The sequence below is a fragment of the Sinohyriopsis cumingii genome, unplaced genomic scaffold (assembly GCF_028554795.1).
Source record: "Sinohyriopsis cumingii isolate HCF-2022 unplaced genomic scaffold, ASM2855479v2 utg000348l, whole genome shotgun sequence".
In the NCBI taxonomy this organism is placed as follows: Eukaryota; Metazoa; Mollusca; class Bivalvia; order Unionida; family Unionidae; genus Sinohyriopsis; species Sinohyriopsis cumingii.
Window position 1 is genome coordinate 647,580 of NW_028315888.1, and position 144,179 is coordinate 791,758.

Consider the following 144,179-nt stretch of genomic DNA (forward strand, 5'->3'; position numbering starts at 1 on the left):
GTAAAATACAAACATAAAAAAGTCAAAATAATTGAAGAGTATGAGAAGGCAATATGTTGTTTATTTTGATGCAAAAAGAAACAAAAATTTGTTTAAATCATTCATTAAAAAAAATGAGAGTTAACTTGTTCTGCAGTGAATAAAATGTACTTTATCTTTAAAGTAATACTTGTGACAGCCTAAAAATGTAACAAATCTGTTATGTATACTAGTAAATACAAATTATGAAAAAGAGATATGCATGAATGAATTCTTCCAAATGATCTAAATATTTCAAATGCTACAAATTAGATACTACGAAGCTGAAAGACATGAATCTCAGAATGGTGCAAAGAGAAGAATACAGAGGTTGATCTTAAGTCAGCTGAGCCTGCACATTCGGCCCAAATGCTGGCCATGTTTTATGCCGAAGCAGCCCCCAATGTCACCGCAACAAGAAAGAGAATGCTCCTTGAAGCCCAAGCTGATGAATACCATAAAAACACTTAAAGCATGTCCTGGCTGCTATTAATTGCTACATTCAGGTTGAATGTGATCGTCCAATCAATATTGTTACAGACCCTGAGTGTAGAAAAGCAAATGACATGTTAAATGAAAAATTATAATTGAACACAAAGAATGGCTTATCAAGATCAACTCAACACAAACCAATTATTCCTTCATCAGACATGTATGCAATCAATCAGTACATGATGCAAAATAATCCCATCACAATCAGATACAGGATTCAGTTATACCTCTCCATCCACTGTTACACGTTGATTAGAATTCCATAGCCAATTAACACCTACTAGTCTTGAAATCAGGTTTGATGAAACGGGCTGAATATATCGTTCTGACCCTTCAAACTATGCAAACAAATAATCAGGAAGACTTAAATGCTAAGGAGGAAATTTCTGACAAGAGAATGTATGCACCTGGTGGTCACAACTGCCCAGTCAGGTCAGTAAAATACTACCTTACACGCATTAATCCAAAGCTGAATCACTGTCTTGTCACATTGATAAAAATGCTTTTGAAAATCCCCAACTGTCAAATATGGTACACCACAAGATGTGTTGGACAGAGACAATTTAGCAGTTTTATGCCTGACATATGCAAAAATGCCCATATATCTGCAAGATATACTGCTCACTCTCTTTATGCCACAACTTTGAATGCAATGACAGATGCCGACCTTCGTGCTAGGCACATTGTGTCTTTGTCTGACCACTCCAATGAACTATCATTGAAACAATATACAAGGCCCAGCACTCTACATAAACAACAAATGAGAAACATTCTTTCCAATGTATGTTCAAATGTAGCATTGTCTGCTCAATACTCTTCAGCAATGCTATCTCATGCAACTGTAAATGTTCAAATGACCCCAACAAACTCAAGCGATACTACTCAAGAAAATGTTAAAATGACCACTACAAACCCAAGCAGTACACATCAAGTAAATGTTAGTACTGGATCTGCTCAAAATCCATTACAAGCACTGCCACATAATACAATGAAGTCTATGACAGGTTTCATTACACAATTCACCTGTCATTTCAATAATAACTGCACCTTCCAGATTAGTTCCAAGTAAAAAGAGTAAGTGCAAACAAGTTAAGGAAATACATGATTTTCAAGTTGAGTGCCCCATCTACGATCAAGCAGGACAATTTATACCACGATAAACTCAGGATAAACTTTAAACTATATATATATATATATATATATATATATATATATATATATATATATATATATATATATATATATATATATATAAAACGGAACCAGATGATTATTGACGAAGGTAGTGGTCTCGGTGTAGCAACAATCACTCCTCAGTTGATGCATCCTTAAGATGACAAGTTAGTGATTTTCTCTTTGTCAACTCATCATTTTCCCATCTTTTGCAGCCCAGAAACCATATGATACTTGACACGTGTGCACAACACCCTACAACCCGAGCACCAACCTTGCAAGTACAGTACCATCCTTTGATGGAATCTGTGTAATCGTTAGGCTTGTATTGGATCCACAGTGAATGTGTTTTCTTTCTGGAGTGGCGAGACTGGATTTTTGCAATTAACAGGCCTAGAAAATCCATGCATACCTTAACATCATAAAGCCCCTCATATGTGAGTTGTTCATTTGTATAGCTTGGAGCCTGTTTGACTTGATAAATGCCTATAGTGACGTAACGCAGGTAATCAACTGAGAGCATGGGGAAATCAGTCAGTTTATCAGTTGATGCATCCATCTTAAAGTAGATTTTGCGCTTATTCAGCAAGTTGTTCTCTTGAACCAGGATTTGAACACTATTCGGTTCCTTTGCTTTTTCAACCATCCTTTTTGCGGTCTCAGCAGCTGATGGATCCATGTTGGCCAGGGGTGGTCGAAATTTATTCATTAATGCACAGACACTTCTAAGGAAGTCACCTATATGAGGAACAAGTGTATTTGGCACTACTTTATCAAAAACTTCCACCGTTTTACTCGTGCATTAACGCTCTCTACTACCCATCGTAATTTTGTGACCAGTCTTGACGTGTTGGCATCTTCTGTTGAATGCTGCTTCTGTCCTTTATGTAGAAAAACTGGCATTTCAACTTTAAATCCATGTTCCTGTAGGAAATCGACAGAGTCGCGGAACCCCTGTCTACAACAAAAACATCACCCTCCTCTAACCAGTATGTAATATCTTCAGCATTTGTTCTTACAATGTGTTTAGTTATGCTTGCATCATTGTTATAATGGTCAGCTAAATATGGGCCTAGAACAGATAAAATATAACCATCAGTTCCCACAACCATCATTGGCTTAACTAATGGTTGATTTTTATGTAAACTATATGAACATCGTTGGAAGTTATAGTCAGAGCTCTTTTGTATATATATATATATATATATATATATATATATATATATATATATATATATATATATATATATATATATATATATATATATATATATATATATATATGTGTGTGTGTATGTGTGTGTGTGTGTGTGTGTGTGTGTGTGTGTACCATCAAGGACAAGGACTGATATATTGTAAAGCTTCATTACTAAAGTATGAGTTTTCCAAATGAAATTTGCAACATCTACTATATGAATTTATAAATATACTACACTCTACAAAAGACAGGGTAATGGCACAGATTGGGACATTAACAAGATGATTTCGATGCCCATGTGGTTTTTTACATACAACACAACGTCTGTGTGATCTTGGTGTTGATGGAATTTGAAGTTGAATTGTTTGTGGGCTTTTTAAGGCAGCACTTGAAGTAGTTGGTAGCTGAAAATCTGGATCATGTTGTGGACTGGGTGAACGTGTCACTGAGAGATTTCTGTAATATTTACTACGGCAACTAGAGCAAACATCATCTTGTGTTACAGACCTTTGCAATAATTCCTCTGTATGCTTTTCTAGAATGCCTGTAAGTACTTTTGTTCTAGCTGATGGTTTTACCCTTTTGTAGCACCAAGAACATTGATATGCTTTAGGCATTTCAGATTTTTGTAGAAATTAATTTATTTTAGACCATTTAATAAACTGTCACATATGACATAAAGTCTTATATAATTCATTTATGGTTACTTTTCATTTTTTTGCAACTATTCACTTAGGCAATCATATATATTATATATTGGTACTCAAGCCTGCAACTTCCACCCACACATTTCTTGTAGTGATGTAGCCTGAAACAGATTGTATGTAGAGTATATAAAAATCAACAACTCAGCTTATTATGTATTAATTTTCATAATTCATGTTTTTGTATAATAGTTTTATTGTGTAATCATTTATGACATATAACAGAGGCCAGCATTTTGTATTTCTAAATCACTTTGGTCAGAATATATTTTATGCGATATGTTTTATGGTTAGTAAGTACCCCTCATTGTTTATTTCCCGAACAAAAAAGGCATGTGGGCTACATTTTGTTATTATTTTACTACTGCTGTTATTATTTATTATTACTAGTAGTAGTATTAGTGATATTACTTTTATTCAAGCAAGTTTTACTTTGACTAATAGATTTTCACCTGTAAATTTTATGGCATTATAGTTTTTTTGTTTTATTATACCTGATTAGTAAGTTTAGAAGCTTTTGAGGTGCTCTTTTAATGAAATAAAGACATTATGTTATTACAATAAATATGCAGTAATTAGATACATAGATTGAACTATTAGGTTTTTGGCGTAGAAGTATTGCAAATATTATTTTCAGTTACAAAATCATAATTACTTGGCTTCCATCGGGACTGTGGACATTGTTAAAATTTTAGCAATTGTTAATTGTTTTAGCAATTGTTAAAAACATCATTAGTGTAGTAATCTTTTTAAATTTTTTATGCTATTCTTTAAAGGATTATTCTTGTTATGTACGAGTGTATCGGAAAATGGGATAAAAATTCAGTATGAAAAAATTGAATATAAATATACTTGTATGAAAGGTATACTATCTAAATATGGAAGAATAATCGCTTCACAACATGGGTTTCACTACCATTATTTTCTGATGCAGACATGATTTGCCACCCTTTTAGATGAAAAACATATTGATAAAAATGTTACCTTGCTTGAAATAAAATTGAAATTGATTTTGTGCATTATTTTATATTTTGTTGGTTTTGCGGCGTTGTTACTAATTTTATTTCAAAATAAATTCACAGCTGTTGATATTAATTCTTAAAAAGGAGGAAGGAAAAAAAAATTAAAAAAAATAAATGATTGTGGGGGATTCGAACTTGGTGTGATAGCTTTCGAAATAAATGCTCAACCGCTAGAGCAAATTGAACGTTTGAAGTGTTCGATGTATATTATGCACATAACACTTTTTCCATGCTGCTTTATATGACTGCAGACTAGTAGTTGTTTGCACATTTGATATTAGAATTTTAAAGAATTATTATTGTTACTATATGAATAAAGACACAGTTAACAAAATTTAATGAAACAGTACGCAGGTTGTAAACGTTATTTCCATCAGAAAATTGACAGATTGATTTAGATGACATTTACGGAACTGCGCTGTAATAGTGAATTAAAGATAGCAAACGGTATCGTGATGGAACTGAAGAAAAACCATGTTATTAATGTATAAAATAAATAATATAAGTGTACTTACCATATTATTTAAAGCATCCTTTTGCCAAACATTGGCAACGTAAAAATACAATTTCGTTTAATGTTTAATCCACGTAGTCTTTGTTTATATATAGTTCCAAATGCCCCTTCAACGCCTCTTCGAAAAATCCTGTTCCCAATGCAATTTAGATATAATGAAAATAGAGAGAAAGAATGGAAACATTATTTTAAAAATATCTGAATTGTTATTATTCCCGGAATTTTTCTAATATAATAATGGAGGAAATAATATAGCGCACTCTAGAAATGCGGGTCTAATTGCTTATGCGTGGCGATACTTCGGCAGGTACGGTGCAATAGGGAAAACAACGACAATGATATATAGACAGCAAAATTCAAGAATTTTTTTAATTTTTAGTGATTAGCGCAAACGTGAACACATGAGTTAATATGAGAACCTAAAACATTTTTAAAAATGAATAAATCAATGTAAATACCTTGTCTGATCAAGCCTGCACTTATATCTTATTTTTAGTTTCAAGTTGCTCAAAGATAACATTTTCTCTTAAATTTCCCATACCAGACCATGTTAAAAGGTCGTGTTTTGGTATGAAAAAAGAAATTTATGTGCATATTTAATGCAGAATAGGGTGATTTATACATCGAATAATACAACACGGCACAGAGTTGTGATATTTACAAGAATTTGTTTCCCCATAAAAACGGGGGCACAAAATGGCCCTTATTCCATATAGTCCTTTGGACTCTCTTGAATCGTCATATTCATAATTTAAACTAAACTGCACTGATCTTGCTTCTCTGGCACATTTATTTGATAACAGCCCGAATCTATACATTTCCAACGAAGGCTGGTATTTTATAACATTTAATGCACATAATTGGGATGCTTTTGCCCACATTGGTTGTTGCGCTTAGTATAAGAGTATGGAAATGTTGTAAAGTGTGCAATCTGACTAAAATCAGGTCTCCACCCTCTACTTGAAGATCAAACAGCGACCACTTAAGGGTCATGTTCAGTTGACCTTTTAATTAGCATAAGTAAATGCAGCTTTCAACAATCTGGACAGGAATCAAATCGTTCAGCGCCTATTGATGCTCTTCATCCATTCTGCTCAGCCTCCCAATCGCGAAGATGAAAGACTTCTTCTGCTGTCTGATAAATTTAACGATTATGGTAATAACATAGGTCACCAGAACATTGCCACTAAGCGGTCGCAGTCAGATCTTCAAGTATGATAATGAATATCTAATTTAAATCAGATTGTAAAGCGAATAAAGCTCTCACAAAAGAGGAAAAAGAGGATGTAGCTCCATTCAGACATTATTTTATTTGACCATATAACCATTAATTATCTGTATTGATAGACACGTGTGTTTGTATTTATTTTTGACATCTTTCATACGTTATATGTTTCGTCGTTTGTATTTGAAAATGTAAAATGGTAAAACGTACACTCGGTCTGGGTTGTTATTAAAATTAAACATATATATTTATAATTAGTAAGTTTTGCTTGCGTATTTCTTGCAGAAATAAACACATTATAGTTTTAAATCAACCTGAAAAATAAAAATAAAACGTTTTTTTTAGATGGAAGTGTGATTATTACATATTTTGTTATTAGAAGTTTTAATATTTTTAGAATAATTAAAAAACAATACAGTGCATGCTTACCGATAATTATTTGTTACTGGAATACTTCATCTTCCCTTCTCTAGGAAGCGTAGTACTAAAAATTCAAAGAAAAAAACGTGAAGAATAAGCACTAAATAGTTTATATTAAATACATTAATTATGTTAAAACCTATTTTGTTTAATGTTCTTTTTCGAACTAATTGATTCTGATAAAATATTAAGACAACGAGACTGTGATATTCTTGGTAGATTTTCAAGCAAAACTGTATACTTTATTATAGCAAAATTTGCCTGTGTTAAGAATTGATACTTTTCGTTGGTACAAATATCCTCATTAATTCAATAAAGGAACATTACTGTGTGGGGAAAACAAATCTCTAAACCACAAAGGCATCCTCATAAATTAGATCAGATAAACAAATATTCATGTTGTTATGACACACTTCAAAGTTCCTCAAAATTGTGTTAGCATCATTTGGGAATACTCTCAGCTACCTGTACTCCTAGCTATTACTCCATTAATAAAATATTCAAGATTTACGTGTAACTTCGGCAGAGATACAGCGACCTATTTACAGGTCACAACAAAATACGGGAAAGAGTAGTAGTGCTTTAGTTTGGATCTAATATAGTGTTTTATGCCTAAGAAATACATTTAGGTTATTTTGTTGTAATGCCGTCGGAGTAATGGGTCCTGCATAAGCACTCACCACATAATAATTAAACTGTATAAAATGGCCCCTGGTGATCACTTTTGACAAACTGATATAACTTTAGAACAAGAACATTTGATAGGTCAATTAAATACTGATCTCGAAATTAATCCTTTCGGAATTTTTTTTTGTTTAAGAGACAAAAGTTGATTTATTTTATCGTCCGTTGCCAAACGGAAATATCTCACAATTTTGAATATCAAAAATGTATGACACTTTATTTTTCTATGACTATTCATTTTTTGTTAAGGCAACAACAAAACAAGAACAGTTGATCAAAACATACAGTCATAATATACACAAATCTATCTTCATCTTGATCTGTTAATTGTATATAATGTTCTAAATGTCTTGTTATAAAAATATCTAATAATTTCTACAAAATGCGACTTTTAACATGTAAAGCATTGTGTCAACATGAAAGACCATATAATGTATGGTTAGGTGTAGGCAGGACAGGCCTATGGCCCAGAATGTTGATTTTAACTGCAATTTTGGTTTATTCATTTTACCTCAAGATAATTTGTTTCAACTATGACAGTAGATTTTTCACAAATCAAATTAGAGCAGGACGCAAGAACATTTTAAACTATTTGGGGGATTACATTTCTTTTTAATCCGAGCCCCCAGCCCGATTTCTTGGTAAATGGCCACGCCTATTCGCTTATGTATACAAAATTTTGGATGCCACATACAATCACTTATATCATTTTTCATCTCGGTGTATTGATGTTGGATTTCATGTAACGACGACAATGTTAAAACAATAATCCTGTTTTAAATTTCACTAATACGGATGTTCCAATAAAGAGTTTCATGATTGTGTGATATGCTATATCCAGAGCACTAGTACATTCCAATCAATGCAAGTCTGTTGTGTTGCATGATTCTATGATATACAATATCCTGAGCACTAATACATTCCAATCAATGCAAAATCTGTGGTGCTGCATGATTCTATGATATGCTATATCCTGAGCACTAGTACATTCCAATCAATGCAAGTCTGTGGTGTTGCATTTTTACATCTTAATAGCAATGTATTGCCGTTGTGGAATTGGCACAACGAAAATAACGGCAGAAATATATTTTGATATTATGTATATTTTTGATAACTCCTCGATCTGACCGCCATATAAATTTGCTTTTTTATACCTCAGCGCCGAATACAAATAAAAATATGATTGCCGTAGCTAAGCAGCCGTCCGCATTTGTGAATTTTAGTCTACACGTTTGTTTGTCAGCTGTATAAAGCAATAGTCTACAAGCCATATTCAGCTTTAACCTGTGCCGTGATACATCGTCATGTGTCTTCCTAGCATGAATATTGTTATATTATAAAGAAAGTAGTATAAAAAGTGGTGTATCCGCTATAAAATTTTAGGCTCATGATAGCATCACTAGTTTCATCTGGTAACACACACCGAAAATTGCCGTCAAATAATGGTGCTGGATATCATGGTCTATGTTGTATGTGGATTGGATGACGTCAAAGAAAACAACTATAGTTCTTATTAATCACGCCACATTGTCACTAAATTTCTCAAACTTTCATATCAAATTGAAATTTCTAATTATCTTATGTGGATAGCTTTTAAATAAGTTGGAGGTACTCCTGAAGAGAATTATCTGAATGGATGATAAATAATTAGTTTGTTTAAAATACGATCGTTAAAGAATCAAAAGAGTTTTAATGCTTGAACATTACGTTGCGGGAAAAATGCCTCGAAGTTATAAAAATAAAAAACAAAGATCTTCGGAAATCACAAATGGGGGAAGAAAATATGACGAAACCAAATTCACTGTGGATTTGTTTTGTATGCAGATACATATCAACATGTAGATTAACCAATATCATCACCCATGCTCTACAAAGATGAACACTGGAATTTACAAATACAGCTAGATGCTTACTGGCATATGTTTAGGTGAGAAAACAAGGTATACAATTCACAAAGAATACGTCATATATCGTGTGTCTCACATAAATTTCAGACCAGAATTGAGAATCTGTTAAACGTGTAAGAAATGACACAATGAATGTATGAAAATGAAAGAACTGGATTGAAAAGCACAGAAATCGAGTTAAACTCTAAAACTTGTCGCATTAGATGGAGACAACATCTAGGCAGCAGTAATTCCAAACAGGGAAATGTATAGACTCGTATTCACATAACTGCACGTTAATGAAACAATGCAAATGAGTTAGTCTACAATTAAATCTTTCTTGAAATGGATATCTTTAATTCTGGTCAATAATAACAACATTTGTTTAATATTAAACTTCAGGGTCTTTTGTTCAAAGAGTGATGATCTCAATTCATAAAACTTAATTGGTTTAGATAAATCAATAAAAAAGTAATAAAGTACACGATACATACAAGTTACAAAACACATGTATGATACACAGTATATACAAGTTACATGATGTATTCTTGACAACGAATTTTTTCTCGAATACTGGAAAATGGAGGGCATTCAGTACAACGTGAATGTTGGAAAGACGACAGTTAAGTTCTCCATGCCACTGTACCGATGATCACACGATTACATAGGTACATGACTAGTATACTTCCACTGGGTAAAATAAGTCTACCATTTCTGCTGTTTTACATCTGATAACAATTGAATCATTTCAAAAGTAATACATAATCTATGCGTATGACTTTCGTGTAAACATTATTTCCTTAAGTTAAGTAGCGGAAGATTGCACAAATCATACAATGTTTCAAATTAATTCTGCCATATTTTTTCACATAAAGCTAAGCAAAATACAAGTTAGCCTTTTAAATATGAAGCAAACAATTATGTAAATTTAAGTGTGTATTTGTTTGCATATGAATTTCTAATGAAACACAAACAAGTCTTGAATGAAAAAAATAAATTCAAGTCAACTCCAAAATGAAGCAAACGTTTGGAATTTAAAAAGCATAGAATACCTGGTTATGCTAAAATTAAAGGGAAAGGCGGAAGTTATTTTTGTTCACGGAACACAGATGTCCAACAACAGTGACTAAAATCTAAAAGGACTTAAATGTGAAAGTTAACGTTTTACACCTATGTCCAAATTTCATTTGTACTGGATATTTAACAAACTGTAAGAGCTGACAATACTAATTGTTCTGACTTGGATAAACTCAATTCAAACATGTAAACCCACATGTCTATTAATAATTCATTCACTCTGATAACTTATTTCGACACCCTATTTCAAAGCATCGCAAATATGCTCTTATATGTCTATTCCAAATCTAAACTGCACACAACTAAATCTGCTTTGGCCAGTGTACTTGCATATAAGAGTCGATTGAATTTGTAAGGAGTAATCAGTAGAACAAACTGTTCTGAAAGCGCGTTTTGCGACAGCTAATCAGGGTCTATATTGTTTGCAGTTGGACTCTACTCAAGCGTGCGTAAATATAATATTTATTCATAATTATCATGGTCACCCAATAATGATAACTGATGTTTAATGTGCGCCCATCCCAACCTCTTATCTCGTCAAATACATTTTAACAATTTATTTTAATCTGGGCCAGAGGAAAAAAGAAATTTCGTTGCTCATACACCAAATCCTTATCAACCACGTTCATTTTCTCTGAAAACCAAGTGACATTTAGACGAGGCAATGCATGTTGAATTCTGGAAAGTCCTCTTTAGTTCGGATATTTCCCCAATGTTGGCACAGAGGACTAAAATGAAACGTTATTATACATTTACCTCAACCATATATCAAGTGTTCTTAGAACAGCTGGGAAGGAAAAACAACGATGTACTGAAGTTTTTCAATACATTTCTATAAAAGCGCGACAGAAAAATACAATGAATACTTTATTGCACAAAACGCAAAACACGCATACAGCCTTTCTGATATCCGTAAAATATTTCAAGGAAATTAGGAGAAGTGAGTGACAAATTTAAATCTCTAACTTTCCATTTTTTCAACGTATTGTTTCATGAAACTTCTGAAAAACTGGTGTAGGAGGAAACAAAGTAAAACTCCGTTGCATACCTACACCAAACAGGTAGGTAACCTGCACAGTTCAAATAAAATCACCGAATCGTGAGGTAGAATAAACGATGATACATTAAAGTTTTTGTTCAAGATATGCTACAAGCAGAGTTGACATATCAAACATGCCACATTTGGCACTAACACAGCGAAAATTATTCAAATGACACAAACACGTGGAATGTGTTACAAATTTGCTTTAACACTTGCAATACCCTACACTCTGCATTGACATGCGCAATATGCTACACATTACATTCACATATACAATATGACATACGTTGCAAAATGAAACAACTGTACAAAATTCAGCAAATTTTCATGCATTATTAATCAAACCTTAAAATAATAGCTAACATTAGCTCAGAATTTATATTTTAGATTTCCAAGCGTTATAAATTACGGTTAAATCATGGGTCTGTGTAAGCATCTATGTAAAGTACACGTGTGTGTGTATGTGTATGTGCATATGTGTGCTTATGTGTGTGCTGTCCCACCCATGTACCACCCATGTACACACATCATACCAAATTTGGTTAGGTATTGATCTGCTGTCTCATAATGCACAGCCACATGAAGGTTAACACAATGTTAATCATAATGAACAACATACACACTGATCTGCATACATGCATACATACATACATACATACATACATACATACCATGCATACCATACCATACATACCAACATACATACATACCAACATATATACATACCATATAAAAATACCATACATAACATACATACCATTCATACCATGCATACCATAAATGCATACCATGCCATACAAACCATATATATATATATATATATCATGCATACCATACCATACATACCATACATACCAACATTCATACATACCAATATATATACATACCATACATAAATACCATACATAACATACATACCATTGATACCGACCATACATACATACATGCCATACATACATATCATACATACTAGCATTCATGCATACCTACATACATACATACCCATACATACATACCATACATACCATCATACCATGCATACCATGCATACATACCATACATACATACCATAAATACCAACATGCCATGCATACTATGGATACGTACCATACATACATACTTATATACATACCATACATACATACCATACATACCATACATACCATGCATACCATACCATACCATGCATACCATACATACATACCATACATACATACCATACATACATACATACATACCATACATACATACCATACGTACCATACGTACCATATATACATAATATACATAGCACACATACCATACATACCAAGCATACCATACCATAAATACCATATATACATACCATACATACCAACATACATACATACGGTACATATATACCATACATACCACACATACATACCATGTATATCATACATACAATACCATACATACAATACCATACATACACACATACATACATACATACATACATACATACATACATACCATACCATGCCATACCATACATACATACCATGCCATACTATACATACATACCAACATACCATAATACTATACTTACAATACCATACATACATACCATACATACCATACATGCCATACATCCATACCATATATACCTACCATGAATACATACCATATCATACATACATACCAACATACCATACATACCATGCACCGCTCCGGTGGCCTAGTGGTTAGAGTGTCCGCCTCAGATGCGGGAGGTCGTGGGTTCAATCCCCGGCCGAGTCATACCAGAGACTTAAAAAATGGTACTAACAGCTGCCTCGCTTGGCGTTCAGCATTAAGAGGTTAGTGTTAGGACTGGTAGGCCTGGTGTCAGTATAATGTGACTGGGTGGGACATCATGCTACATGTCTGCGGCATGATGCCCCAGTGCTAGAAATCACTATAAATCACTACAAACTGCCACATTGCAGACATCGTAGCGATATGACTGAAAAATTGTTAAAGCTACGTTAAAAATAAAAATCGCATCACATCACATCACATACCATGCATACTATACTTACAATGCCATACATACATACCATACATATCATACATGCCATACATACATACCATACATAAATACCATACATATCATGCATAACATACATACCATGCATACCATACATGCCATACATATCATACATAGCATACATACATACCATACATATCATGCATACCATACATACCATGCATACCATACATGCCATTCATACATACCATACATATCATGCATACCATACATACCATGCATACTATACATGCAATGCATACATACCACAGATACCTACCATACATACATACCATACATTCACATATGTTTTTTAATACAAATAATACTATCATAAAGGTTGGGGACTTTTTTTATTCGTAATGTATGGAGATTCGAACACAGGTTCGCGGGTAAACGTCACCCATCGCCTTGCCTGCAAACACGAGGCCATATTCCCTCACGACTAATTTCACATGACCTAAATGATGTCACTCAAGCGGTGTTATATGCATTCGTGTGTAGGAACAAAGTCCAACAAAGAACGGTACAAAAGATATAACGGGAAAGGATTATACTAAATTACGAGTTTTTTTCACAGACGCCACGATTATGCGCGCAAATACCCATTCTTCAATGCACGCGCATCTTGAGCCATGTTTTTATTTCTAACAAACCTTTGCAAATTACTGTCATCATGTACATTCAAGATAACAATGTGATATAGTTGTAGATGAAGATATTTATTTCATCGAAATGTTAAATAGATTATACATTAATTTAATTGCCCCTATAGCACGAAAGAGAAGATTAATATCGAAATTCCCTCGCTTATACAATTTGAAAGGCAATCATAAATATTGATATAAAATAAAAACGCAATTAATTTTGACAAAGAGACGCTACTGAGATTTATTAGATATTTTGTATGATGTCCTCAAGAATGTCATATTTAAAGAACATTTCTGGATCATGATATTCTATGACTATAAAGTATTAAGTAACTGAACCAACTTAACAGACTTGTCTTCTCATATTTACACCTAAATTATTCTCTAAACCTTGTATAAGTCAACACGGCACTGAAACATTTATGATGATTACTAAAAACATGTTAATACCATTTTAATATTTCAGTGTGATCCAATCATGTCAACAATCATAACTTCATGCTTACTTTTAAAAAAGTATCTGATATCTCAAAATAGTACATACATTCAGGGTAACGATTTAGTAAATATTTTAGTAATGTCTTGACGAGTATTGATGAAAGGAAATATCTAGATTTAGGACTTAAGTTCATGTCAACAATGACCAAAAAGTTCAAAGTTCAAACACAGAAATCATTATATTTTAAGTAGGTCTTACTATGAAATGAAAGCAACCGCCCTGTCAAACAACATCACTGATTTTCTATCCTCTGTATGCAATTGTATCAAAGGTAACTTACTGACGCAACATCATCAAAAGGTCCTCGATGTCATAAGTACCCAACGACGCTGATATGTCCAAGTATATATCGTATTCACGTATCAACTTTGATATGTCTAAATGACTGAGTTGAGTGTATGTTTCCCACATGTTTACATGCCAATATTAGGATAAACTGTTAAAAAAATTCTAAGATTGTACGGTATTTTTTTATAAATGAGGAATAACATGTTTACTACTCTCATCTCAAAGTTGGGGTGTACACAACTCATATTATGAGACTTCCCAATATTGATGAGTAAACAGACATGCACACTCGAAATATCAACTTACTGTTATTTTAATCTCACTCTCAGTATGGTGTTCTCTCTGAGCCTCGCTCACACTTGACCCACTAGCGCGAACGCACAAGATGGGAAGATAAACTAATTTACATTTTTCTCTCTTTATCTTTGCTTCGATTTCAATATCTTTCTTCACATTCACATGTGCTCGAGCAAGCACGCATTGTAAAATCCAATACAGATTCAGTCAAAAAATATAGTCTACGATCGACAACTCACCATTACTGCATTTCGCGTATGATTATTACATCTGTATTAATAATAATAATAATAATAATAATAATAATAATAATAATAATAATAATAAACGTGTTCTTAAAAAGACATTGTCATGTTGTTACAAACTGGGTATATTTTTCACCCAAGGATAATGAGCTAATTTGTGTGTACATCTCCTACTAATGTATCTGCTGATTTAGACGCATTTTAATTAGTCGCTGATGTTTGGTGGACGAAAAAATTTCCATCAAGAATGATTCTCGCTACTTTCCTTATGGACCACTCTGGTGGCCTAGTGGTTAGAGCCTCAGCCTCGGATGCGGGAGTTCATGGGTTCAATCCCCAGTCGAGTCATACCAAAGACTTACAGAAATGGTACTAACATCTGCCTCGCTTGGCACTCAGCATTAAGAAGTTAGTGTAAGGACTGGTGAGCCTGGTGTCAGGCTAATGTGACTGGGTGGGACATCATGATACATGTCTTCGGAATGATGCCCCGATGCTAGGTATCACTATAAACTGTCACACTGCAGATATAGTAGCGATATGACTGGAAAATTGTTAAAGCTACGTTAAAAATCCAAAACACACACACACACACGCGTTATCTTTAGGTCTTCATTTGCATGAAGCATGTCAGGATTGTGCATAAGTATGTGTAGTGTTAAAAAATATATAATTATTAAAATAAGATTCCTGTATTTGTTATTGTGTATATTTTAAGATACATTTTTGTCTTAAATAAGAAGTGAATATATCTGCAAACATGGAAATTTAGATGGATCACATAGTAATATCTTTTCACATTTAAGTCTAATGAATGACTTCACTGAGCAAATACATAAATATATCCATAATTTCGAAGGCTTGAATGGGCCAACAGTTACCAAAGAAACAAGAGTTGGCGAGACTTATTTTGTAACTCTACTGCTTTGAAAAAATAAAACCGTACCACTCCATTTATACATTATTATTAATACGAACATTACTAATGAAAAGAGGAGATATATTTCACTAGTGTATTATACTGTTTAGCGAACAGATTGGGCAAGATATAAAATAACACACGTTTCTAGATTGAAATGTTGTCCACATTTAGGGTACTTTTCAATGATTAAATTGATTATGAACCTGACAAAGAACATTAACAATGTTTAAGTCAATGTTGACTCTGGTGTAAATCATCCGGAGAACATAAGGACGTTCGGTTCATGAGACAATGGTTCTGTTAATCGGACACCCTCTGTCTGATTGATTAAAGGGGAGGACAGGTTTTGGCGAGGCATAATTCTCATTAAGGAGAGCGGCTGTCTGATCCTGATCCAGTGGTGAACCTCTCATTAACTATTAAATCATACTGATCATGATCACAAGCTACTTAACTTCGAAGTTGGCCCAACTTTAACTCTCTACCTTCAAGATCTAAGGTTATGGTATTTCGCACTATTTTTATGGACGGTTATAGGTCATAACGGTTTTGATAGATAAAATATATTTGAAGATCTACCATATTCCTGCACATATACTCACGTTTAAAACCGATATACATGGAACATATGATGTCGCCGAAAGGTTGCAATGTGAATATTGTTATTGTTGTATTCAGTTTTTAATTTGGTTAGAGCTTTTCTTCAAATTCTTGTTCACTGCAGTAACAAAATGCTTAATAATATTCAATAGCTAAAACATTTATTTGAAATTATAGTGAATGCAGACAAGGACTGTTTGGATTATATTATTTTGATATTTCAAAGGCGTAACACATACCCACATTTTGTGCCATTTGCACATTAGCACGTTAGAAAATACAAACAAATCAAAACATTTAATATTAGAATTTATTTGGAATACCACTTGAATTAAATTGGTACTTGTTTGATATTCTGATTCTAGTGAAGTAACGAATGATTGCTTCTTTAAGAATAGTCCATGGTGATATTTTCATTTTCGTAATTGCAAATGCATTTATTATGTTATCCCTTTCCCTAACAGACATGGACTGTTGACTGAAGGTTGTTGTAGCCTTTTAATTATCATTTACTGTTTAAAAACTTTTTCCATTGTTTCTTGTATCAATTATTTTATGTCAAGCGTGTTAAGAATTTGAGATTTGTTACTATTTATGGGAAAGTTTTCTGATGAAATGAACAGTTTTAGTTCAAGTATAATGCTCCTGTGTGGACTTATTCCTGTTTTTCGAAGACACGGGTTATATTGTGCGATTTCATTGATTTGACTTAAGCTCTGCTTGTGATTCCACACATTCCGTATAAAGGGGTTGTTCTATCGCGTTGCTATGACAAATATATGTTACCCCATTGTAATATATAGCCTTGAAATAATAAAACATTCAGCATCAAGTGCTACAATATATAATATATATGTGGAAGAAGCACAGAGAATAAGGTCAGGTGCCAATGTATTATGAGCAAGATTTGGTCATGTTTATTCATGTTGGTTTGGAAATATTTGAAGATATGCTACTCCCTGTACGTTCTGAGTATTGTGTTTTCTGACCACACATAATATGACTTAGTCACATTATTATAAGGCAGAACGACAATCAAAACTAATAATACAAAACTGAGAATGTTAGATTGTACAAAGTGTCGAAAAGGTGACATGAGGATGCCATAAGAAAGACGATTAGGGCGATAAGCAAACGACACAGACGAATATTCATACATTTAAATCTTTTGTTGTTTTATAACAGGCGATAATGGGAATTCAAATCATTCTAATAGAGTATGGTACACCGACAACTTGTAACTTGATTACGGGTATATTGGCACAAGATTTATATGATGATATGACAAATGATACAGAGATTTCGATTTGGGGTTTGATAGATCAAAGGACTCAAACTATCATCCATTACAGTTGACGATGGACAGTGGAAAAATGTTTAAATTTAAAGATGAATCTGCAGTAGAATTTTCACTGTATTGTTTTAAAAAGCAAATTGGTTTCATGCAAAATTAATGACAATAAAACAATTAAAAAAATAATGGTGATTATGCGTCTGACATTAAACGTGGTTGAATACAAAACATTTTGAAGAAAATATTGTCTAAAATCCAAAAGAGAGGTAGGTTATACGGATAGAAACGTACAACAATTTTTTATGTTGTAAAAACCCCAAACAACTAATGTACGTGTCATGTTTCTTAACTCTAATATGTTTATTTTATGTAACATATGTTTTTTACGTTTAGTATGCGTATCAATAATTTGTTTTGTGAGATTGTTTATCATTATCGTGTCTTATCATCATCAGAGAACAAGAAGCTTCAAGACTAGATCCCAGCTGCATTGTTATCTGGCCAATGACGGACATGCTAATTACAACATTTAAAAAAAAATATATATTAATTTAATTATATAACAATAAGTGGGTATCTTTATGAAAATATTTTATTCACTATCATCATTGTTGTTGCTGTTTTAGTTTTTAACGCCATTTGTCAGCACAAGATAGGCTATACATGGCGGCCAGTATAACTGGTGCAGGAAGAACCCTGGAAACCCCAGGGAAGAGCCACCGACCCACGAGAACCTACTGGCAGGCTTTCCCACGTACCCACGCTAGCGGAGCCTTGGACTCGAACCCACGCAGACGGAGGTGAGATGGCACCACTCGGCCACTCGGGGACCCCTCACTAACATCAGAAGGACTCAGTAATTTATTAACATTTATTAACTCAAATGACCATTTTTATGTTATTTAAATCATCCTTAAGAAAAAGTATCATTCACTTAAATCAGCCCATATTAACACGTGTTTGCTATTTTAGAAAGTAAGTTTATGTTCAATTTCATATTTTCATAAAATTGACCATCCTATCTCAAGCAGTTTCAATTGAGTATATAGTTTGGGTTATTTAATGTCCATAAAAACACTTTATATTCTGTATGTTGTTTCAAAACATTGTCCATTACAATGAGAATTTTATTTATTTCTAACCGGATCATTTCATATGTGAGACTGAGATACACCTTCTATACTTAAATATATTTGACTAGCTACTGTAATGCTTAAGTGGACTATTTTATAAAGGAGCATTTACGATCAGATTCTTTAGCTCCGGTGGCCTAGTGGTTAGATGCGGTACGTCGTGGGTTCGATCCCCGGCAGGAGTCATACTAGAGACTTGCCAAAATGGTAATAACAGCTGCTTCGCTTAGCGCTCAGCAATAAGAGGTTAGTGTTAGGACTGGTCGGCCTGGTGTCAGGATAATGTGACTGGGTGGGACATCATGCTACATGGCTGCGGCATCGTGCCCCAGTGCTGGACATCACTATAAACCGTTCCACTGCAGACATGGTAACGGTATGACTGAAGATTTTTTAAAGCTACGTTTAAAATCCAAATCACACACATATATCTATCTATCTATCTATCTGTCTATCTATCTACCTATCTATCTATCTCTTTCTTTATATATATATATATATATATATATATATATATATATATATATATATATATATATATATATATATAGATATATAGATATATATATATATATATAGTAACAAACTATTTTATCCACTTTATGTACTTTATAATCGTCCATGATATTGAGTCACATATAATATAGTAAGAGTTAGAAAGTAAATAAATGTTCCGATAATTGTATATGGAAACGCTAATTTTAATTTAACTGCCGAAACACATAGTAAACATCTGCATACATATTCTTGAACGTAGCTGTGAGCGAAGCTGTGATACATTGTTGTGGTGCGAATATCGTCAGGCTTTGACAAATCAAATCTTATATTTAGTGCTTTGGGAACTCTCTAAATTGTCTGTAGACTGAACAACGTTTAAATATCTCCATTACTACTTAAGGAGAGTATTTGTCTTCGAAACGTTTGCAAAAATATTACCTTTTAAGTAAATAAATTCTACTCTCTGACACTGGTGTTGAATAAAACTGCAATATTAACACATTCACGTTCTGTATGGAACTAAATAATATTCTATATCATTTGAAAGGCAAAAAAAGTTATTTTAAAATTGAATAACGGAAAACATAATCAAACAGATCTATACCTGACATATATGAAATAAAATCAAGTTGACTACTAACCAGTCTCATGACAAATAAGGTAATGGGTCTGTTTCATGCGTATCTTCTTCATGCGTTCATCGAATTTGAATTTTGTTTTGTTTATTTGGCCGATAAATACATTTTTATCTGATACATTTATCCTGAACAGTGCGGTATTGCCTCGTCAAAATCTTTATCAACTGGATGTACATTATTTTTTAAATATGACCAAGAATGTGTGACTTTTGAAGTCATTGCTGTTGAACGGCTGCTACTACATACCGAAAATACAAAAATAATGTTTTGAATATATAAGCTATTCCTGTGTTTGCCCCGGTCAGAAACACTTGTAAAATACAAGTCGTAATTTTGTCTTCAACCAATATATCAACAACAGAGAAGTAACTGCTTGGGCGGGGTGTTACAACTAATTACACGCTAATTGTATACTTAGGGACCGTCAATATTTGATTTAGGGCTGTATTCGAATGAGAGCGATGTGACGGAACATAACATTTTCAGGGTTAGTGCGAATGTTGGGAAGATTACATAACATTTGTCCTAAAGATGATTTGGTATAACAACCTCGCTCTGATCTTCAAACAAACCACACCACCAACAACAAAATACCCCCCACCTCCAAATAAAACAAAAAAAACCCCAAACATTTGGAGGGGGCACACATCTGCAACGTATGGTCAGGCTGTAATTTTAAAATACACTGAAATGTTTTTCTGAAAGCTAGTGTCTGATGGAATACACAGATGATTCTGTAGTTTCAAGATGTATATAGTTGTTTATGCCCATTTTCGACTTGAGTTCTGAGCTCGGCCATCTTTTATTTTGCCAAAGGACATAATTACTTTTGGGCAGTTATATAAACTTAAAAGCGTTTTAACAGGCTTAGTGTTCGTTCGCGTTGTTTTTGTAAAGGATTAAATCTTATTGGGGAAAAGGTTGGCTAAATGAAGGTAGACGCTAATGTCTGTTTATAAGCTTGGTTCAGCATGACGAGATAGCTATAATGTGTGTGAATAATGTGATTGTTTGTCAGACACGAATTAATCTCTGAAATATATCGACTTTCAGCTGGAATAAATAATAAAATCTCTTAACAGTTTCTTCTCAGCAATAAACTATTTTAACAACAGTGGTATTTGATCTCTTTTAATGCTTTTTTCAGTGCATAGATAAAGTTGGTTATATAGCTGAAACGCCAAACTGTAGATTCAAATTTTTAATTAGTTCGCATTGCGTTACAAACAACTACATTTAAACTGAATCTTCTATCCAGTTTGCATTTATAAAAATAGCCCAGAGGACTGTTTTCACTTTTGTGTCATAATCAAATAGAAAGATGCCAATCACCGAATTGCATAAAATTAACTTATGCATCTTAGGGTGACACATTTCTTTGATCTATTAAAGTGTATAGCGGGGTGAACATCTAGAATAAAAATAGAATAGTGTAACATTGTCAAAGCTTTCAAAGCGGATACATTATTTAGGCTTTACATTCATTGCCTGGATTTATATAGCAATGATTTCAAAAGAGCAGGTCACAACATAATTGCGCTTGACGTGTTTGGAGAGGAATATTTAACATTCACGGAATACTTCAATCTCTTTTCAATATTCATGGTATGTAAGAAACTAAATTCAAGGTGTCAAATATTTTAAAAATTGGTATATTATCTTGCAGTACTTGCCGTCATGTCTTCATAATAATTGGACACAAACAATAGAACAGACGTGAACTCGAGGTACGAATGGGAAAGGGAAATAGGGAAAACTGTTAAATCGTTTCACACTGGAAAATATGGAATGACGGGGTGGGTAATATCATCCATTCACCTGAAACAGTCGTGGATCCGTTGGTTTCTATCTGCCAAAACTGACATCCCTTTACAAGAAAATTTCTATTGATACTTGATTGATCTATAAGTTTTAATATTACTAGGATCACTGAAGGATGTACAAAAAATACACCTTCACGCGTGTCAAACTTTAATATACATCATTGGAATGATAACATTACAGGTACTGATAGTCATCATCATCTTCGTCATTATCCGACAAATATGTGTGCTATATGATAACTCATGATCCCATTAGAGTACAATGACAACGATCCGAATGTGAACGGCAGTCTCAATTCCACATTATTTACACGTATTGTAGTTACGTTCCCGCCATGAATCACACCTATTAACATACATTAGGGTATATACCTGCATTTAGTCTACCATTGGCCAATCATATATAATCCTTTCCAAAACCCGCGCGATTAAATATCTGAACATACAGTGAATCCTTAAAATGTCGTTAAGTTCATATCACTGCTCAAAATCATTGGTCTTTCTACCGCAAATATTTAGGCCTGGCTCGGAACCAAAGATGAAAATAAATTTCAACGGCTATATAACTTTCGAATCGTCAAAATCATCTATACACTCCGTCAGACAGTCTTTTAGAGAGACATTCCGGTGTCGTGCCAATTACAAAACGACCAAACTACACGATGTTGGTATAGGACACCATTCTTGAGAACCAATTATCTTCTTGCAAAGAACTACCCATAAAAACAGTGATAGCAAGTTACTCAATGTGAACTCTAATAGCATTATTATCCCGGAAGCACACGTTTAATAAGATGTTAAATATTCTGTCTTAGAACCGTCACATTGATGGAGTTATTTCGTTTTGAGGTTCAGAACCACACTATGGTTTTGTAACAAGATAACCGGGTGGGATATTTCGGATTAACAACAGAACACGTAATGACGACACATATATATGATTTAATGTGGCGATTTATATGAATAGTGGATTATGAAGATGTGTGCGTATTTATAATCCAAATATTGGATCTATTTAACATAAAAACGCACAGTTTCAAAGATGGAAAAAATATACAAATAAATTTAGTTCAGTAACCCTAAAATACAGGATAAATGATTTCACAAATGATTCCATAATGGAAAGATGAATATAGTTCACTCAAATAGTAAACAATGTAAGTGTTTACACATAGTAAAAAAAATGTTTTCGCTCAGGTAGCGAAATTATGTCACTAAACAAGAACGGATATACAATCTATCCTTCCAGTCCTGAATAATACACTGGGTCTTACTAACCCAAAATTAGCATACAGCTAAAAATACATGTGTGGAGATGCACTCCGTCCCCCGTGCACCATATCCGCTCCACAGCTCCTCCGAATCAATTTCACAACCAATATAGACTCCGGACCCTCGGAATACTATGATCACTTGAAATATTAGACCCTCCGGACACTTGAAATATTAGACCCTCCGGACCCCCTTGTCCTTTGACGGCTCTACAGCTGGGTCACCTTAGTCACTCTTGACATTCCGGACGCTAGACATTAGACGCTCCGGCACCTTAAACGCTCCGGACACACGGACGTTTCTACCCTCTGACAACACCGGACACCCCGGATATTCCTACCATCAAAAACTCAGCTGAAAATATACCCGATACAGTGTACTAAACTTGTTACAGACATAACGTAAGGACGTTATACATGGTAAGTTAAAAAGATTATATTATTATGGCAATTACAAAACAGAGGTTCAATAGTAAACCTAACCCTGCTTGATAAGACAATAGTAAACAATTCTTTTAAAAAATGTAGCTTTACATTACCAATATAAGTCCTGCACTACGTCGCAACAAGAATAAAAAATGCACGCATTATGGTATGTAAAGAAAACTATAACAAACATGCAAAGGCAAATATGGTAATACACTAGTTATCACTTAAAACCCAAAACATTACCTACCCCTACAGCTACAAAGGTCCTTTACATGTAGTAACGTATTTATACCTTTAGAATTTTCGTTATTCTTTATCAAAGGCACCTTGCACGTGTGGCACAGGACGAATCGTACTCACGATTTCGAAATACATAGACCATATTATAATCACCCTCGGGTATCGTTGTACAGAGAAAAAGAAACGAAACCCGAGTACATGTATTTAATTAACAACATTTACACCATTCCGTGACAGGTTTAATGCCATTTTGTCGCATATCATAGGTTAGTGTGGCGGAGGAAGAACCAGGCAAGAACCATATTGCCCCAAGGGAACCCTTGGCAATATTTCTGACATACCTTTTACGAGCCCTGAAGTGAAACCCATACAGACAAAGTGAGATGGCCTTGATCTGTAAACAAAACATGAGTGCCTTAGACTTCTCGGCCACCCATAAGCGATATACTAACCTGATTAATGAAAATACTTGCAAAGGAGGTAAAATAAGATTCACAATAAAATTATATAATACTTACACTGCGACTGAAGTTACTGTGTACCTTCTCCTGCAAGTGTTTCCATTTTCAATCTTAATTCATTTTTATGTTCTTTAGTTTTCTTCGGCACAGTCTATACAGAAACGTACATATATTGCTAATTGCTTTGTACTCTTCTAGAAATTTACATTTTTATACTTTACTATAATAGGATATCGTATTCTCTTTACAATCTTGATCGATCACTTGTACATTATAGGAAAAGCACGGAAAGCCAATAGTAAAAGATAATTCTGAATGAATGTAAACTAATAATATATAAATATTTAGGTTTTATCCAATTTCATAAGCATTAGACAATAAAGGTTCCGGTATACAGGTATAATCAACTGTTTTGTACCAATTTAATCAGAATTAAACACTACCTACATCTTTATTATTTGTTTGTAGAATACCTTATGACGAATAAAGCTAATTTTAAATCGCATTGCAGAATGCATAATCAAATATAAGCATGCATGACATGTATTTGATAATATAAAATTGATTACTCCCTGATCTCACTGACCTTAATTGGTCTGATTCATGCATCTCTTTTTATTCTTCGAGTGTGATGTTTCGATTATTTAGCCGATAAATATATATTTGGCTGATGCAGATGTGTGGAACAGAGCCATATCTTATCCTCAAAAACTTTATCAACTGGATCTGTATTATTGTTAAAATATATCATCATGAAAGCACGATTTATGAAATTTAACTAATGTCAAAAGGCTCCTACTACCGCAAATAGAATAAGAATATTTTGAATATCTATGTTGTATCTGTTTCAGCACAGGTCAGAAACATCTTTAAAATATAAGCCATACATGGGTCTTCCACCAATATATGGATGTCACAGAGGTACTAGATTGGGTGGCGTGGCACAAATAAATGCCATTCATCTTACAGAGTAATTGATCGGCCTGATTCTATATTTATAGACTTTAATTATTCTTGCAGGGGGTATATTCTAGTAACAGGCGAAGATTCGCTTTTAGGGTTAGTGCGGGACCGACTGGAAGTTTACATTAAATTCTGTCCAAATGTAAATTTTTGTGGCAACTGCGCTCTGATTTGCATTGCAAAACACGTATAACTTATGTATTTGTAGCATTTTGTTGCAATTGATTTCGTCCTCTGAATATTACAAAAGGAATTTATTGTTATGATTTGCTTTAAATCACAACTGAAAGTAGTTAGGGTATGTAACGGAATCATTATTGCATTCAGATAAACAATGATCACGGACATATCTACAGTATCTTTAATATATATCTCGGAGTTATCAGGATGAGAGAAGACAAAATACATAAAAGCTTATGATTAAAGGAATGATTGAACATATCATTCAAAAGTGAAAGATGTCTTAGTTGCCGTAGGATTACTGTTAGCGACGATAATCTACTAAATCGTTCCGTCTATACCCAATTTGGTTAAAATTTTCTAGTTTTATTACAACAGATCGAAATCACACCATGACATTCTTGCTATACTCACTCAAAACAAATCAGTTTTCATTGTAAAATGGGCTTGAGTGATACGCTCTAGTTGTCATTGGTAAATTCGTTATTCGAGAGAACTGACCGAATTGTATATCTTCTAGACACCTTCATTCACATCTGGTGTTAGTTATCGCCATCATCATTTAAATTGTAGTTGTTTTTCGCCCATACGGGCATGTTCGTCTTGTTAACGTTCATAAGCGGAATATTGAATTGATCCCGATGGAAGGAAATAGAGCATCATCTCCCTGGCAGTACTGTGCATATAAATCACTATTTAATTGAACCGTTAGGTCTTGGGTCAATATGACTGGCTTCATAGACCCTAGCGACCTGAATGTAAGGCTATACTCGAGTGGGGATAGACCCAGCACACACCCAAGTTAAAGGTAGCAATTCAGTCTGCATTAGCTGCGTTAGGTGTCAAGTAAGCCATATGAGTAGTGAATGGGGACGATTCAGCGTCAATGGGAATTAGCATTACAAACCACCCTGGGACGATATAGCGTCAATGAGAAATTTAACATTACGGAAACCCCTGGGACGATATAGCGTCAAAGGGAATTTAACATGGGAATAAATCGTGGGACTGTTTAGCGTCAAGGGAAACTGAATAGGGTGGGACTGTTTAGCGTCAAGGGAAATTGAACAGGGTGGGACTGTCTAGGGACAATGGGAAATAGAACATGTACACAGACAAGAGACATTTAAAGAAAAATGGAGGCAATGAAAGTCAAGGTCTTTTCGAGATATAGGAGTGGCCCTGAAAAGGGCCTTTGGGTTTATGTTAACATAGCCTACTGTTAACATAGAGGGCATCTTTGAGATGTTCTTCTTTTCCTTAAACTACGTCTGACTTCAGGACCATACACTAACACCCTCTTTAGGCATCCTTGCCTCTCCACGTAAATCCTTCTCATCCACAGGCTTGTTTCTGTCCTATGGACAATAGTCCAGGTGGATCGGACATACATCGGTATGTCAGTCCGGAACATCATCGATGAGATTAAAGTAGGCGATTCCACTGTGGTCCACATGCTGGGGTGCCGAGAACAGGTGAAGGAATGCAGTGAACTGTGTTTATTTATAGGGAGAGGAAGGATTGAAACGGATTGAGTTAATTGACCAATCCAAACACGCGTTACAAAATTCAGTCACCCTTTGTCCAATCTGAAGAAAGCAGTCCGTGACATCACATGTCCTATATAGAGGCACTAGAGTTTGCGACACAGTAAGCATAAACATGGCGCAAACTCAGAAGACCGTGAATTGGGGTGCACCAGTCGTGGAGACTACCCAAGGAAACCCGGACTTACTTCCAGAAGAAGTAAATTGGGATTTTGTGGATTTTCTTTCGCAAGAATTTGTTCCGGAACCTTCGCCACCTTCTCCTTCATTACCGCATGTGGAGAATTTTAAACAAAGACAGAAGAAGAATTGAGAAATGTATACAACAGCAAAAGGAAGTGGAACAAGCTTTTCTCCTACAGCAACAGCAAGAAGAAGAGGTAAGAAAAAAACAACAATAAGAAGCATCAGCAAAGAAACAAGAAGGTGAAAATCAAACGGTCACGATACTGTTAGACATTTTAGCGGAGTTAAGAAGTCTGAAACAAATGTATCAGACTTCTTTATTACGACCGAAGAGAAAAAGACCTTCAAGAGCTAAACAACCCAAACCTGTGACAACACCTACCTTACCACCCTTAATTATTTCTACCAAATCATCATCGACAGTACGCAGTCCACAAGTAGGCCTTGGTCGTGTCAAAGACTTAAGGCAGTTAAAGTTGATTGCTTCCTAAATTTTGTTATTTAAAATCCACCAAGACCCAAAGGCCCTTTTCAGGGCCACCCATGTCTCTCGAAAAGAAATAATGTTTCAATTTGCCAAGATCAATTAAAACTAAAAAGAAAACCTTATTTACCCTCATAGTACGTGTGAATGATTGAGTGCGTGTGAGTGTAGATTCTTATACTAAAAATCAAAACCAAGAGACACACTTACGTTTTATAGACTTTTTATTCTGGTACAAATTTTACAGTCCAAATCACAACACCACCTAATATTTTAAAAAGTTCATAAGCTTCTTCTTCTTTTTCTTTTTTCACTCTCTCTTTTTTTAAATGTCTTCACTTTCACAGCTTTTTCCTCCTCTTCATTCTCACTTTCTTTCCTTCTTTTTTCTCTCCTGTTTCTGTTTCTTCACCTGTCTGCTTTCTTCCTCTTCTTCCTCTCCATCACTCCCCTCTTCTTCTTGCTCCTGTTGTTTCTTAAGGCAATCTGGAGACCAATGTCCTTTTTCTTGACAATGATAACAGGTATCTTGACTTTTGTCTCTTTCAGCCCCTGTTTTGCTTTGTTGACGGTCTGGACACTCTGAAGACCAATGCCCTTTCTTCTGACAGATATAGCAAGTATCTTGACTTTTATCTCGAAGGGAGCGTAAGTAATCCCTCGGCTGGTCTGAAGACAATGTTCGGGTGACCCCTAGCAAAGCTCTGATGAAAAGTTCGATCTGTGTGGTCTCGTCCATCGTTGTGCTCGGTTTGAGAGTGAAACGAATAGTGGAAGGACAAGACACACACCCTTTATATACGCTGCTCTGTCATGGCTGTAAGGTAACACATGGTGTTTAAACTTTAGTCATTTGACTTTTTGCAGTCAAGATGAAACGATCCAATTCACTAGAGAAGAATGAAGAAAGTAAAAGGCAGAAACTTGATCTATCTCTATGTACCAGGGCTGAAGTCTTGGCACAAATTCATGCCAGTGATTTTGAAGAGGACATGAGTGAACCATAATCCAAACCCAGAGAGTTTTCTTCTAATCAGATATCACCACATTTTGTCAACCCTGAAAAGTACTATTCCATTCGAGAGACAGAAAAGCGTTATTCTAGAAAATTTAGAACCACGGCTTACAAATACACGGTGAAGTTTAAAGATTTCAAAGTCCGAAATACCGTTAGAGAAAGCAGAAGGGTTTATCACCGAGATGTGGGATTCCTTGTTCACCACACTCAAGCGATAATTTCAAAACAGAAAAGTGCATGTCAACTCTTGAGATTGTGCCCTACGCGTGAACAAGGCATACATAAGAATAGTGCCAAGTTTCACGTATGTTGAGGAAAGAAAAAATGTCCCATTAGTCACCGCATCGTGGACTTGGAACATCAATGCTACATGCAAAAGTACCAACCCCAACAAGAAAGGCAATTTCATCTTTTTCGATTTCGAATGCATGCAAGAGACTGGCATTCACATTCCTAATTTCTGCGTGGCTCATCGAGTGTGTGAGAAGTGCGTTCAAGAACCCATCTTCAGTCATTGCCCTCACTGCAGCAAGATTCCTGGAGGGCGTGAAAAAATCTTTCGGGGATCTCACACGCTACCCGAATTTGCCCAATGGGTCGTAGACCCCATTGACAAGACATGGAGCCAAGAGGACATCAAACGTTACGGAGATTGTCATCGTCATGCCACGGTGATGGCTCATAATTTCTCGGGATACGATGGACAGTTTCTTCTCAGATACTATACGGAACAAGGCACCGAACGTCCTAAAGTCACTTTGAACGGAGCCAAACTCATTTTCATGCAAGTGGGAAAAGTACAGTTTAAAGATTCGATGAACTATTTAGCCATGCCTTTGAGTCGAATGCCTAAAACGTTTGGAATGACAGAAATGACTAAAGGGTATTTTCCACACTTTTTCAATACCGAAGCCAATCAACATGCCTTTCTACCCCACTTGCCTGAGGTTGACTATTATGACCCCGACAACATGCGTACCGAATGACGAGAAGCTTTCTATGCTTGGTACCAGACCCATGCCTCGGACCCTTTTGACTTTCAGGAAGAAATGTTAAAGTATTGTCGTTCCGACGTGGACATTTTACGAGGTTGCTGTGGAAAATTTCGAGAACTGTTCATGGAACACGGAGGGGTCGATCCTTTGAAAGAAGCTTGCACCATTGCCAAAGCATGTTCCTTAGTGTACAGACAACGATTCATGCCTGAAAACACCGTGGCTGTCATCAGTCCTCATCGACCAACTATGTCAAACGTCAGTACTCGGTCAAAGCCCTACACTGGTTACATTACTTGTGCGACAAAGAAGACAAATGGATTCAGCATGCCCGCAACGGAAGTGGCGAAAAGACCATAGGAACGTATTCGGTCGATGGTTGGGACTTAGAAAACCCCAAGATCGTGTACGAGTTTAACGGTTGCTTATTTCACGGATGTCCCGTCTGTTACCCTAACCGTGGCACTAAAAATCAGTTTTTACATCGAACCATGGAAGACTTGTACCAGGCCACTTGTCAGCGACGCCTAAAGTTAGAACAGCAAGGATACCAAGTGGAGGAAATGTGGGAACACGAGTACGATCACCGTTTGAAAATCGATCCCGAGTTTAAAGGGCTCGTGTAAAGCTACCAGTTCATGGACTCCCTGAATCCGAGGGATAGTTTGTACGGAGGAAGAACCAATGCCACCTGTTTGCTGTATGAAGCCGACGAAGAGAAAGGAGAAGAAATGAAATACTTAGACGTGTGTTCGCTGTATCCCTACGTGTGCAAATATTGTCGCTTTCCTGCAGGGCACCAAAAATTGTTGACAGAACACATCGACCTGACCAACATTCGACAATACGAAGGCTTGATCAAGTGCAAAGTTTTGCCTCCCACCGACTTGTAGCATCCCGTCTTACCTCACCATTGTCAAGGCAAACGGATGTTTCCGTTGTGTCGTACATGTGCCGAAACGTGCAACCAAGACCAACCTTGTCATTACACCCAGGAAGAACGCGCCTTGACGGGAAACTGGGTCAGCGCAGAATTGTTTAAAGCTATGGACATGGGATACCAACTGTTAGAAGTGTACGAAATTTGCCATTTTCCCAAGACACAACAATACCACAAGGGTGATCCCACTCAGAAAGGCATTTTCGCAGACTACATGGATGCCTTATTTCAAACTGAAGCAAGAAGCCAGTGGCTATCCGTCCTGGTGTCACACTCCCGAAGACCAAATTCATTTCAAAGAGAAATACTGGGAACAAGAAGGCATCCCTTTGGACCACGTCGAGAAATTTAAGTCAAGCGATCGTTTGCCAAAGTGATGTTAAATTGCTTGTGGGGTAAAATGGCAAAACGACCGTGTTTACCCAAGACGGAATATTTGACAGAACCTTCACGCTACTTCCAGATGATTCACGACAAAACCAAATTAATCAAACACGTGGACGTCGTTCGTGAGGATTTGATCTTAGTGAATGACGATGAAGATCTGGACTTTGTAGAAGCTGACCCCTTTGGAAATGTCATCATTGCGGCTTACGTGACAGCTCATGCTCGCTTAAAATTGTACGAAGCTTTAGAACTGTTAGGGGAACGTGTCCTGTACTTTGACCCGGACAGTTGCATTTACATCGATCACCAAGTCAACAGCACCCTGGCATCGAAGGAGACCGTTTAGGACCCTCGACAGACGAGCGCCATGACGACAAGATTCTAAGTTTCGCAAGTGGCGGTCCTAACAATTACGGCTACGAATACCGGGACAAACAAGGAGAAGTGAACACGAAGTGTAAAGTGAAATGATTGACTCTGAATTATCGTACAAGTCGAATGGTGAACTTTGGCGTATTGAAAGAAGCCTTGCAGTCTGGAAAAGATGAACTCTTTAAAGTGACCACCTATCAGCCCAGCAAGATTGTACGTTTACCCACTCACCAAATCGTCAGTCGACTCTTGGAAAAAGTCTATCAAATCGTGTACCAGAAGCGAGTGCGACTTCCCAATCATTTTTTCGCTACCGTATGGACACGTCGGTATTGGTCTGTATATAAAAAGGAACCCTAGGCAAGATCGATAGTTCCTTGTGACTACCAAGACCAAGTGAAAAAGATGAATACTTTCAGAGAAATACAAAACAAGTTCAGACAGGCACAATTCAAGTTTGGGGCCTCTGAAGTAGAATGCGATTGTGAGCCTTGCGATGGGAGTGATGCTATACGTTGTGACCTTAGCGATGCCGTAAAGCATCATGGGAACTTTAGTGTCACTATCCCTATCATGGAAAGTGATGCTGTACGTGACAAGCCTGAGGGATGCAAAATCGATGTCCCTGGTCATCGTGGGCACTTTATTGGGTTTCATGGTCAATGTGGATGTCAACCTTCATGTCTACCTCCCGACGGTTGTCATCCAGCCTTGAGCAAACTCCTGTCCATGTCACCCTTCCCTCATCGGAACGAACCTGTTAAAGACGAATATTCGTTCCCTGTGCGTTTGTCTGGATATTGCGACTTTGAAAATCATCTTCAATCGTTCAAAGGAAAATGGCCTAAGTATCTGCGAGGACCAACCCCTGAAGAATTAGCCAGAGCCGGATTTTTCTATTTAGGCGAAGGGGATAAAGTCAAGTGCTTCAGTTGCGGTGTGTCACTTCACAACTGGGAACCACAAGATTCGGCCGAATTGTCATTACTTACCCTTGGTGGGAACGAGACATTGAAGTAACTTACCATGTCGTTGAAGAAGAAGAAGAAACCAGATGGGCTAGGAGTCAAATGTTCGACATCACCGAGACCAGTATTCAAACTTCATTTCAACAATGATATTGAATCATTACCTAAATTACTGCAAGAGAAGATTTACAAGGAAGTTTGGCAGGGGCTTGCCAGAGTGAAATCTCAATGGGTAACTGTATAACTTTTGTGTCGAGAAATTCACAAGATGAAAGTGAAAAAAAGTCAACCATTTTGTTAGATTTCTCTGGGTCAAGTGTGCATTCGTCCTATTATATCGCTTTAGACCGTTTACATAAAAATATTTCCATGGCATTCTTGGACGTTACCCTGAGTGGCAGTGGCCAGAAATTACTCGTTATGTGGATTACTATTGCTGTAGGAGAAGATTGTGAATTGTACGGATTGACCTATTCATGGATACTTTACAAGAGAACATTCGTGCTTTGCCTGTGGAGTTGAGAGAACGCATTTACCGAGAACTGTCAAAGTACAAGTGAAACGTAAAGAACAATTGCATCCGTTACGTCACCAATTTTTAAATCATTGGTACCTTAATGCTCTACAAGGACTGATTCAGTTGAAAGTGTTCCATAGGACAGATATTCATGAACGACCCTATGGTGTAAAAAAGGTTTGGTTTGCTATTGATGATTCTATGTACTACATTGTAAACTTACTGCATCGAATTCCAGAGGAAGAGTTAAAGACTTACCAACATCTTTTACACAATGTCAACTTAGTGATAGAGGAAACTTCTGTACGAATTGTAATGTGTAAATAAGTGACTAAACGATTTAAATTCGACACTGAAGTAAAACCATGTCTGTGCAAACGGTACATTTATTGTGTCAGACAAAAGAGGATTTAGTATGACCTATTCATGGATACTTTGTTAGAGAACATTCGAAACTTGCCTGTGGAATTGAGAGAAGGCATTTACCGAGAACTGGTCAAAACACAAGTGAATGGTAAAGAACAATTGCATCCGTTACGTCACAGGTGCTTGAACCACTGGTACCTGAATGATATAGGAGAACTGATTCGTCAGAAATTGTTTCAGTGGTCAGACTTTGTTCAACACTTTGAGTTAGTGAATGATCGAAATGTTCATCATTTTGGCTACTTCGAGATTCACTTAGAGCAACGCATTGAGGAAGACGAGTTAAAGGATTACAAAGGTCTATTACTTGGAATCTGCTTAGCGGAAGACAAAAGGTTTGAATTTAGATTTGAAATATTTTTATGTAAACGAGGTTTGAATTTTAGGTTACAGTTTGGAGCATTTTAATTTCCAACTGGAGAACGAAGATCTCTGGCTAGAAAGTACGTGTATTGTTTCCGAAACAAAGAGAGTATAAAAATAGGCTGTCATGCCACGACTTTTATCACATGTGATTGAACAGATTCCATGGAAGGAACTCAATGACCATATTCAAACAGTGAATCATTACCATCAATTATTACAAGAACTGTATCCAATCAATTTGGGTCGACAAGTGGTGTGTGTCTTAGTGACTTGTTTTCCGGGAATTCGTTTACCAGCCGATTGCTGGTGGACTCTTTACGAACAGTACTTACAACCCAAATGGCCTGGATACTTCTCGACCTCTACAGGAAAAAAGATTCGTCAACTTTTAGCTACCGAAGACGTGTATGACGATGTGTATGTGTGTAGCTTGAGACTTACACCCCCACTGGACAGATGTACGTGCCTGGAAAAAAGGGGGTTTTGAGGCTTCGACCCAAGAAGGGGCCCAGTATGCTCGAGAGTTGTGATCCTTCCTTTCAACGTCCAACAAAATAAGTCACTTTTCAACCTGTGTTAGTGACAGTAACAGAAGAAGAACTCGTCACTCAGACAGAACTGTCGTGGACATTCCTGAAAGACCCTTTCGGGAGGACACGTGTGTGGCCTTACCCCCTATAGAACTGGTCAGAACATTACCCAAAACATGTTGTACAGAAACTTGTTTCTATTCCACGTTGATCGTTTTCATGTGCCTTTTATTGTTGTACTTACGCCATTGGCTTTTTGTGTATTTTTGTCTTTCGTGTTCATGTTTAAAACATTCAATAAACGTGTCCCGAAAAAGTATATAAACTCTTGTCTTGTCTGTTTTCGTGTCACAAATGACATTCCTATCACTATGCCTACCTCTGCTCCCTCTTCCTCAACTGTCAAAGTCATCGACGAACACTTAGATCGTACCAGTTGGGAGGTATTGTACTTCGCCATCCCTTTAACATGCTCATTGCTTTACCTAGCGGTTCAGGCAAAACAGAATTTGTCAAACGTTTGATCGAACATAAACATCATTTGATCGATCGTACACCTCAACGCATCGTGTGGTGTTACAAAGAGTGGCAATCGGCGTACAGCTTCTTGCGAGAATGTCAAGGCGATTACATCGTGTTTGTGGAAGGTATTCCTAAAGAAGACGACGGACTCGTCTCTGACTCCCGTCAAACCCATTTCGTCATTTTCGACCACATGTTAGGAGAAGAAGAAGAAATTAAACTTTGCTTTCCACGCAAAGGGATCATCGTAATGCCAGTGTCGTTTACATCACTCAAAATTTGTTTCAACAAAGTAAAACCCATCGTACCATCAGTCTCAATGCTCATTACGTAGTCTTGTTTAAAAGTCTTAGCCAAACAGTTAGGAACGCCTTGGCTCACTCAGGCGTACGACGATGCCACTCAAACTCCACACGCTTATTTAATCGTCGATTTGAAACCTACTACCACGATGATTTGTGATTTCGTACAAAATTGTTTCACCAATGGTGCCAAGACGGAGGACTTGTCCTGTACACGTTTCCGTCCTCGACTTAACCCCACACAAAATCTATAAAAACCTTAGACACTTTTCGCCTGTCTCGCACAGCTTGAACATGACGTCCCTTCAGTCGCATCTTCCCGTCAAATTGATTCGTGCCTTATATGGCATCAGTTGAGAAAAACATCCACAAATACGGGCTCGTGTCTTAGAAGCCAGTCTCAAAGAAGTTTTACGATGGTTCACGGTGACAGCACGTCAATTACTACAAGGGATCATTCAGATTCCTCATCAAATCAAATGATTTTTTGATGGACACAAAGTCGCTTTGACCCAACTAGCCGATCTCCGCATCGACACTCAGACCAAAAAACAAATCATTTTGAAACCTGGATGAGGCGGTACTCTAGGAGGTGTCATCATTCGCTCTCTCTTAAGATGAGATCCCAATGCTCCCAAAGTTCTCCCCAAGAAAAAGCCAAACGAAGCTCCAAGAAGACGAAAAAGAGCCACGGTGGCAAGACCAGGTCTCCAAAGGGACCCGTGTCTCCAAGAACTTCTCCAGTGGCGGGACCGTCCTCTTACCGGTCACCAGCACGGAAAAAGAAAAGCACCCAGAAAAAGAAGCAGAGGAAAAGTCCCCAGAAAACGAAAAGCCCACAGAAAACTAGTCGCAAGAGAGGCACTTCGGCCAGGACGCAACCTTGCACTCGCAAACCACGACCTGCAAGGACGGTGACCGCGTCTCCGGTAGCCTCAGGTTCATTCACTTCTCCGTTGATGACACCAAGAACTGAGAAGTACTTGGAGACGTTGATAACACCAAGAACTTCTCCATTGATGACACCAAAAATTTCTCCAGTGGCAGGACCCTGCTCTTTAGCGGCAGTGGCCGCTGCTCACAAAGTACCTTCTCCCAAAATCAAAGTCAAAGAGAGATCTAGCATGTTACAAAGTTTGCTGGATTTGTCCAAGCAAGAACTGGCTCGATTTAGTCCGTTGCGTACCCCTGCACGACGTGTAATGCCTGTCCTCAAGTTAATACGACGTAAGGACAATCAGTGGCGACGCGTTCCAGTATAAAAAGGCCTGCGGCAAAGTAGGGGTATCAGTGAACTTCCAAAAGATGTCACCCCAAGAAGTGCACACCGTCACAATCGTCACAAAATAAAGAGATAAAGACAGACTCTTCATCCGACAAAGCTCTTAGCCAAGCATCGACGTTACCCTAAGAAAAGATACAGTCTTTCAAAGAAAAAGAAGCGTCAACAAAGGAGAGGATTCCATGGCATTTTGGAAAAAACATTGTCACCAATAGTCAAAAAAAAGATAAAAGGACGTGTATTAAGACACCGACGTTAGTGTATGTTTGGTGAATGTCCCGGATCCCACAAGCAAAGATGTCACCTTCCAGAAAACATTCCTCTTCTAAACCCCAAGGAAACAAAAGGAAAGGACTGCCTCCACGTTTAGTCAAACATGGGGATATGTTATCTGTCCTGTCCAAAGCTTCTCCACCCCTACGAAAAAAACTCATTCAAACAGCCTCCAAAGAGGTCATCGTTACCGTGTGTGAATGTTGTTTGAACGTTTTGAAAGGCACGATCCCTTTCGCCAAATGGTTCAAAAGAAAATCCCCATTCGTTAAAAGAAGATGTTGGTCCAACGAGGAGGAATTTTACCCCTCTTGTTAGGCCCATTACTGAAAGGAGTCTTGGGAACCGTGTTCGGAGGACTGGTGGGAGCAAGATAAAAAGGCCCTTTGGGGTCCCAAGATTTCAGAATTGACCCCTGACATCTCATGGAAAGACGAAAACTAGCTTTAGTGCCTTACAAACGATGGATGAAATACTATCGTTGGCAAGAACAACGCACCCCGCATTTACCTCCCAATTCCAGTTTGAGCAAGATGTCCTAGTCTCAACACGAATTGCAGTCCTTGATGGATCGCCAAGATTTGTCCGAAACAGAAAAATCGCAAACGTACGGTCAACTCTTGCAACGACCGCAACTCTTTCACCAAAAAGCTTTAGACGAAACAGGTCTTCCCACTCGGTAATATTTTAAGACCCTGATGAAAAGTCCAGCACCATCATCACTACCACCACCACTACTGTCAGTGACCATGACAGAAAAAGGAGAAAAAGAAGAGAAAGGGTTTCAAACTCCTCCAGAAAAAGTACGCAAGTTAACAACACCACCTACCTCCAGAATTGAATGGATTAAAAAGATGATGACCATCCCTTCTTCATCATAAGAGAAAAAGAAGGTGAAAACAGAAGTGAAACAAGAACCGATATCCCCTGTTCAGACATCCTCCTCTTGACAGCTATCGTTGGTCGCACACGTGAAGCATCACAATCCAAGAAAACACCCCACGAGAAAAAGAGTAGGATCCTCCAAGTGTGGGTGCCTTATTAACAAACAAACAAACAAACAAAAATGGAAAAGGTGTTAGCCAGCATTTACTACGATCCCTCCCATCCTGCAGGTTACGCAGGAGTTCAAAAATTGTATCCTGCTGCCAAAACTCGACTGAAAAGTCTGCGTTTACCTCAAGTGCCACGATGGTTAAAAAAACAAGCTACTTACACTTTACACAAGCCCATTCGACGCAAGTTTGCCAGAAGTCGCACCCGAGTGGAAGGCATCGATCATCAATGGCAAGCCGATTTAGCCGATGTCTCTCATTTGGCCAGCTACAATCATGGCTACAAATATTTGTTTTGTGTCATCGACGTCTTTTCCAAATTTGCCTGGGTCGTGCCATTGACTTCCAAATCGAGCCACGAGTTAGTGCGAGCCCTGCAACGGTGTTGAAACAAAGCGGTCGTCACCCTCTTCGATGACAAACGGACAAAGGCACCGAATTTCTGAACCAAGCTTTCCAAAAAGAATTAAAGAAACGTGACATTCATTTTTTAACACCGAGAATCCTGAAACCAAAGCCAATATCGTGGAACATTTTCAACGCACTTTGAAATAACGCATGTGGAAATATTTTACGCATCGTCACACTCTGAAGTACATCGACATCTTACCGCACCTGGTGCAAGCGTACAACCAATCTTACCATCGAAGCATCGGACGTGCCCCGCAAGAGGTGACTCCCGAGAATGAAGTGCTGGTGTCTGATCCCCTGTTTGGTACGTCCAAAACGAGGGCTGTCCCCAGGAAAAGCGTAGTGTTGGCCGTAGGAGATTGGGTGCGCATTGGCAAAACCAAACACACTTTCGACAAAGGTTACTTCCTAACTGGACGATCGAATTGTTTCGTGTCACTGGACGAGTGCATGGCCGTCATCCTGCCGTCTATTAATTGGAATACGTGAACGGAGATGTGCTCAAAGGAACGTTATATTAGCCCGAGTTACAACGTGTCACCAACAAAGAAGACGACGCGTACGACACCGAAAGCATTCTCGAACGCAGAACCCGTAAAGTGGGCAAACGACGTGTCCAAGAAGTCAAAGTACTTTCGAAAGGATATCCACCCAGTTTCGATCCTTGGATAGAAGCTTCGCAAGTCATCGACTATAAAAAGAAGTGACCATCATGCCCTTTCACACAGACGCAGCTACGGCGACCACTCCTTCACCCAGTTCTTCTCTGCAAGATTAACAGAAACAACCCTTGTCGGTTTGGTGTGGAGAACGTGTGCCTAAAACGCAAATCGTCTTTTTCTGCCAAATCTTTGTGATGTATTGTGTCATCGGTGCAGCCATTGCCAGTCTGAGTTTGCAACAAGGAGACAAACAATTTTGTACCATTGCATTGAGCAGTTGCATCGGTTACCTTCTTCCCAATCCCTCCCTCAAATTCTCCTCGAACGGGAACAACGGGAAGCTTGTGTCCAGTCCTAGTGCCAGTCACCACTCCAACAACAATAACCCCATTTTGGGCGGAGACACACGTCTGACTTCCAGTAACCCCTCGGACTTCCACAGAACTCTGGAATTATGAACAGTAACAACCAATTTTATTTAACCTTACCCAGGGACAGTTCTATGGAGGTGTTTTCCAAAAAAAATTTCTGCTGTTACACGGCCAAATTATCTCAGGCCATCCAATTAGATCACGAAGCTCATTGGCAAGTGGCTTTGGCAGAAATGATTTCCCCAACACAAATCAAAAACATCACTGAAACTCAAAACACTTTTGACGTCGAAATTCTAGACCAAACAGTGCAGCCAGCCATGATTACTACTAATCAACATAAATCATTTCCGAAGGACAGAGTACCCCGCAGCAGCAGTGACACTTCTCCTCCTTTTTACATTTATCACTTTACAATTAACCCAGGCCATTATTTTAGTGGTCAACATCTGGTGGAGGCAATCGCTGACAAATTCCATGCAGCATTTGACAAATTTCTGACCACACTAAAAAAAACGTGTCACCATTGAGTACCATACAGTGTCTTATCGTCTACTAATCAAATTTGAAAGTGAGGTAAAAAGTATACGTATTAAATTTTGTCCTGAATTGTATGAAATTTTGGGTGGAGACCTCAATATGGTCACGGATAAGCAGACCAAAAGGATTCACATCGCAGACATTGACAACAACGGGCATTTTGCGAGGTATTTTCGTTTCCCGGTAGAACTGAACCAAGGACTCAACTTGATCTTTGTGTTATCCGATGTTGGTGCAGTATAACGTGGTGGGACACACTCCATTTTCGAAAACGGTTCTCTAACGACTCGTAAGTCATGTATCCAGTGTACCGAGGCGTTGCTCGACAGCGAGGACACGGTTTAGGAGATATGTTAAAATCAGCCTTTCGTTCGGTGGCTCAGGTGTTAAAGCCGATTTTGACACGCGGATTGCATGCCTTGAAAGATGCCGCACTGACGCACGGCAAAGAATTTCTCCAAAATGTCATCACTGACAAACAAAACCCCAAAGAAGCCTTCCTGAGAGCAGGCAAAAATGTCTTGTTGCAAACGGACAAAGACATTTTGGGCCGACGAGGAACATCTATAAATGCCCTGCACGCTGCCAAGTCAGGCATTCCTGCTTCCCTGACGCCACAACAAGGACAAGGCAGAAAGAGACGACGAAGAAAACACCCTTTTATAAGACTTCACACGTCTAAAGCTAGAATGACAAAGAAAAGAACAACTGTTCGACACTTAGACGTTTTTGATTATTAAATTATTGAGAAACAGCAAATGATGCACCGAGAGTCTTGTACCTGTTCCAAGTCGGAACTGGATCTGTTTACCATGCCACCCACCATGATGACGATGCAAGAATCCCAATGGGTGGAATTTCACCCTGTCTCCTCATTGACAGATTCCGCTCCCATCGAGTTTGAAATCAAAGGACAGCCCGAAGATTACATCGATCTGAATAGCAGTTACTTGTACTTGAAAGTCAAAGTTCTAGGTAAGGAAGGAGATATTATAGTAGACGAGAAAGTAGCTCCCGTCAACAATTTCATGCATTCCTTGTTCAGTTCAGTGGATTTGTACTTGAATAACAAACTAGTCAGTAGCAGCATGGATACTTACCCTTACCGTGCCTACCTGGAAAATTTCTTGACGTACGGAATAGACGCCAAGAACACCCATCTCAATGCCTGCGTGTTATGGGAACCTGATGATGCGGACGAGTTTAACGAAACCTAAAAGGATACAAGCAAAACACCACATAATGCGGGATTTGTAGAACGAAGAGAGAAAATATTAAATGGACAGAGTCTAGAACTGATGGATCGTTTGTATTTGGACATGTCGCTGGAAGAGAAATATTTGCTGAACGGTGTAAATATCCGCTTGAGACTGAATCGTAGCAGTACCGCTTTCCATTTGTTGGCTGATAGTGCTGTCGGCAATCCCAAAAGCAAAATCAAGGAGGCCAAACTCTACGTAAGACGCGTGGAAGTGTTATCTATAGTGGGAAATGACATCAGTAACACTTTGAGCAGAACGACCGCCAAGTATCCAATACGATGCGTGGAAGTGAAAACGTTCACCATTCCCGCTAGCCATCATTCCATGATCGAAGATCATCTGTTTCAAGGACAGTTACCCAAGCGTTTAATCCTTGGTATGGTGGAGAATTCAGCCTTCAACGGAGCCTTCACTGAAAATCCTTTCGCCTTTCAACACTTTAAGGTGAAGAAAATCGAAAGTCAGTCGCGATGGCAAGACCTTGTGTTCCAGACCTTTCGAACCTGACTTTGAGAAGATTTATTACTTGAGATCGTACTTGTCCCTGTACGAAGCCACTGGCCAGTTAGGAACGAACACCAGTCACGGCATTACGTACGAAGATTACGCAGGAGGCTATGCTTTGTGGGCTTTTGATTTCACCCCTGACCAGAGCAGTGACGAGGGACATTTCCACCCTATACAATCCGGCCAGATTCGTGTGGAACTTCAGTTTGCAAAGGAGCTGCTAGAGACAGTAAATGTCATCATCTATGCAGAATTCGATAATACGATAGAAATCAACAGTATGAGAGAAGTCATTCTAGACTATTAGAAGCTATGGAAGACTGTTATCACTCTTTACCTAGTGGAGAAACTTTGGACATGGAATGTGAGGAGATCATGGAAGAAGAATCCCAAGATAACGACGAAGAAGTCATGATGAAGTCCCGATGGCCAGAACAAGAAGCCCATTTAGCATCCTGTTTTGCTACAGTCCTGGCAGAAAAAATGAAGGAATTGATCAAGGAAAATTGCTATGGATGTCACAACGATCATCCAAGTCAAATTCAACACGATAAATGATGTTGAGTCAAGAAGAAAAATTGAACGAGTATCTGGACGAAGCTTGGGGTCTCATCTCGAAAGAAGTCGTGTTGCATCATTGGTATAAAGGCTTGCGTGAACATTCTTGTCCTCCAATAACTCCTCTGGAGATCCGTCGCATTGAAACTCTCGTGAACCAGGGTCCGAAGTCGGAACTAAACGCCTTTTTCTTGTCCGACTTTTTCCAAGAGAAAGTCAGGATCGAATTGATCACTTATCATTACCTGTGAAAAAAAAAACCAACACAAATAAATGGATACCTGGGAACTTATTATCTTTTGAACCACAGTTTGTACACTGCTTCTTGGAATCCTGTCGTCAGTGCTAAAGATGAACTCCTTCATCGCAAACCTCAAGACCATCAAGATTATGTGATCAACACGGACGACAGTCATCTTCCAGGAACTCACTGGGTAGTCGTCTACTTTCCTCAAGAAGGATGTGTGGAATATTTTGATTTGTAAGGATTGCCTCCTTTGGAAGACGATATCATTGACTTTATGAGAAGAATTACTCAGACCACACGATTCAATAATGTGAAATTACAAGGTACAGATTCCTTGGTGTGTGGACAATATTGTGTTTTTTTTCTCAATCATCGCAGTCTTGGATATTCCTTAGAATATTTAGTGACTCATTTTGATCCTTGTTCTTCTTCTAGAAACGATGTGAAAGTAGATCGATGATTATGTGACCATTATACTCATCCTTTGTCCATCAATAGCCTAATGACTTCCAACAGTGGAAATCACAATTTAATTCACAACGTTGTCAGCCCTGTCCAAAGTAATGTGTTAGTTGAGAAAAAATATTTGTTATTTGAAAAACATGTTTGATGTTATATTGAATGGTTATTGTTGATGTTCATAAAATGTGTTACTTGTTAGTGTTAAGTGATTTTGAATAAAAATGTTGTGCTTTGATGAAATAAATGTCTTTGTGGTTTGTTTGGCTATAGGTATCCTGATTCATGCTCTTTGACCTCTCTCTATCTCTCCCATGACACTCATTGAACATTCCGACTCGAAAACCGTGTATGGATGTTTTCCTTGACCTCCGCGCTTTGACTATAAAACCGGGGGTAGTCTCCAGTCTAACCATCCATTGTCGACTCATCCTCCTACGAAGATGTGCTCCAGACTAGCTAAGCTAAACGAAGCCTACGTAAATTTGCATAGGGTCAGACACAGTCTGATACCGAAGCCTGAAGAGATAGAGAACGTGAGAATGTTAAAAGTCACTGAGGACGTGATAGAAGATCATGGAAACCATAGTCACCAACCGACTCAGACACCACCTAGCGAGCAATAATTTAATCACCGATAATGAATGCGGATTTAGAAACAAAAGATCCACCACGGATCAACTAATAAGATTGGAAACCGCCATCAAATTAGCGTTCAACTCCAAACACAAAGCTGATAGGAATTTAATTGCAGTATTTATTGACCTCGAAAAGGCATTCGACCTTGTATGGACCAATGGCTTATTAGCCAAACTCAACCACAGGTGGAATGTTTAAATTCATTGAAAACTTCCTCTCTGACCGTAAAATATCAACCAGAGTCGGCGACACCTACTCTGAACCACACACACTTGAAAACGGTACCAACCCTTTTCAACATCACGATTAATGACTTGGACACCAACTTAACATCAAAACTAATTGAACTCTCACAATTTGCTGATGATAGTGGATTATGGAGAGCAAGGAACCCCTCCAACCACAAAGTAATTAGCGATATTCAAACAAGTTTAAACAAAATAGGGAAATGGGCTGATAAATGGGGTTTCAAATTATCCCATGAAAAAACCATAGCAGTATTATTCACCACCAAAAGTAAATTGCAAAATCAGTTTCCCAAACTCACCATCCAAAATCAAGAAATTAAATTCGTAAGAGTAGCACGATTTTTAGGAATGCATTATGACTCCAAGCTAAACTGGGGACACCACATAAACGAACTAGTCAAAAGGTGCAATAAAGACCTTAAACTCCTCACAACTCTTAAAGGAACCACCTGGGATCCAATCAAGAAATCTTACTAGCATTATATAAATCGTTAATTAGATCTAAACTAGATTACGGATGCCAAATTTACAATTCGGCACCCCAAAATAACCTCAAGAAACTAGATAGCATACAATGAAAGGCCCTAATTATTTGCACTGGAGCTATACCATCCACATCACTAGTGGAGCTTCAAATCTTAACTGGAGAACTGCCGCTCCACCTTAGAAGACAAGAACTCACCCTCAGATATGCAGCCAGGCTAACAACACACCCCGACACACACCCCACCCGGCTAGCTATAAATAAATGCAACATACCTTTTAGAACTAAATTATCACAAAACATACCAGCCGGGAAATTAGTCCATCAATTAGTTAAACAGCTTCCTATAGACAACCTCCAAGCAGAAATTGCAAATCACTATGACAAAGAACCATAGATAAACATCAACCCCTCAGTTAACACCCTCATTACAAAATATGGCAAGAAAAACGAACAGGAACTCGAACTAAACACAATCTGTACAGAAGAAATCAACTTAAAATGTTGCAACTACATTAAGATTTACACTGATGGATCCAAAATAACAGAACCACCCAGAACAGCAGCAGCTTACGTAATCTCCGAACTTAACATTAAAGTAGGACGAAGACTACCTAACCTCTGCTCCATATACACAGCTGAATTCTGGGCCATACTTGAAGCACTCAAATGGATCAAAGAGAACAAAATACCCCAAGCGGTAATAATAAGTGACTCGCTAAGCGTCATAAACTCAATACTTAATAACAACACCAAATCAAGAGAAAACTATCTTGGGCAAACCATTTACTGTTAAAAATACTGAACAATAATAACTTACAAGTAGAATTTATATGGATACCATCCCATATTAACATAAAAGGTAACGATATGGCAAATGCAACAGCTAAACAAAAACTAAACGAAACCACTCACATCAACCTAGATTATAGCATATGCGAACTCAATAGCATATCTAAAACCCTCATTGATAATAAATGGCAGGAATTATGGAACACAAGCACTCAAGGCAGGAAACTAAAAACCATCATTAAAGAAGTCTGTAGAAATAGGAAACCACCAAAAACAAAAGGCAATGAACAAAAATTCATAAATAGAATACTCACGGGCAAAACCAAGCTGGCTAACAGCTTCGGACAGTACATAGGACCACAACACATAACCCTAACTGCTACCATTGCAGGGTCCAAGAAGACATAGAACATATTTTTAACAACTGCCACACACTTGAAAAAGAAAGGTCTAAGTTTAAAGTTAAACAGCATAGTATTGGATCCCCTGCAACATACCCAGACTTCTTGATGAACACAACCCCAATATTAATCTAACATTCGAAAATGTCATAAGTTTTATATACGAATCCAATCTAATAAAAAAAATCTAAGAAAGTAAATCAAAGACCAGTCAAAAATATACAAATCACTGTTTGGGAATTATGACGGCCGGTTCGGTCTCGTGGGTTCACAGACTGACACAGCCGTTCATAGCCCGAATAATAAAACCCAGTTAAGGACGAATAGTACAAAATCACTGTTTGGGAATTATGACGGCCTGCTAGGTCTCGTGGGTTCACAGACTGACACATCCGTTCATAGCCCAAACAATAAAAACCAATTAAGGCCACAAAAATTAAAATAATTAAAATAGGAAAATAGGGATTAATTAAAACAGGACTCCATAATAACATAAGAACAACAATAAAACAAGTTTTCACTCCAAACCAATAAGATAAGGAATCAAAATAAATAAGGAATTCATTAAGAAAAAAAATGTAAAAAATTTATAATTAAAATAAAATATATACAAAAAATCTTTATCTATACTGCCTTCCTGATCTACTCTTAACGGTCTCCTTGTCTCTTAAACAACATCTGGCTGAAATTCTAAATGAAGCTTCCACAGCTATTTCTACTAACATACTCAGCCAAATCCAGGCAATGTTGGCAGACGACCCCGAAGAATTTGAAACTTCCACGCTAGCAGAGGCCCTGGAATTATCATCATCCAGCGGCGATGAAGCTGAGGAACCTGCACCACCTAAACAGAGTGGAAAAAAGGAAGGCTCTGTCTACCGGAATATGGGACTGGGAAATGCAATTGATGATATCAAGAAAGCGGGCCACTTCGTCAATGCAGTCAAATACATTAATTGGCGCTCTATTATGAAGCTTACTCAGAGTTCTCCTTACACCAGCTGACCGAGGCGGCTAAATACATCGCTAAACTTCAGGGTTATGCCTTTCCAGGGGAAACTAACAAAGAAAGCAAACAGCCCAGCTATGCAGGGAAGCAGAAGATAGACGAGGAACGTTTTCCTAAAAACAAAAGCCCTTCTTAGGGCTACTAAAATTGCCTGTAAATATCTAATAGGGATCCATTTTGGCTTGGTATCCCACCTAGATCAACTAATCTTACATTTGAATTGATCTGTCTTGGTACCGCCATTTAATTTCTCACACTTACCCTTTTACTATGCGTTACTCAATTGCTATAAGTCGTTTAGACTTGAACGATTGGTTTTTAATTTCAATAAGCATGTACACTATGTACACTAAATTCAAACTTGTTCGGAAAATTTTATTCAGAATTTATAACTTATGATTTGATTAATTGCAGAGGTGGCTAACACATTATTGGTATATTTTGTCCATTAGTAAAACTGGACATGATTTGGAATAAGTACGGGCTGGCGTTTTGGGGAGTACATGACATCCATGGCTGGCTATCCGAGTACCTTTCTCCTTTACCACGCTCGGACAACGTACACGTGGCAGTTTGTGGAACGATTTCCACCTGCCACAATACCAGGTGTCCTAATGTGACGTCATCGCTGCCGACCAATAGTAGTGGGCGTCACATACTGCTTGGGTTGACACCTGGGGCATTTCAATCCAACTAAGAAGCATGAGTGTGTGGTGTGACTATTCCCACTCATGTTTATTAGCCTTTGAGTCAGGTTGTTAAGGACTAGTTAGTCCTACACCTGAGTGGCTAAATTAAAAAGTACTCTGTGAGTACATAAAAGCCTGGGGGATGAGGCTCTTTTTCCTTCCCCCAGGAGTAATTAAAAATCACGCAGTGCGTGAATAAACAAGTGGTACATGTAAAAAAAAAACGAAAAACACTATAATTCAACTAACTAACTAACAAATTAACAGGGAGAAAGAAGAATGGACAGAGAAATACAGACTTCAGAAACAGCAGAGAGAGCAGCAACAGCAACAGCAGCAGAAGCAGCAGCAGCAACCTGAACCTGACAGAGGCTTTGTCGACTGTCGTATCGATACCAAAGAGTTCTTCTTATCTTTCCGAAGAAGCAGACCTTATCCTGGGAGAAAGCCTATCGTCAGAGGAGGCCGCAATCTTAGAACCTAAAAGATTGCCAAAGCTTCAAGTTAACATAAAAAGCAGCCCTTTTCAGGGCTACACAAACCTCTAGAAAAGAAATAATTATGAATTTGCCAATGTGTAAATGTAGAGTAGTGTAAATATAAACAATCACTCTTTTATGGTGTGATTGTATAATTGTGTGTGTGTGTGTGTGTGTGTGTGTGTGTGTGTGTGTGTGTGTGTGTGTGATTGTAAGCGCTCACGTACGTTTGTGTGGATGGTAGATTATGATAATATTTTTTTGTTGTTTGAAGTGCGGGGATAGTAGATTTGGGTTTGATTTGACTGTTTTATGTATGTGGACAGTATATTATTTCTTTAAGTGATTAATGAAATTTTTTAAATTAGTAATGGGTAGTAAAAAAGTGAGTGTTTCTTTTAGGTCCGCGCGTTTTAGACTATAATGTAGGTAATATACGTTTGGGCTTTTAGGGGATGTTTTCCTTCATGTCCGCGCTTTTCGTATATATTGAAAACCGCTGGGCAGTCTAGCTACCCTTGTTGATTGATGAACACAAGAAAATGAGCAGAAGGCTAGCGAAACTTCTTGAACTTCATGTTCACCTGGAATATGCCAGGCTCATATTGAATGGGCTGGCTGCAGAGGTTATAGTGGAAGAAGGAAGGATGAAAGAGTAGGAGAGAAGAAAAAAAGAAGAGGTGGAAAAGGAGAGAGAAATGGATGTACCACAGCCTCAACAAGGATATTTCAGAATCCCAGAGACAAAAGATTGGGATTCTGAAGCCACTCATCCCGCCTCTGCACTTCCAGATAAAAGAGTGAAAGGAGACTGGAGTAGAAGATGCGTTTGCGGTACCAGGCCGGGGAGGTGCAACCACTAACAGGTGTCTGTGGAGTTGGAAACAAACAGCCCTTTTCAGGGCTACCCTATACTCTAGAAAAGAAATAGTAATCGATTTGCCAATGTGTGTATGTAGAGTAGTGTGAATATGAACACTGACTCTTTTTTCCTAGTGTGAGTGTATGTGTTTGTGTTTGTAAGCGCTCGCGTACGTTTGTGTGGATAGTAGATTATGGATATGGTTTTGCTGCTTGTCGTGTGTGTGTGGATATTATAGTTTGGGTTTGATTTGGCTGATTTGAGTGTGTATGGATAGTAGATTATGGTTATGTTATTTGTCTAGTCATTACTGTGTGAATAGTAGATAATATGAGAAGAGAAATGTAGGGGATGTTTTCCTTCACGTCCGCACTTTTTATATAAGAACCCACAACGTTCGTCGTTCGCATCATTCTACAAAGAATAAAAAAGAAGATGGCTTCGAACCACCTTGACAAAATGAAAAAATTGCTAGACGTTTTGGACAATTTAGGAATAATGGAGCAGATGTTAGTAAGACTGGACGAGGATCGCTATTCTTATGGTCCACATAGAATAAAGATGGAGATCAACAACTTACGAAAACTAAAGAAATCATCTGTTATCTGTTGAAAGAAATAAAGAAGGAGAAGGAGGATGAAGAGGATGAGAGCGTGGAACGAAAAAATTGAAAAAGAAGAAGCAAATGAGAAGAGGAAGAAAGAAGAGGAGGAGAAGCAGAAAGAGGGGAAAAGAAGAAAAATGAGGAAGAAACGAACGAAAAGAAGAGAAAAAGTTTAGGAAAGAAAATAAGACGCTGGTGGAGAAATAGAAGAAATTAGAAGAAGAAGCGGAAACCCAAAGGCCCTTTTCAGGGCCCCTTCATATGCCTCGAAAAGACCTTCACTTTCATGCCTACCCCCTTTTTTAAAAAAGAGACAGCTCCCTTTTTAAATTTCCCATGTGCAATTTCCCATTGTCCCTAGACAGTCCCACCCTGTTCAAGTTCCCTTGACGCTAAACAGTCCCACAATTTATTCCCATGTTAAATTCCCCATGACGCTATATCGTCCCAAGGGTTTCCGTAATGTTAAATATCCCATTGACGCTATATCGTCCCAGGGTGGTTTGTAATGCTAATTCCCATTGACGCTGAATCGTCCCCATTCGCTACTCATATGTGACTCCAGTAGCGATTGGTCGCCACTACGACGTCACATTGGGATATCTAGGTTTTATTCCCATGTGGAGGGTTAGTTAATTGTTCATAAAGAGAGGAAAAGGAGTCTCTATCTTCGTGTATTTAATATGTGCTATGCACGTTTATTAGTTTAACGTCCAGCGTTGACGAGGAAGAAGGTTCGGTCAGAGAGGAGCCTGTTCACTAGGAAGGCACGTTGGTTCATCCAGGGTATACAATGTTTGACCCACTTGCCAAAAGATTAATGAATTGTTGTCTTGACGGATGTTTGGAAATATATTTTGTGCCGCTTGTTTTCTTCAAAGATAGCACTGCACCAGTGACCGCTTAGTGATATTCTGTATGGTTATTTAAACGTTATTTCTTGAGTGTATTTGGGTGGGGCGGTTCCTGGTTTCGTTCACCCTTTTTTGTATGGAACTTTACACTTTCCTAGGCTAATGGTACGCCGCATTGTGCAACTGGGCCTGATGGTACTTGGGGTTCGGACCACCTCATATATTCTTAGGTTTAGGCTCCTGACTAGTTTTGCTAGGTATTTGGTTGTCTCATTGTGCAGGCGGACCTGATGGTCCTTGGGATTTGGAACACCTTATAGGTATTAATTTTGGGGTTATGGTAGGTTTTCTTATCTTGAAAAACTTCGCCGTGTAGTCCAGCGGGTGCTGATGGTCTTGGGCTTTTAAGAACACCTGATATATTTTAGCTTCTTTTGGTCTTATCTAGGTGTTCTAATTGTTTTAGTGCCTTGAGCAGAGGCTGTGCCTTAGTGCAGTTGTGTTTGTTGTACTACAGATAATATGCGGTCACTTTGCGGTAGGAAAAGATGTTAGTGTCCTTAACTTCATGTTGCAGGATTGTGGTGTACTAGGAAATTAATTCCAAAAAATATGTAGATTAATAGTTATTGCAGTTTTTTTTGTTTCTATATGTGTGGGTTTATGGTTGGGCTAAGTGCTTGTTAATTTATCTTTATTTTTGTTTTATTTTCTTAGTTGTCTGGATCAAGCTATTAGTATGTTGTTATTTTATTTTCAGGCTAAATCTATTTGATTAAGACACATATCTTTGCCGAATACTCGGGTCGCTAAGACATGTTAAAGACATCTGATCTTATTTATTCACTAATTTTAAGTTTATTAGCCTGTCTACTAGTTATTATAATTGTTTCTATTTTGTTTTATTTATGTGATGTTATTTTATTTTCAGGCTAAATCTATTTTAATATGATTATTGTTCCTATTTTGTTTTATGTATGTGATGTTATGTTATGTTCAGGCTAAATCTATTTGGATAAGCCATATCGCTAAGACATGTCAAAAACATATGTTCTTATTCGTTCACTAATTTTAAGTTTGTTAGCAGATCTACTTGTTTTGGTAGGTTTGGAAATATTTTGTTTTGATTATCATCCTAGCTTGTGGATTGAATTATTTATGTGATTTTTTCAGGCTAAATCTATCTTGATATCTTTACCGAATACTCGGGTCGCTAAGACATGTCAAAGACGTTTGGTCTTTTTGTTCTTTACATTTAGTTTGTTAGCCTGTCCATTAGTTGTAATTAAATGAATATTATATATTTATTGTTTAGCGGGTCATACACTTTTGTTTACCTGCCCCCCCCCCCCCGTTTCCCAAATGTTGGTGAGGATGTTTAGAGTATTTTGGTAAGTAATGCCCTTATTTAAGTTTTGTTCTTTGAGGAAATCTTTAGGGGTCAACGGGGACTCTATTTTATGAACTTTAGTCCTAAATCTAGTACTTTCGGTTAAATGCTTATCGCAGGTGTTAAAAACATGCTCTAAATTTTTTTGGAATGGACAGTGTGGGCATGTGCCATAGGAGTTTATGTTGATTGTTAAATATTTCCCAAAGCTGTTGGCTAATTCAGTTTTGCCGATTAGTACCCTATTGATAATTTTTTTATCCTGACTTCTAACGAGTTGTGGAGGGTTTTTATGTCTTGCGACCTTATTTAGTACGCGGTATAGCTTTGCTATTATAAGTGCCTAATATAGTGTTAAAAGCGTTTCTTGGTTGCCCCCCCCCCCCTCCCATTTTTCTGCTCACCGACCTGTTTGGTTAAGATTATCTTGTACTTTGCCCAGTGACTGTTTTGCTGTTTGGATTGCTGCTTTGCAAATCCCACTATCGTCAGCAAATTGGGATAGATCTACCTTATGTTTGTTAATTATAGTTTCAAGGTCGTTTACAATGATGTTGAAGAAAGTGGGGCTAAGCACGCTACCTGACGGCATACCGTTTTCTAGGTTATATATATCTGAATATTGATCCCATTCTTTTGTCAGTATCTTCCGATCAGTTGGGAAGTCTGCTGTCCAGTTATGTATGCGGCCAGTTATTTTGGATAGATTAAGTTTCACAATAAGACCTTTTGTCCAGACAAAATCGAATGTTTTTTATAGATTAAGAAATACTGCGATTAAATGTCTATTGCATTTGCTTTATGCATTATATCCTAGCTTGATGCTTGCTTCATGTCTGAACAATTGGTCCAGGGTGGATCTTTTGAAGCGAAATCCGCTTTGTGTTACTGCGATATAGTTATTGCTTTCTAGATGGTATTTTAGTCTGTCATTAATCATTGTTTCCACTATTTTGCATTTGTTATCAGTTAGAGATATGGATCTATATGCACTGATGTCATATGGGGTTTTGCAGTTTTGGGTATTGGAATGACGATAGCGTTTGTTCCAACTTTTGGGTAGTTGGCCCTTCCTCCATCTATTATAAAGTAGATATATTATGATTTCGGTTATATTTTCCGGGATGTGTTAGCATGTTTCATAGCTACGTTAGTCTTCTCCTGGTGAGATTGCCTTTTTCTAAGCAAGAGCAGCAATTTATTCTGCTATTGTGAAGTTCTCATTTAACTTATCCTCTTCGGATCCTAGGTCGGAGAAGAGATTTTGATACTTCTGTTCTACATTTTGGTGGTGCTCTTGGAAGTTTTGAGTATGGTTGGAGTTGCTGCTCATGCTTGATCCCAAGCAGTTTGCCTTTTCTTTGTTTGTTAGATTTTAAGTCAATTTGGGAGTTAGTTGCTTGCTTTTCCCCTTTGTTGTTTTTATCTATTTCCATACCTGTTTTGCGTTTGTTTTGACATTTATGTTAGAGCAGAAGGCTTGCCAGGATTTTTCTATTGCATTTTAGATTATTGTTTTCATTTCCATTTTTCCTTTGTTTGTACATACTAAAGTCATTTGAGTTCCATGTGTTTTTAAATCGATTAAGGGCGCTGCTTTGATCAACTTCCCAATCTATGATTAGAACCAATTTAGGAGTGACTATGGTGAGGTCGGTTGCTGATAGTGCACCTCTGTTGGGTTTAATCTTGTTACAGCCTCATTGTTAAGATAACTAGATCGGATTCACGTATCCATTTTTTAAGTAATTTTCCCCTTAGGATTTGCGTTATTCTTCCTCATATTACGTTATGGGCGTTAAAATCTCCGCATATGATAAGAATTCCTCTTTGTCAGTGGTCATTTTCGTATAGTGATTGATTGCTGTTGGATTATCTCTCCCTTGGGTCATATAGGTTTAGCAGTTTTATAGTATACTGGCCAATGTTAATCGTGATGGTTTGAATTTCTATTTGTTCAGATGCGTTAAGGTTTTGATCTGGGGTAACTTCTTAGGTGTTTAGAAGTGAGTCGGTAATATAAGTTTATATCAGCCCTTTTAATGTACCGTTTGTACTATTTTTAGTATATTCAGTTGATTATCCTTTTTTTTTAAATTTTTCTTTTGGGGGTGTCTTAGAGGACTGAGTTAGTACGGTTTCTTGTAAGCAGATAATGTCAGGTTTAGGTTTGTCGGAGTTTATGTTTTGGATTAGCTCGGGAATATTCTTAATGATCCCGCAGTATTTCCAAAGTCACAGTATCAATCATTGGCATTGAGTGGGATACATATTGATTATTGATATTTACTATTGTTGTGATTTGGGTATGGTTTACTATGATCTCGAGTTTTGATTGGGAAAGAATTTGTTTATTAATATGGTTAGCACTTGATGAGTCCTGTTGATTGGGACATGATCATTCTTTGTAATTTGTTCAATGCTATTAGCAAGTTCACTAATGAACCGGAGGACATCAATTGGAGAGTGCCTGTTTGATTTAGTGGCTTGATTGTTCCTTTCCTCTGGTATGCTAGTGAATATTGGGTAATTGGTTTGTTTTTTATCTGGGTGCCTGGTTATTATTATAATGCCTACTAGAATCTATTGTAGTTGGGGATGGTTTTGGTAGTGCTCCTTTGCTTATGTTAGCTTTCCAAGTGTCTTTATTCTCAATTTGGCTAATGGTGTTTTTGTTTTTTTGGGGGGATTATGCTTTGTTTGATTGATGGTAATGTTTAGTTCTGAATTTGTGTTTTTCTTCAGGGTTGGGGTTTTCGGAATTTGGATGATATGTAGTCTTGCTTCTCTGTATCATGTGTGGCTCAAATCCATATGTTGTACTATAGCAAATTCACAAGAAGTTAGGAGACATTCATATGATATATAGTAGTGAGGTCTTGTACAGTTAGCGCATTTCATATCTTTCATCCTCACCTCCCCCCCCCCAGTTGTAGCATTTTCAATTGTTTTTGCAAGAACTGGCGAAGTGGCCCAACCATTTGCAGTTTCCGCAAAAGCATGGTTAGTTTTTGTAGTTTTCCAGTTTGTATAGCGTCCTGCAGTGACCTAATCTTACCATTATTTTTTTTTTTTTATGTTGTTGGGGTGGGGGGATTGAATTCGATTATAGCAACTGGTGTTAACTGTTTTCGGGATTTTGTGAGTTTGTATACCCTATTTATATTAAACCCGTAATATGCAAGGTCTTCTTCTAGGTGGTGTTTGATTGTTTTATAAGTTGTTGTTCTCATAGCAGCCTAAGGACGTTTTTATATACAGTTGCTGTTCTGTTTTGGAGTGTGTTTTGATTGATCTCAGTACTAGTGTTTGCAGTTAGTGTAGGTTTCCTGCTTCCCATGTTTATTTTAGTGCTGCATGTCTAGCAGCGCTAATTTTTGCGCTTTGTTCAATTGCCATATACTTATTTACTTGTTGGATTGTGCTGCATCTGAGTATCATATAATTTGTGTTGAGTTCGATGATTTAGAACTCCCCTCCTTTTTGAGTTCGCTTGATATGTTATTTTGTATTAAGTTTAGTAATTTTGAGTTTATATGTTGTTAGTTCGTTCGTCATTTACTTTATAGTTCAAAAGTTTAAAACAGTATCTTTTTACTTTAGAGGTTCGTGACAGGGCGTCGTACATATTTCCCAAACTATTGCAAATCTTAAACTAAAGTTCACTCTATTACATTTTGATGATACTATATTTTTTGTCCGTATAATGGTGCATTTTTTGTTTCTGAGTGATCTTTTCTCCACACTTCGTGAACGGAATGTCTGATGTGCACATCAAAATCTCTGATGGTAATTAATAGCACATGCGACAGCAAGATAATCTGCATCACAATCTCTCTCCACCTTATTAATTTATACACAATCGTCTTTGTTTTCCAATGAAATATATTTTTGTAATGTTACGTATCTATCTATATTTCTATCTATCTATCTATCTATCTATCTATCTATCTATTTATTTATCTATCTATCTATCTATCTATCTATCTATCTATCTATCTATCTATCTATCTGTCTGTCTGTCTGTCTGTCTGTCGATCTATCTATCTATCTATTTATCTATCTATCTATCTATCTATCTATCTATCTATCTATCTATCTATCTATCTATCATTCCATCTATCTGTGATTTTCGTTACCTCAAGCTCTTCATAATCTTGCAGGACTTTAAGTCACATATCGTCAGACTACGATGTTAAATTATATTTTTTGATGGTTATAAATGGAAACCTTAATTTCAACTTACAGGCAATACAGAGACAGCAAACACGTACTTACAAATCAGAGGTTTTGAAAACGTGACTGCAATTGTAAGACTTTTTTTTGGCGAACATTTTCATGTTCAGTAATATTAATTTTAATGCCTCTTATGAATGAGTGAGAGCAAAGAGTGAGAGAGATAGAGAGGGAGAGACATATTGAGAGGCTATTTAATCAGTATATTATACTGACTAACCCCTTTGATGTGTTTGCGGAAGACCTTTTGACAAATAAAGCAAATTTGAAATTGCATAGCAAATACATAATCAAACATAACCATATATAACATGTATTTGATAAGATATAATTGATTACTACTCAATCGCATCTATTTTAATTGGTCTGATTCATGCATCTCCATTCATTCATCGAGTATGATGTTTTTTAGGTAGTCGATAAATATATATTTGGTTGATGCAGATGTGTTGAACAGTGCCATATTTTATCTGCGAAATCTTTATCAGCTAGATCTATATTATTGTCCAAATATAAGCAGAATGTGTTATTTATGAAAAATCATTACTGTCAAAAGGCTCCTACTACATACCGCAAATACGACATTAATGTTCGGAATCTCTCTGTTATATTTGTTTCTGTACCGTTCAGAAACACCTATGAAATAAGAGTCCTACATTGGTCTTCCACCAATATATGAACAGCGCAGAGGTAATCAATTGGATGGTGCGGTATACTTAAATGCCATCTATTTTACAGAGTAATTGATCAGCCTGACTCTATATTTTATAATGAATGACTGAAGAGATCATTCAAGAGCGAAATATGTCGTAGCCGCCCTAGCATCACCGTTATAAATGATAATCTTCTAAATCGCTCCGTCCATACCCAATTTGGTTAAATGTTTCTAGTTGTATTACTAGTGATCGAAATTTCACTACGTACACTCTTGATACACTCACTCAAAACTTATCAATTGTTGCTGTAAATTGGCTTGAATGATATAGTCTAGTTATTATTGGTACATTCCTTATCTGAGAGAACTAATCGAATTGAAAATCATCTAGGTATCTTGATTTAGATCTTTCGTTAGTTCGTTAGTCATTTACTGTATAGATCAAAAAGTTTCTAACATCATCTTGTTACTTTAGAGGTTCGTGACCGTGAGTTGTACATATTTCCCAAACTATTAAAAAACGTAAACTAGCGTTGACCCTATTACCGTTCGTGAATCTTTATTTCGTTTCAGGTTACTGTTGTTTTTCTTTCCTTCTGAGTGATCTTTCCTCCACACCTTGTGAAAGGAATGTCTGATGTGCACGTGAAAATCTCCCATGTTAATTAATAGCAGGTGCGACACAAAGAACAGCTGCATCACAATCACACTCCTCTATATTAATTTTACACACATTGTTCTGTCTTTTCCACTGGAATACCATGCCGTAATGTTTCAAATCTATCTATTTATCTATCTATCTATCTATCTCTGTCTATATAAATATCTTTATTTATCTATCTCTCTGCCTATTTCTCTATCATTATATATATCTATCTATTGGACTTTCTTAATCTCTCTCTCTCTCTCTCTCTCTCTCTCTCTCTCTCTATATATATATATATATATATATATATATTAAACGGGTAATGTTGACAAGCTATATATGTTGTGATGGTGTTATAGGTGACACACATAAGAAGAAATAATGTTTTCCCTAACTATCTATTAGTGAGTGTAATAACCCACCAGCTAAACACATATACATTACAGCAATAGGAGACACAATTACATATACTAATATCACTAATATATAGCGTCTATCTTGAAAACATGTTTAGTCCATAGAACGATAACACGCACATAGAATACGGAACAAAATGTAGAGAATTATATATAGAATTCCGAAATTTTATTTCTTTAATAATTATTTCCCCAGAAAACTCCAATGCCCTCAATTCCGAGTACCAAAAAAAAAAAAAAAAAAAAAAAAAAAAAACATGCCATTTTTTACATCTATTTTCTGATGGTTATAAATGGAAACCTTAATTTCAACTTACAGGCAATATAGTGACAGTAAACACCAACATACAAATCAGAGTTTTTGAAAACGTGAGTGCATTTGTAAGACTGTTTTCAGTAATATTAATTTTAATGCCTTTTTATTTGAAAACGATAATATATCAGAAGACTGCACAACGTTGAAAACCATGCTTCTCGTCTTCATGTTTTTGATTATATTTATGTGTGCGCTCTTATGATTGAGTGAGAGCAAAGAGAGGAGAGAGAGAGAGAGAGAGAGAGAGACAGAGAGAGAGACAGAGAGAGAATGTGAGACATATTTAGAGGATAGAGAGGATTGGGTTGTGGACTAATAAACTTATGCATCTTCTATGGCATCGAAGTAATGTGGCTTCTGAAGATGACTGTGCAAGAAAAACATTTACTCTCGTGTGTCGACTGCCCTCAACAACCTTCCTAGAGCAGTAAAATATTGAGACGATAATGTTTTAGAAGACAGTGTCCGTTTATGTTATTTTACACCTCTAAGAATATAGACACACCTTTTTCTAATCTATGTAAATGGCTAATGGATTATGCTAAATGTTGGCTGACCATGCGTTTTGTATACTACCTAACAATGTTATATGTGGGAAGTTGTGGCAACTGTGGAAACATAATATATATATTCCTTAATTTAGAACTGTATTGCATTTATACTTAACAATTGGAGCATTGCTTATGTCAGGAGGATACTGCTGGGATATGTGTGCTATTTGATAACTCATGATCCCATTTAAGTACAATGACAACGATCCGAATGTGAATGGCAGTCTCAATTTCACATTATTTACATTTTTTATAGTCATGTTTCCGCATTGAATCACGCCGATTAACAAACATTAGGGTATATACCTGCATTTAGCCAAGCATTTCTCCAATGAAATTTAATCCTTTCCAAAACCGGCGCGATAGAATGTCTGAACATATAGTGAACCTTTAAAATGTCGTTAAGTTTAAAGCGCTGCTCGAAGTCATTTGTCTTCTGCGGAAAATGTTATGGCCTGGTCAAAACCGGAGTTAAATAAGCTTCAAAGGCTATAGAACTTTCGAGTTCTAGAAAGTTCTAGATACAGGCTTTGAAATAGACTTTCCAATATCTTGCCACTTAAAAACTACCAAATTACACGATGATGGTGTATGACACTAACCTTGATAATCGATTATCACAGAACTGCCCATAAAAAGAGAGATAAAACTTTGCTCAATGTGTTCTCTAATAGCATTATTTTACCGGAAGCTGTCTTTTAGTAGTATCCTGTTATATATTCTGTCTTAGAAGCGAAACATTGATGTGGTTATTTTGTTTTGCGGTTCGGAACCAAGCTATTCTCGCGTCTAATGGGCATGTTGTTGATCCTAGAAAAGCTTATAAATGTAGAGTATATCCATATGTAGACTTTAGGACTGGAAACTATTTTTGAAGCGTGTAAATTAATTTTAATGTCATTTACATGAAAATGTCGTACAATTGATAGGTAGGTTAAACAAAAGGTACGTGAAACCAATACGGACATGGTTTATGATTTATACTTGGAAATCCAAGATTGTTTATGATTTAGCGATCGGCATGAATAGTAACAACCGGGCATAAACCATCGCCTCATAGGATGCCACTTTCAATATTTCTGACGTAAACACTTTTGACGAGCCCTGAAGTGAAACCCACGCAACGTGAGATGGCCTTGATCTGTAAACACGAGTGCCTTACTCTTCTCGGCCACCCATTAGCCGATGTGCGAACCTGACTTAAAATATTTTGAAAGGATGTAAACAACAACAGTGCCTTTATCACTATCTCTCTGATGTATTGCAGGCATATCGCTGCTTCAAAAGAACATCGACAAACGAAAATTACTCTAAATTAATTAAAAGAGCACGCATAGACTTGGGACAATCTTTACTATAGTTTCATCTATAACACGTCACAAGAAATTATAAAGTACTTACACTGCGATTGAAGTTCCTGAATACCTACTCCCACAAGTGTTATCTTTTTCACTGTCGATTCATTGTTATTTGTTTTGATTTCCTATGAAACACTCGTATAACAAATCTCGGTTAAAAAAAAGAAACCTATAGCCATTGCTAACTGCTTTGTACTCTTCTAGAAACGTACATTTTTATACTTTATTAACATACGATATCGTATTCTCTTTACAACCTTGATCGATCGCTTGTACCGAATAATGACATGAGAGGAAGAGAACTAGTGAATATTTCCCTTCATGCAACAAGACATAACTCTGAATGAAAGTAAAATACAGATATAACAATATTTATGTTTTATCCAACTTCCTAAATAGGACACAATTAAAGTTTCAGGTATACAGGTTTAATCACATTGTTTTTAAAAACAATTTAATCAGTATATTCTACTGCCTAACCCATTTGATCTGCTTGCGGAATACCTTGTGACAAATAAAACAAATTTGAAATTGCATAGCAAATATACATAATCAAACATAACCATACATAACATGTATTTGATAAGATATAATTGATTACTACTCAATCGCATCTATTTTAATTGGTCTGATTCATGCACCTCCATTCATTCATCGAGTATGATGTTTTTTATGTAGCCGATAAATATATATTTGGTTGATGCAGATGTGTGGAATAGAGCCATATTTTATCCTCAAAATCTTTATCAGGTGGATCTATATTATTGTCCAAATATCAGCAGAATGTGTTATTTATGAAAAATCTTTACCGTCAAAAGGCTCTTACTAAATACCGCAAATACGATATGAATATTCGGAATCTCTGTTATATTTGTTTCTGCCCCGTTCAGAAACACCTATGAAATAAGAGTCCTACATTGGTCTTCCACCAATATATGAATAGCGCAGAGGTAATCAATTGGATGGTGTGGTATACTTAAATACCATCTATTTTACAGAGTAATTGATCAGCCTGACTCTATATTTACAGACATTCAATCATTGTTGATTGAGGTATATTCGAGTAAGACGTACATGTTCGAAGGATGCATCTTTTGGGTTAGTGGGATAGGGTTGGAAATTTTATAGCAAATTCGGTTTAAATGTAATTAGTTATAACATCTACGCTCTGATTTGCTAAAAATAATATTACTATATCCATTGAATTTTTAACAGGTATAAAACTTTATGATGTTCAGATGGTTATATAAGTGACAATATTGCAAATGAGGGACCGTCCCGTTTGAAATATTTGAAAATCAAACATTAAGGAACGGTATGAAAAGCAAACAATATATACCTATGTCAATCTGTAGGACACTGAGGCAGAAAAGAGCGCAAGAATCAGGCTAGAAATTAGGACAATGTCGCAAAGAGGACCCAATTGTCATATTTACAAACCGCAAACAGAACGATATATATTTTAATCAAAGAACCGGACATCACGACATGGTGGAGGCTGCATTGTGTTAATATATATCTTTAAGTCATCAGAGTGAGAGAAGGTATGAAACATAAAAGCTTATGATACAATGAATGACTGAAGAGATCATTCAAGAGTGAAATATGTCGTAGCTGCCCTAGCATCACCGTTATTAATGATAATCTTCTAAATCGCTCCGTCCATACCCAATTTGGTTAAATGTTTCTAGCTGTATTACTAGTGATCGAAATTTCACTACGTACTCTCTTGATACACTCACTCAAAACATATCAATTGTTGTTGTAAAATTGCATTGAATGATATAGTCTAGTTATTCCCCACTATCGAAGAAATAATAACTAAAATCTAATAAAGCTATTAATGGATGCGTAAACACAAATACTAAATATATTGTTTCAGTCATTACAAACCTATATTCTTTCAGAATTTCTAAGTGTACCTTATTTGCTTCATTTTAACAGCTGGTTGCCAACATCGCCAAAATATTTTACTCGCAATGTTTAATGAAATACGTTACATTTCATGCATTTATTCTTGATCCGCTTACTTTTTAAATATATTATCGATATTATCTTTTCACAGAGTTTGAATAGATCTTTTACAATTACATATTCGTATTGATACATATCATTTCTCATATGCCGGGTTTATAAAAACTATACGTTCGGTTAAACTAAGCTGTTTTGATTTTATTTCTTTTTTCTTTTTTGTTTCCTGTTTTTTATGCTTGTATTATCATTCAGAACTATTATAGTTTTGCAGTTTGGATTACTCGGTAAACATGGAACGATCAGGATATGTTCTTGGTGCAATCAGTTTCTTTCACAAATTTAAAGATTATAAGATCTTTACTAAAGAAAATATAGTTTTCATTATTTTTATTCGATATTAGTGGAAAGTATATTTCAATATGAGACTGCTTTTCATCTTTATTTGTGAATGGCACATTGCAGTCTTACTGTTGCTAAGTTTTTCGTACACAGTTACACAGATTTCGCACTTGATCCAACATTTTCCATACCATCTACCTATATAGCAATTTATGGTTTCGTCCTTTATATGATGTTTCTAAGGTAAGTGAAACGTTCAGGCTGTTTTGTGGTTCCTCTTTGTTTTATTCGGGGTTTTTTCTTTCTGTTTATGTTGCTGTAATTGTTGTCCATGACGTATATGTCACCTGACCGATCCGAGCCTTATTTATAGATTTGTAGTCCTACTTATTAATTGCTTAAATGAAGATTTCAGTAAAGATCAAATGTAGGACTGAACAGATGCTAGTGCTACAGGCTAATGTGCCATTTAATTCATATTAGCAAAATGCATTATCGAGTATTGCTTTAAATCTAAGTAACATATATTAATTACTCCATTGATGCATTTTGCAAAAATGAATTAAATGACACTTTAGCCTGTAAATTTAAATCAAAAAAATATTTCGCCTTCGTTTTTATTATATCTATTCTCATAATAATCCAAGACAAAACTCCTAATTAGGCCACTTGACATGCGATACAAAAACTTAGTTATATATCAAGAATTGCCGCAACTTTAGCCTAATCTAATGTTAAACCAGACTTCACCTGCTAACCATCTGTCCGTAAATGATCACATATTAAGTTTTTTACAAGCTGGACAATTTGTATTACACACTTGTCATGTTTAGGTAGAGAAAACTAAGCGTATTTGAAATTATAAATTTTAATTTGCCTTGGACTGATACTAAGAAAGATTGATTAGGCTTACCTGTGGACTTCATAATACCTGATCATATATACAGACTCAAGGCTTACACTGGTCTTAATACGATCCTAATGGTCGTTTGGCACATACGGACACGGAAAGAATGATCTGAAAGCGACTGATAAGGTATTTTGACAGGCTTAGCACGGCAGACGTATGTCAAAAGCTTAATCAAACAGATACGCACCTAAGAGTGTGCAGCGGTCCAGTCGAATCCTAAAAAATAAGGCGTGACTGACAGCTGGTGGTATGTAGGTGGAGTTTGTTCTTTCGTCACTAGTATACCTATATAAATGTTTCAAACTGCTACTTAAAACCACACGTATTCAGTATCAGGGAGCATCGCCTTGAAGACACTTGTGACAGAAGAACATATTCAATAACAAACAAGTTTATTGTTCTTGAATTAACAATTCTAATTTTGCTAAGTGTCGTGCCAATATGTTGGGAACATCTAAAGTCAGAATATCTATTCGTTTTGTGTTATGCATGTTATTTCTTTCTCCGAATCTACTTGCTGAAAACAATACTCAGGTCCCCAAAAATATTGATATTTCCATCAATTCAAAAGAAGATGGCAAGGACAAGTCTGCGAAAGATGTTTTGCTTGTATAAACGGAGTACGAGACGAAGAGTGCGTTTGAGGGATCTGCTGTGAACATTTCTTGCAGCAAAGATATGGTTGTGGATATTCGTTTAGCAAATTACCATGGATATTGCAATGGATATAATCTTCTAATTCCGTTTTACAACATATGTTATGGTGGTCTGATGAACACATGTGGTGCGAAATGTGAAATGTACGATGTCACTGACAAAGCAATTAATATTTGTACTGAAGCCAACAATTGTTCAATACCTGCTGACACAAGTGTGTTCGGTGATCCTATGGAAACAGCTTGAGGTTACATCAAGGTGTATTGGACGTGCTTAAACGGACCACAAATACTTTACAGCTACATTATCATGCAATTTTATGTTTAATTCCATTCAGTTTTGAAATAACATTTCAACTCTCCCACAAATACTTTGATAATAATTGTGGAGTTTCATCTACTCCAGCTTGTATACTGTATACTGAGTTCTGTTTACATTCAACTAAGGCAAATATATGTATTTAGCTTTAGTTTGTATAAGATATTTACGTGTATCTCATTTTACGCTTGAAAAAAATGAAACATGTTATAGAAATTCCATCTGACTGTATTATTTAGAAATAACGTGTTCAGATATTACCTTAAAGATCAACAAGCGCTTGAAACAAATTAAATTTAGGGTTAGCAAAAATAAGCGTTGTCTAAATTATTTGTCTGTCATTATGAAAGTCGAAAGTACTAAAAGATAAATGTAATTAAGGCATTTGTATATTTGTTTAGTTGATTAATCTTGCTGGTTTAGCAATCTAAATAAAAACTATTGTAGCAGTTTGCAAGAGTACCTCGAGTGTCATTGTCTGTTTTGCTTCTCTCTGTATTTCTCTATACTTACGGCTAATTCTATGGCATGTTATGTGGGTATACGAGGAAGTGAGTTAATTAATTTTAGTACTGTAATATACATGTATAGATATACATAATACACAACACATCACAGACATGCATCGCACTATGTGGATAGAGTCTGCGGACAGAGTCTGCCAGAAGGTCAGCTCACAAATGTTATAGTTCGAAAATACACACATATGAAATAGTTTTCATATTTTCCTTTCCGTTTTCTTTCATGGCATTTTATTGTATAAAATGTGTAACATTGTTTTTTAAAATGTTATCATCCTGCGCCACTTATCCCGAACAATCATCTTTCAAACGGTATGCAATTTCTATACAACCAGGTATAGACTTTTTTCAACTAACACGTGTCATTAAGCAATTTTATTTACATAAAATTCTAAACCACCCCTTCCAATCTTCCAGTTTCATTTTATAATATAAGCCCTGGGTCATTAACTTTCACCCTGTGGCACTGACTTCAAACTGTTTGATGATCATATAGCCACGAATTTTCAAGTTGTAGGAAATATACTAGATCGCAGACCTTTATCCTAAGCCACTGACTTTGAAACTTTTAAGACAAACCAAATAATCTGTGACATTCACATCTTAATAAACATGCTAGGCCAATGATTTTCAATTATTTTATGATACCCGACCCCAGTGACTTTCGAATTGGTTTCATAAATCTTAGAATTCTCCGATCTGCCAGATATCAGTTTATGTATAAATACTTTAACTTTATTAAAACCCCAAACAAAGTCATAGGACACAAAACTAACATTTAACATCCATTTTCGGGGGTAAATTCCAGATTATTATTTAGTCTATTTAAAAGAAGTGATTCGTATAGCCTTCTCCTTTATAAGTATCACAGGCCCATTGCTTATACATGTATAAATTGGTTTTTAATATATATGTCTATGATCTTCAGTCAATTAAAAGCTTTAACTTTTTCCTTGATAGTACATGGGTACGTATCTCATGTATATTAATAATAGTTATTTCATATGAGTTAAGTTATTGTAGTTTGTACTGTCATTCATCGGTACATATTATAGGAATTCACAAACAGACAATAACACCCCTCGTCAGGAACATATTCGTAGTACATGATAAAAATGGTCATTTATCTAATCTATTTAACATCCAGAAAGTGGAGGTAAATCTATCAATTATAATATTAGCAAGAGACTCAAGTGAGACAATCGCTATGATAGCTTGAAAATCAAAAGTTAAATAAGTGAAACCAGATTCCCCAGATTCCACTTAAAATATTTTAAATACATTATTGAGTAACATCTTGTTACACAAACCTAGCTGAAGACAAGCCAGATCAAGAACATTGCACGACAAATAGTAAAGAGTAAATAAAACAAAATATAAGATGATATGCACACGCTAAATAGAGTAACCCATATCAGACCAAATGGCTCTGGAAAAATACTGAAATTCAACAAATTACATCCACCAGGAGCCTTGTGATACAAACACTAATTTCAGAATGAGTCAACATATGCACAAATCACGCATTCCTAATTAGAGTGTAAGAAGCCTGGAAAGTGTTGGAGGGGCGCGTGAAACTAGGAACACAAAAAGTGGCAACTGAAGACAAATTAATATAGTGCAGAAAAATAAATATCTACAAAGAGACTTGGTCCCCTTCCCACGTAATTAGAGAGTGGTTTCTTTCCTAAGGTCTACACAGAGGGAGAATCTTTAGTTTATACGATGGACATTGTATAAAAATGTTTATGAAATATACTCTATCATCATAATTCACAAGATACTATTGGACAACACAGAATGATAATAATGGGGTCGGAAATATGAATATTAACAATTAAATAGAATACCCTAACCCAGAACAATATATAAGGGATCGATATATAACAATCCTTAAACACCAGTTGTCACAGATGTTACTCAATTATGTAGACAAATTAAACTGCACGCTAGGTTAAAACACGATTTGTACAGTACAGTGTTATAAGACAAAATAGCCTGATCGTAAAGGCTGGATGACAAAATAGTCTACTTAAAATCTACAGTTGCTAGTCAAATATATATCATAAGTTACATTACAAGAATCAAATTAGCAAAAGAGTACCAATATAATTCATGTGATATTCCAAATAAAATCCAACTAACGTGCTAATGTGCAAATGGTCCAAAATGTGGGGATGTGTTAAGTCTTTAGATATCTCAACCGACGTGACATATTTAACCGTCCTTAAAATAATGAAAAATACCATAACCTCACACCTTGATGGTAGAGTGTTAAAGTTGGGTCAAAGTTAAAAAGCTCGTGGACATGACCAGCTTGATTTAATTGATAGAGAGAGATTCGCCATTGGATCAACATCGGACAGCCTCTGCCCTTAATGAAAATTAGGCTTCGCAAAAACCTGTCATCTACTAGAATCAATGGGAAAGAGCGTTCCCGATTAACAAAACCATATGTCTAATGAACCGAACGTTGCGATGTTCTTCGGATGATACACACCAAATTCAACATTGACTCATCATTAATGTTCTTTGATGAGTACAAATTACCCTAATGTGAACAACATTTCAGTCTAGGAAAGCGTGTTATTTTATAAGCTGCCCAATCTGTACGCAAAACATTATAATACACACTGCATGAAATTTATCTCCTTTTTCATTAGTGAGGTTTATATTCCTAATAATGTATAAATGAAAGTGGTCTAAGGTTGACATTGGGAGTGGGAAACAAGCGTCCCAATCATCCAAAAATGCCCCATACGTCTTGCGTCTCTGATTACCTGTGTCAGCTAAAATCCAGCTCCAGGCCTTCGCGAGTGGCTTAGATTTGAAGTCCGACAGACCACGTTTTTCCACTATCAGGAGAAGGGGTGCGGGCCACTGGCGCCTTAAAACCAGTTGCTTCGGGTAGATGGGACTCGTAAACCTTGGATAGTAGCTCATCTAGGAGAAGGAAAACTCCGATTCCAAACCTTTGCTGCTTTGTGGCTATACCCACTCATGCGAAAGGCTAAGGGAGTAAACCCCGATAGAAAATCCGGAGACGGAGTCTCTATGGCAGTCTGACATTGACTTTAACGTCATTTCGCCAAGCTGTATCGGCATTGGTTGTTCCCTTGGGCCCACCAGCTGCGTGGAGAGGTGAGATCTGCTGCATGGACAACAGCTGATTCTCCATACCACCTTGCCCAGGCTTCATAGCTCCATTGGAAAGGACATTCCAGCGTCGTCGTACGGCGTCGGCACAACACGAGAAGTAGCAGTTTACCGGTTCTAAGTCAAAGCTCGATTGGCGTAGAGCTTGGCGCCAGGGGTTACTTCAGGCAGTGGGAGAGATCATCAGGTCTCACTGGACAGCTACCGCCCGCCTCAAGCTGGGCAGCCCCAGTCAGTAAGGTGCTGCCCGCCATGGCCTGCCTGCTTCACTGGGTGCTTGGAGCTTAGAGAACCATCTCGACAAGTGGACCACAAAACTCTGCACCAGGAAAGACTAAAAAAAGAAATAAGTAGACTCCAACTCTTCGTTTTGCAACCTGGAACATCCGGACCATGTGTCCTGGATTGACCGCTGACCTACAGCAGATCGACGATGCACGAAAGACTGCCATCATTGACAGAGAACTCTCCGGACTGAACATCGACATTGCCTGCCTCAAGGAGACCCGACTGACTGACAGCAGCACCATGAGGGAAGCCAATTACACGTTCTTTTGTCAGGGGAAGCCCTCGGATGAACCTAGGCAGCATGGTGTAGGCTTTGCCGTAAAGAACACGTTAATCACCTTCATTGAACCTCCGTCATCAGGTGCTGAGAGAAACCGTGCCCTCCGGCTGTCAACATCCTTAGGCCCGGTCAACATCTACAGTGTGTACGCACCAACCATCTGCTCCACCCACGAGGAGAAAGACAAGTTTTACGAGGCTCTGGATCAGGCAATATACAGCATCCCCAAAAATCAAAGCCTTTACTTGCTAGGAGACTTCAATGATAGAGTTGGAGCTGACCATGAGGCCTGGTCCTCCTGTTTCGGCTTCTACGGAAGGGGCAAGATGAACGAGAATGGTCAGCGACTGCTCAAGATGTGCTGCTCCCACAGCCTATGTGTGACCTACACTTGTTTCAAATGCAAGGGGGTCCACCAGGTGTCGTGGAGACACCCACGTTCACGCCACTGGCATCAGTAGACCTCGTCATTACCAGGCGTGCAGAACTGGCCGGTGTCCTCCTCACCCGGAGCTACCACAGTGCTGATTGCGACACGGACCATTCCCTCGTGGCCAGTAAGGTGCGAATGTTACCCAAAAAGCTGCACCACGCAAAGAAGAAGGGTCACCCACGCATCTACACCTGCTGTGCAAGGAACCCAGAGAAAACACAGCAGTTCATCAGCAAAATGAAGGAAGCCCTCAGCAAAATGACACGTGATGACACCATTGACTCCAAGTGGTCCCATATCCGTGACTCCGTGTACAATTTAGCCATCACAACTTACTGGAAAAGGGAGCGAAAGAATGTCGACAGATATGAGGCAAAGTGGGAGGAGATGGAGGCCATGACTGAGGCAAAGAAGAAAGCCCTCCTTGCATACAAGGCTACACATAGCCCCAGAACACTACAAGCCCTCAGGATTACAAGGAACAACGCCCAGAAGACCGACCGCCGCTGTGGAAACACCTACTGGCTAAACCTTAGCAACAGTATACAGACAGCTGACGACACCGGGGATGCATGTGGAATGAACGAGGGTATCAAGAAAGCGACAGGCCCCCGCCAGCTTAAAGACCGCCCCCCTCAAGTCCAAGACGGGCGACGTCATCACAGACCAGGCTAAACAACTGCACCGATGGGTTGACCACTATCTTGAGCTATATGCAACCCAAAACAATGTCACCGGAACTGCCCTGGACGCCATTCCAGACCTGCCTGTCATGGAGGAGCTAGACACACAGCCCACCCTAGAAGAGCTCGGAAAATCCATCGATTGCCTTGCCTGTGGGAAGGCTCCTGGAAGCGACGACATTCCGCCTGAAGTCTCCAAGAGCGGACACCCAACACTGCTCCAGCCCATACACATACTACTCTGCCTTTGTTGGGAACAGGGATACATATCACAGGACAAGCGTGATGGCAACATCGTCACTCTGTACAAGAACAAAGGAGACCGTAGCTACTGCAACAACTACCGGGGCGCCTTCCTCCTCAGTATCGTCGGAAAACTGTCGCCCGTGTTGCCTTGGCGTGCTTGCAGGTCCTAGCCTTCCGCGTCTAACAAGAGTCCCAGTGTAGATTTCGAGCAGGCAGGTCAACCCGTAGACATGATCTTCTCATTACGTCAGCTAAAGGAGAAACGTCACGAGCAGCAGATGCCCCTTTACATTTCATTCATAGACCTGACGAAGGCGTTTGACCTGGTTAGTCAGAGAGGACTCTTCAGACTCCTGCAGAAGATTGCCTGCCCTCCACGTCTGTTCGCTGTCATCATGTTGTTCCACGAGTACATGCACAGCACAGTGTGCTTCAGTGGCGCAACATCTGAAGCATTCCCAGTCAACAGAATAGTCAAACAAGGCTGTGTCCCTGCACCGACACTCTTTGCCATCTTCTTCTTCTCCATGCTTCTCTAGTACGCATTCAAGGACTGCAGCGAGGGAGTGTACATCCATACCAGGGCTGACGGCAAGCTGTTCAACATCGCCCGTCTCCGTGCTAAGACTAAAGTCACAAAGGTACTCATCCGTGAATTGCTCTTCGCCGACGATGCAGCCTTGACATCACACACGGAAGATGGACTTTCAGCAGCTGCTATGCCGCCTCTCCCATGCTTGTAAGGAATTTGGACTGACCGTCAGTTTGAAGAAGACGAACGTCATGGCGCAGGATACAGACTCCCCTCCTTCTGTCACCATTGATGGATACAGCTTGGAAGTTGTCGAGAACTTCACATACCTCGGGTCTAACATCTCCAGCTCACTCTCCATTGATTCTGCGGTGAACGGCAGGATTGCCAAGGCAGCAGAAGTGATGGCCAGACTTAACCAGAGAGTCTGGAACAACCCCGTCCTCACCGAGGAGACCAAACTGCGTGTCTACCAAGCCTGCGTGCTCAGCTGACTTTTCTACAGCAGCAAAACATGGACACCTATGCAATGCACGAGAGGAAACTCAACAGCTTCCACCTGAGATGTCTGCGGTGCATTTTTGCACATCCTGTGGCAGGACAAAGTACCCAACACCGATGTTCTAGAACACGCCAACATAAACATCATGTTCTCCATTCTCAGAGAGAGGCGCCTTCGCTGGCGTGGCCATGTCAAAAGAATGGATTCAGGGCGCATTCCCAAGGACCTGTTATATGGGGAGTTAGCAGAAGGTGCTCGACCAACTGAATGACCATATCTGCGCTACAAAGATGTTTGCAAGAAGGATACGAAGACGGCGAACATCAGTGTCAACGACTGGAAGAGCTGTGCAAATAACCGTTGCAGCTGGTGTCTAGCTGTCAGGCAGGGAGTTCAAAACGCAGAGGAAGAGAGAAAAATAAAACAAGATGAAAAGAGAGCGAGAAAGAAAGATAAACAAAAGCTTACTTTGGAGTTACGCCATCGTCTCCCGTAGATGGACGGATGCCAAGTTGAGGCATAAATTAAACGGTTTTATATTTTCAAAGCAGTAGAGTTACAAATGATTCTAGTCAACAATTGTTTCTTTGGTAACTGTGGGCTCCTTCAAGCCTTAGAAATTATGTATAAATGTATTTATATGCTAAGTGAAGTCATATATTAGACTAAACGGTGAAAATATATTACCATGGTATCAATCTAAGTTCCCATAAGTTCCCATATTTGCAGATATATTCAAGTCCTGTTTGAGACAAAAAATGTATCATAAAATATGCCTATTTTCGTCTGTGCGAATACAATAAAAAATACACGAATCTTATTTTTAATAATTATATATTTCTTTAAAACAGCACATATTTGTATAAAATTCTGACATACCTCATGTAAATAAAGTCCTATAGAGAAAGAATATAGTGAGAATCATTCTTGAACGAAATTTTTTTGTCGTCCACCAAACATCAGCGAATAATTAAAATGAGTCTAATTCAGCGGACACATCAGTTGGAGTTCACATACATACATTTTAAGACTAGGCTGAACGTAAGATCATAAGAAAAGAAATATGACGGAAATCTCTGAGTTCAGGAAATTTGAACCTTGCGATTTTAAAATTCAATCGGTCATGCGTAGACGCATTGCAAAATCGATTTGAACAAATTAAAATGTGCAGAGCATTCAAGATATATAACCTCATGTGAAAGAGTTTATAATCATATAGTTAAAATTCATCACGGTAATTGTTTCAGAGGTTTTGTAATAGCTTAAAGCTGTCAACGATGGCTATTAATAACATGTTAGTTCATTATTCTTGGCTAAAAGTTATACCTAGTTTGTAACAACATGATAATGTCATTTTCGGAACACGTGAATTATTATTATTAATATCTTTATTATTATTATTATTATTATTATTATTATTATTATTATTATTATTACAGATGTAATAATCTTCCGCAAAATGCAGTAATGGTGATCTGTCATTCGTACCCTATATATTTACCTTCAGTCTTTATGGGATTTTACCTGTGCGTGCTTTTTCGCGCACTTGAGAATGTGAACATAGTGAGAGAGAAATAAAGAAACAAATAGAGAGAGAGAGAGAGAGAGAGAGAGAGAGAGAGAGGGGAATGCAAATTAGTTTATCTTCCCATCTTGTGCTTGCGCTCTTGTGGGTGAAGAGTAAGCGAGTCTCAGAGACAACAGATGATATATAAATAACAGTAAGTTGATATTTCGAATGTGCATGTCTGTTAACACATCAATATTTCCAGGTCTCATGATATGACTTGCGTATACACCATTTTTGAGATGAGAGTAGTAAACATGCATTTCCTCGTTAACAAAAAAATCTTCCAATCTTAAAAAAATGCATATTTTCTCCTAATATTGGCATGTAAGCATGTGGGTAACATCTACTCAACTGAACCATTCAGAGAAATCAACGTTTATACGTGAATACGACATATATTTGGACATCTTAGTGTCGGTTGTTACTTATATAATCCAGGACCTTTCGATGATGTTGCGTAAGTAAGCTATATTTGATACCATTGATTACAGAGGATAGAAAGTCAGTGCTGTTCTTTGAAAAGGCATTTGCCTTCAGTTCACGTTAAGACCTACTTAAAAATATAATGATTTCCATGTTTGAACTTTAAACTCTTTGGTCATTGTTCACATGAACGTTATCCTAAATCAAGTCATTTTCTTTCCCTAATACGTTTCCAGAAATTACAATAATATCTATTACATCAGCACCTCGAATGTATGTACCAGACACGTTTTTAAAACGAAGCATGAAATTATAATTTGTGACATCATATGATCAAACTGAAATATTGAAGATGGTATTAAAATGTCTTTAGTAATCATCATAAATGTTTTAGAATCCGTGCTGACTTGTACCAGGGTTAGTGAATAATTTTGGTGTAAATATAAGAAGACAAATCTATCAACTACGGCGTTTAATGTGACAAGCTGTTTTGGATTAAGTTACGTAATATTCTGTCGTCATATATTGATCAGAACAAGGGTTCAGACAATATTCCGCAATATTGCGTGTATTAAAATGTTTTATTTTTCCTTGCCTCATTAAATTTTCATGAAAGTATGCAATTGCTAACTGAAAGCATTCATTTGAAACGGAATCACAACAGTCAGAGATTAATATGCGCTTAGTTTTAATTCAACTTCAATTTACTTTAAAGCATTTCCTTCTTTGGGTCTGTCAGGTATGCAAAACATAACTCTAACTGTTATTATTCCTTATTTCCACTCTAGGACGTTTTATTTAGATGAGTTGTGTCTATTAAAATATAGTTACACGTGCAACCATTTCAAACTATTATATACGCCGTATGCCTTCGCGTGAAACATTTGTTTGGGAAAAAATACGAGAAGGGTGATGCCCCGAGTCACCTGCAATTTGAAAACCTTCATATATACATCCATCTGAAATTTATTATACTGAAAGTAAATAGAGGCGTGTTCATGAGAGACAGAATGATGGGTACCCTGATTTTGGGTTTAGTTTCTTGTCTCTGTTCTATGTATGCCACACCGTATTCCTTCCTAACATGTTGCATATAGATTATCAGTTCTTGTTTAACGAAAGAAAAACAAATATTTAGAGTGTGAAACCTATTAAGAATTATATTTTTACATATTCGCCTCTTGTGTATTTAAGAGCTTTAAATTATTTTTTCAAAACAAATTAAGCTTATAGACAGCAAGAATTAAACACTTAACGCTATGCATAGTACAACACACATAGCTCATGAACACACGCCGAGTCACTTTTTGCAGCTACATGTGTCATTATTTAGAATTGTATCAGTCAGTCGGTTATCTTTCAAGTTAAAAAGCCAATCTTTTTATATAATTTGATATCTCCAAAAGCATTTCAAAATTACACTGTTTTGACGTTCGAGACAAAGTCGTGATCTGTTAAGCACATGTTTCATTTTAATACACTGAAGATGAAACGTCTTTGAATAGTTCTCGATATCATTCAATATTATCCTCCGTCCAGCATTTCCATCAGAAATAAAATATTTGACCGTATTAATTAAAATTGGTATGTTAACTGTCTTTGCTACACAAAAACTATTTCAACATAAAAGTTCTGGTATAATACACATGATATCAAATTTTAGACGTGATGACTGTTATTTACAAATGTTTGTTTGAAATCAGAACGTGCATTACTTTGTTCGTATTTGCGTACATAATTGTGACGTCTGTGAAAACAACCGATAATGTAGTAGTTACGTAGACAATCCTTTCCGTTTATATCTTGTGTGCTGTTCTTTGTTGTCCTTTGTTGCACCCTTACTTTCTTGTCGCAGAAGCCTTATATCAAGCACAGATAAATGCACATGTGTTTCGACCTGTAAATACTTCTAGCATTAGTTACACAAGACAGGTAAATATTATATGTTTAGTAATATGAAAGAATGCATGTAGGAAAAGCACATAGAATACATGAAAAAAATATATTGAACATGTGTAATCGGTCCCGCGCTTGTGTGCAATTATTTTAGCCACCGTTGTGACAATACTTCCTAAAACAAAGTACAGTGTTATATTTGTTTGTTGGTCTACTGTATAACTCATCTTTTTTTCAGAACGGGGAAGTTTTACGTATGATATTTCTGCAGGTGATATTTGTATAGGTGATCTGCTATAAATCATAATAAGAACTGTTTGGATGGAAGTTCAGAAAATAAAACCAGCTGAAAAGAAGTTGCAATTACATGTTATTATAAATGTGCATAACACACACACACACACACACACACACACACACACACACACACACACATATATATATATATATATATATATATATATATATATATATATATATATATATATATATATATATATATATATGTATGTATATATATATGTATATATATATATATATATATATATATATATATATATATATATATATATATATATATATATATATACATATATATATGTATGTATATATGTATGTATAAAGAAAATGTTATGTGTTTAGGCTGTTTCAAAAAGGTAAGAAAAAAGTGAATAAAACAAGTGTATCGAAATTTATCAAATAATATTTTTCTTTGCGAAATCAAGGTCAAAATGAGGAAACGAACTTACGGTTTTCTTATCAAATCCAAAACGAAAACAAGAATTAAAACTAGAAGTCCTAGTAACAAAATGTCCTGATGAAATTAAGTTCGAATTCCGGTAAAAATCCAAAAAGAAAGCCAATGACGTATGGTGTGGTCAGCATCGTTATCAGTTATTTGTTGAATCACAGAAAATAATATTACCATTTTTGAATTCTGTATATATTTTCATATCTGTCCTTGTCCATGAATTAATTTAGAGCCCTGGCATTTCCAGGGAAAACAATCTTGAAATTTAAACAATTTGAAGAAAAGAAAATAATTAGTCCAAAACTGGTCACAACATAAAACAATTTATCTTTTCAAGTGCTAAGGCATGAAAAACAAATTTTCTCAAAACATCAGTAAGAAATCAAGCTACTACGCAAAACAGATGCCCGGATATGGGTCAATCCTCTGGACAAACCAGTGTTTGTGACAATTACTACATAGTATTTGTCACATGTTCCAAGCATGGCCTCAATCCCACTTCTTGAATCTTATTCTGAGAAAGAATAAGAAAAAATAAAGTATATACTGCAAACTATCACTGGTTCTGAATGTAGGGCAGGAACTTGGTTAGCATTAGATATAGAAAACAATGACATCAGATAAGGAGCATTATAATGAAACAACATTTGATCTACTAAACTGTGAGTTAATTGCAGAGTTTGATAGAGACATGGCTGAGACATTTGTAAATGAAAATTTTCATTGTGTTAGGGAAGACAGATTTGTACACGATGAGCCTGATGATATACTGAAATTTATAGAAAGGAAACATAATGCAAACACTTAAAAAAAGACACTTTTTGATGTAAGGCTAGGGACAGAATTTCTGCATTCAAAAAATGAATTCAGAAATTTACACAAGATACGCGCATCTGAACTGGATCAGCACCTGGCTGGTTTTATACTCAGTGTTAGGAGAAAAGATGAATCTGAGTTTGAACCGAACAGCTTAAAAGCATCATCACCTCCATTGATCGCCACATTAAAATCAAGAACTATGCAAGTACAATCATCAGAGGAACATACAAATATTGTATATTAACATGGGAAGCTCTTCGGGCTAAGCAAAGATTTAAAATCTAATGGAAAAGGAAATAAACCCAGTCGGAGTCAACCGATCACAGACGAAGAAATAAATGCCTTGTTTAGTAGAAAACTAATGGGGATGGAAACACCTTAAGCCATTGTTAACACATTGTGGTTTAACAACTCTGTGCAATTTGGTTAGAGGGGTGTGACTGAACATTACAATCTGAAATGGGGTATGTTACACTAAAGAAAGATGCGAATGGTCTCGAGTATGTTGAACTCAATGAAAGGCAGACAAAAACAAATACAATGTCAAGGACATCAGGGATACTAATCCTATGATGTATGAAAACAAAAACAAACGTTGTATAAATTTTTCAATTAAAGGAAACTCGGGCAAGCCTCGTTTTCTTTTAATGAAAAATGTATACATCTCGTGGTATATCATTGATACAGCGTACATACTATATATATATATATATATATATATATATATATATATATATATATATATATATATATATATATATATATATATATATATATGTGTATATATATATATATATATATATATATATATATATATATATATATATATATATATATATATACTGATCGCCATCACTGATAATGTATGTATGCATATATGAATGTATGTATGTATGTATGTATGTATGTATGTATGTATGTATGCATGAATGCATGTATGTATGTATGATTATATATAAAAATGAATATGTTTATGATCATTCTAAAACACTTTGTCATGCATGCCTGTCGAAAGAAATTTCACAAAATGGTTGAAAGGTAAGTGCTTTTATCATAATAATTCTTCAAAACTAATTTGCATTTTCAGCCGTTTGTGAAAATCAGGTAGATATACTAAGAAGTCACAACGATCTTAATCAACGGTGGGGTACTCGAAATACAATCACGATGATGTGGCTCATTTAATTTTAAACTGATCAACCTTTCCCATATTTTCTCTACAGGTTATCCTTGTTTTCCCTAGTATTAAGGGTATATCAATATTCGGGATTTGCCCAGTAATTGTACATACAGGAGAATTATTACTCATATTATATATATTTATCGAATATCATGTTTTTATACCCTTGATATTTTCTACAGGAGACCTGGGATTTGTGCATTGTTTCAACACTGAGGATAACTATTCCTCATTTTGAAATATACTGATGATCTTACTCAAGTGAAATTCATATTTGCAGCAGTAATGTCGAGTTTTAAGGTGGATTTCAAACGGGCTGTTTAATGAAGTATGAAATAGATATGCACGTAACAGAAGAGTATAAATTAACAACATCAACAGTTGTGGTTAGACCTTGTTATAAATGATGCAAGACATCTAGAAGACACACCATAACACGAACAAAAGTACTGTTCACATTGGGCTAAATCAGTCTGGATTGCTAACCTCACTGCCAAAACGATGTAAATTTGGATGTAACATGCTACCTTGAGAAAACCCTACACTTAGATACCTGCCTCACACTCGGTTCATATTACACTTTGTGCAATCCATTATTGAGTGTGATTTTAATGCAAATGTCTAGATATTACCTAATAGGTAGAATCAAAATATCAGGAAACCTTTACTTGCAGAAATGGAGCAGAAACTAAATATATTATTGATAATGTGTCATGCGGCAGACATCACACTATAGTTTATCTTATGTTTTCGATTGGACTCAGCGGATATAAAATAAGATCCAGGTGACGTGCAGGTGTATTAATACGTAAGATGATGCCCTGTGATTTAGTAGACACCGAGATCAACAAATCCTTCTGTCAGCAATATAACATTCTGCAAGAGTTTGAGCTGAGTAGAGCGGAAAGACGGATTTATAGAAAATGACGAAATTCTATTAAACAGTTAATATTTTAGGCTAAAGAAAATAACCACACGTGTCACGGCTCTGTTATCATAAACCAAATAACATAAAGAAGCAAACCTTAGGGATAAAGCTATATTCAAGAATTGAATGTTTCGACTACATTTCAGATCCTCGAATGTGCCTATCACGATGGCATTGTCCAGAATGCCTTTGAATAATTGAAAATAGTCCCAGAATAATATTCTATTCCAATGAGCACTTTACTGTTCCATTTAACAATCCAGGCAAATGTCTCTTCTCTAGCTATCTAAACACAAAATTAACCGCATGTGCAAACTGATTTCAGCATATGGAATATTATTCGAAATAGTAATGAGCCCAGAATAGGAATTAATAAAATTGCTAAGTTGTCTCCTTACATATACCTTCAAGAGCCTATTACTACCGTAAGTGACAGATCTTAATACTTCGTGTTACCTGACCCATCCGATGGGAACTAACTTATATATACTAATAACCCACCTGACCTGAAACAGCCGATGGGAAATAACTCCAAATAGTTAACCTCTCTGAATGAAGTTTCATCTTCTGTTGTGAGAATTTCAATTACTTTACAGAGTTTTATTTCTCTTGTTAAAAGGGAAGCTACCAAGGTCGGCAAACATTTTCCAGTTCTGCCCCTTGCCTATAACATAACACTCGCATAAGAGAGAAATGAGAAGGATATGGACCTATTGCGAATTAATTGTGCGAGCAGTTCAGGGTCAGTGCTGTTCAGTTTAAATTATGAATATGATGCAATATGTAGACTTATAAAGCAGAGTGTATACTACCGTATACATACCTGAACCTTATTTTAACAGTGAGGTACGAGGTACATATGGATAAACAAGGTAGAGTAAATTCAGAAACCCAGATCAAACATGTTGATCACAAGACGCTTATGTCATCACAACTATAAAACTGACAAGGGCTAAAAGTTGTTGTTTGTTGTTGTATGATTTAACGCCATTTTTCAGCACAAGATAGGCTATACATGGCGGCCAGTGTAATTGGTGGAGGAAGAACCCTGGAAAACCACGGGAAGAACCACCGACCCACGAGAAGCTACTGGCAGGCTTTCTCACGTACCCACGTTAGCCGAGCCTGAGACTCGAACCTACGCAGACAGAGGTGAAATGGCAGTGGTCCGTAACGGTGAGCGCATTAGACCACTCGGCCACTCGGGGCCCCAGGGCCCCAGGGCCCCAGGGCTAAAAGTGTTCGATACATTTGTGTATATTATCACCTTACAGGTTTGGTCAAATCGTTCTTGCATGTTCTTGTTGCCTTAAAAAGAGATGAGTGCTGACAGAAAAATGCACCGTCATAAATGTGTGCAAGCAAAAGTAGCTGCTATATCTTTACAATAATGTATAATGAGTTTTGTTTATTAAATAATGAAGAAAAGAGCTATTTTGAAATCAGTAGTGAGTTTTTATTTTTAAGACGTTTTGACCAGAAGAAAGAGCGATTTTTATGGATGGATTAGTGGTGTCAACTTAAAACACGAACGTACGACTCATGTGTCACTGGGTAAACCATTGTATTCCAATTACAAATACGCAAAATAACTTAAATGTATTGCATTGCCGTAACACACCAGGCTAAATCAAGCAAAAAACATTTTCCTCTTCCTTTTATAGTGTTTCTTCAACAAGTAGATAAATTAATCATGTAGAAGTTAAAATATCTAATAAATAATATGGAATAATCCCATTTCCATCTAAACCTAAGTAAATAGTTTATATTTTCATATTCACTGAAAACTGTACTGTGTCGATTTATACAAGAAAGTAGCAAGCAAAGTAAGACATTAGATAGAAAAAGTATATTTTTTGAAATACAAAATTTAAAGTTAACTTGAATAAAGACCTAGACAGATAGTAATTTTTACCTTTCTTAAAACACTAAACATATAACATATGAAACATGTCCAAACACAAACAAATATCCGTCAAGTCTATCAATATATAACTGGAGGGTGTATGGTCAAGAATTATAAAGTCAAAAAGGAGTTATATCATCTTTTGTGTGATGTTAGGTTACTTTGTATAATTTGTACCCTTGTAATAAGGGAAGTGACCAATGTCTACACACATTCACAGTTGCCCCTTTACTGGATCAGCTGGCTCACCGTAAGACCGATATCTATCCATGCCTATTAAAATGTTATGATTCAGCAGATCAGAGTCATTACAGTTCGATTAAAATTGTAAGTGGATGCGTAAGGTAGACTCGTATTTGACAGTGTTCTATACTACGGCAGGCATGGGTAAACTTTGTTATGAGTGAGGCGTGATTTACATTAGTGTAAGTACGGTAGATGAAATTGAATAATCACATGAGCTTTGTTAGCAAAGTAAATTAGAATACATGTCTTAAAAACTAATTAGTTTTTATGTGAGTGTCGATTTATTAAAAATAATTTTTCCTGTACACAATTCCTAAGACGAAAGAAAATAGCATCGTGTTTTGTGCTGTACTCTTTACACTGTGTTGACTGACACATCGATAGTTAACTATATTAATACAGATGTTAATAGTTGCCATGCACGATTTAGTTTGATACTTCTAAGCTTACTTTATTCTAGAAATGATGAACAGTTTACATAATAGGTTTTTTGAAATGTTTAGTATTTATAGTCACATGAACTGCAAATTATGCCACTAAATTGCGATGTCAAAGTGAAATGGAGAAAACGATGAATGCTTCCCATATTAAAAGTATATATGTATTGACGCCACCAGTTACATAGGTTACTATTAATATTGCTATTCTCATAGTGTCATATTCATGATTCCAAGCAAACAAAGGCTTAGTATAATTGCTCGACAGGTAGATAGATTTGTCAGTGAACTGCCCTTCGTGGTTGTAGAAACAGTCCCTAAGTGTTTTCATGCATTACATCGCGCTCGGTGACTGAGCCCTTTCACGTGCTAATGAATGGAATATAAGTTGGATTAGAGCTAGTTTTGAGACATTAAAGTTGTCGTAATCGTCAATTTCTGTTCGACAATTAGCAAGATTATATCTCAATGCATGTGAGGGTTTGTTAACACCATTTTCAAATAGATGTGTAGCAAAACCTGGAACACAAATACTATTAATTTTGGCATCATTGGTCAATAAATCTAACAACACATCGGCAAATTACGAAGCCACATAATCACGTTCAGAAACCATAACTAATATGTAACATTAAACGCAAACTCCAAGGATAATTAATAGCAATACCTTATCATTTTTCCCATATCTCTTTACTCTCTCGTTCTTATTAAGTTTAAAGGAGCCTGCAACGAAATAAGTTTTAAATGAGTTGTCATCAGAACCTGACATAAATATACAAGTTGTATAGTCTAATATTTTCGCTTCAAGATAATCTTCTTCCAGTGATATTCGTTCTGTTACTAAGTGAATAGCAATAGACCCTCGAAGAATGAAGAAATAATATATGAATCTATTAGTAGCAAGTCTTAAATTCCCACTAGGATGAAACTCAGGAGGATTTACATCTGCTAAAATGAATATTTCAGAATGCACTCAATCAATAATCCCTATCAATTTATTTGTCTGTTTAGCCATGACCTTGATATCACTGAATTCTACATCCACATTTTCTTCACCTAGAATCATCGTCATCGATGAGATCTTGCATCGTTGAATTTGGTTTCTATTCGTGATAATTTCTTCAATAAATTCCGCCAATACCCTAGCGTCTCTATTTTCAATATTTAATTGATTTAAATCAGATTCCTTTCATGATAAGGTCTCCGCATATTTTATAGCCAGACTGTAACTTTTATTTTTGAGCTTGTGTCGGAGTGGTGTTTCATAATTTCGACCGATACATCAGAGTCTCCGTTTCCCCCATTTGATTGATTTCGTCCAAGTTCTTTGCACAAGCACTTAGCCTTTACAAAACAACATCATAGACATTCACAGTTGTCCCGCTTGATTTTAAAGAATCGCAATTTCGCACCGGTCAACATCGCCAATAATCCGACTGGTAAAATCAGTCAAACTTGCTCAGATCAACGTCATCTCCTTATCGTGTCATGTATTTTCCATTGACGCTATATCGCCCCATTCACTACTCTGTCCGTCAATATTAATGGGCATTTTATATACTATATTATCTGTAACAACAAGAGGGATTTACGGGGGTATTACCAGTGTTGACCTCTGTTACTCGTCCATGCAGGCACACATCAAGTACTGAAGGTCCAGATATTTCAACGAAAAGTAATAAATCGGGTACACCGCTCCGGTGGCCTAGTGGTTAGAGCTTCCGCCATGGATGCGGGAGGTCATGGGTTCGATCCCCGGTCGAGTCATACCAAAGACTTACAAAAATGGTACAAACAGCTGCTTCGCTGGGCGTTCAGCATTAAGAGATTAGTGTTAGGACTGATCGGCCTGGTGTCAGGATAATGTGACTGGGTGGGACATCATGCTAAATGTCTGCGGCATGATGCCCCAGTGCTAGACACCACTATAAACTGCCACATTGCAGACATCTTAGCTATATGACTGAACAATTGTTAAACCTATGTTAAAAGCCAAATCACATCACATCAGATAAATCGCGTACACATCAGTTTGGAGAATCTGTAGACCCGAGTCAAAATTGTGATCCTGGCAAAAGAAACACGACAGGTTTCTATATGCAAGTGAAACGCGATTGTTGGTAAAACGAGCAAAAGTTCTTCGGTTATACTTGATTACCGTTAATGCCTTAATGTTCCTTCATAAACACATGAACCGAAACAAACGAAAAATGATTCTTACAGGCTTACAGAATGGCCATTTCGACAACACATATTTGCCAGCATTACCTACATGAAGGCAAAATTTGCATAATTATTGTTAGGTTTCGAAAAGTGTTAAGCTCTGAAAACAGCACTGGGACCATCTGTACAAGTATTTCCACTCAATCATAATAACTGGGCTCAGCCTCCACGCTGTTCAAAACAAGTGTTGCAATTGTGATGACATGATTTACACTACTGAACAAGGCCATGACAGTCTTGTTGACAATTCCAACCTTGGAATCATGGGCGTAATTATGATTGCTGGTTTGTGTCAGTCCTCCATCAATTTACAAGAAGACATCACATGAGAAAATATACCGAGAAGTATCATGCACTTATAACGGTAGTCAACCTCTTTCACCAAGACACTCAACCTTTACACACTTTTGGTTTTTTCTCATACCTTATGATAACATTTCCAGTCGTTCTCGCAACCCTAATTCAATTCAAATTGCCACAATCACTCAATCAGTCACTCGTTGTTGAACATTTTCAATGATAATTCTACTGACTGGCTCGAGCATTGCTTCGTTTGATGGAAGTTCAATTGTCTGGATTCAACCTTCGGTTGCTGAGTCACTAATCGTGGTAATCGATATATATCTGACTTTAACAGCTCTGGTGGATTAAGTAGTTAGAGCGTCCACCTTGAATGCAGGAGGTCGCGGTTTCGAACCCCGGCCTAGTCATACCAAAGACTTACATAAAAATAGTACTAGCAGCTTCTTCACTTTGCGCTCAGGATTAAGAGTTTAATGTTAGGACTGGTCGGTCTTGTGACAGAATAATGTGACTGGGTTTGACATGATGCTACATGTCTGCGGCATGATGCCCAAGTGTTATACATCACTATAAAGTACCACGCAGCAGACATCGTTAAAAATTTAAGTCGCGCTTTGCGTTAACCACTCAGAATTCTAGATATTAATACTGACAAACAACAACGTTTATGCTGCTATCGATGAGTTTATTAACAACAAGAGATAAAGTGGAAAAAGAACGATGATATGACGAAACTAAATGAGGATCAACAGGGGAAGTAAATGATGCACGTTAAAGATAATTAAGAATAAAAGAGTGATTAACAGTACAAAAGTTATCAAAAATACTCAAAGGATTTTTATTTTTATTATGGTATCTTTCATATGTTACATGGTGCATGTTTTTAGTTTAAATGAATAATGGTTAAACGGTTGTTATTCAAATTAACCACATATTTCCATTTGATTAATTTAATTAGTATGCTTGCCTATTTCATGTTGATATAAACACATCATCTTCATCATCATCATTAGTCTCATGACCTAGTGTGGTCGTTGAGGCACTGTGCTGCTGAACAGCTGACCAGTTCCCTCCACTTGTCTCGATCATGTGCCAATGCCTGTGTCTCCACAAAACTTTTCCTGGTCCATTCTGTGATGTTGTCAGTCCACTTTTTTCTGTCTACCTCTCCTTCTGCCACCCTGGACGCTGCCCTGTAGGACTGTTGTGGATAGACTGTTGGCTCTAGTGACATGGCCATACCATTTCAGCTTTCTCTTTTTGACGGTGGTTAGGAGGTCCTCATATTGGCCTACTTCGCGCCTGATGGTGTTACGCACTTCTTCATTTGTGATGTGGTCCATGTAGGAGATGCCAAGGATGGTTCTGTAGCATCTCATTTCAAGTGACTGGATTCTTCGTTGTAATTCTGCTGTCAGGGTCCATGCCTCACATGAGTACAAAAAGACTGAGATGACTAGAGCTCGCAATAGTCTGATTTTAGTTTTCAGACAAATATTCTTGTCTCTCCAGATGGGTCATAGCTTTGACATAGCTGCCATTGTTTGTGCTGCTCTTGACAAAATTTCTGCTCTTGATCCCTCTTCAGTGATTATGGAACCATGATATTTGAACTGGCTCACTGTTTCCAATTCATGTCCTCTGACTTTAATCTTGGCTGAGATTTGTTTGCCACTATTTGTCATCAGTTTTGTCTTCTCGGCGAAATATAAACACACAATGGATTTAATTCAACGTGCAAAAATAAAAATAAAGTTTTTTTTGATGGAAATGTGATTAATATATATTTTTTTGTGAATATGTAATATTTTTCAAAAAAAATGAAAGACAATGAAACGCATGCTTACATGTAATTATTTGCTAGTGGCATACATAATCACGCATTTCCTATAAGTATAATACAAAAATCCCAAGTAAAAAGCCACATGAACATTTAACGTTGAAGGTCCGAATGTTTAATACAGTAATTATATAAGTAGCGGGTTCATAGAAAAAAAAAATCTAAGTGATAAAAATGCGTGTTTAATGTTCAATAATTTTTCTTATTCTGGATTCTGATGAAATATAAAAATGAGACTATGATCGTCCTGGTTCCTCTTGAACTAATTTATTTTTTAAACGCTTCTTTATCGCAAGGTTTGTTCGTGTCATCAGTTGATAGATTTCGCATGGAATTAATACCTTCAGTAATTCAATAAGATGATATTACAGCCTGGAGAAAAACTCTGAACAACAAAGGCAAGCGGATCAGTTAGATGTGATCAATTAATGTTCATGTTGTCATGACAAACTTCAAAGTTAATACTCTCGGCAGCCTGTACTCATACCCAATACACCTGAAATAATATTTATATAATTGTAACGTCTGCAGAGCGACAGAGATATATTTAGTCAAAACATAATGCATGAAAGAGAACAACTGCTTTGCTTGCATCTAGTACAGTGTTGTACACCAATGAAATACAATTAAATTATAAGTCAATGAAATATTGATAACGAAAATGATTATTTCGATTTTTATTTAAGAGAAAAATATGTCTATTTTAATACTAGTCGCTAAAAATAGTTGACAATTTTGAGCGCTATAAATGTATGACATTGTATTATTTTTGACATTAGTTTTGCGTTAAGACAACAAGAAAAGAACAGCTTGACCAAAACTTGTACACTGACAATATAAACAGATATATCTTCATCTTGAGCTGTTAATTGTGTATGACGTTCTAAATGTCTTAAAATAAAAAAAATATTTAATATTGTCCTAAGAAATGCGACCTTTAACATGTAAAAAATTGTGCCTAATAGGCCGACAATATAATTTAGGGTTGGATGTGGGCGCTAGGGGCCTATGGCCCAGAATGTTTGTTTAAACTTCTTTTACCTCAACATAATTTGTTTCAATTATGACAGTAGATTTTTCAAAAATCTAATCAGAGCAGGAATATTTTTCAGCTATTTTGGGGATTGAATTTCTTTTTTAAGCTGAGTCCCTCCCGCCGATTTCCCTGTAAATGGTCGGACCCTATTCACTTGTGTATACAAAAATATGAATGCCACATACAAGCAATTATACCATTGCTATCTCGGTGAATCGGTGTTGAATTTCATGTCACAATGACATTGTTGAAAGTTTAATCCTATTTTAATTTAACTGTGATGCAGCGGTTCTAATACAGAGTTGCGTGTTTCTTTAATATGCTGTCTCTTCAGCACTATTACATTTCAATCAATGCAATTTTGTCAGTATTGTTCTCATACATTTGTATTACCGTTCTTCATTTGGCACAACGAAAATATCGTCAAAATTATATTTTGATTTATATATATTTTAGAGAGCCTCTTTATATTGTGCATTTTGATAGGCACATTTCTGACAGCTGTAAAAGCATTAGTCTACAAAAGCAATACTCAGCTGTAACATGTGCCTTGATACATGGTCATGTTTCTTCATAGTATAAACATTGCTATGTTATAAAGAAAATAGTACAAAAAGTGGTGATTCCGCGATACAACTTTATGCTCATGATAACATCACTAGTATCCTCTGGTAACACACACCGAGAATTGCAGTCAAATAATGATGCGGGATATCATGGTCTATGTTGTTTGTGATTCTGATGACTTCAAGAAACTAACATTGTCACAAAATTTCTCAAGCTTTCATCTCAAACTGAAATTTCAAATCATCTTATCTGTATAGTTTTGAAAATAACTGGATCTTCATCTGAGGAAAATTATATGAAACGATGATACAATAATTATTTAGTTTCAAATTTGAACGTGATAAAATGAATTGACCCTTAATGCTTTAAAATTGTATTTAGAAAAATGATTAAAATTTTTTCAAAGATGTACCAAAATAAAAATAAAACAATCTACGGGGCTCACAAGACATGGAATAAACTACCACGAGACCATGGTCAGCCTATTATGATTTGGTACATTGTTCACTGTGGGTTTTTGGTTAGAGAACACTATTTAGACGAACTAAAATCATTATCCATTCACTAAGAAGTTAAACACTGGATTTACAACACAGTCAGATGATAACAGAGTTATGTTTTTAAGGTGAGGTTTCAAGATATATAATTCATAAGAATAAATCATGCACCAAGTAGTGTCACATGTGAGAACAGAACTGAGAATCAATTAAGTTTATAAGCAATATAACAACGGATGTATGAAAATGAGACAACTGGTTTGAAAAACACAAAAATATAGTTAAACTCCACAACTTCTCAAAAATGAAGAAGGAAACACAGGTGATAGAAATAACTACACAGATAAAAAAGGTACAGACTCACATTCGTGTAATTATATGCTAATGAAAACATGCAAATTAGGTAGTCTACGATGACCGTGAAGCAATGATCAATATACTACAAATATATAAACCTACTGTACTTCAAATGGACGTGAAAAAACCTTCCATTTCTTCTTTTTGCAACTGAGAACAATTGGCTCTGTGAGAAGGATATAGATTAAGCTTTTCAAAACGAACACATACTATTTGCCTTATGAGATATTTTAATTTTGGTTTCATATATTTTCATATGAATGTTGCGAAAAAAAAATTCGTAATGCAAAGTAAAAGGAATATTGCATAATGAACTCCGCCATACTATTTATTAACGTCCTAAGTACAGTTTTTATTTTCCTCTCATATAAGGTAAAACTGTAAAATGAACTCTGCTATGATTGATTCTAGGGTGCATACATTTTTTTTTAAATCAAGCAACTTTTTAAAATCAACGCGGTCAATTTTTTATTATAAAGTTTACCGAAATAGTAGTTAACCATTTAAATATCAAGCAAACTATTATGTAAAATCAAGTTTGTATTGCTCCTTTATGAATTTCTAACGAAATAGCAATACATATATTTAATATCAAGAAAAAAACTTTCAAATCAACTCCAAAATGTAGCAAAGGCTAAATGTGATGTCTAAACTTAGAAGGAAAAGCTTTGTGTTCATGGGACAAAGATGCCTAACTACAAATACCAATATATCATCAACGCAAACTTTACTTTCCAACTATTAACACCTATGCATAAACTTATTTTGTACTGACTGCTCAGGTGGTCTAATAGTTAGAGCGTCCGCCTCGAGAGGTCTTGGGTTCGTTCCCCGGCCGAGTCATACCAAAGACAAATAAAACTAGTACTAACAGTTGCCTCGCTTGGCGCTCAGTATTAAGAGGTTAGTGTTAGGACTGGTAGGCCTGGTGTAAGGATCATGTGACTGGGTGGGACATCATGCTATATGTCTACGGCTTGATGCCCCATTGCTAGACATCACTATAAACTGCCACACTGCAGGCATCGTAGCAATATGACTGAAGCTTTTTAAAGCTTTGTTAAAAATTCAAATCACACACACATTCTTTTGTACAAAATATATAAAAACACGAATGTAAATTACTACCTTTTATGATAAGGATAAATTCAGACCTCGGGGACCCGAGTGGCCGAGTGGTCTAAAGCGCTCTCCGTTACAGATTACTGCCATCTCACCTCTGTCTGCGTGGGTCCTAGTCTCCTATTCGGCCAATGTGGGTATGTGATAAAGCTTGCCAGTAGCTTCTCGAGGGTCGGTGGTTCTTTCCGGGGTTTTCCCGGGTTCTTCATCCACCATTAATACTGGCCGCCATGTATAGCCTATCGTGTGCTGAAAAATGGCGTTAAACCCCACAGCAACAAAAAATTCAGACCTGACTTTGCAACTGCATGTTTATTAATAAGGAATAAGAGCTGAAAACGTATATTGAACAGCCATATTTAATGCATCGTAAATATACGCTTATTAGCCGATACCAAGTGCAATCATTGCAGACCTATATCTTTCGCCTCATACTGATCTTGCAGATCAGAGTCGATAGTGCTTGTTAGGAGTAATCAATCTAACAAACTGTTCCGCTAGCGCGTTATACGACATAAAATAAGGATATATGTTGTTTGCAGTTGGATTCGAGTTATACAGCATCTGAGATTTATCATGGACATGATCATGCTCTCTCCCGCCATCTTTCTCTCTCTCTCTCTCATATTAAATTCAATAATGAATTTATAAGGATGTATTCAGTGGGATGGATCCGCTAGCTGCTGCTACCTACTTTCTGCTGACAAAACAATACACCATCTGACATGAGAACGTTTGCAATGTGATTTCCACTAACACAGGCTTCAGCAGCCTTTTCCTGATCCTTGGGTCCGTCTGTGTAAATTCGTGTGAAGTTATTAAGTTCGATGCTTTTGCTCGTCGTGTAGAGTAAAAGTACTTTTCGTTGAGGTTTTTCGGATATGCACGTTATCTGGAATTTGGAAAGATCAATGTTTGTAATGCCAGGCTGGGATATATTCTAATGCCAAATGTGGGTATTACATTTGATTTGCTTTGGTTACATTTGGTTTGTTTTGGTAAAATGTTTTGTATCTGAGTTGTAAAAGCAGGGATCAAAGAATCTGAACTTAATTTTAGGGCACATTGCATGGACATAATTTCTCAGCGATGCATTAGAGGCGTTTCTTTTGCTTCTGCCAAAGGGATTTCACATTCGAATGTCCTCACTGCTCCCAAAGCGAATCTTATTTCTTGGTGGTGAATCGGGTTAAACATCTTTAATTATGACCATAAACAGCACAGTCCAGTTTGGATTGGATAAAATTTATAATGTGAATTAGAAGACAACACCTAAAAGCTTCGTTTGCTAAACTACTGGTATAGATGTTACGTCCAGCGTGGGTTTATGTTCATCGTGGTCTTTTCGTAACTGACATAAAAACATAAATACTGTTTTTGATTTTGAGAACTCGAAACCTTTGGAATTGCCATAGTTTTTAATCTTGTTTATAGTTTGTTGTATATTTCTTTCAGTTGTATGCATCATCTTCGATTGATAGGGTATTATGAGATCATCAACATATAAGGCACAATCCAGGAGCCAAGCACTTAATAATGTTAGTAATTGATAAGTTGAAAAGCTTCACAGAAACAATAATGTCCTGGGACAGATCCATCTTTTATTCATATATATCAGAGGGGATGGAGCCCACATGTACCTTAAATACCCTCTTTGAGAGAAAGTTCGATATCAAAGTGGGTACATGGCCTTTTTGACCAAGACTGTCCAGGTCATTCATTATCCCTTATTTCTAACTTATATCATAGGTCTTTCCTGAATCGAACATATACTAAATTAAGCAAAATCCGTATTTCTAAATTGTTTATGTATCTTAGTATAGAGATTTTCATATTAAAACGCTATACAACCCCTGTCTCATTACCAGCATACCGTAAAAAATGTTTATAAACGGATTTGTTCAGGTAGAGATGTGTCTCAGTTCTCTTCTAAACTTTTGGTGTATTAATTTTGGTCCACACGTAAAGTATTAAGACTACAATAACAAACGAAATATTGAAGGTTCAAGCCAATTGAATATAACACCGCACATGCACTGATTGCTTAGCTGAAACACATTTAACTGGACGTGATTTCAAATCAAAGTTTAATTCGATAATATTCATGATCAACGACTGTTATCATTGAAAGCAGTGTTGTATCGCAATTATTGTTTGGAATATATCGATGATTTTATATCAATTTGGGAACCTACTATAACGATAAATTGTTTACATTTTCAATCTGAATGTTCTCAATGAAAGGTAAGTTGGTCCTATGTAGATATTTAGAGTGTGTCCCCAACTAAACGAATTTGGACGTGTGTTGCTGCAGGATTGGAAAACGGTAGTAATCCGAGAAATAGTCATATGAAGAAAAGAAAGAAGTTCAACAATATACTTCCATTCTATGTTTCAATTAATGTACACGCACTACTCTCATGTAAAAAATGGCCAAAAAATTCATCTATATAGGAAGAATTTCAATTATAGGGGCATTCTGATCTTAACAAAGAAAAGGAGGGGAATGTCTAGCAAATATTTATTTGAAAGGAGTGCGTGGACAATGATTTTCATACAAAAGAGAAGTTAATCTTTGAATCTACTTTCTCCTTCGCTGACTTAAATATTCACTTTTTCTGCGAAGTGGTCCTTTGGGCCATCAAAGAAATAACGAGTTAAAGTTGTTACCATTATCAAAGGAAGATGTTTTCTGGAACATGCATGTCATTGTATTTTATTCGGACAGACACCGAACCGTATGAAGTATGTTAAGCATTTTTTGGAAAATTGCAAATGTTAAGAAAAACACAATGATTTCAAAGTAGAAAAAGCAAGAAACCTGGCTTAACAGACAGCGTTCAGAGCTCCCATTACGTCGCAAAGCTGGTTTCACAAAATAGAGAAAAAATGCAATAGTTTTATATAACCGATAGCATAAAAATATTCCCCAAATTTGTAATAATTGCAAACATTTTTGTACTTTGTTTAATATCCATCTTTTATGCTAAAATTGGCAATAGGTAGATGTTAAACGACACGTGTTAATACTAGCGCAGCTAAGAAAATGCATTACACGGCGCATTATTATGCTATTTTGGGATATGTTTTTTGAATTCCCTGATAGCAAAACTGGGTACAATTGTACACAACATACATTTTAATCCTTAAGTACAAATATGTTCACTCTGACTGACAGAATGAATAAGAAAAGTGATGTGCGTATTTTATGCGTATACTTTTTACTCTGCGCGCGTTTCTTGCTATTGGGCACAGATAGATAATTCAGTTCCCTTAGAAAGTAATGCTAACGTTAGGCTAGTTTGATAAAGCTTTCATACAAAGTTTGGCATAACACGTTTACATCTAAGGAACGATCTATCCAAAGAGAAACTTTGAAAGTGAGTAAATGTATGGTTAGTTTTTGAGAAACATACTAATGAAGATACCAACTACAAAATCTGCCTCTTTGAGATCTTTCAATTTACAGTAAGTAACACCTGTGATGTGATAGCGAAGAAAAAATATGCCCATACACAGGCTTACTTCAAATAAATGTCATTAATTTTGTTTTCCACCACGGATAGGCTGGTCCCTTAGGTCATGTTCAATTATTTATCTGTGGTCCTATACTATAAAATGTCAATTGCTTATTAAAACGGCTGGAGCATCTGAATGAACAGGAAAAAAGCGGTGTATATGGCAAGCTTCCTTAGATTTCAGGAGGAAAAGCGGTAAGGACATATTAATTTGTAAAGGAATGGTTTTAACTCTAAGGGTCTGGTATTGAGTTTGGAAAATGAACATAAGCTTAAATGTTTTGTTGTCAGTTGTATTAGGAAATATAACATCTAATATTACAGGGTGGAGTAGGGTGTTGATTTTGAAACATTGATTACAAGTTCATTATTGGTTCACTGTTGCTATTTATTTAAAGTTTAGTTTTATCTTGTGGAGATTAGTGGTAGGGTGTTGATGGCTCAAAAGATGAAAATAATTTAGTGTTTGGGAGGTTGTATGTTATCTGACCTATATAATGACATTTCAGCAACGGGGAGGGCGAATATCCTCTAAATGGATTTCCCTCCATTTCGCAAAATAAGCTTTCTTCGAAATCACAAAAATGTGTCCGTGAGCAAAATATCGCGATCGCGTCGGTGTCAAGTCGAGAGACAGCAGCCCTGTTGCTGCTCTTAATTGAATCATTTTTATATCAATAATGACAAACGTCGGAAAAGCATACAGCACTAGATTAGCTCGAGAGCGACTAGAGGCAATCAACACATTTCTTCCTGTCCGTGATAGTGTCAAACAAAAACTTTAGGAACGTCAAGAATCTCAGGTTGAATTTAGAGAGGGTACAGAACAATTATTTAAACCAATTGTTGAACCAACCAAAAAGATCGCTTAGACTACACTAGCATCAGAAAAGGTTATCGCGGAACTACCAAAACAATTACCGAAGCTATGGAGTCTGCCAATAAAACACGTGCTGAAATCTGGGATGTTAAAAATTCCACAAATCAGTAAAAAATATAGACGCGAATATGAAGAATTTGTTGAAAAAGTTAATGAAATAAAAACGGGTGCTTCAACGCCAACAAAGCAGCAATTTCGACCACGAGACAACCATCATCTGACCCGGGTTTAACCGGAGGTGGTTTAAGAAGTGGCCTTATTGCCTGTCCTAATAATATTCTCGAGGACGTGTAACGGTTAGAAATTCTGATTGGGGGTAAACGAGCTGGAAATAATTCTCCGGAAATAACCGATGAAGCAGCTGATATTTGTCGACGATTATTTCAAGGCGGTATCATGGACATTAATGTTTATCGGGAATTCATTGATGAAATCGTTGATGACTATCATAGTGACTAGTTGTTATCGCGATTAGATAAATGAATAATAAATAAGATAATCATACATAATGCTCATCGTAGACCTATAGCGGTTAGGGTGATAAATTCGCGATTATCAACCTATAAAGCAACTTACGGAGATGGACTCGGTGATGTTGTTCAGGGTTTATTCAGCAGGATAGCCCCCAAAGCAATACCGATCGCAAAACAATTACACTGGTCAACAGTGAAATCATTACTGACTTGAAAAGGCCCTAATCTGTAGTATTTTGGTGTGCCAAACACGAATATAACCGTGAAAAATTTGTATTGGCTCTCGTTTTGAAGATATTCATATACCTCATTTTCTATGTTTCACTGTGTAAATTTCTCCAGTAGGACTGCAGCAACATCCGGAATAATGATGTAACATTGCATAATACCATCATGCTCACATCATCCACAGTTGATTGCATCATTTTCTGATGCAATGCAATACTAATGCCATGCGGCTGCTGAAGTAAGTTGACGTCAGCAGTGTAATATACATGTGTAGGCCTATTATACTAATGCCAGGCGGCTGCTGAAGCTGACGTAAGCAGTGTACTATATAAAGCCCAATCAGATAGGTTCAGCATTTAAAATATTTTAGACGTTGTGCGAGACAGTTCAAGCTACTGTTACATAAAACTTATTATTTTATCCATTTACGTACAATAAAGAACAGTAATGCCTCGAAAGTGTGTTAATACCGCGGACAATTTTTGCTATATTTGTGGGGAAGTGACATTTGCCAACCAGAAGAAAAGTATCAATTCTCAAGTGAAGAAGGCATATCATCTTTACTTCGGATGCAAGGTTGGTGACCAAGACAAGCCTTGGGCTCCGCATATATGCTGTGCTACATGTACAACACAGCTTTCACAGTGGTTGAATTGCAAAAGGTCATCAATGCCGTTTGCAGTCCCAGTGGTGTGGAGAGAGCCAAGCAACCACCTAAATGACTGTTACTTCTGCTTGGTTCCTCCTCTTTCCGGCGGAATAACGAAGCGAAAGAAGTCGAGAATAGTCTACCCAAACATTCCGTCTGCATTGAGACCAGTTCCACATGGTGAGGGACTTCCTATTCCAGAACCTCCAGCAGAATATTCTCTTGATTCATCTGACGAAGACAAAGGTGAGTCGACCTGTTCTTCTCCTGGTCCATCAGCATGCAGTGATCCAGATTTTCACTGTGGTGCATCATCAACCCCACACAGAATAACACAGGAAGAACTAAATGACCTGATTCGTGATTTGGACTTATCAAAGAACAAGGCAGAATTACTAGGATCAAGACTCCAACAATGGAATCTTCTAGAAGAAGATGTCACAATTACTGCATATCGAAAGCGCCACCAGCAATTGGAGCCTTTCTTCAGAAAGGAAAGTAATCTGATATTCTGTTCCGATATTGAGGGCCTCATGAATGCTTTAAAAATCACTCATGACCCACAAGAATGGAGACTATTTGTGGACTCTTCGAAACTGAGTCTCAAGGCTGTGCTTTTGCACAATGGAAACATTCTTCCATCTATTCCAGTAGCGTATGCTGTCCACATGAAAGAGACATACGATAACTTAAGGCAGCTACTGAATTCCATTGAGTATAACAAGTACAGCTGGCACCTCTGTGGTGATTTGAAGGTAGTTGCCCTTTTAATGGGACTGCAGCAAGGATATACAAAATACATGTGTTTCTTATGCGAGTGGGATAGCCGAGCAAGGGAAATGCACTACATGAGGAAGGAATGGACTCACAGGCAGAATGTAGCCATTGGAGAGAAGAATATCCAACACCCAGCTCTGGTTGAGGCTCAGAAAATCTTGCTACCACCCCTTCACATCAAACTAGGTTTGATGAAGAACTTCGTGAAAGCCATTGACCGAACTTTGCCAGCATTCCGATACCTGCATGAAAAATTCCCTCGACTCAGCGAAGCAAAGATTAAAGAGGGAGTTTTTGTGGGTCCTCAGATTCGAGAGCTTTTCAAAGATGACCGGTTCAACAACTTGCTGGAAGGTGACGCGAAACAAGCATGGAATGCTTTTCGCCTAGTTTCTACAAACTTCCTCGGAAATGTTAGGGCAGAAAACTATAAGGAACTAGTAGAAGACATGTTGATGAAGTATAAGAAACTTGGCTGCAATATGTCTCTAAAGATTCACTTCCTTCATTCCCATTTGGATTTCTTTCCTAGCAACTGTGGTATTGTTAGTGATGAACACGGCGAACGTTTTCATCAAGATATCGCAACAATGGAACAAAGATACCAGGGAAAATGGTCCACTACAATGCTGGCTGACTACTGCTGGACACTCCTCAGAGATGCTCCCGAACAGCTGTACAAGAGACAGGCGAAGAAATCTAAGATGTAGTCAATGACTTGATTTTTTATAGGTAGGCTATTACAGTTGACCTTTTACTATTGGAATGCATTTCGTTATGTAAACATTAATTTCTTGCAGATTACAAAAAAACTAGAGCCAATTTTGCAATTTGACTGTCATATTCGTGTTCAGCACATAAAAATTGACAAGAATTGACTAATTTTATTTCAGTAACATGACTTTTGTAAAAATTTGTTGTCCAGTGTTATCAATGAAAGCTATTGCCCTTGTTCGTGATAAAGCTCCTGGTGCTATTGGTAATGTAAAGCGTTCTTGGCAATCAAGGACAGACTAGCACGATTAATACGCAAACCAAAAGCGATCCAACCAGTGTAATTACCACGCACTGAAGTAATGCCCGCGAATGTCAGTAAAGTAATAAATCAAGCCGCAAATCAAAAACTAGCAGCCTTGATAGGTCAAGGGACTGAACAAATAAATAGAAGTCTGATATCAGGAAGTGGTCTTCGTGTTAGACAATAACAAATTATAATAAAATGTTTAAGCGTATATCTGATCCATTGTTTGACATGAATGCACCAGTACTCAAGGTTGAGTCTGTGCTTGATTATCAATATTATTGTTATGAAGCAGTATCGCCAAATCAACGTGGACGGATTGAATTATGAGTTCAGGATACAAGTAGATATTTTTTGCCCGCTGAAGCATTTTTTGAAGTCACAGGTGAACTTGTAACAAATGTTGCTGCTAATACACCATACGGAGCTAATGCCAGAGTTGGCTTTGTTAATAATGGCATCATGGCGTTATTCAAAAGTGCTATATACATGATAGATGGGAAAGAATTTGAGATAAACCAAGATGATGTTGACGTTGCTACAACGATTATGGGTCTAGCATAATGCTGACCATCCCGATGGGAGACCTGATCCTGTAAGACGACCAAGAAACTTTGCCGACAACAATGACGCTGATGTGTGGCCGGTGGTTTATAGCAATCCAAATTACAACTTAGGATTTAGACCACGTCAATTAATATTAAAAGGTGATCGTAGAAGATTTTCATGTGCAATTCCACTGTCCCACATCTTTGGATTTTGCAAAAATGTCAGAAAGGTCATTTTTGGAGCCAAACATACAATTTTTCTTCATCGAAAAGGTGATGATAATGATGCTATCTGGAGATAAAATGGCACTGCTGATGGTACAGTAATATTATTTAAACTCTCATTGTAGATGCCGGCAATGACTCCATCACTCACCTAAGAACAGCGGCTACTTTCTTTTATGGATCAAGGCTATAAATCAATATTATCGTGGTCAACAACAACTACCGAAGGTAATCAAAATCCTGTCGACGGTTTATTTACTTGGCATATATCATCACAGCAAGGTGTTTCTGCACCAAGACATATCTTTGTTGCATTTCAAGATGCTGCACGATTAAACAATCAAGAAAGACATCCAGTGGTAGTTAACAAACTTGGTGCCTCTGCAGTATCTTTAAGAATAAACCGACATCAAGAACCATCCGAGGATATATTATTGGATTTTAACGAAAATTATGTAGCACGTGCATATCATCGTTTGATGACATTTATGGGACGTAATCAAAATATTGATACTGGTTTGCAAATATCGCAGTTAGATTTTACATCTTTGTATCCGATTTATTACTTTTCGCTTGAACATCTTGATTTAGTTAAGTAATCTGTCGTTGATATACATTTTTGAGCTAGCGTAGCCTCAGGTGGTGTTCGTTACAGAGTAATTGCAGTTATACTCAGCGATAAAGCAATGTTACTTGAAGGTGCTGGTGGGCGAATGAGAGTCATTGATGCCCCAGTGGAAAACATGTAGACAATTAGACCAACCGTGTTATTATAAAACTGTAATATAGTCACGTTAATGTCACTCTGACTCCCGGTCAGGTGAAAAAATTACAATCAAAAATACGCAAGCGCATGCGGGACAAAATAACATTGAAGCGAGATCAAATTGCTAGTGGTGGCCCAAACAAGTTATCGTTGACTAAAACTCAAATAAAACACTTTAATAAAGCTCAGCAAGCAAAAACCGGAGTTCAACTTGATTTCGCTCCAAGTGCCATCAAAGACATGATTAAAACCGTTGATATATTTCCACTTCTCGCAGCAATGCCAGCATTAATTGCTGCTGCTGCACCAGCTGTCGCAAAGGCAGCCGCTTAGGTGCTGCTGGAACTGCTGCTGGAATGGCATTAAAGAAAGCAACTGCAAAGGGAATTTTACACAAGGAAAACTTAAAATAAAGATCATCACGGACACGAAATCCAACAAGTCGCCCAAAGAAGTCAAATATGCCTCAGCCGGGTCGTCTAAGATTACCAGTGGAACAATACGGAGCGGGTCTAAGACTTCCAGGAACTCCGCCCTCATGGTACCCGAAATGTTTTTAACAGACGCAACGCGTCTCACACCGATGTCAAATTTTGATTTACTCGATGCCGCTAAGCAACACAAAATATAAAATTTCAGAGGTATTTTTATGCGAAATTAGTTACCAAGGCAACCGAATATTAAAGAAACAAATTATTAATCTTGATAACAGTGATGGTCCAGGAACTCACTGGGTTGCTTACGCGATCTATCCACGTGGAATTGTTTATTTCGATTCGTATGGGTTAGCACCACTAGATGAATTTTTAAAATATGTATAAAACGCTCCAAGTACTCCAATTTGGTACTCAACGCTACCAACACAAAGATTAACCGATCCACCAATATGTGGCCGTGAAGTAATTAATGTGCTTGACGCGTTATCAAAATCAACCAAACCACTCACAAAGTCGTGCACGAGTATACAAGTAACCGCTTCGTTTTAAACAGATCTTAAATTATAATGGTTGATATTTACGGAAGATTTCTCAGGAAAGTAAAGGGTAAAAAACGCGATGATATTGATTTATCAAAATTTGCGACCGAAGATGAAATATCTGATCTTATGAACTTGTCCGGGGTTGACCGAGATGAGGTTGTTGTTTTCCAAGACCGATGCGGTGAGTTAAAAACGAGCAGCATCAAATGGAAAGATACAGTTCGACAAATTCTCGGGGCGGTCACGGATAACAACTCTGAGTTTACCGACGGTGGTAGAATCAAAGACTCAAGTATATCGGTTGCAACCATCAGAGATGAAATTGCAAGAAGCGTTGCTAATCGTTTGAAAAACACTGGTGATACAATGACAGGTGAACTCAACATGAACGGGAATAAAATAGTGGTTTTAAGAAATCCAACATCCGACGAAGATGCCACGACGAAAAAGTATGTAGATTGCAGCTACAAGACCGTAGATGGTAAATTATCCACGTTGCGGGCCGAGTATGACGTTCACGTAAGGGAGTTTAACAATCTCCGTAAAAACTTTAGGAAGCTTAATAAGTCGCGGATAAATTCTTTGGTGATCCGCTTACCGTTCATATAAAACTCTCTGATATCAAGACGAACATTGACACAACCAAACAAACACTAGAAGATACCGTAAGTGGAATTCCTGAGATCGTTAACAAATTTAGTCTGATTAAAATCCCACCTGTAGTAACTCCCGGACATATTAACAACATCGTGTACACAGTATCATCAGGATTCGCAACATGGTCAAAACAAAATAATACTATCAAACATATCCCAACAGTTACTGGTGTGTATATTCTGTCTGTGTTCAGTGCTGCAAAATGTGAGATATTTACAAAATATCTTAGGAGGCATTCAACCGATAAGTTTTCCGGGCTTGTGACTGTTATCTTAAATAGCAGAACCGAAGAAACGTTTATACTGGAAGCAGCTGATAAGAAATTAACCGCAACATCTTACCTGTGGTGTCTGGAATTTGTAGCTGAAACACCTCAATTGGTTAATGCGTAAAATATTAATGTCAACAACGACATTACATCCACAACATTACAGATACGATCAAGTACGTGAATGGCAAGGAGAGTTAAAAGAATATCATCAATGAGTATACGTTAAAAGTAAAAAAAAAAAAATACCGGCGGCGTGTAATCGTGTTGGATGCTATAGTTTATTCAGTATCTGCGGTAGTTGCTTCCACCGGAGTAGTATTATCAATGCTAACGCCAGTAACTGCAATAGCGGGAACAATATGCGTTTCATCATCGATTGCCATCGGGGGTGTTTTTAATATGATCGAGAAAAAAAAAGTCCACGTGCATGAGCACAAAACTCAACGACGCAGTTATAAAATTAAACACAGCCACGTACGCGTACTCGAAATTATCGTCGTTGATATCATCAAGCCTCAGCGACGATAAAATATCAGATTCCGAATTCGCGATGATGCCAGAGACATACAATGAGGTAATAAGCCAAAATTTGAAGGAAGAAAAAATAAATAATGATAGAACTAACTCCGTCAAGAATCATCCCTGAATCGTTGCAGGTACCGATACCAGCGAAGTCATTTTTACCACGGATAATCAATCACGATATTAACCCGAGTTACAAAGATCATTTACTTGGCATAAAAAGTGTAACGTTAGGTAGTGAATTTAGCTTCTTTGGTAACAATATTACGTTGCATTTTATTTATGAATGTACCCCCACAGCAGTAACTAGTTTTACCCTAGGAGAAATTATTAGATATTTTCAAGAAATCAACCGAGAACATAAAACACAACTAGAAAAATTGCGGCAAAGCTTCCAAGAACATCTTTTTGATATTACAATTTCACGCAGAAAAATCATTAAACAAATTGAAATATTAAATCAACTCATATCCGACATGGAATATATTAACCAGCGAGCAATTCAAGCAATAATTAATACTGAAAAGATAGACCACAGACAACAGTATTTAAACGAGTATTCGATAACAGAAGCTGAACTAAGAAATTTTAAACTTCCCGGGTATAACGCAGTCAAGTTAAGAAAATCAGTCAATGATACCATTAATGAGTTCTTTCCATTTGAAAGAAAAATAAAATAATAACGAGAGAACATCTTCAGCAGATAATAATGGCAGCAACGAGGCTGCTGTCTATCGACTTCACACCGATGAGATCGCGAGTTTTTGCTTACGGACACATTTTGTGTGATTTCGAGGAAAGCTTATTTTGCAAAATGGAGAGAAATCCATTTAGAGCTATTCGCCCTCCCTGCTGCTATTTCTATACGTCTTTCCCAAGCTGGTCCAATGGCAAGACTCGAACCCGTACCCTGCTGGTTGCGAGTCTGACACGCTAACATCTACGTTCCAGCAAAAGTAGAAAGACAGTGCACATTTTGTTAAAAAAGCATATGAAGCCGTCAATAATAAATTTAAACATGGATAGTATGTGATGACACACAGGAAATATACGTTTCCCTCCATTAAAGTAACAGTTACACATTTAAATTTCACGAAAGGACAAAATTGTAATTGCAGAGGTTACAACCTCAAAGCAATAATCCCAAAATCTACTCAAGAAGATATAAATAACAAATGGATGGCAATTGCAATAAATTGAGAAGTTAGATACCATCACCAGGTTTAATATATTTATAAATTAGTATCTTACAAAATTACATTTTATCTTGAGAGAACTCAAGACAGAAAGAATACAAGAAACCACTCTAGACCAAAACATAAACAAACACCAAACTGAAGTTAAAACTGAAAACCATTCAGGTCTTTAATGTGCATTTGAATGAAACAATCCCATTAAAATGAAAATCGCGCTGACCTTTAAGTGCATTCGGACGTGATACAAGACGCTATTTTGTTATTAATTCTGCAGTTAAACCAATGTGTCTGTCAACATTCAAAATATTTTCTCGAATTAAACTTTATTAGATCCGTCAGCAAGTGCTTTCCTTGAAACAAGGAAAATCTGAAATTGCTTATATTTCTAGAATGGGCTTATCTATTTGCTGGGAGTTTCGTTGCGTCGTAGTACATCAAATTTTGGATCTTTTAGTTTCTTGTTTAGGTATATGGTACTAATTTAGTAATAATCAGGTAAACGTAGTTGTTAGAGTAATACATCTCAGAAAATCATGAGAGTATCATTTATATATCATTCAGAGATTTTAATGCCTTCATCAACTGTGATATGAAAATTTTAATAATGTTTTATGTTCGTTACTTGTCCAATTAATTGTATATCGATAGTGAAGCTCCATCTATTGGAATTACATTAATGTTTAAGTCATCGATTCTTATGCAGAAGATATTTATAAAGAAACTTTTCCTGAGAGCATGTGCTGCGGTTGAGAGCTGTCACTCAATTGTCTGAATCTTCTGGATAAGGTTTGCGGTGGACATATTTTACAGTAGAATGATATAATGCAATAATCACAAGTAAAAAATTGCAAAATTAATTTGTTATTACATATTTCATATCACTAGATATAAACGTCTAAGAATGTTAGAGGACATTCAGTGACATTCAATATTTTTAAACATTCAAAGACCTACAAGGACGAATGACATCTAGGTAGGTCAAGTGAATTATGGACATATCAACTGAGTGTGGTGCAGTTTACATCAGGAAGGTAGCCAGTGTGAGGAGTATTTGCCTTATTATTATGACTGGTATATCTTAGAAATTTTGCTTTTATTTATATCAATATTTAGTCACTCCGGTTAAGGTTGATATTTTAAACCCATTATTTATTTTTGCTTTTATATATATATATATATATATATATATATATATATATATATATATATATATATATATATATATATATATATATATATATATATATATATATATATATCGTTGACTTCATAAACATCCGATATCTAGTGCGCTGTTAATCAATGATACATGAGCAACATCTTCAGTATATCTCAAAACATAAGAGAAATCCCAGATACACAGTTTAGATTATGCAGGGCACATAAGCAATACCATTATATATTTCAAATGAGTAATAATTCTTCTGTTTGTAGAAAGACCTGGGATACATCTGGTACTGATCTACACTTATAACATGTATAATATTGAGAAATATAAAAGAAATGGAAAATATTGATCAGCTTCTATTTAAATTAAATGATATATTATACTATTAATTTATTTTATTTGGAGCACACACATTTGGTTCACATTGTTGTAACTTCTGTGTATATCAACCTACTTTTCATAAACAGTTGAACCTGCAAATTAGTTTTGAAGAATGCACCTAACTTTTATCACTTTTTGTGAAATATTGTTTTGAAAAGTATGCAAGGCACGGTAGTTTAAGATGGGCATTTATGTCATTTGTTATATTTATAACATCGAGTTCTTACGCCCGGAAAATATCGATAACACCTCCACCAATTTTTATCATGTGACGGTCTTAATATATATTTTCTTGTGGCTCAGGATTTATAAATATATAATATAATACCATGACATCGCAATGAAGGGACTTATTATGCGACATTTTGTACACATGTGGACTTTTACAGGCATTTTGAACAAGCTTAATGGCAGCTGTACCTACATATTCTGGGATGTAATATATGACAGGTAATTTCTAGAAATAAAATGTACCCGGTTTGTGTACCTAGCGAACGAAGTATTTGTATTTGCAGTCATATGTGCTCGATATATAGCTTGTGATAAGAAGGTTACATTGCAAAAAGAGGCAAAATAAAACAGAACAAAATATACGTCGGAAGAGAACTGTCTTTGCAACTACAAGATTGTTCAGGTAAATTTAGTGAACATCAGATTATTTTGTTAAAAAGAGTCATCTCAAATAGATGTGATACTTGAAGAAAATGTTCGTCATATCAGCATTTAGCTTAGTAGCATGAGTGTCCCCTGTGTCTAAGGGTATGGATGTTTTGGTGTTACTATTTTATGGACATAATTGTGATGTCGTTTGTTTTCATAAGTATATATGTGTATAACCATTAATTTCTATTTATCGATTATTATTACATTACATAAATTTCAACCTATATAATTCAGAAATAGTTTGTATTCTTTTCCTACAATAAGTGCCTTGATACATAACCTCTTTATTAATAGCTAATGACATAACTGGAGATAAGCGAGTGGTTAGTCCACTTGTAACTCACAAGCCTTGTATGGCTCAAAGAGTTTTTTCATAGAAGTAGGAATCCATGCCTTATTTCAGTTTGCGCCGTTACTAGAGCCATGGGGCAAAAGATCTGCTGAGAGAGATGTTGATCAGGCTATTATTCCTCTAGCTGAAACATATATAGGTCATATCGTTTAATAAGGTCACTTTTAATCCTAGTTTGGATCAATCAAGAATATTTGATTTCAGCGATACTCTTTCGGCTACTCATTCTCGTAATTTTAATCCGGTAATAAAATACAATCACTAGTTGTCTCACAGTAACAATATCTTGAGAACTCCAGTTTGTTTTAGAGACTGATCATCGAAACTGATGTTACACAAGTACCAGCATGTTATTTTGTTAACAATATTAACCTTATGAGAAAATAGGGGTACCTGATGTACCAACCGTTGATGAGTGGTTACTCAGCTATCAAATTGTTGTTTTAAGTCCTACCAACAGGACGTTCATAATCTGACCCAGAAAATTCATTTGTCTGGTCATTAAGCAGTCATTAAGACCTATCAAAAGATCGTAAGTCGTTCTTAATGGGATTTGTACCTGCTTGTTCTGGGATGTAATATATGACAGGTAATTTCTAGAAATAAAATGTACCTGGTTTGTGTACCTAGTGAGCGAAGCATGTGTATCTAGAGACACATTTGCAGTCATATGTGCTCGATATATAGCTTGTGATAAGAAGGTTACAGTGCAGAAGGACGCAACATAAAACAGGACAAAATATATATCGGATGAGAACTGTCTTTGCAACTACACGATTGTTCAGGTAAATTTAGTGAACATCAGATTATTTTGTTAAGAACAGTAATCTCAAAGAGATGTAATACTTGCAGAAAATGTTCGTCATATCAGCATTAAGTTTAGTAGCATGAGTGTCCCTTGTGTCTAAGGTTATGGGTGTTTTGGTGTTACTATTTTATGGACATAATTGTGATGTCGTTTGTTTTTTAGAGTATATATGTGTATAACCATCAATTTCTATTAATAGATTATTATTACGTTACCTAAATTTCAACCTACATAAGTCAGAAATAGCCTGCATTATTTTCCTACAATAAGTTCCGTGATATAAAACCTCTTTGCCGATTGAATGTGTTCATTTATTAATAGCTAATGACATAACTGGAGATAAGCGAGTGTTTAGTCCACTTGTAACTCACAAGCCTTGTATGGCTCAGAGAGTTAATTCATAGAAGTAGGAATCACCGCCTTATTTCAGTTTGCGCCGTTACCAGAGCCATGGGGCAAAATATCTGCTGAGAGTGATGTTGATCAGGACATTGTTCCTCTAGATGAAACATATATGGGTCATATCTTTTAATAAGGTCACTTTTAATCCTAGTTTGGATCAGTCAATATTTTTTATCTCAGCGATACTCTTTCGGCTACTCATTCTCTTAATTGTAATTCGGTGATAAAATACAATCACTAGTTGTCTCACAGTAACAATATCATGAGAACTCCGGTTTGTTTTAGAAGCTGATCAGCGAAACTGATGTTACACAATTACCAGCATGTTACTTCGTTAACAATATTAACCTTCTTAGAAAATAGGATTACCTGATGTACCCAAGGTTGATGTATCAACTAGACGTTCATAATCTGGCCCAGAAATTCAGTTGTCTGGTCATTAAGGATTGATTGATTGATTGATTATTTTTAACGGCGCATCAGCACTGTAAGGCTATTTAGAGCCAAACAAAATGTTATGTGTATAATCTTTTAAAAATTATAAAAGTCTCATATTGACCAGCGATATAAAAAAACCAAATAGTTCAAATTAAAACGGTAAGATGATAACGGTGCAAAATAAAGCTTCCTGATCAACGGGGGATTTAAATGTTGTATGTTAATATAAAAATGCACAGGGTGAGAGCATAAAAGTTAGGGCTTAGTGTAAATATTCACTGCTTTCAGGAACTCTATAATACGAGTGATGTTTATAGTATCAAAAAGTTCCTTCATGTCATGCACATTGTAATACTGATTGCGCGTAGGTTGCAGGTCAAAACACTGTTTGACAGTGAATGGTTCATTGCAAGAAACGCACTCTGGTGGGTCGTCACCTTTATGTATGTGGGAGTGGGTGATATAAGTATGACCACTTCGGATTCTTGCAATAACTACCTTCTCCCTACACATGGTTCTGTAGGCAAGAGTCCATTCTCCTAGAGTTGGCTTGATTGCATGAAGTTTGTTATTCAATGCATCATTCCATGATGCCTGCCACTTCTGACATAAGGACCTTCTGACACTCAGTATACGGTATTTTAAAGTCAGATGGTTCTTGAGTAAGGGCCATTTTAGCAGCGCGATCCGCTTTTTCGTTACCTTTAATACCAATATTGCTACGTAACCAACAGTATATTATATCGTGGGAGACACTCATCTCGGTATTTTTGACGAAAATGTTTTTCAATAATGGATTCTCCAGTTTTCTATTGTGTAGTGACTGCAGTACTGATAGTGAATAACAGAAGATGATGCTGTTTAAAATACGTTTGCTTTCTATATGTTGCAGAGCAAGGTCTATTGCTCTGATTTCGGCTGAAAAAATTGATGCTCCAAGCGAACTTGCATTGTGTGATTTCCACAAAGGAAGGCTGCATCAGCATTTTCCTCATCCGTTGAGCCGTCGGTATAAATTCTTGTGTAGTTTTTATATTCGCTGAGGAGTTCTTGATAACATTTGTGGAAGACGGAAGGGTTTGTCTCAGATTCTTTTCCATCGTGTAGCATAAAAAGTACTTTTGGTTGTTTAAGTAGCCAGGGTGGTGTTTCGGAGATGGACATTTTCTGAATTTTAGAAAGATCATTTTTTATACTGTCAAGGCTGATTGATATTCTAATGCCAAAGGAAGGTATGGCGTTTGGTTTATTTTCGTATAAGGTTTTGTATTGGGTTGAAAAACAGCCAAAAAAAGCAGGACTCAGAGGGTTTGATTTTAATTTGAGAGCATACTGTGCGGAAAGCATTTCTATACGATGCGATAATGGTGGTTCGTTCGCTTCAACTAGCAGGCTTTCACACGGGGATGTTTTAAATGCTCCCAGAGCCAGTCCTATTCCCTGATTATGAAATGGATCAAGCATTTTAAGATAAGATTTTCTGGCTGAACCATATACAACGCAACTATAGTCCAGTTTGGAGCGAATAAACGTTCTGTATAAATTCAGGACGACTTTTCTCTCAGCACCCCAGTCAGCGTGCGCTACTACTTTAAATAGGTTAAGTGCTTTTAAGCATTTAGCTTTCAAGTTCTTTAGGTGTTGAATAAAGGTCAGTTTTCTGTCAAAGATTATACCTAAAAATCTGTTTCCTCAACAACTGAAATAGGTGTTCCGTCCAGCGTGAGGTTAGGTTCATCGTGATTTCTTCGTAACTGACAGAAATGCATGCATACCGTTTTTGATTTCGAGAATTTGAAACTGTTTGCATTGGCCCAATTTTGAATCTTGTTTATATTTTGCTGCAGTTGTCTTTGAATTGTATGCATGTCCTTTGATCGATAACATATTAGAAAATTATCAAAGTATAAACAGCAATCCACATCAGGAGCCAAACACTTGGTAATGCTATTAATTTTGATGTTAAAGAGCGTCACAGATAAAATACTGCCCTGGGGCACACCCATCTCTTGGTCGTGCAGATCTGAGAGGGTAGAGCCCACTCGTACTTTGAATTCTCTGTCTTAAAGAAAGTTGGATATGAAAGAGGGCAGACGGCCTTTTAGACCTAGATCGTGCAGGTAATTTAGTATCCCGTACTTGCATGTCGTGTCATCGGCCTTTTTTAAATCAATGAAAACCGCTTCTAAATGTTCTTTCTTAATAAATGCATCGCGAATAAATGTTTCCAGTCTAACCAGACTATAATTGGTGCTACGGCCATATCGAATGCCACTTTGGAAAGGAGATATTAAATTATTAGTTTCCAAGTACCAGCCAAGCCGAGAATTGATCATTCGTTCCATTCTTTCACACACACAACTGGTGAGTGCAATGGGTCAGTAGCTGTTGGGATCTTCGCTATCTTTACCGGGTTTGGAACTGGTATTACAGTTGCTTCTTTCCAGATTTTTGGTACATTACCAGTAATCCATAAATCATTGAACGGTTTCAAAAGAGATGTTAATGATGATTCTGGAAGGTGTTTCAAAAACTGGTAATGTATTTCGTCAGGCCCAGCGGATGTATAATGGGCCTTATCTAAAGCCTCCCTAAGTTCGATAGTGAGAACAGTTGATTACATCTTTCCGAGTTGTTGGATGTGAATTTTCTTTTAGAGTTTTAAGTTTACGAAAGGCTTCTGAATAATTAGATGATGATGAATTTTTTGGAGAAACTGTTAGTAAGAGCATTTGCAATGTCACGTTTTGAACTAAAGTTGTTATTGTTCTGTGGCAGATATCAGAGAATGTTTTGTTTTCTCTTTCCGTTCATATTTCTTTCATGATGCTCTTTTATTTTCTTTTATTGTGCGTGGGGGCTTTGGCCCGGACAATACGATATATATTTAAGTTTTCGGGCGTCGGATGATTATCAATTTTTTTTTAATGCTTCTCGGCGTAGTCTAATGGCTTCCTTACATTCCGTAGTGACCCAAAGTTTTGGGGTTCTTTTACAATTCGACGAGGACTTGGGAATGGATTCTTCTGCAATCTCTAATAAAAAAGATGTAAAATGTTGAATAGGGTCATTAACATTGAAAAATCAATCTGCATTCAGCCTAGTTTCACAGTGTGTTTCAAATTTAGTCCAGTCGGCCTTCTTTATATTCCATTGTGGAATTACGTCATCAATTGTAGAGTTAATATTTTTAAGGAATATTGGAAAGTGATCACTGCTGTGAAGGTCATCAGCGACCTTCCATTCGTAGTCCAAAAGCAGCGAAGGAGAACAAATTGTCAAATCGATGCACGTGTATGTACCCGTTCTTGGGTGTAAATATGTCGGTGTTTTCGTGTTATATAGACACAGATCGTGTCTAGAAATAAAGTCTTCAACTTTGTGATCTCTGTCACTTATATCATTTGATCCCCATAACATGTTATGGGCATTAAAGTCCCCGAGTAAAACAAATGGCGCGGGAAGCTGTTGAACAAGGTTGTCTAATTCGTTTGGTTCTAGGTTAGTGTTTGGTGGTAAGTAAATAGAGCAAAATGTAGTCACTCGATGAAGAGTGACGCTTACAGCAATGGCTTGTAAATTTGTGTTTAAATGGATGACGCTATGAGGGGCTCTGTTGTTCACAATAACAGAAACTCCTCCTGAGGCCCTATCAACATTTGGAGAGCAGGTGTTAAACAGGGAGTAGTTTTTAAATGTGATGTTGTCCTTATCTTTGAAGAATGTTTCTTGAAGGCATAGTACCGCAGGATCATGTTCGTTTAAAAGTAGGAGAATATCATTGTAATTTGCTTTAAGTCCTTGACAATTCCATTGTATGATAGTGTTTTTCATTATAAATTTAAATTAAAGATTGTGGAGCTAGGTTAGATCTTTCGCAGAGGGAATTTGTTTGGTTATTTCTCTGGAGGAAGTACGAGGAGGAATTTTTTGTTTGTAGGTCTGGAGCTCCCTTGGGCGCATGGAGCAGTTTCTTCTGCATCCATGCTCTCAATGTCTCCAAACCCTTTTGATCGAGTCATCAGACCGACCCCTTTTGTTGCTTGTTTCCATGAGATTTATTTTTGGTTTTTTTTGGTGATTTTCGATGGTTGGGTATTGTTGAAAGTAGTTTGTGTAGATGCCGTGTTTTTCTGTGCTTGGTAATAAGGGGTATTAGAGCTTGGTGTTGAATCGGGTAGATCTGTCTGTGTTTGAGCATTCTTCGTTGTTTTACAATTGCTCTTCACTACAGTAGAGAAGGAAAGGCCAGGATGGGCTGTTTTCGCCTGTACAAGTTTACTGGCTTCTGGCTGATGAGAATGGTCTCCGCATCGGCCACATATTTGGCTTTTTGAGCAGCGGTCTTCGTGATGCCCGTATTTTTGACACTTATAGCATAGAAGGGGGTTTGGAATGTATATCTCAACCTTCACTTGCAAGAAGCCAACTTTGACCACTTTGGGTACAGTTGGCCTGTTTAAGGTGAGTACAATGGTGTTGGTGTCCTGCAGATTATTATTACGTTTGATACGTATTCGACGGACTGCAGTGACACTTTCACTTTTCATTCCTTCAATGATATCTGCGTCGGTGACTCAAGCCAAGTCACGACAGCGAATCACGCCTTTGGACGTATTGAGAGTGGTGTGAGTGAATGATGTCACTGGGATATCAAAGAAAGTTTTCATTTTCTTGATATTGTCTGTCTGACCTCGTCGCTCACACTCTACAAGAAGGCAAACCGATTTCATCCTTTTTTACGCTATTTGGTGTACCAATCAACCCGGTTATAGTTTTCTCGATTACAAACGGAGAGAGTGAGGCAAGCGATTATGTGGCATCTTTAGATTGTATGACCATGAAGCGTGGAAATGACTCCACACTACATCAGAGTCAGTTAACGGCTTCGTACGCTTGTTTTGATTTTTTTTGTGGAAATATCCATCTTGGCTTGATTAAAATTCAGCACCCGTGCTCCCCGCCCACCATGGAGCCCAACAAGGGGACACTTTTCAAATGCCAGGGATACACAGATGCCATACTCAGTTTATAAAATTACCTTTGATTGACCCTGAAGTCGCCAGTTTCTAAGGTCGGTAAAATTACCTCCCCCCCCCCCCCCGATTGACCCGTTAAGCCACCGCCTTCTACAAAGTCTTCCAAGACTTGGGAAAGGGAAAGATAAAGGAATAGAATATAGGGGCAACGGTGGTATCAAGAGAGATACATGGAGAAAGATAAAGAAGGTGAGAGAATAAATAAAGACTTCCTAGGGCTAGACATGACCAGCCGATTTGTCGGAACCGGGCCCATCCCGACCACCCGTCTAAGAGAAGTAGAGGCCAATGTAGTGTATTGCATGGAAACCCTCTGCTCAACTACCAGGATCCTTTCCTCCCCCGACACGGGACGCAACCAACGGCAAACAGGTTGCCTCTACTTAGCTGCCTTTTACGACACGTAGCGAGGCAAGTCGGGCCAATTCTACAACCCCGGACCCGCAGGGGGTTGGTCATTAAGGAGTCATTAAGACCAATCAAAAGATCTTAACTCGTTCTTATTTTGCTGGAAATTATAAATTATGTTTCTAAGTATTGTTGAATCCGTTATACTTGCTAATTGGTAGGAAAACAAAATCAGAAGATACTTAATGTTCATCTGCAACCTATTCCTTCATTTGACGAACCATTTTGTGTCGCCCTTTTACCTAAGATCAAGTTAGGTAACCAATACTTATTTACGATTCTTTTGTGTGTCCGTAAGATTTCAATAAGTTATTCCTTGGATAAATGTTTTTTAATACATTGTGATCTTCATAGAAACAGACTAAAATATTGGGACTAAGACGTTCATTTATTCTTGTATCTTGTTTGAGAAATCAGATGAAGATCCTCTTCAGATTAGGTATAATTTTCCGTATAAAGTAAGAAAGAAAAAATGAATTAATCACAGCAATACTCCTGGGTGGAAAAGCATATACTCTTTTGTCATGAAAATATATTATGTGAGTATGCTGACACAGATAGCCACGTAAATTAATCATTTAATTTAGTAGTCCCGGTTCCGCAGACTAAAGATTTAAATGAAGATGTTAAATTCGACTGTAATGACACTGAAGTGACTAATCATTAATATTTGGAAATATTGGACAATCTGGACCAGATATTGTCGCGTTTGCTGCCATAAGAGATGAGCGAATTAAAACAACTATTAAGATAATATGATTACGTGTTTCTAGGAATTCCAGCACAAAAAGTAGAATCTGTTATGACGTAGAATAGTAGAGTCTAATCTAATGAAACAATATCATTACAGATTGAATCCTCTCAAACAGAACGCATTGAAGAAAGACGTTCTGTATTTGCTGGATAATTACTTCATCGAAGCAAGTAAATGTAACTGTAGTTCACCGTGTTTTCTAGTGCCGAAACAAGACCATACTTTCTGTACGTGTAATGATTAAACAAAGGTAAACTGTGTCACCAACACATATGTATTTCAAATACAACGAGTTGATGACTGCATTCACAGAATTGGAAATGCAAAGTATGTCACGACGTTTGAACTCTTCCTGGGATTCCGGCAAATCCCACTTACGGAAGAGCAAATTACATTGCAGCATTCGTGATTCCAGAACTTTACCAATATAAGGTTATGCCGTTAGGAATGAAAGGTTCCAATATCACTTTTTAACGTTTGATGAACATGATATCTCCGGTATACGAAATTTTGACTCGTATGTTGATGGTGCCATAAACCACAATGACATCTGGAAAGATCACTTGGAAACCATCTGGAAGTGTTTTGATTGCTTAGTGAGTTAAATTTTACAATTAAGTAAAGGAAAAGTGACTTTTGCCGCGCTTGTTTTATATTTTTAAGATTTGCTGTGATTTATGGTCAAGATAAACTTTTAGAAGTCTAGGGCGAGGCTGTCTCTAAATTGTCACTACCTATAAAAAAATTTGAGCTTCCTATTTCAATTATTTATACAAAAGTGTGTGTTAATACAGGTTATCGGCCGAAAATGGTGGAGGCAATTAATATCAAAAGGATACTTTGAAAGTTTAACATCGAATGGATGACTACATACTAGAGAGTGGAAATTGCATATCTAGGAGTCTATTTCAGTTGTATGCTTACCTTGTCTCGATACTATAAAACACAGATCAAATGTGAACATCTTCATTTTGATTGGATGCGGTACCTTACCACTGCATTCAATGAAATTCACAGACCCGATCGATCCGCCAAGATGTAGATAGATTAACATATCGGAACCCTGGATAGCGAAGATATTGAGTCGCTTGTATATGTGAATTATTGTGCGGAATCATTTATCCATGATATTACTCATGGTCTTGCAGTACTGTAGCATTCATTTTAAAGCACGGATTTACTGTAAACCATTCGAGGATATTTGATTAATAGCTCCATTTGATTTACCGTTAGTTCATTTAAAGGACTTTTGGTTATAAAGTATAGTGCTTCTTATGTAGTTTTGATACATCAGGACGTTACAGGTGTCATTCGGAATACGTTTTGGACATATTCAAATTAATCAGAACTATACGAATTTATAGAGCTTTAGGAGTTTTAGATTATCAACTATTAAAACCTTAATATACATTATGCTTTCTTGTTATGTAGTTTAACCACTTAGAGATCAGATCTTAACACCTTCTGAAACAATCAGGACATCCCAGTAACATCTTCCAGTTCGACAGTTTTGGACAGTCGTTTGTTACCCTGATCATAGTAGAGATATGACCAGTGAAAAGAGGATCACGGTGATCAAAATCTATTGATTTAACATTCCCAGTAGCATGACTGACCTTATCGAAAGACTGACAAATCTGTGTATCAGCGAAAGGAACGCTATCTTGATCGACATCATTCTCATTAACTCTGTTTGCCTTAGCACTGGTAACTGTACAAGCGAGATATACATCAAAGATTTCAATCTTATCAGGATCAGCTTTCTAATGCTTGTCATTTATAAGTATATTAACCTCACCCTTCTCGCCAACTTGGCTACTGCGTATTAACAAATCAATACATCCGATAGGAAAAAAATGAGTCACATATCCCACATTTTTATGTCCTCAAACTAAATCAGATGCCAGAATTGATACAGTGGAAGTGAACAATAACAGAGCTTTTCTCTTCTCATTGAAAAGGAATAATTTCACTAGAGAAAGACATTTCTAACAAAGGAAAAGTACCGTATAAGAAAACCTCTGCTAAGTTCAAGTGTCCCATAATATTTTAAAAGGTTTAAGTTTCGCAGAATTACCAATAAGTCGTATACAACCTTTCGGAATGAATGGTGCATAACTATCCATATTAATATCAGACTTGGGTTTATTTGACAAAACCAATGTGTTGCTTTTAATATAAAAGCGCGACGTTGACCTGTTTGAAACAAGAGCAGTTGTAATAGGTTTGACAATATTCTATTGCTTATATTTCATCCTCTAGCAATCGGAAATGATATGCCCTTTCATAGGAAGAGATAATGATTTTGTATCTGTCATGTAAGTGGTATGAGTTCTAAAATGTGTGACCAATTAAAATTTGGAAATACTCGTATGAGACTGAGCTGATTTATTCTAGTAAAGTACTGCTGATAGGAAGACCAACAGACAAATGAAACTTTGTGAGTCAAGGAATAAATTTCAGTTGTAAGCATTTGTTTCAAAGGTTTTGACCGTTTTGCTCATCAGTATAGGTCATGACATCATTATGGACGTAAGTATTGGGTTCATCAATTAAAACGAGCTGTCTGAGGTTATCGTAATGTTGTTCAATCTTCCCTGCTGAGCACCAGCTATTAAATAGTTGTCAGTTCAAGATAGGTTTGTCCAGTTTCAATTTTATAATTCACAAACCTTTCTCGATATGCCTCTGGTACCAATTCAAAACCCTTCAACATACAATCCTTAACCACATCATAATCAACATACTCTGTCAATATTTGTATTCGCCACTCCTTTTCTTCTTCCTGCGTTTGCAGTTCCATCATTTCTTTCTGAAACTGCACTTTGTTAATTCCAGTTCCATCTGGGTTTTCGTTAGCCGTAATTCCTTTCATTTCCAAGCAAATACAGAGGATGGTAACTAATCAAAACAAATACACTATCATTCAAACTTTTTCACATCAAATAAAGAAACAAAATAATTTGTTTTATTTGTTGCTATTGAGTAAAAATACTCCCCATATATCAAGCTCAAGCAACTAATCCTTTTACATAGACGAAAACCCATTTTCTGGGGGATTTAAAATAAAGTTCACGACTTTAGATGACGTTTTGAATGCTTATGCGTTTCACTAAAGATTTCTTATTTGTGTGAGATAAAATTCTTTTCCCGAGAAAAAGACATTTCTAGACTATGCAATTTCTATTTTTCAGAGATAATTTTTAAGATTGTTTACAACTTTTAACAAAATTCAGATCCCATACGAACCTCCAACTCCTCTTATTACTCTGTAGTCTTAAACTATACAACAGAAAGTAGAGAACCTACACATTTTGTTAAACGTGAAAACCATTTAATTTCCTTAGAAGCCAAGTGAATATTTAACAGGAACTTAGAGTATAGTGAATTATATATAAAGACACAGAAATTATAAACTTGAAAACGTTTTGGTTAATATTGGTAATGATGGATCTATTGTAACATTAAAACCTCAATAGCATTGTTTGAAAGTTTGCCGTAGGGGATAGTATAAACAGAGACCAATATTGCGTGGTAATATATGGTGAAAATATTTTCTTATTAGTTTGCATATTCGTATCAGTTGATGAGGAAGGTTGGCACCACTTTGATTGATTTCTTTCACATAAGTTGCTTTCTTCATCCTGTATCATTATATATTTATGTCGGCTCTGTTAAATACCCGTGAGCAATGTAGGCAAATGTACCATAATGATGAAGACCACATGATGTTGCAATTTGATAAATGTATAATCTAAAAAAAATCTTTGGAATGTTTCAGATAAGAAATGAAAAGTGTCGCCGAGGTTCAATACTGTGAATTCATATTCTGTTTCCTTGACTTCTTCGGTTTTTACAAAATTGAAATAAGTTTATTTTGTATGTAAAATGAAGATCTATCTGACGCAATAGGAATAATCATAACGTATGCAACCAGGGACATTTGTTTTTGTTTGTAATGACCACAACCCCAACCCCCAAATATAAGGGGGGTAAGATCTAATTCACTGTGTATTGTTTACATCATTTCATTTGTCGAAGTACAGGTCTTCATATTTACAAGTTTTATTGAATTTAAATTAATTCTAGGCAAACATATCTAACCATCTACCATGCCATTCTATGCTAATCTGACTCTGAAGACATTTGTAATTATGATTTTGTTGCGTCATATGTAAATTGAGTTCATTCGCTTTCTCGTGCACAGCTTTGTCATCGATCAGGGCGGATTCGTACGAGGCAGTGCCGGGGGAAGATATGCTAGGAGTTGGGACAAATTAAGCGCAAAGCAACCTGAACGTTTCCTTGAGTAAAGCTTTCTTACAGTTAAATGGTTACAATTACGGACAGGAAAATACTTAAACTTATAGGAGTTTCCATCGGCTTCGCCACCGTTCCAGGACCCCTACTGCAGTTTTCATCTCGCAGACCCCTCGTCTACATGTTTAAGCCAGCATCTCCTCCAATTGATAGTTCTATATCCGCACCTGGCGCTATTGATATTTAGTCACAAAAAATATTCTAGAAGTGTAGATTCGTGCTTTAGAGTCAATGATGATTGAAGTCTACGCATTTAAAGAATATTATGTTTTCTATTCGGTGTACAGAGAAACTCGCAACAATATTCCCGATTCGTGCATATTTATATTGAATTGATACTTGAACACGCAGTGAACCAAGACCATCCTTTGTGTAAAGATAAATATATAAATAACTATGAAATCATCTTATGTACCTGTCATATGCTAGGAAACAATACAGAATTTAAAGTGTCTATTCCTAACTAATTGTCTTAAAATACAAACAAACCCCCAAAGAAAGAGAAAAATACATGTTTAAAGTAAACAAAATAAAATGTCAATTAATGACAAGCTTCATATTGTATCAAGACATAGTTAATTTTTTTAAGTATAATCATTATAGCGCTATCAATCTTCTTACCTCTCTCTCTCTCTTCTAAAACACAGCGGGTGAGAGTTCAATAATCGGATTAATATAACCTAGATTGATTAGTAATGGTGAATATCAAGATATGACAACAATTCCTCCCTACATGTCCGTCTGTGAAATTTTTCGTTCGTTTTGTATATATATATATATATATATATGTTTTGTTTTCTAAATGCATATAATTCTATAGTCAAAGTATATTATCTGAATATGCACTTCTAATAATTCAGCCAAACGGACTAGTAGAAGGGGATATACTGTCGTTGCTACCTCCCCCAATTTACTTCCACCGAGTGAAGTGAAACCTAATGTTTATCACTCGGCAACTTCTGAAATCCTACGCAAATTGTGTTCGCATCCGAGTATGCATTTCAGAAAACGTACGCTCTTTCACTGGACGCAGCCCTCAACCACGATATTTCTAGCGCGCAACAACATAACATTAAGGCCTCACACGAGAACGCAACGCAAATACCGTGACTGAAATCTACCTAAGCAGCAGTAGGGGGTGATCCGACAGAGCGGGTGAGAAAAAGAAAACGGAATGACCAGCGCACGGTAACATAAACTATATGTGATACAACGTGATGTTTTTTTTATGCTATATAAAATAAAAATATTATTTTACCCAAATAATTAGCATCCAATCATAGTTAAGCAGGAGGTGGCCAACCCACCAGGTGGAGACCAGACATGGGTAAAAAAGAAAAAATGATACATGGTAACATAAAATATATGTGACACATCTTGATGTTTTTTATGTGCAAAGGCTCTGTTTCAGTAACCGATCATTGTATATTTTTAATTATTATTATATTGTTATAAGCAGCAAGAAAGCAAAAATAAATTGTAGAGGCCGAGCTTGTCGTCTGTGCCAGTTTATTTCTCAATTCACCCCCAGTTAGGTTTGTTTGCACCAGTTCATATATATTCATGGGGCCCCTTCATGTGGTACACTTCAATGAGGTTTTCCTATCTTTCTAATTTTCCATATGCATTTCTGGCTATATCTTTCAAATATTTCTGGCTGTATCTTTCATGTATTTCTGCCTATGTTTATCCCGGGCTATGTATGGGCTCTTTACCTCTACGGTCTATTTTTACTATAAAGGGGTGGAGGTAAGGTGTTTTTCCTTATGGTCATATGGACATACCATCCGGTGGATTCCTACATACGAAACGAAATAATATAAATTCATACGGTTGTCCATAAAATTCGTTCAAGCTATGGTTCATTGGTCAACAGGATATACACTGATTTCCGATTATTGTTTTCATACCGAGCCCCGGGCGAACCCGAGGTGGTGCAATACGACACCACCACTAGTTTCGACTGTGGTAGGTATGCGCAAATTGTCAGCTATCAGTACGTTTTCCGGTTGACTTTCGAACGCTTCGTCTATGGCCCCCAACTAAATAACTTCAGTTTTAAACCGACCAGTAATATGCCGATTCTGGAGATTGAACCCACGTAGTATAGCAGTAATGGTTTGGTAATAAAACGACGTTATTACTACATATAGCAGTTCGAAAGATATATGTTAAAAAATAATATAATTACCTGCTGCTGGCGATAAATCAAAAACGTTTCAAATAATTTGTAATTTATCCGTTCTGTAGAATATCCAGTAAAAAGAAAATACAATAAATACTGTTATTTACAAAAGAAATAATATCTCTAAATTCGTACTACAGTCCACAGATAGAGTTAGTCAAGCGAAACAGGTCTATCACACTAATCGAGAATGTTTCTAAACGGCTTGTGGGTGGTTTTCACAGAAAATATGTCAGTATAAATAGTATTGCTTACGAAAAATAAATAATATTGTAAATAGTATTATTTACGAAAAATAAATAATATTATAAATAATATTATTTACCAAAAATAAATAATATATCTAAATTTGTACTCGTATTTGTAGTTCACCAGTAAAGTTAGTCAAGCAAAAGAGGTCTGCTGTCACACCATAATTGAGAATGTTGCTAAATATCCAGCGTACAAAAATCGATTTATGGCTGATCAGTAAATCTAAGTGAGTTATAGGGATAGTTATTTATAGCGCAACCACGTGATTTGATATGAAAATCCCAGCGCGTTATTAATAGCATGGTATGTTTAGCGTAGTCACGTGACCGTGGTAGTATCTAAACTCGTGAATCAAATTGAGATCCCGGTAATTTATTGTATTTGGAGAAATTGCATTACGTTACTGGATGTACAGTAAATCCTTTGTATCTTTTAACTTTTGATCTGTAAATACATTGTAGTAGTAATAATAAAAAGAAGTGATTCTTCGCTTACCATGGTATCTCATACGGCTTAATTAGCGTGACAACGACTGGATGCGTTTTAGAAGTATCTTCCAGTCTGTGATTCCAACAAGCAACAGCTGCGACATCGCCAGGATGCTCATGTCAAATCTACAGAGGGCACAGAACAGCTATTTACACGATTTGTCGAACCAACCAAAACAGTTGTTATAGCGACTGAGGCAACACCAAATACTCTTGAGGCATTACCCGCTGATATTGCTGGCCATCTTCAAACCCCACCACAAGTTCAGCCACCACCACGAAATGCTAAAACCAAGATAATAGATAAATTTAATGCTGAAGATCTTTCCACAGTCAGGAAAAGAGACAAAGTACTTAAAATGGCTGCAATTTGATATTTGAGAATGGAAACAGAGCCAGAAAAATGTATGCGTCGATTTGAAAATGTAGGGAAAAAAGACTAAAAACAATGCCCAAGATAGCGATGGAACAGAAAAAGCAGCGTAAAGGGCGCCGGGCGCAGTTCGCTCCTGAATCAGAAGCACAACCATAATCAGAACCAGAGTGCAAGAACGCCTGCCAAATTTAGTACATGTATACCCTGCGCAGATTAGAGTATAGCAGTATAATTAAAACAGCGCATACGCGTCCTTTGTCAGACATTGTGCTAATGAATGATTGAAAACCATATTTTTTGCAGTTTCTTGGTAGTATATGTTATATTGAGGACCTTACTTAACCGGAAATCTCAAATTCGGAGCGATGTAAGAAGCCTATAAGATTTTATATCTTTATGTACTTTAACTCTGACGCCAAACGTTTAAGTCAAGAAGCCACATATAGGCGTTTAGCATCCTGGCGTCGTAAACTGCAGTTGCCCTCAGCGAAGGCAATAGGGTATAATTAGTTGCATTTTATCAAGATTTCGATGCAGTTGCAATGAAATATTTGGGGTTTTAGTTTTCTTCTATGGCGTCAAAAACAGTAAGAAAATTCTTTACAGATTATGGCGGGAAATAGTTTGTATCTACGTCAGATTTTACTTGATATCTTCGATGTAGCAGTTTTCATTCAAAACAAAATTATTTATTGCGGCTATATGAATGGATATAGATGGTTACACCTTACGTGCAGTCACTATTATTACGTTTTTTCCTTGGAAATGTCTTGAATTTTTCGGTATTACACGGCAGAAGCGACATCGTCTTCACTAGACAACCGTATTATGTCAAAAGTCCAAACTATGTTTGGCACTTCGATGAACTAAAAGATTTCGGACTATGTATCAATGGATGTATTCATGCGTTTACGAGAAAGAATATTTGGACACAGTCTCGTGGGATATTATTTGCATGCAGTTAAGCAAAGAAAAACCTGCCTATCCAAGATAAAATGAATCCTAATTACAGAAAATGGACATGTGGTTTCTATGCAAATATTTCTAGCTGGGTAGGATAGTCTCTTCTACGGAACAAGTCAACGCATTCAAAGAGTAAAGTCCAGGTGGAGCACGTTTAGGTGTCAATGTTCTCATTTCATTGTTTTCGAAAGCAAAGGAAGATAATCATGTTAATGGAAGTTTTATGGACACATGCTTGCTACTCGTATTCTTCGTAAAATTTGTTAATGTATTTCAAGAGTGCAAGAACGCACTGACCTGATATACACATGCATGTACCGTGAATATACATACATACATGCATACATGCATACATATAAAATGTTAGACGTATGGGTTGATTGGTGAATGAAATGAGATACACAAACATGCAGAATGTATAATTAGCATCAACATTAGTAATATTAGGATAGCTTTGAATTGGGAATTTGTTGATGTTCTTGACGTGTTTGACTGTTTGCACGACATAACTAGGCGCTGGTTCGGTTCCGATGACGGTGGTAGGTGCAGCATCAATCCCTTTAGTATATATGATTATTTGTGCGAAAGCTTTAAAATCTGCTCGAAGGTCTTTTCGTGCGATTCGTGTCGAATCAAGCATATTCTTAACTGGAACATACTGAAATACACTTGCGCAGTATTCGAAGATGTATCGATTTGCTGAAGATATGCTGGTTATATGTTAAACGAAAGCGAATTGTTGGTGGCGCGAGAAAAATATTCTTAAACGCGTTGCATATCATATCGGAGGCACAACCCAAGCTTGTCAATCATGTTAAACACCTTTAACATATTCGCGTTGTCCGGTATCACTTTAGAAACATGCTTATCACTCTGAGCTACTTAAACCACGTTTACATTTGATGATCGCGATAAAATATCCGTTTCGAACTTGTGTCGATCAAGCATGACCTAGTTGTACACGACAAAATCATTTAATGACGCGTCTTATGCATCGATTCCTGGTGTGTCAGCGATGTCCTTGCTAAGCTATACTGGTTTGCGACTCGCTTGATTTGCCTGCCGACTTACATTATCACTATTTTCGTTTGTTGAACTATCAATGTTGCTTGAATGGCACGCTATATATTGTAACGCGATTGACTGCCTGCATGTGGCGTGACCAGATATAATTTATCTCATGTGATCAAGAGCACAAGATTCAACAACAATTCAGACTTTCCTGATACAGATCGACCAATAGTAATCGCTCGCATGGATTTCTGAAACTGCGCAAGGTGGCAATTTCATTATACGTACTAATATATATATATATATATATATATATATATATATATATATATATATATATATATATATCACGGTTAGGGGACTCCGTCTTCTAATTGACGCGGACGATTGGACGAGTTGCCATCAAAGGAATATGTGAAATCTGCGAAATATTAACATATTCATTTGGGTTTGATAATAATATGCTAGCGAACTCAGTGCGCCGCGAGCTAGCCGGCTACGCCACACTGCCAGTTATAGATATAGAACGTATCGGTTTGTTCGCGTTTGGCTTCATGGTGAAATCCTTGGATCATCGAGGGTAAATTAATACTAAAGTATTCGAGTATCGGAGCTCTCAAATGTGTGTATTGAGGTTTAAAATCATCTCGACACGCAATGATATATTATTATACAAGTGTGTCGCTGATATTTCGCACAGCGGTAAGCAACACAAATGTCCCAATGCTTATGCAGTCTCGTCGGGTCTATAACTAATCTTCGAGCTTCATACAATTCTTTTCGGCTCCATGTTTGTAACTGGTAAATTTACCAACTATCATTCAGGTGATATTTCTTCCGCGAGTTGCGTCACGCGATGGCATAGAAAGACAAAGATGTTTTGCGGCTGAAATGTCATTTTATTGTATGCTTATGTATATTTATAGCAAAGAATGAGCCAAACTTTTACTATAAAGTCCCAGTGGTAAGTATAGGATACAGTCATTTTCAGGTCATTTGTTACCATTTCTCACTTCTTGTTTGTCCTACGTTTCCTGATTGCAACTGAACAAGCCTCTGTTGATACACAAATGGAAACGATTAGCATTTTCTTTAAGTACATATAAGCATCAAGTTCTAACAATATGTGAAATCCCTCTGTAGTTAACTATCAAAATAATGTTGCGTTCCCCTGCCAACTCCGTTTTAGAGCCTCTCACAATCTCCCACATTAGATATAAACGTTCCTTGTTAATCAACTGGTGAATACTTCCTTTATGAATAATTTGACAACTACACATTAGATGTTAAAATCATATATATATGGCCCGATGCCTCCACTCGTCGAAAAACTTGTGTAATAATGACAATGGTGAATATAAGTGATTTGTTACACATTCGTAAAACTGATAATAATCGCACATATCCACTCTTCAATAAAATTATATTGGGGTTATGAATTAATATGAATTTCGCATAAGAAAGGTTGATATGTTAAGTAATTTCGGATTTTTCTTGTCAAATACGTTCAGGCATTTTAACAGTTTATCTGAAAAATAACATGCATATGGTACATATAACATTATCATAGTAATTCAATATTGGTTTATAGAGCTATAACATTATCGGCTTCAGTATCATCACTTACTATTATTAATAAACAGGTTCTTTAATGTCAGCACAATGTCTTCCACAGTATCAGCTATAGTGTAAACCTAATCATTCCACTTTAATTACAACTTTTAGATTGCAACTTATACAGTTAACAAGCCCATACAGAATTCAACTGCCATAATATATTTATAACATTATACATGTGTAACTGACCAATCAGAACCCTCTGTGCATGAATCATAGCTCACCGGTACAATCTACAGGCGTCTGCCTCGTTGATAGTCACTTGCATATATTACAGTTATTGATAGAGCACGGCGTTTCATCTTATGTTTTAACGCAATAACACAACATGGTGTCAGAAGTGTGAAGATAATTGGAATAGCACACGGATCGTAAATGGATATTGTGAAGCAATAACTTGACAATCCACGGAAGATTTTGCACGAATTTAGAACCTTAACAACGTTAAAAATTCTGCATACGATCTTAATGCCTTCGAAATGGATATTTCCGGCGTGCCAACCCCTAGCCTGACTGGGTCAATTCCAACCCCACCACATCATGGGGTAAATTCTAACAACACTGTGATCTAATATTTGACGGATGAGTAGAAGAAGTGATGCGGTCAAAGCCAACTACCTTCTACTTTGGGTAGGCGACAAAGGTAGAGATATTTTCAAGCACATGGACCCTGACGGATGAAGAGAAAAAAGAACCCATCAATATTCGCTATTCTGTTCGGATGCTAACGGTTCCATCAATATGTATACGAGAGAAAGGTACACGTTCAAACTGACTACCTTCCATTTGTCTCTATAATTAAAAAGCCCCTCTATGCAGCCCCACCGCGACTACAACGCACGCTTTAGCAACTGCAGCGTTATGACTTTGAGGTAAAACATTACCAAGGTAAGAACATACACTCGTAAGATTTTATATGATACACACCAAAAATCACATAGTTTGTACACCTATCTTCTCTCATGACCTTGTTAGCACATCATAACTGCCACATCGTGACTTACGAGTGACTCAGTCTGCTACGGAAAAGAATATGCATTGCATGTTTCACACTTAGCAATATAGTATTCTTTTTCGCGATTCATGCGTGACCAATGTATAGTTTATCTGGCTCTTCACAGACAGTCTTGTATTACTATATGACTGACGTGCAGCCTTTCCATTCTCGAACCTTTCAGTGTGGCCGGGATCACTACACGGTCACTTTTAAAAATGAGGCCATTATGTACTGTCAGTTCCTCCCGGAAAGGAAAGAAATACTGTATTTTTTGTGGAAGTACCTTTTTTCTTCCGGCCATCCTCTCTGAATGACTTTTTGCAACTGTCTTAACTGAAAATCCATTTCAGCTTCTCTGAATCTCAGTGATGCGTTCCATAGAAACTCAACCATGCTACTATTTATATTGCTTTCTCTGTGAATGAGCGAGTATCAACCTCAAACACTCCATCTCTATGCCATAATTCCTTGGCGCAGAGCAAATATGCACGACTCAAACTATCAGCCATGTAAATCTTTGTACCTTGCTTCTAGATCACAATGAATTCAAACTTCTGCAGTTTTAACAGCATTCTTTGCAGCTGCTTTGGTGCACTATCCAAAGTTTTCTTCCAGATTATTTCAAGTGGTTTGCGGTCACTATCTGTGACTACTAGTCTCCCGTAGACGTAGTTCTCAAACCTTACAGTCCAAAAACTATTGCCAGTAGCTCTTTCTTGATTTGTGCGCAATTTACATCAGTCACTATGAGTGCATGTTAGCCATAGGCACCTGCGTGCCCCTCTTGCAGCAAACAAGCCCCTAGCCCCGTTTCCGATGTATCACATTGCAGAATAGTGTCCTTCTTATGGTCAAAGTACCTCAGTACTGGTGTTGATGTGAATATCTCTATAATTTCATGACGGCATTTGTCATGAATTTGATCCCAATAAAACTATACGTCTTCTTAAACAAATGTGTCAATAGCTCTGTCATTTCCGATAGCCATGGAGCAAACTTCTGCACATAGTTCACCATACCTATCAGTCGCTGGATTGTCTGCGTATACGTCGGTGTAGGCATTTCTCTGATTGCGTCTACCTTAGCACTGTCAACTTTCAACCCTTTTGCATAGGTCAAATGTACCATGAACGTGACTTCCTTCTGCCTCAATTTCATCGTATCTTTATTCAATGTAAGATTCTTCTTGCGACATCTCTCAAAATGTTCTCGAAACTTTCTGTCGTGATCCTCTGTGGCCTTAGCATCATTTTCACCACTTCCCCATGCTAGAATATCGTCATGAATTGCTTTCTCAACTTGAATCCCTTCCAAAGCTTCAACAATTCTCCTCTGAAATTTGTCTGGCTCTGGAGCTGTTACCAAATGGCATTCTCCTCCATCTGTATCGTCCCCATGGTGTTCCAAATGTTTCGAGTTTGCTAGATTCCTCATCTAACTTAACATGCCAAAATCCATTTTTATGCATCCACAGCAGTAATAATTATCGGCCTGCTCTGGTCTGAGAAAACATAGTCTATTGGTGGAATTGGGTAATGATTTCTCTTCAAGACTTTATTCAAAGTTAGTGGGTCAAGGCACAGCCGTATTTTCTTGTTGTTCTTCATAACCACCAACATGCAAAAGATCCAATCGGTTGGTTCGTTCTCAGGAGTCAAATTTCACCAGTCGATGAATTTCTGCTCTCAACTTTAGCTTAACAGCCAATTGAAATTTCCCCACTGGCAGTTTTACTGGTTTGGATTGGCTTTTTCTGTCAGTTCAAGGTGGAGTTCTCCTTCCAAGAGACCTTCTCAACTGAATATGTCTTCATGTTCCTGTATGAGGTGTTGTACTGACTCTACTGTCATCATATATTATTTATTTACAGTAATAAGACTTATTTACTGCACTACTTGGATCTTGCCTACCCTTGTATAATTACAAACTCGAAGATGTAAATTGTCTTATTCTTTGGATTTGTAATGTGCAATTTTCTTTTACCCAAGGCTCTTGTTTCACATTTGTCACATTTTTCTTTTACAGGTGCTTCAGAGTGCCATCATGACATACTTTCTTGTGATCTGTTTTATAGATTATGTTAATTGTTGAACCACAGTCTAACTTGAAATTTATCTGACTCTCACCTATATTTCTATTCCATTCACTTCTTCGACTGTCAGCACAAATTCATCATTATCACTGTCAAGACTTGAATCATCATCTATAACGTTTACCCCTTCTTTCTGCTTGTATTGCTTTTTGTGTGCCCCTTCTTTCTGCTTGTACTTTACTGCCAAATGGTTCTTTAATCCACACTTTGCACCCAGTTTCCCCAAGGCAGGGCAAACCTCTTTAATTGCTTCGTGCTTTTTTTCTCCTTGCAACTGACTTTGCTTTTTTCTTTTTTTTTTGTTGACTTTTCACTCTTCCTTTGAGCTAATGCCGACATGTCTTCCTGAGTAATACCTTTCATCTGTTCTTGCGTTATTTCGTTTGCTCGACAAATATCTTTGCAAGTTCTTAAGATTAACTTCATGTCTTGCAACATTTTACTATTGGTTCCGTCGTCTCTTATTCCAGTTACCATTCTGTCTCGCAACAGTGTTTCTTCTAACTCACCATAATCACACGTTTGTGCTAGTGATCTTAGCGCAGCGACGTAGGCATCAGTGCTCTCGCCTGCTTCCTATTGTCGACAATTGAAATTGTACCATTCATAGGTTTAGTTTGTTTCTCCTATACAGTATTTTCAAATTTGTCAAGCACTTTGTCAGGCTTATCTTTGTCTCCATCATTCTCAAACGTGAAGGTTTCTAAACACATAAGAAGAGTGGCTATTCCCTGTTTTGGCGCTTTTTCTGCCAGCAACATAGCTACTTTATAGTTCACCCAGACTCTTTCTGAATTGTTTCCATCTCGCAGACAAATTTCCCCGAAGCTCCAGTTTCGGCGGAAAAGCTATTGATGATTTAGGCGAAGTTGCCATCCTTCTGACACCCCTTACTGTGAATTGGACTAATACATGTACATATGCATTACGTTACAGATACAAATCTGTGTTAAGACCTCACAGTAGTCACTTGTATATATTAAAGTTATTGATAGATAGAACACGGCGTCTCTTCTTATGTTTTAACGCAATAACTCAACAGTACTGCCATTTAATTGCAAATCATATGGCGAATAACAATCCATTTAAGTGCACTGGACACAACAAGGGATCACGTGTGTCAGGGATTGATTAAGATAAATGCAATAAACTGACAATGAACAGTGCGAAACTAGTATCTAAGTATCCTGAGCGTTTTCGACTCTTTAATGAGTCTGTTTCAAAGGTAAATACAAAACATAGACAGGACAACCAAATAAAACAGAAAACGGTTATGTTTGCGAAATTTTACATGGATGTTTCTACAGGAATTATTATTTTTTTTGGGGGGGGGGTGCACCACACAGATCAACGCCCTACTTGTCCAAAAAAATAAAAGGTTATGTGTAATTGTGTCCCCCTCAGATGTGTTGTTTGTCTATTTTATTCAAAAGAATTTCGGTCATAAAGATTTTTTAGAATTTTGACGGGGTATTTTTGATTTCCCTAGTGTATTATATAGGGTTGTTCATCCGAATAGGTTTCCATCACCTAACTCGGGATGCCTTCCCTATTCCTTTTAGTTGACCTTGGCTAAAAGTTTCCCAATATCCCATGTGTGCTATTTCTGTATATACTATATTGTATGTGCGCTATACTTTGTTTTTGTGTCGGGATAGCCATCTATTTCAAAATGCTTCCAGTTGTTCTAAGATCCTTATTATTGGATCAATTTTTTAAAAATTTTATTAATATAATCTGGTTAGATAATTTTGAATTTTGGCGAAGTAACAGTGTACTAAGGTTTTACAGAATTTTTTTCCTAATGTATCATAAGTGCTATATGATGTGTTGTTCTTCGCATTACTAGTATTGGGAAATGTGGTCAGCTGTGTTCAAGTGGTGTCAATACTCTCATTATTTTTTATGGATATCTCCCAACTCGAATTAGGCTGCCTCTTTTTATATATTAGTTTCTTGCCAAAGATTTTCTAAAGGGTTTAGATTCCCATTTATAGTGGAAAATTCTGTATAGTAAGGGAGAAAGATTTGGAACTTGGTTTTCGTGTATTGTTGTGTGAGTGTATTCCCTATGGGGACGTTTTTCCGGACTCTTTCATAGACCTGTTCACTTCGCGTGCCATGTGACATAGCCTTATGATGTCATTATCACGTACTCTTCCTTATAGGGGTCCCTGTTCCCCATCTAAATGGTAATTTGATTTTAGGATAGACGCATAAAGGCAGACAAAGTACTTGACAAAATTTAATTAAATTTGTGAGAGAAGAAATAAAAGATTTTTAAAACTTTTATTTTAAATTTTAGTTAAGTTAATTGATTATATTTGGTATTTGTCACTTGATTCTTGTTTTTAAATTAATATAGTTATCGAAAACAATTTTTAGGTTCATACTTTATTTTTTAATTGTTATCACTTGGCCACATGTTTTCATTGTTGTAATTATGTAATCCGTAACTTTTCTTAGTAACTGTTTATCAAAATTTCCATCTAAATATACTAATCGATTTCTTTTATACTTATCTTTTTTGTATATTTCCATTATTAATTTAATCCTATCTTGTTTTCTGGTCTCACACTGTGCTATGACATGATATTTGGTAAACTTGGCTATTTTGCACATAGGGCATTTCACATCAATTCGTATCATCCTCCTTCTGAGCGCTACTTCACCAGTTAGCCATGAGTTATGGAGGTATTTGAAGAGCATACTCTGCTGGATATATCCTAACTACTGGGGAATGTAAGGGTGCTCTGCTGCCCCGGCAATACAGAATTTATCGGTTTAATTTTGATCAACTTTTATCTTTTCTTTGATGCTGGACATTTTGTTCTTTGCCTCTTCCTCCTTTTTGTGGCTTCTAGAAATACAGCAAGCTCTATTTGCTGTATTTCTCTTTATGGCGGTTGCAGCCTCAAAAAATGTCTGTCTTATGTACTATGTCTCATTGTTCAATTTCTTAGCACGTTTACGCTATAGACTTTGTCCACATCGTTATGTTATGATATAAATACATAGCAAATATTTGGTTCACTAATATCATTTATGTTCAATACAAAGTCACGAAAGTGGCCAGCATCAAACACGTTTGTCTTTGTTTTAATTATGTACCCATATACTTTGACTTTGCAATATTTGCACAACTGACCTAGGGTATTCTGTCTTTTCACTCTCTATCTTCCTCTTGACTCTATCGATGTCAGAAAGAGTAGGCTGGTGCATGTACATTTCATTTTACAGTCTCATCAAACAATAATACAAACCATCGTTCTCATTCACTTTCGTTCTGACAATAACTTGCACCACTCTTCTACATGTGCATGAACACATCACATAAAGAATATGATAGATTTGCAATGACTGAATCTGAAATCCGAGGAGGAATACTTACTGTGAGAAACTCAATGCATGTACTATTTGTATTTATGTATCCGTGTACAGCTTTGTTCGATTGTAATGATTGCTTCGTTGATGGGAGCCGGTGTTGGGAAGATATTTATGGAACCGAATAATCAACAGAGGTGAAGGAGTAGTCGTTATAATGTACAGTAATCATGATAGGAGATCGAGTTATGTTTATATGATGAACCATCTCAAATACTTTTATGTTTGGGAATTATCTTATCGTGTTAAGTATACTTAATCGATAAGGCAAAGTAGGAATACTTGAGTGAAGCAACGATCTGGCCTCAGCCTTAGTTCCTCCCCGATCTACACCAAACCCATAAAGATATTCCGAGAAAATAATACCAATTTAAATGGTGCGATTCACATCTGACTTGTTTTTAGACATTTTAATATCTATATTGATAATAAAAGGGTAGACTTCAGAATTTATAAACCGGTATAGCTTGCTAAGATTGTCTTCTCTCTAATGGAGATCGATGTGTAAAGTATTACCTAATTGTGTTTCGAATATTTAATTTTTATTTGTGTTTGTTAGTTTTCCTCCATCGTGGATTGATATGTTTAATTGTAGTTTTGACTTAACCTTGTCCAAGGTCAATTGCACTGTGTTCCTGACTAAAGACAACTTTGTATTTTATTTTGGTGAAAATTTAATACATAGATAATATGTTTTTTTTTTTTAAGAGTGTGGGTTAAATATTAGGATAATTAACTTGGCTTGAGTCAATCACATTATGTTTACAACGCTGTTTTATTATATTTTTATTAACATAATTGTAGTAGAATGGATAAATTCCATTAAGACATAGTATTGCCAAAAATACTAATTGTGACCTGGGCCAAGAAGCGTTCTTTGTAGGCTTGTTTATTCAGAAAGTATTCATTCGTGCTGTTAGACCTTAAAGCCGAATCATTTGTATTTGCTATGTTCAGTGTCTGATTTGGATGCATTATGTTTTCAAATTATTTTTAACTGGAAATACGAAAGGCTCTTAAATAATATTCTTCGAAAGAAAAATTAAACGGGCGTTATAGTGAATTCAAAACAATGACATCTTGGATTGTTTTTGTGTTTCATCATCAAAAAACCTTTGAGATAGCCACTTCATATGCTACTACAAGCCATCTACACAACCATTGTTGAATCTTATTTCAAGCACAAATTAAATTGAATTAGAACTTTATTCCTTAAGAGTGATGATGGAACTTTTTGGACTAAATGGGACTTAATTCGTTATCCTATAACTTTATTTTTGTCTTCACTTTGTATTTCAGGGATTTAGATTATTTGTTTTTATTTTGCTCCATTTTGTTAGTTAGTTTTAAACTATAAGGTCGTAGTAATTGTGTTTCAATAAAGCATACTGTCAATCTACGGTTTGGGAATGGTTCCTTATGGGTAATACACATTTGAGGTAGGAAATTACATGCATGTGTAAAGTTAACGACTTGTGTCTGTTTGGACATTAGTGATAAGAGGAACATTATTTGTAGCATTTGCAATGTTAAAACCCATTCACTTGACAGGTCCTGTTGCCGTGAGTTAGTGGCAAAAGGAAAACAATGGACTCAATAGAGGCTCAGGAAAATGTTCTTTGATTCAAGCGGCAATTCATTGTGTGTATTCCTTCTGCTTTATCATTAAATAACTTGTCCATGTTTTCGATTTTATTTTTGTTTCATACAACCTTTATAAATATTGTCAACGTCAGTTTCTATTTTGTTTCTGTCTGATAATACTTTGTTCATAAGAGGTGTGAACAATTTTTAAAAAATTCATTATTCAGTTCAACAACAGTTAGTGATGTTTGTAAATGCTATACATGATTATGTACTTCCTGGTTTGCTTAATCGAATAATTCTGTGAATACGTCTTTGTCTTTCTTGACCTATATAAACCTATACGGCTGTCAATACGTCCTCATCTTGATCTGTATAAGCTTTCCCGGCTGTCAATACGTCATGATCTTGATTTGTATAAGCTTTCACGGCTGTTAATACGTCCTGATCTTGATCTATATAAAACCATACGGCTGTCAATACGTCTTCATCTTGATCTGTATAAGCTTTCACGGCTGTTAATACGTCCTGATCTTGATCTATATAAACCCATATGGCTGTCAATACGTCATTGTCTTTCTTGATCTGTATAAGCATTATGATATGTATAAATCAATATATCTTTGACTTTCTTGATCCATTTAAACCTTTAAAGCAGCCAATACGTCATTGAACAAACTGTCAATTAGTCGCATCAATTAATGTTCTCTTCTATTCATAATGGAGGCTGATATTAATAATCAACTCACAAGTAATTAAAACAATGATTTCATTTAATTGTTTACTCTAACAGTTGTCGATAACCAAATTTGTATCAGCTGTTATTGATCTAGGATGCAACCATTCCGTGACCTAAATATACTTACAGTTTTGGAGCACCGAACATCCACAATCAATTAATCCATCATTCGCGACATAATGTGAGGTTGATTACCACCCATCTCTCTCTCTCTATCTATCTATCTATCTATCTATCTATCTATCTATCTATATATATATATATATATATATATATATATATATATATATATATATATATATAGTAACTAACTATTTTATCCATTTTATGTACTTTATAATCGTGCACGATATTGAATCACATATATTATAATAAGACTTAGAAGTTATACATATTTTCTGATGAATGTATATGGAAACGCTAATTTTAATTTAACTGCGGAAACAAAGAGTAAACATGTACATACAAATCTGACTTTTTAAATACTTGAACGTAACTGTGAGACAGTTTTTGTTTGAGAATATCGTCAAGTTTTTTAATATCAAATCATATATGTAGTGATTTGGAAACTCATATAAATTGTCTGTAGACTGAATAACTTTTAAACATTTCCATTGATACTTAAGGAGAGTATTCGTCTTGGAAACCTTTGTAAAAATATTATCTTTCAAATAAATCAAATATACTCTATGACACTGGTGTTGAATATCAACTGCTATATTTACACATTCACAACCTATATGGAACTAAGTAATAGTCTGTATCATTTGAAAGGCAAATACAGTTAATTTAAAATTAAAATCAAACAGAACTATACCTGACATATATGAAATAAAATCAAGTTGATTACTAACCAGTCTCATGGCAAATATGTTAATTGGTTTGTTTCATGCATATCTTCTTCATGCGCTCATCGAATTGGAATTTTGTTTTGTTTATTTTGCCGATCAATATTCGAATGAAAGTGATGAGATGGAACATTGCATGTTCTACTAGAGCTCACATAGTGCATACACGCACACACAAAGTTGTTTTTGTTTCTATTTGAGACAACTGTTTAAAACATACTTAATTTCAGTTCTGTGAATCTGTTTGAGTGTGAGGAGCGTGCGAGTGTATGTCTATAAAAACAGTCGAACTAGAGGTTTATTCTAAATTCAAATAAAGTTTAGCTGACAAAGAGCCTTTTAATGAGATAATATTTGAAGATCAAAATCACAGGAAATTCTTGTCCAGACTCGAAAGAAAAATATTAAAACAGGCAGAGGAAGCTGCGTGTGCTCAATCTCATGAAGCTTATTGATGTGAGACTTTCTTTTAATGTCATTTTATTTAATATCTAGCACAGAACATATAAAGTTCTAGCGTTAACCTAGTGCCACCTGTTCAAAAACGCACATTTCACACGCCTCCTGGTCATATAGAGCGCTGACATACATATCTTAAACATGGCATGTCATACAGCGACAAGTTACAGTGACAATTGATACGACTTGTACATTAAATTAATGGGTGAAAATGTAAAGACCAGAAGAAAATATACACAAATACATACAAATGAGCAGAGTAAGGGACTGCGAGGAACTCACAGAACAGTAATATTACTTGATCACATTTGGTCTGTCTGAAGATAATAAACAACTGCCAGCAACATTTTGATCTCGAGGTAGGGTTGTTATCGACTTGAAATATTGTTAAAGACATGACATATACAAGACAATATGTTTCAAAAAAATATGATGAGCGTATGAATGCTCTTAAGTTCATTTTGATAGCAATTATATGAAAATGTCATACAATCGATAGGTACATACAAAATGAATACGTAATTAAAAGCTAGGTATACTGTATATGATTGATACTTGGAGTCCCAAGATTGTTTATGATGCCATGAATAATGGACATGAATAAGTTTTACTCATTAAGGTTAATAATCTATGATACACGATATAACTGTATAATATTATGTGCCCGTGTACTGATCTCTCTTTTCATAAATGAACATATTAACCTATGTTTTTGTTTTAAATGGTGTTGTTATTTAACGTATTTGTCAACATATCGTAAGCTAAACATGACAGCCATTTTAATTTGATGGAAGAAGAAGCTAAGAAGACCCATAGACCTAAATGAAGCCACTGACAATCAACTTTATGACATACCAACTATTTCCGAGCACGGGAATGGAACCAAAGCAGAAAGAAGTGAGACAACAGTAATCTATAAACGCGAGTGCCTTAGATCACTTGGTCATCCATTAGCAGATGTACAAGCCTGACTAATTTATACATTTTGAAATGAAAAGCAGAAAAGTCATTATCACTTTTATTCTGGCGAATTGTTTAGTTATATTATCGCTTCCAAGGAACTTCGTCACACCAATGGAACTTTAAATAAATTAATAAGGACGAATATTCTTGGGACAATCTTTACTGTAATGCTGTCTTGAATATATTCGAAAAAATTATATATGACCAACATTTATGTTGACTTTTTTAATACCTTCACCCACAAATGTTATCGTTTTACATTATTATTTCTGATATGATTTCCAAAGTTCATGCGCAATACTTGTATAACAAACCTTGGTCAAGAAATAACTTACTAATTAGTCTGAACTCATCTAGAAAAAATTACACGTTTATTCATTACCAAACTAAGATATTTTACTCTCTTTACATTCGTTTTCGTTCGAGTGTACGGAATAATCACCTGCGAGCAAGGTAATTGTTTGACATATTCGTTCATGAAACAAACAATGACTCTAATTTAATGTAAGTTAGCAATATTAAATTACACGTTTGCTTTCGAATATTTCGAATGTATGAAATTTCATACATAGTACACACAGTTTCATGCATAACCAACTTTCTTAACCGTTTTATCAGGATTAACCCGATCTTTAATCTTTAAATTCCAGTGTTGAATTGGCGAATCTATGGTAGAGTTAATCATTGTTTATTTTTCTGAGAGAGAAATCAGAAGTCCTCAATTTTGTCATGGTCATACACGACCTTCAATTTGCTATTTATAGAACAGGAATTTGCCAGTATGTGCGTAATGACCACGTAGAGTAATGGGGACGAATTTATACTGATTAAAAAAATCAAAGGAATGGAACAAGAAATTAATCATTTTGAAATGACAGTATAGATTATGGGTTATATTTCACACCAAAACTATACAGGGTAGATACTATAAGTTTTCTTTTCGGCCAAAACAATCCAAACGTTTCGACAATGCACTTAGTCTAATGATACCATGGCAAAAACATTTTGAATGCCATAAAATGGCAATTCATCTTTAAGTTGCATTTGTAACAGACAGTTCATTACGTCACATCTGTTTATAAAAAACAATCTTGTGCAACAATTTGTACATGCGATAAGTAATTTCATATTTTAACAGAATGGAAGATTTTCGTGTTTGAGTAAATGGGAATATTTTCGTTCCAAATTGCTAATTTCGCCATATTTCCTATAAGCATCTGGCATATGTTAACACGCAGAAAGCTCTGACGTGTTTCGATAAGCTGAACCCTAGGACTAATGTGTCCAATGTTGCATCGTAGCTTCGTGTGACTTTAAATGACTAAATGTGGAAAATTCATCAGTAATGGACCCAGTGCAAATAGTTCATCTTTCCCCTCTCTATACAAGTTCACGTGTTTACTAATATGTAAATAGGAATTTAACTATATCTTCTGTACGTAATAATTGCAAGTGCATCGGACCAATACTTAGCTTGCAAGGCACGACGTGTAGATACGAGGTAGAAATATATATATATATATATATATATATATATATATATTTCAAGAATCGAAAAGTATAAATTCAAGTTAATATAATAAAGGATTATAGTGTGTTCTTGTTGATGTTTTTACAACTAAAACCTATGGCTTAGGATTGAGGATTAGCACACTGAATCATCATCACTGGTGATAATGAAAATGCTCCGTAAAATGTACCCAGTTTATAACAAAATCTTAAGGATATGTTCATGAAAATTTTATTATTATCGTTAATATTATTATTGTTATTTTTATTATTATTATTATTATTATTATTGTTATTATTATTGGCGTATCTCTTGTATGACATGCTTTATACCAGAAATATATAGCACTTTGCGTTGCAAATCGGTGAGTTGTAATTCGTACACTGAATGATAAACGTGTCGTCAGTTTATTATATCAGTGTGCCCAGCATGCGTTGAGAAATTGAGAGAGAAATGGGGGAAGCACACACATAGAAGTTTTATTTGTTTCTATTTGAGAAACACATCCGGTTTAAAAAGGAACTTTATTTATTTTCTCTGAACATGTATGTGTCTGTGAGAAGCTTGCCAGTGTAATTTCCATAAAGATAAGTCTGAGCTAGAGTTGATTCTACATTCAAATAAAGTTATGCTGACAAAGAGACTTTTAATGAGATATTATTTGAAGATCAAAATCAGAAATGCAATGTTCGTAAGGGTAAATTCTTGTCCAGACTCGAAAGAAAAAATATTAAAACAGGCAGAACAAGCTGCTCGTGCTCAATTGTATGAAGCTTATCGATGTGAAACATTCTTTTAATGTCATTTCATTTATTATCTAGCACATAGTCGATAAAGTTCTAGCGTTAACCTCGTGACACCTGTTCGAAAAAACACCTTTCACACGCCTAATGGTCATGTCCCAATCAGGAACCAAGTTTGTAACAAACATTAGAGTGTATACCTGCAAATCTGAAGAAATCCTTTACAAAAACACCCCGATAGTTGTATGAACTTATATTAAATATATTGAGACGCCCTACTTTCTCTTATCAATGTCAATAACTAATATGTCGCTGACCAGACTAAATAAATCCTTGCTCAGAGCCAGAGTTGAATTTAGATTTAAACGTCTATAGACATGTTATATCCACGTAATAATTTATTCCCTCAGTAAGAAAAAATTTAGAGATAGTCCTTGTCGACGGCTTTACTCTTTCAACCAGATTAATTTAAATATTGTATTTGTATGGCCCTCTAACTCTATTCAACGAACTTCGTCCTTGTACAGAATCAAATATTAACACAGAGAAAAGAAAACGCTGCTGCTTTTAAGCACCATGTAGTTTATTGCTGAGAAAGAAATTTTTAATAAGAATGTGTTATATATTCTACCTGGGAACCTATATCTATATCAGTGGATATGTTTGTGTCTTCAGTCAGATCCACACTTTTCGAGCGCATTATAGTCATGTCCCGCCGTGAACCAATCTGATCAAGAAATATTTGAGTATACACCTGGACATAGCCAACATATCTCCAGTCAGATCTAATACTGTACAAAGCAGCGCGATATAATATCTGAACGAACAGTGCACCTTCTAAATCGCACAAAATCAATTCTCTTTCTCCAGACAATATTTGGCTTTGCTCAGAACCAAAGTTGAAAATGGTCTTAAACTGCAATGGACCATTCATACAGACAGAATCATCTATATACTTCATCAGAAGCTGGTTGTGAGAAAGACTGTTGTGAATCTTTCCACTGACAACAATCTGCATGTTGCAGTTTTATGTCACCCCCTATCGAGAATCAGCTGCCTGCTTGCACATAAGCAATCATAAAAAGAAAACATAACAATCTCCTCATGCTGATGTGGTTTTTTCCAGGAACACACTTTTAATAATGTTAAAACGTTTCTGTCTTAGAATCGATACATTTATGTGATAATTGAATCTCACTGCTCAGAGCCACCTTCTGAAGGAGCTTTTCGTTGATTAAAATGACTACCCTTTTGCTTGAAGGCTCAAAGTATTGCGAAAATGACGAACGATCCGATTCATGTGGCCAATTGTGGCTAATTTACGTAAGTCAACAAGACGCTTATTAGCCACTGAAAAAATAGCTAAGGAAACGAATAATGCTGACAAAAAGTACAACAACAATAAGTAAAACGCAAATTGTGCTGTAACTGGAATCACTGCATGGCTTCTTGGCATTAATGATGCTTTCATGGTAGTCTGTACATTTTGGTTTCTTCCTTCTTTCATTTCCTCGTCTCAGCTTCTTTGAAGATACCCTATTTGTTTTTAGCCTCATTCTTGCCTTCTTGGCTTTCTGGACGTCCTACAGATTGACAGACGTTTACTGCTGGTTTCAAAGTATTTATTGTATGGTTCGTTCAAATTTTTAAAAAGGAGCGTGACAATCATTTGCATAATTGGCACTTATATGACCGTTTGAATATCCTTAAAGTTCCTTTATTTATATTGTCGGCTCATTATATTTCTCTTTCTCTGAAAACATCATATAATGGGTTTATTTGATCCACGTTTAGAATGTTTGGCAGAACGTTCTACAGATGTATCGTTTTATTGTTTTGGCGTATTAGGTAATTTATACATTTTTTTTTGCTTGTCATTGCCTGGAGTCGAATCATAATTGTCAGTATCTGTATCCATGAGTATATGCTTATATGAATACCCTAATGATTCCATTGCGTATCCTGACTATACTTAGTTATGTTTATAAGGAACCATAGTAAGATATTTGTTTCAAGCAGCTTACTACTATAATATGGGTCATATATTGGTCTTCCACGAATATATCTGAATTTTGTTTACAAATTAGAGCTGACTTATTATCAAAAGGTTGGGTCGGATTTGTTGGAAACGCCAAAAATACAGAATCAGGCTGATCAACTCTTATGTAAAATGGCGAATATTTACACAACGAAAACGTCGTGAAAATGTACGAGGGTCCGCGATCAACGGGGGATATAAATGCTTTATACAAATTGAAGAAAGGTCATTAAATGATAAATAGGGGTGGTTAACAGTACGAAAGTTTCTAAAAATGTATTCAAAACGAAAAGGGTTGCACACGTCATAATTCTGAATAGAAGTAAACTTCCTTCAAAAACTTTAAAAAAACCAGACACATTTACAGTTTCAAAAAGATCCTTCATGTGTTTAGCATTGTAGTTTGATCGCGTGTAGGTTGCAGATCGAAATAATCTCATAGCTGGGGCTTCCTTCTTAAGAACGTAGCAGTGCGTTACACAAGGATGACCAGTTTTAATCCATTTTGGATGTTTCTATAGAATCCTGTTGGGCATTGCTAGCTATATGCATGGATAGACTCTGTTTTATACGTTTTCTTCTGAGCGGGAAGATGGCCTTAAAATGTGTAAACATCATTCTTTATTGGCCGGTAAGCAAAAGTATCACTATAAATAATTCTGTTCTGAAATAGAATATTTAACACAATCTCATTAAAGTATGTTTCCTCAGATATAAAGTCGTTGGAGATCAGCACAAGCAGCTTATGTTTTTATATGTTTAGCTCTATGCAGTGAGAATGTTGGTTGTCGGGGGTGGGGGTGGAGGTGTCATACATACGCAACGTGTTTTCTGGTTTTAAGTGGAAAGAAAGCGAAAAAAGTCATACACAAAGCTTGCGTCTGATGTTGTACATAGATGATTCTGTGCATACCAGAGGTATATTGCCTTCTAAGTCTGTTTTCAAATTTGGCTCATAGCATGGGCATAACATTTTCTGGAGAGCGACATAACTGATTTCGGGCAGCCATATATATTTAGATGTTCTTAAATGGATTCACTGTAAGTTCAGACGTTCTGGAACACTGTTTTTGTAAATGATTAGGTCTGATTGGGTAAACGGGTGGCTACATGCATTTATATAATCTAATGTCTGTTTATTAGCTTGGCTCATCGTGGTGAGTGACACGACTGCAAGGCGTGTGAATGATGCAGTACTTTGTCAGGATACACCTTTATCAACTGAAATATATCGTTTCTAAGCTAGAACAAATAATATGATCTCATTCAAAGTTTGTTTCTCAGCAATGACCTTTCTCTTTGTTTCTCTCTCTCTCTCTCAATGTTTAGTTCTGTGTTGGCATGAAGTAGGTCATAAAGATGAAGCAACATAAAGTAATTTCAATTATTATTTCTGTGTTTAACACTAATTTACATGCAATACGTTTAAGGTGACCCCTTTAACCAGTTTCCATATATTGGAAATGGGTCTGATGACATCTTACTCCCTTTAATATTAAAATTAAAAGGAAAGGTAAATATAAGGAACTATTGGCAGGTTGGCTAGAGTTATAAGCAAAGAAAGATAAGAGACAGAGATTGCATTTAATTATGATAGGAAGAAGACCAACATTACAAAAAGTCTCTGACACTACCTTACATCCCGTTTAATTATGTATGTGATGGGCCATGCAAATATTCAATCTGTCAACAGGCATAGCAGTACCAACATCCAGAAGCATCAAATAAAATTAAATATTCTTTCCATTACTGTAACTTGAAAAGCGCAAACAATATTTGTAGGTTGTATTTTTAATCTCTGAATATATATTTCATTCAATTCAAAATGGTATGTTAGAAACACTTTGACGGATGTTTGTAATAATGATAATAATAATAACAATAATAATAATAATAATAATAATAATAATAATAATAATAATAATAATAATAAAATAATAACTTAATATGTTAGGAAATATTTCACACTTGGAATATTAATGACAGGATAAGAAATATACAAGCTGGAATAACCTCAAACAATAATCCGATGTGGAGTATCGATGTTGCATGTGACAACTTGAGGAATACTAATTACAAGAACAACTCACTACCCAAACTCCTAGCTCGCATATATATCTTTAACGTTCCTGATTACACTGTTAGAACAACGATTTATTCACCGGATCTTTAACGGAAAAGATCAAACTAGGCCTAAGTGCCAGTAATATTCTGTAATTATATCAATCTTTAATGGCAAGTAAAGTACGAGTCTGAGCTTAAGTTGTATACCGACTTTATTCTGACAGGTGCCAGAGGATGCCGTGGCCATGTGCGCTTGGATTCGCAAGAACTGACTACTACAATACGAAGGTATCTTATGCCGTCATAAATTTGAATCCATACACAGTGTTAGTCTCGCAAAGTTCAACTCGAGATGACCTAGTGCAGTTTCCCTGAATGGTCTTAACATTAATATTCATAATATATTATTTGTAGCTCCAAATATGCTTTTCGTACTGATGTTTTTATATGTTCGTATGTGTGCACGTGTATGTTAGAGAGAGAGAGAGAGAGAGAGAGAGAGAGAGAGAGACGGGATGCTAGGTGTGACGGAAGTTGCTCTACTAACAAACGTATACATCGTCTTCGATGGCATCTAAAATATTTAGAACCTGAAGATGACTATGCAAGAAAAAATGTATTCGCGTGTATCAAATGTTCCCAGCAACCTTCTAGTAGCAGTGAAATATTGAGGCAATAATTTCTTAAAGAACAATGGAATCTGATGTAACTTTTACAGTTGTAAGGATTTATACCCATTGGTCCTGATCTATGTAAATGGTTAATGCATTATGATAAATGGCAATTACTTCCGACGTGTTTATTTCATGTTATATGAAAATGGTATATATAATAAATTGTGGCAACTTTGCGGAAACATATATTTTATTTATTCAGAATTAACAATTAGAACACTATTTATATCATGCTTGCGAAACTACTACAGGGAGGTGTTACCCCAAACGACTTTGATGAGAACGATTATATTCTGAACAGCAATCTCAATTCCTCTCTCTCTCTCTCTCTCTCTCTCTCTCTCTCTCTCTCTCTCTCCATAAGCAATTTTATATCGGGATCCTGAACGGAGTTTAATCATCGTGTGGATCAAATTGGTCTGACCTGGCTTATAAAGACCACATTGCACTGAAACTATGACACCTGTATTCTTCAAAACAAACACAAAGTTATGATCCAGAACGTTTGTCTAATACATTTCATAAAATATTTTTACGAAACCGATGTAATTACCTCCAGTGTTTGTTGGACTATTGGCAATGTTTCATTACTACACTATATCAATATCGTAGATTTGAATACAAAATCAAATCAAACAAAAGAAACAAGTACTTAAATGGACTGCCACAGTGCACGAAAACACCAAAATAAACAAAACAAAAAGAGGGAAGGAGGAGATAGAATATTGCTACATATTAGATTACCACAGTCCTCATTACACAGACGTAGAAGCAGAATTAATACCACATTACAGAAAGCTAAGAAAACGAATACAAGACGAGTGAAATGAAAACTCGGTAAGGACAAATGCATAGCAGGAAGTAAACATGTACCAGCACCTTCCTTTCACAATTCAAAATTCGACAATTCACAATAAATCCACGAAACAATTTTAACTAGAGAAAAGTAAACAGAAACGAAAGACAAGACACCATTAAAATATAAACAATGAATTATGACAATAAAACTTTACGGACGGGAAAAAGCACAAAGTCAAATAAAAAGATCACCAAAAGAAATATCAAACTGAAGCAAAACATTCAATAGTAATAATAATAATAATAATAATAATAATAATAATAATTCAAATAATATATACAAATATTGAAAATAAGAGGTAGTTCATTGAATGAAAACATAATGCACTGATCATACATTGACATGGTAATGACTTAATGACATAATGTTGCAAATAATAGAACTTGAAAAAAGTCCGTCCTTAGATAAAGTCAGAATTCAAAATACAGCAGCAAAATAATTCGTACTAAGAAGGAATAAATGGGACTAGAACAAAGGCACTAAAGTCATGATATCACATGGTTTTCTGCAAACAGATTTAAAGATTTAGGGTGTGTTTAATACTGATTAAACTGTTAAGAAAGGTGATTATACATCATGCTTTATTTGTGTACTAGGTATGAAATTTCATAAAATCTAAATTATTTAAAAAAACATTTAATTTAATATAGGTAATTTACATTCATTTAGAGTCATTTCGTACAATCCATCGATACTGATTGTAAAGAAAGTAAGATATCGTTGTTTGGTAAAAAATAAACGTGTAATTTTTCAAGATGAGTTAAGACCACTTAGCAGTGCCTGTAAACTTATTTCTTGACCAAGGTTTGTTATACAAGTATTGCGTGTGAAATTTTGAAATCATTTGAAAAGTACTATACGTGTAAACCGATAACATTCGGAGGTGAAGGTATAGAGGAAAGTGAACTGAAATGTTGGTCATGTATAATTTTTTCTGATAACTTCAAGATAGGATTACAGTAAAGATTGTCCGAAGAATATTCGTCATTTCTAATTTATTTAAAATTCCTTTGTAGTGACGACCTTCTTTTGAATTTGCAATATGTCTATACAATTCGTTAAATCACAGAACCACAAACATTATTACGTGCATTTATGAAAACAGAGATCAGAACACAGTCATATAATATTATAAAGTTATATCGTGTATTATAGATTATTAACCTTAATGAGATAAACCTATTTGTGTCCATCATTCATGGCATCATAAACAGTCTTGAGACTGCTAATTTCAATCATATACAGAATACCTAGTTTAACTTACCTAATGATATTTTTATGAATCTATCGATTGTATGACATTTTCATATACTTGCTATCAAAATAAACTAAAGCGAATTTCTACGCACATCAACATATATCGATATATTTTCATGTAAATATCTGTAACAATAAATCAAGTCGATAACATCCACACCTCGATATCAAAATGTTGCTGACAGTTTGTTATTATCCTCAGACAGAGCAAATGTGATGAAGAAATATTACTGTTTTGTGTCTTACTCTGCTCAAATATATTTCTTTGTGTGTAGTTTCTTCTGGTCTTTCCATTTACACCAATTTAATAAATGGGCAATCGTATATATTGTTAATGTAAAATGTCACTGTAGAACATGCCATGTTTAAGATATTTATTTCAACACTCTATATCGATATTGGGTTCCAAGGGTTGTCATCGCCGTGAAATCTCACAATGGCTTGCGTCTGATAGAGCCTCTGACAACCAAATCCAGCTACAGGCCTTCAAGAGTGGTGGAACCTGTTTAAACTGACTGGAGAAAGGATGACAGGCGAGTTTCTGGCGCCTCTAAACCAGATGCTTCACGCAAATGGGGCTCGTTAACCTTGGGTGGTCGCCCATCTAGGAGAAGGTAAACTCTGATTTCAAACCTTCGCTGCCTTGCGACTATACCCTCTCATGGGAAAGGCTAAGGGAGTAAACCCCAACAGAAAATCCGGAGAAGGAGTCCCTAAGGCGACTTGGCATTGATTTCAGTGTCATCTCGGCAATTCCTGCGATGCAGCTGGTGCCATGACGTATCGGCTTGTCCTTTCCCTTGGATCCATCAGCTGCGTGGAGAGGGAGGATCAGCTGCATGGGCGACAGTTGATTCTCCGTATCACCCTGCCCAGGCTTGCGCCCTGGAGAGGACACTCCAGCTTCGCTCCACAGCGTCGACACAACACGGGAAGCACCAGTTTATCGGTTATAAGTCATCGGT

General features: G+C 36.5%; 1 pseudogene; it reads right to left on the reverse strand.

The window, feature by feature from the left end:
• Nucleotides 1-1,816: 1,816 nt before the first annotated feature.
• Nucleotides 1,817-114,666, reverse strand: LOC149774352 (uncharacterized; annotated as a pseudogene).
• Nucleotides 114,667-144,179: the final 29,513 nt, after the last annotated feature.